The sequence below is a fragment of the Pristiophorus japonicus genome, chromosome 18 (genome assembly GCF_044704955.1).
Source record: "Pristiophorus japonicus isolate sPriJap1 chromosome 18, sPriJap1.hap1, whole genome shotgun sequence".
Classification (NCBI taxonomy): Eukaryota; Metazoa; Chordata; class Chondrichthyes; family Pristiophoridae; genus Pristiophorus; species Pristiophorus japonicus.
In genome coordinates, this window is record NC_091994.1 from 27,352,133 (window position 1) to 27,496,311 (window position 144,179).

The 144,179-nt window shown below is 43.0% G+C and overlaps 2 protein-coding genes and 1 long non-coding RNA gene across 6 annotated transcripts in view; 1 reads left to right on the forward strand and 2 right to left on the reverse strand.

The window, feature by feature from the left end:
- Positions 1-9,614, reverse strand: part of unc13a (unc-13 homolog A (C. elegans)) — a 471,750-nt gene extending 462,136 nt beyond the window's left edge. The window contains exon 1 of the mRNA XM_070859800.1: positions 9,376-9,614. Within this exon, the coding sequence (XP_070715901.1) occupies positions 9,376-9,397 (22 nt within the window). The 5' untranslated portion in view covers positions 9,398-9,614. The remainder of the gene's footprint in view (positions 1-9,375) is intronic.
- A 27,294-nt stretch (positions 9,615-36,908) lies between these two features.
- On the reverse strand, positions 36,909-73,647 carry hmg20b (high mobility group 20B). Of its 4 annotated transcripts, XM_070859803.1 has the most exons (13): positions 73,504-73,647; positions 69,305-69,353; positions 68,504-68,573; positions 68,019-68,126; positions 67,719-67,770; positions 64,547-64,691; positions 62,961-63,170; positions 59,221-59,341; positions 56,895-56,932; positions 55,615-55,693; positions 53,637-53,852; positions 44,608-44,740; positions 36,909-38,407 (listed from the first exon to the last, which is right to left on the reverse strand). In XM_070859803.1, the coding sequence occupies exons 5-13, from the start codon at positions 67,754-67,756 to the stop codon at positions 38,395-38,397; spliced, it is 993 nt and encodes a 330-aa protein (XP_070715904.1). In that variant the 5' UTR covers positions 67,757-67,770; positions 68,019-68,126; positions 68,504-68,573; positions 69,305-69,353; positions 73,504-73,647; the 3' UTR covers positions 36,909-38,394. The 4 variants fall into 4 exon arrangements, with proteins under 4 accessions (XP_070715904.1, XP_070715906.1, XP_070715905.1 ...); XM_070859805.1 differs by lacking the exon at positions 69,305-69,353; XM_070859804.1 differs by lacking the exon at positions 68,504-68,573.
- A 16,443-nt stretch (positions 73,648-90,090) lies between these two features.
- LOC139229172 (uncharacterized) lies at positions 90,091-120,769 on the forward strand. Its single transcript, XR_011587673.1, has 3 exons — positions 90,091-90,159; positions 112,710-112,897; positions 120,710-120,769. It is a non-coding gene; the product is annotated as an uncharacterized lncRNA (long non-coding RNA).
- Positions 120,770-144,179: the final 23,410 nt, after the last annotated feature.

Sequence of the window (144,179 nt, forward strand, 5' to 3'; positions counted from 1 at the left end):
GAAGGGAGGTGTTCCTGCTAGCAGTACAAGTTACCAACCTCGGCTCAGTGGCAACGCACTCTCCTACGATTCAGAAGGGCATGGGTTCGGCAACTTGATCACATAATCTAGGATGACAATATTGAGGGAGTGCTGCAGGAAGAGATTACCGTCTTTCGGATGGACTGTTAAACTGAAGCCGAGTATAAAAGCAGAGAAGTCCTGCTACAACTGTACAGGGTATTGGTGAGACCACACCTAAAATACTGCATACAGTTTTGGTCTCCGTATTTAAGGAAGGATATACTTGCATTGGAGGCTGTTCAGAGAAGGTTCACTAGGTTGATTCCAGAGATGAGGGGGTTGAGTTGTGAAGATAGGTTGGGTTTCTACTCATTGGAGTTTAGAAGAATGAGAGGTGATCTTATCTTATCACACAAGATAATCGACAAGGTGGATGCAGAGAGGATATTTCCACTCATAGGGAAAACTAAAACTCGGGGACATCGTTTCAGAATAAGGGGCCGCCCATTTAAAACTGAGATGAGGAGGAATTTCTTCTCTCAGAGGGTTATAAATCTGTGGAATTCTCTGCCCCAGAGAGCTGTGGAGGCTGAGTCATTAATTATATTTAAGGCGGAGACACACAGATTTTTGAGCGAAAAGGGAATAAAGGTTTATGGGGAGCGGGCAGGAAAATGGAGCCGAGTCCATGATCAGATCAGCCACGATCATATTAAATGGCGGAACAGGCTCGAGGGGCCAGGTGGCCTGCTCATATTTCTTATGTTCCCTCTCAGGTGGATGCAAAAGATACCATGGCACTATGTGAAGAAGAGTAGGAGATATCTGCTGGTGTCCTGGCCAACATTTATTCCTTAACCAACACTAGTCAAATAGATTATCTGGTTATTTCTCTCATTGCTGTTTGTGGGAACTTGCTGTGTGCAAGTTACATGCAGCATTTCCCTACATTACAACAGTGACTACATTTCAAAAGTAATTCATTGGCTGTGAAACACTTTGGGACGTCGTGAAATTATGTAAGGTGCTATATAAATGCAAGTTCTTTCATTCTTTCTTACTATAAATCTGTAATGTTCTATTCTTCAGTTAATTTTTTGCCTGCTTTCAAGCATTAAAATTTGGCTATAACTCATTTTGGTCTACATGCGAGGGCAGCAGAAAAAAATTCTTATGGATTCCATCTTGAGCTGTGCTAAAAGTAGTATGGAGATAGATGAGCACCGGGTTTACAAGGAAACACCCCAAAACATTTGAAAATATCATTAATTTTGTCACATTATGCATTTCTATTTTCTTTTGAAAATACATGTCATTTCTGACTGATGCAATAAAAAAATGCAAGATTCATTTATAGCAGTCAGATGTTTTGAGAGAGAAAGAAAGAAAAATGATCAGTCTTTTAGATCACCAACTAGATGATTCTGAAAATAGTACTTCATTAAATGAAATCCATTAAATAAAACATTACAAGAAACAACTGCACTTTAAGGGTGAGTGACTGTACTGAAGATTACCCTCTGCCTCTCCGCACTTTGCCATTCAACACATAGAAGACGTCTAAGCAATGTTTGGAAATCCTTCCAGGCACAAATAATAACAGAGTAAAGTGCCAATTTCTTTTGACCAGTGTTGTATACCATAGTATTATGACTTGGCAAGCACAATAATTGGTAGATTCATAAACATTATAATAATGCAATTGCATAACAAGCCAAGGACAGATGTAAAAACTAATAAATTATAAAGTATGTCAAGTGTGGCAGTCCTTTTCACTTAAAGATTGAAAACAATGCAAATGATTATAGAGTACAGTACACAAGCTAAACTACTATTACTAATGATCTTTCCAGCATACTATTTCCCAATTCAACATCCTACTCTCATCAACTTATCTTCTCATTATTTTCATCAACCAAGGCATGGGTGAGAAGGCAGAAAGCCATGCCGCAAATATCTGTAGTGATTAGAATTCCTTCTTTATAATTAATTAATCAAAAATATGAAGCAAAACAAGTTATATGGGATCAGAGTTTTGTTGTCTTGTGGTCTGGGGTGGAAATTACCACTCCACTAGCAGAAAGCCCAGAGAGATGTGGCGATCTCTTGATTGAGAAACGATCACTGCAGTAGTTAAGTCATGAGGCTACTTACACCAGAATGAACCTTAATCCAAACATTCTCTGTTCAGCAAAAGATGCATATTAAACAGGATGTCTCACCATCAATAATCATTTTTTTTTTTAAATCAGTTACAAAGAATGATTAACAACTACTTGTCCCTCCATTTGTGTTGTCTTTTTAAACCTGCTTAATGATGTCAGAGGTAAGATGGGATTTGAACTAGTTTGGAGGTGTTATTACACCCGATATAGTAAGGAGGTAGAATCAAGCAATATCTGTGGCGATAGAGCAACTAACAGAAAACTTCAGCAATTACGCGATTTCAATCTACTCTTTAAACCTGTTCCTTAGCTCAGCAATTCCTCCAACTCAGTTCCTCCCATTATGTCACCTACAGACATCACTGAAGAAAACACGAGTAAATTGCCTGTGACAGTGCCAATGACCGGTTAATGAATAAAAGTTTATAGATATTTTAAAAAAGGATGTCACAGAGTGGAGACTCCACAGAGCCGCCTGGTGCCCAGGACTTGCAATTATGTTTTAACAGTTGACTCAGCAAAACTGAACAGGAAATATTAATATAACATTAAAAAATAGGAGTAGGCCATTTGGCCCCTTGAGTCTGCTCCGCCATTTAATAAGATCATGCCCTTCCCGCTCCCCATAATCCTTCACTTCCTTATAGTTCAAAAATCTGTCTATCTCCACCTCAAATATATTCAATGACCAAGCCTCCACAGCTCTCTGGGGCAGAGAATTTCACAGATTTACAACCCTCAGATAAGAAATTCCTCCCTATCTCAGTTCTAAATGGGCGACCCCTTATTCTTAAACTATGCCCCCTAGTTCTAGATTCCCCCACGAGTGAAAACATCCTCTCTGCATCCACCTTGTCGAGCCCCCTCAGTATCTTATATGTTTCAATAAGATCATCTCACATTCTTCTAAGCTCCAATGAGTATAGGCCCAACCTGCTCAACCTTTCTTCATAAGTCAACCCCTTCATCTCAGGAATCAACCTAGTGAACCTTCTCTGAACTGCCTCCAATGCAAGTACAGGTGCAACGTCAAAAACCTGGAGTCCGGAATCCGGACCCAATGACCCTCGGGGCCCTGCCACTTTTATACTCCATCCCCCTTGCAATAAAGGCCAACATTCCATTTGCCTTCCTGATTACTTGCACAACATCCAAAATCCGGAATCCTCAGGACTGAGTCCGTGCCGCTTTTGTTTTTTTTCCAGATTTCAGACAAGTGTTTTGCTGGATTTCGGACCTCGCCGCTTGACGCGGCTTCTTGCCGATTCCCGCGAGCGCTGCGCTTTTTACTGGTTTCCTCGTCCCTCGCGGCCCGATGTCACCATCTTGGCCGCCTCAAAAATGTCCAGTTTTCGCATAATAATTCCGGATTCTGAACGACTCCATTTGGGACGTGCAAAATGTCCGGTTTTCAGACAATAATTCCGGATTCTGGACAACTCCATGAGTTATGTGCAAAATGTCCGGTTTTCGGAGATCTGGATTCGGGACATTGCACCTGTACTAACTTTTTGTGTTTCATGCACAAGGACCCCCCCCAGGTCCCTCTGTACTGCAGCATTTTGTAATCTCTCTCCATTTAAATAATAATTTGCTTTTTTTATTTTTCCTGTCAAAGTGGATAATCTCACACTTTCCCACATTATACTCCATCATCTAATAGTAAATATTGACACAAAAGCATGACCAAAAGTTCTGGCAACCGTAAGTAAAGTTTGTGAACAGGAAATATGTACCCTATGCAAAATTTTAAATAAAACATTCAAAAATCCGAACAAGAAAAGGATTAAAAAAAAAGTGTTAAGTATCTTAACTCTTTGATTTTTGGAAAAAAATGCTGATTGTGAAACTCCCTCTTCCAAGGGGAATTTCAGTTTAAAGGTAATCGCTACATATAATCATGACCAATTCGTTTTCCAAATGTCATTGTTTTCTCTCTTTGAATCTTGTATACAAGGAGCCCGAGTTCATACATTTTTGTGGAGTGAACGCAGTGGCATTACCTTGCAATATGCCCAGTTCACAACATTAATACTAATGTCTTTGTAATACAGGGTATTTACAATTTGTTGACATAACAATCTCAGACCTAATTTTTTGTTTGTTTTTTTCAGTCCCGACTGGGTATTTGCAATTTATTAAACAGAAGAAACTGGAAAATGAAAATGAAACTAAAATATGGTCAAGATCAGATGTAAATGGTGCACATAAATTACAAATATACCATCTGTCAAGGAGACTAGATGCACATGATTTTATGTAGAGAGTACATATTACTCAACATTTCATGATCACTGGCAATAGGTACAATATATTGAAATTCCACCAAATGCAAACCTAGAGGGGTTGTTTTTTGAAAAAGAAAGTACCATTTTGTTGTCAATTGACTGATTTTATTTGAACAGATAACCACAATGTTCATCCAGCCAATACTGGTTCCCACTGGTTATGGCCACATCCCAAATTTTGTGTTTGTAGACTAGAAACCATATGCTGCAGGAAGAAATTAAATGCAATAGTTTAAATTGCAACATTTCCTATCTACCATCTCAAAAGAATTACAAATAATTGAATAATTGTCAACATCCCAGAACCATGGAACATTGGTTGTATATTGAAAGCAATGCTGCATGAATTAATATATAAAACTACGAGAAGCCACAGCATTAAGTGGAAATCTAAAATCTGAACTCACAGGTTCTATTCTGAAATAGAGGAATCATGCTAATTAAAACACATAGCTTATGAAAACATGCAATAGCTATCTATCCCATGTCAGTCCTTCTCTTCAGACATTATCATAATATTTATATACCATGTTTTACGATGTTTAAAGTCAGCAAAAGGAAAAAAGAAATAGAATACGATGATTAATTAAATACTGTGTTTTTATATGTAGCTTGTATACCTATAGATGTACAATCTGTACAGTGTATTAAGTGTCAAACATTTACAAGATATTAATATTGTATGTAATGTAAAATCAGCATGAAGATATACTGAATGCTATCCACACTAAGGGGCCAGAATTCACAGTGGGTGTGATGGCATCCTCTGAGAGTACGCCGTCATATCGCCTTGGAAATGGCACAAGTTCAGGATTTCCGCATGAGCTAAATCCAAAACTTGCGATCTGTCAAGTTATGACATGACAGATCATCCACACCGCCTTGGAAATCCCAATTGCTGCTGCAGAATTGTGTTAATTGCCCACCAACTGTATGAAAATTTAACGGCTGATGCAAACAGGCAAAGAACCCGTTTGCATCAGCGCAAGGGGATACTTCAAACGATCCAAAGCATCGTTCAGCATGTTTTAACATCATTTTCATCTCAGAAATCGGACTGTTTAATTTTCTGTGAATCTGTTTTTACTAACAGAATGAAGATGTAGCAAAGTTGGTGGAATGAAGCCAATTAGAAATTAAATTCCAATCTTGCAAAGTAATTGTAATTAAATCTGATTACGGGATTTGATTCTGAAATAATCTGAAATCTAATTATGTTTGATGATTGAAGCACCAGGCCCACGTGATCCCAGGTACGCTTCCGCACACGTTGAGCCCCTGGAATCCGTGGGCCATTACGCTGTTTTCGAGTGTGCAGTTCACGAAGGAGGGTCCCCATCAGATAAATTCGTATTGTATTTGGATGCCAGCAGCGTACTTCGTAAGTACGCCTCTGACCGCAAGATCTGCCCCAGTGTTTTTATGGTCCTACTGTAGGTACTTAAAAAGAGTTCAAGGATAGTTTTGTATGAGATTGCATGCACTTTGGTGACGTCTAGCATGCAACTCAAATACACGAAACCCGTTCTGCTGGATAATTTTAACTAAATCGCCATTTGTCTCATACAGACAATATTTCTTAAAATCAAACAGGGTTCGGATCTTAAAGGGATATTCCAGGATAGAAGCATTACATAGGTTTTGTCCTCAACTATTTACCTGTAAAGTACACCACAAATCTAAACTTCCAATGTGCTTCGATACTAAAACATGATATTTTGTTATTAGGCTTACTAACCCCATTAACCCTATGGAATTTCTACTACAACGTTATGGCTAGAGTATGTATTTTTAAATCCATTCAAGAATTCCAAAGTTTCTGATTACAGAAGCTAAAATGTGAGCTCATTTTCACTTGTTCATAGCTGTTTTAATTTTTGCAAAACCAGTTAAAGTTTACATAGGATTACAACATAGAAACAGACCATTCAACCCAACCTTCCATGCCAGCGTTTATGTTCCACTCAAGCCTCATCCCGTCTTTCCTTGTCTAAATCTATCAGCATAACCCTCTATTCCCTTCTCCCTCATACACTTGTCTAGCCTCCCCTTAAATGCAGCTACAATATTCGTTTCACCCATTCCCTGTAGTAGCAAGTTCCACATTTTCACCACTCTTTGGGTAAAGGATTTTCTTCTGAATTCCCTATTGGATTTCTTGGTGACTATCTTATATTGATGCCCTCTAGTTATGCTCTTCCCCACAAATGGAAACACTCACTCGATATCCACGCTATCGAAATATTTAATAATTTTATTTGGTCACCCCTCAGTCTTTTTTCTTCACGAGAAGAGAGACCCAGCCTGTTCGTATTTCCTGATAGGTATACCCTCGCATTTCAAGTGCATCTCATTAACTGATAAATGGCACACCTTACTAAATTGCAAGATCTCCAACCTCTAATTGCACCACCTGCTATTTTATGGCAATTTTTATTGTATTTTCTTCATAAAATTCTACATTTTGTGTGGATTCACATTTATTATTGAACTTAATTTTCTAAGCATAAGTGCACATTGTACATGTCATTCCAATTCAACTGGGCATGCTCTGCAACTGAATATATGCATGTGTAACACTTCACGTATAATGAAATTGAACTGAAATTTAAATTATTTTGCAAAAACCTGAAAATTAACATGGTCAATTGTTTTTCATATTGCACACCACAGAATTATGAAGAATATTTTGCAAATGAACCTGAAATTGCACTTGGAAGGCTTCACTGATATTTTCAAAACAGCCACAATTAACTTATATTACACAATGAAATGAAATTAAGGTCATGTGGCCAACTCTGAATCCAGCATAATTCCATCATGAGACTTAGAATCAAAATAATTTGCAAACATATTTTCTAATCATCACAGAATCCAATAATCAGATATTAATTCCCAAATTCACTAATACCTGACAATTCCTGTATCTTGTCTGATTTGTGCAATAGTGGTGGTATTGTTGAAATATGTATGTCTTTTTTGAAAACTGAATTACAAAGCTAACTTGGTCTAGCTGCCAGTTTTATTTACTAACGCATTCTAGCTAAAAATCAATAGCAGTCTACCAAAATAGAATCCATTAAATCATTTTTTTTTAAATTGACATCTTATCCATGATTTGGAAGTGGCCCATGCCTGGTTTAAAACTCAGGTAAGGAAATCGCATACATTAAAAATCACGAATAACTAATATGAAACCAGTAATAAGAATTATTAAAAATTGCTGCAGTATAATTCACAGCATTACTTCATAAAAGTTACAAGATAGGTGGAAAGCTCACAAGCAATTCCAAAGCTACTGTACGGTGCAATTCCCAAATTCAAACTATTTTAACAAAGATTTTCAACTATATATTCTTTACAGTTGTGATTACAAGCATTAGGGTTCATTGATGAGCAATTAAAATTAGCATTCTATATTTTCAACTATTGTACTAAGAAAAGCACTAAAAGGGTCTTGCTCTGTACATTTTTGAATAAAATTACACTTTAAAAATATTTAATTTGTATATTCTGTTTTTTCAAGGGAGCAGAAAAAGACATTCAATCCAGTTCTAAATGTTAACAGAATGAATTGTAATGCATGTTACTACAAAAGTAATGAGTTTAGGCTGTTCCCGTTTTATTACCAAATGTACAGCAAGACGTCTAATGATTCCCACAAGTCATTAAAATATTCTTCCAACATTTGTTTTATTTTACGTTTCTAAAACGCCTCTGCCTAGTCCCATGAGATGCCCTATAATTGAAATGTTTATGAAAAATGGAAATTACTGTAAAAATAATCAATATTAAGGTCACAATCGCCTTCCAAGAAAAGTGTTGGATGAGAAATCGAAGCGCGCACATATGCTTTGAAATGAACCATTTGTTGGTTGCTGTTGGGAGCAGGAGCTGTCCATGGTACTGTTCCACACTGGCTGATGGGTTGCAGCAAGGTGCCATGACATCTCCATTTACTCCATTTCCACTCTCCAAAGCACTGAGTACATACATACAACTGTGAGGATTTTAAGTAAGAGTCAGCTTTTAAAAAAAAATGTTTAAACTGTCTACCATTTTAAGCAGAAGGAGCTGTCTAAAAAGTATATCCGACAGAAACATGCATTAAAAGCTACACGATATGAAAATCATGCGAGGAATAATGTCTTTGATTTTGTTGAGATTCCCCAACCCAATTAAACATCATATTTTTTTTTTTTGCAAATGCTCCGCCAAAACGGGTAACAATCCTATTAAAAAGAATGGGAGTGTGAGAGTAACTTCTGCAGTACGTGTTCTTACAAAAAGGATACTATCGCCGTTATCATTTTGATTTGGAAGGAAAATAAAGCTAAAGGCTGGGGGGGTGGGGGCGGAATCAACCAACCAAACCCCCAAAAGTGTATTTATTCATTTGGAACATCTACGATTGATGGGCTGCAGCGAATTCATTCATAAATGATAGTGGCACAAGGGTGTCACTAATTCACAAACCCCACGACCACGACGCGCAGCTTATCTCGATGTAAAAATAACTGACACACCATCTACTGTTTTTCGCAACGGTAAGAATATTACTTTAGATGCAAATAGCTTCATCTGCCGTGCTTTATGTTTGTAACACTCACATCGTTCCAGAGAAACGCTCGTACTATGCTGACACACACACACACACAACACACACACAAATATCCCGGTGACAAGTCAAACCCTCACTCCCTTGCCAGGCCGGCCTTTTGGAATGCAAATGGGCCAAATGATTATTTTGTTTAAAATTTCTGAATGGATTGTGTGAGTGTGTGCGTGATCCGACTGAAGTCTATAGAGGCCGCTGATATCCATTCATTCATTCATTGAAAAGCAATTGCAGTGCTCTGGAAGTGGTGAGTGACAGACGGGTAGGGGGGGAAGACAGAGAGAGAAGAAGCAGCTCTTACCTCCAACACAAAGGAGAGACATGTCTCCTCTCCTCTCCTCTCCTCTCCTCGGCTGATGCCCCCCGCTCTGGTGGCGGTTTTCTTTTGCTCGTCTTGTTGTTTTCTCCTCTCTCCGGCCGTTATATATTTCTAATTATGTGTGTGTGTTTTTGTTTAGTGGTTGTGCGGCGACAGGCTGGCGGCGTTGTTCACTGACATACTGGGCTCGACAGCTCGTCTCCGCTCGCCTCACGGTTACTCTGCGCCGCCATTTTGTCCGGGAGCAGCCCCCGGGGACTGGCTGACGTCACAGTCAGGCGGCGCGCGGGCGGAATTGGCGGGATGACAGCAGCCACTGCTGACGCTGCACGAGGTCCTGCAGCAGGAGGGCTCAGCATGCATCCCTCTTCTATATATATATATACACACACACACACACAAGAAAAGGGTGGGGCTGCAAATCTGAGACAGAAACAGAAAAATGCTGGAGTTGCACACACACACTTCAGTGCTGTACTGAGGGAGCGCTGCACTGCCTGAGGTGTCATCTTTCGGATGAGACGTTAAACCGAGGCCCCGTCTACTCTCAGGTGGACGTAAAAGATCCCATGGCACTATTTCGAAAAAGAGCAGGGGAGTTATCCACGGGTGTCCTGGCCTATATTTATCTCTCAATCAACATAACAAAAACAGTTTATCTGGTCATTATCACATTGCTGTTTGTGGGAGCTTGCTGTGCGCAAGTTGGCTGCCGCGTTTCCCACATTACAACAGTGACTACACTCCAAAAGTACTTAATTGGCTGTAAAGTTTTTTGAGAGCAGTGACAGGATTGTTCCCAGTCAGCATGGATTTATGAAGGGGAAATCATGCTTGACAAATCTTCTGAAATTTTTTGAGGCTGTAACTAGTAGAGTGGACAAGGGAGAACCAGTGGATGTGGTGTATTTAGTCTTTCAAAAGGCTTTTGACAAGGTCCCACACAAGAGATTGGTGTGCAAAATCAAAGCACATGGTATTCGGGGTAATGTACTGACGTGGATAGAGAACTGGTTGGCAGACAGGAAGCAGAGAGACGGGGTCAACGGGTCCTTTTCAGAATGGCAGGCAGTGACTAGTGGAATGCCGCAGGGCTCAGTGCCGGGACTCCAACTATTTACAATATACATTAATGATTTGGATGAAAGAATTGAGTGTAAATCTCCAAGTTTGCAGATGACACTAAACTGGGTGGCGGTGTGAGCTGTGAGGGGGACGTTAAGAGGCTGCAGGGTGACTTGGACAGGTTAGGTGAGTGGGCAAATGCATGGCAGATGCTGTATAATGTGGATAAATGTGAGGTTATCCACTTTGGGGGCAAAAATGCAAAAACAGAATATTATCTGAATGGCGGCAGACTAGGAAAAGGGGAGTTGCAACGAGACCTGGGTGTCATGGTTCATCAGTCATTGAAAGTTGGCATACAGGTACAGCAGGCGGTGAAAAAGACAAATGGTATGTTGGCCTTCATAACTAGGGGATTTGAGTATAGGAGCAGGGAGGTCTTACTGCAGTTGTACAGGGCCTTGGTGAGGCCTCACCTGGAATATTGTGTTCAGTTTTGGTCTCCTAATCTGAGGAAGGATGTTCTTACTATTGAGGGAGTGCAGCGAAGGTTCACCAGACTGATTCCCGGGATGGCAGGACTGACATATGAGGAGAGACTGGATCAACTGGGCCTTTATACATTGGAGTTTAGAAGGATGAGAGGGGATCTCATAGAAATATATAAGATTCTGACAGGACGGGACAGGTTAGATGCAGGTAGATTGTTCCCGACGTTGGGGAAGTCCAGAACCAGGGGACACAGTCTTAGGATAAGGTGTTGGCCATTTAGGATTGAGATGAGGAGAAACTTCTTCACTCAGAGAGTTGTTAACCTGTGGAAGTCCCTTCCGCAGAGAGTTGTTGATGCCAATTCATTGGATATATTCAAGAGGGAGTTAGATATGGCCCTTACAGCTAAGGGGATCAAGGGGTATGGAGTGAAAGCAGGAAAGTGGTACTGAGGGAATGATCAGCCATGATCGTATTGAATGGTGGTGCAGGCTCGAAGGGCCAAATGGCCTACTCCTGCACCTATTTTCTATGTTTCTATGAGGCGTCCGGTGGTCATAAAAGGCGCTATATAAATGCAAGTCTTTCTTTCACTAACAACCTGCATTTATATAGCCAGTTCTGACCAAAAGGTTTTGATGCGCATAAAGATAAAGTTGGATTGGAAAGTCTGCCTTCTGGTGGCTTTTATTTCAACATTGTGGATGCTGTGATGGTCGATAACAGAGGGAAGATAGGGTGTGAGATAAATGCTGAAAGGGGAATTGGAGCTGTGGTCAATGGTACCGATGATTCCATCTCACCTATCCCAGTCAGAAAGGGGGGCTGTCTGGGTTGCATCTTTCCACGACTTCCTCTTCCCTCTGTGAGTGGATGCTAGAAATTTGAAAAAAAACCTGAAAATGCTGGAAATACTCAGCATCTTGACCTGAAACGTTAACTCTGTTTCTCTCTCCACAGATGCTGCCTGACCTGCTGAGTATTTCCGGAATTTGTTGTTCTTATTTCTATTTCCAGCACCTGCAGTATTTTGCTTTTGCATTTATATATCACCTTTAATGTAGAAAAATTGCCCTCAAAATGCTTCACTGGGGCGTAATTAGATTTTTTTTTAAATGGACACCAACCCAAAGAAGGAGGTATTAGGAGAGGTGGCTAAAAAGTTGGTCACAGAGGTGAGTCTTAAGGAGGGCACATAGATGATAATTTTAACATGGAAGCACTGAGGAACTGGGAGCCAAGGTAAGTCATCAAGCACAGTGATGATAGGTGAGCGAGATCTGTTACAGGATAGGATACCGGCAGCAGAGTTTTGGAGGAGCTGAAGTTTACGGAGGGTGGAGAACGGGAGCCCAGCCAGGAGAGCATTAAAGTAGTCAAATCTGGTGCTGACAAAGCCATGGATGAGACATTTAGCGGCAGATGGGCTGAGGCAGAGGCGAAGGTGAGTGATATTACAAAGGTGGAAGTAAATGGTTCTTTGTGATGGAGACTATGTGGAGTTGGAAGTTCAGCTTGGGGTCTAGCTGACCTGAGACAATAGCTGGGGGAGGTGGGTGGAATCGATGGCAAGAGTATGAAGTTTGTAAGTGGGGGTCGAAGACGATGGCTGCAGTCTTCCCACAGTTTAACATGGAGGAAATTGCCATGGAAGAAGGCCGGATATTGTTCAAGCATCTTGACAACACATAAGCAGTGGAGGGGTCGAGAGAGGTGTTGGAGAGATAGAGCTGGAAGTTGTCGGCCTACAAATAGAAGCTTATCTATTTGGATGATGTTGCCAAGCGATAGCATGTAGATGAGAAAGAGAAGAGGGCCAAGGACCAGTAACTCTGTCAAAGAACTCTTGTAGATTAGTTAGCCAAGACTTATCTTTCACAAAACCATGTAACTCCCCCTAATAGGCTTATACTTTTCCATGTGTTCAGTTACTCTGCCTAATTGCTGATGGACTATAGCAATTTTCCAACTCCTGAAATTAAAATTATTGCCCTATTGTTTGTCATTCCTTTTATGAATATATGTAAAGTTTGCTACCTGTAAGTCCTTTGGTACTATCCCAAATCCGGCAAGCTTTGATAAGATAGTTATGGGTTATATTTTGCACAAATACTCTACTGTATCCCCAATTTTCTTGCCTTTTTCTTTTAATAGTCTTGGATGGAAACCACCTGGAAATCTGGCTAGCTTCAATACCAGTGTTTTATCCACTGTTTTTTCTGTTAATTTTAATGCATATATTGCTCTAGGTAAGTTAAAAATGTTGTTTTGATTCCACAGGACAATTCACTATAACACCCTATCAGGTTCCTGATAAATCGGAATCTGGTTACCATAATTCATTAAATCTTAAAATCACAGGGTTGCCAATTGATATAACAAGAAGTATTGGTGCACAATCTAATCTATTCCGGTATTGTTTCCAGAAACTTACTAATATACTTCACTAATCTCTAATTTTTGTGCCTCATTCTCCACTGTAAAGATCAAAGCACAATATTCACTTAACAATTCTGCCTCTCCTATTGTCATATCTAAATATGTTTCTGATGGGCCCACCTTGTCCTTTACCAAGCTCTTTCTTGATGTACTTATAAAAATATTTGCTATTACCCTTGATACCATCTGCAAATACTTTTTACACACTGCATCTTTAACATTTTCTTGGTTTCCTTTTGTTGCTTTCTGTAATGCTCTGTTCTCATTCTGTTGCTATTATTCGTGCTTAAATATGCCTCTGCTTTTATTTAATACTGTTGTAGACTGGTCCTTAGTAGTTGGAAGAACATCAGTATGCCATGAACTGAGAATGTGCCAATTTATGGGTTTGTTCTCCTCTTCAAATCAGCCTGTCAATGAGGTTCTCCTACCAGACTCAAAGCATTGTTCCAGACTGGGAAATCAAGATGTATTTTAAGAGGGGCATCCACAAAACTAAAGATCCTATTCCTTGCTCTAGGTAAGTTAAAAATGTTGTTTTGATTCCACAGGACAATTCACTATAACACCCTATCAGGTTCCTGATAAATCGGAATCTGGTTACCATAATTCATTAAATCTTAAAATCACAGGGTTGCCAATTGATATAACAAGAAGTATTGGTGCACAATCTAATCTATTCCGGTATTGTTTCCAGAAACTTACTCTAACCATTTGTATTGATCATAGAAAAAAATCAGTTGAGGAAATTAGCATAGGAATAATAGCAGGCCTATTCAAAAGGGAAATAATTCAGAGCATATAGCTGACTTGCGAGATAGGATGGTTGAACTTAAAGTATCTATTTTTGGCTTGCTAGAAGAGTGATCCAATAAGACAGTCTACACTTATTTAGATTATTCTTTAGTTCTACTTTCACTTGGATCCCCAATTATTTCACACGATTGCTTTCACTGACAGTCTGTGAAAAAGTCAAATGGGAATTGGTTAGATCTCAGCATATTCTCAAACTTGACCTAGTTTATTTTTATAACCAAAGATTCTTCCTAATAAGTTAGGTACATATCTGGTGGGATTTCCCATTTAGAGGATATAATCTATGATAATCTAATGATCTCTGCTACCAGTTTATGACCCTTGAATGTTCACACTGAACTTAATATATTCTGCAAATGGCTACAAACCCAAAACAAGAAGTAATGATGATGAGGGACATTCGCACCAAATGCTAAAGGATTGTGAGAAGTAGAAACCCATCCATATCTGGTATGATTCAACAAACCAAAGGCAATCCATGGGGATCACTCAACCAGGAAGTACCTTCTTGGTGTCCAAAGTTGTAATCATCCTGGACTAAAGATCAGATCTCTGCACTTAGCAATGAATCAGTAAACCCCCACAAGCTGGTCATTAAATTTCTATTTTTAAACACAAGAGACCAGAAGACATGAGAATTGGAAGATTCCTTTATAACTCACTTCCCAGCTTTACTGCAGTATTGATGAGGCAACAGGTCCATGCCTTCTGCATTCAATGTTTTTTCTTACCCCTCTGATGCAATACCCTGATAAAGACAGACTCTATCTCTAACCCTAATATATAGTGACTTATTTTGTCTCAAAGTGTCTGAGTTGTTATACTAACAGTTTATGTTTCCACATTTGACAGACTTGGCATTCACCCCATGGAAAGCATAGACAACCAGATTTAAGTTCAGTGTAGTAAGTTGCAGACTTTGGAACTAAGTCAATTCTAGTGAATTTCTCCAGAGACTTAACCTTCACTTTAAGTGGCCTGAACATAGCTCTGTTACACCTCTACCTTTGAGATAATATGAAATAATATGACCCCGAGAAACAATTTCTTGGCCATCAATGGAGGTCCTATTGAATCTGCACCATCTGGAGAAACTATGTTTTCCTGCATAAGGGACTCATTAAACCTCAATGTAAGAAAATCAAGGCCTGTATATTTACTGGGGTAGGTTACATAGGTGGGGTGGGTGCGTGGTTTCAGACGGGAAAACCAGAATTCCTTTTGTACTGACAGGTTCCCCGCCCAGAATCAGCCTGATTGACAGGCGAGGCTTTTCCGGATCAGGCCGCAGGACCAAGTAGGTCCAATCCACCACCCCATGTGGGGGGTCCAATCCCGGGGGGTCTGATCCCCAATCCCAGGTATGATCCCAGACACTGGGGGTCTTAGCATGGCAGGGATGTCTAATGGGGTGGTGGGGGAGCTTGGAGGGGTGGGTGGAAGTACTCCTGCTCCTCCTGGCCCACAAGCAGTGCTATAAAGGCATTTACCTTCTCCCCAAAGGTTTCCTCACTTTGCTTCAGCTGCCGGGTTTCCCGATGCCGAGGAAACCTGGCTGCCCACTGTAAAACCTGCAAAGCAGGTTAAACCAGATGCTTCCAGCCTCATTAACATATTTTAAATGCCAACCCGCCTACTGGGAACAGGTTAACTTCTTGCCCCTTGTCCGCCTCCATAAAACTCCATAAAGTCAGCGTGTTGGCGCCGGCTTCCTGACACACTCAGAATTTTTACCAATTTAACCCCCACCCGCACCCAATCCCACACCCTCACCCATGTTAAAATTCCCCCCCAAGTGTCCAAAGGTAAAATATGAAATGGATTTCTACAAAGGAATGATTTAACAATTACATCTCTATTTTGGAGGTGATCAGTCCAGAAACAGGAATGTTAGACATATGAATTAAAAACAAAAAATGCTGGAAATACACAGCAGGTCAGGCAGCATATGTGGAGAGAGAAACAGAGTTAAGGTTTTAGGTCGATCTTTTGTATTAGTTACATGAAAAATGACCACTCATTTAGAATTTTGGATTAGGAAATAAAATTAATGATTATATTTGCTTGGGTGAGATATTAGCCAAGAATCCTTCAAGTTTATCACTACAGTCAATGGCCTTAACTGAAGAGAAGCATGGTTAGAACCTAACACTGAGTCTAGGGATCTATATAAATATTATACTGTTACACCGCTACCCACCATTATTTATGGGGGGGAGGGACGGGTGGGTGTAACAAGTACAAAACATATGCAGTAAAACAGGACTGTTGTAATCATAATTGGAGGTTTATATAGACCAGCACTGACTTGCAGCATTACAGCCTACTCTCCAACATTACTTGTCAGCTAGCAGTCTTTCCTATTAAATGTTACTTGCATTTATATAGGACCTAATCATGGTAAAACATTTTAAACTGTTTCATTTAATGAATGACGTTTGCAATGTAGTGATCATTCTTTTGTAGCCAAAGATAGCAACCATTCTACTGCAGCAATATCTCATAAATATCATTAAGATGAATGAGCACTGGACACGATCTCATCCTGAAGCAGATCAACAGATTGATCACATGAATCCAGCTGTACAATAAATTCAGCTTTTTCATAAGGCAGAAGAGCACCTTGTATCTTGTTTACTAGGAATGTAAAGATAATACAAGGAACTACAGATTAGTGAGCTTGACATCTGCACATTCTGAAGGAGGGGATAAAGGAACAGCTAAAAAAAACTGGAATAATAAGAGGTCATCAGCATAATTTTATCATTAAGCGATCATGCTTGACAAATCAATCAGAGTTCTTCAATATAATCATAGACCTGGTGGACAAGGCAACTCAGTGGACACTATAGGGATAATGTCATAAAGCTTTCAGGGAGCACAGGTCAGAGATAAGCCTACAACATTGTAGCCTGGGTTCTCTGATCCGTGCTCTCTATGAGTGCAGCTCCCTGATCAGAGCACAAGATTTCAGAATTACCCCTTAAATATTTTGATTTTAGCAAAGGTTTTTAATCATGACAGTTGGAGCGCAATCTAGAGGGTCAAAAGACATGGAATGGGAGGGGCAAAGGAACTTCTGAAGTGAATTGAATATTATCTGAATTAAAGGAACCTAAAGTTAGTTATATATTGGGTTGAATCAACATGGATGAAGATGACTACTGCGGTGCCTCAGAGATCAGTGTTCAGACAGTTATTGTTCACAATGTATATAAATGTTTTGGAAGTGTGGACAGAGACAAAATCTTGTCAAGATTTGCTAGTGATACCAATTACAGGATATTGTAAATAATATGGAAAAAATGAACCAAATACAGAGGAATTTTATAGATTAGGAACTGGATTGACAAGTTACAGATGCCATTTAATGTGAAGAAATTAGAATGAGGAAGAAGAATAAGCTATGGGAACATTAGCCAAATGTTATTCATCTGCAGGACTTGACATGAGATGGATTTGTGAGTTTTTGTGGATTGGTTTGATGACCATCAGCAAACTCTAAAGCAGCAGTAAACAAACAAGATATCTGGGTGTATAGCTAGTGAGATAGAGTTTACATCTCAGTAAGTGGCATACAAAGCACTGGCATAATTTTGTTCATCTTATTTCAGTGAGAATGTACTGAACTTGTGAAGGAATAACTAGGGGCTACAATTTGTTCTCGGAATACCAGTCTCACAATCAAGATACCACTGCTCAAGCATCTTTTCTTTTCTGAGGTGAGCAACCTTAGACCTCAGAACAAGTTTGCCTTGAATAAGTTTTACAAACAAGATTGGCCTCAAAATGATTGAGTGACATGGCATAAAAGTTGAATTAAGTTATCCATTTTGACATTTGCAATCAGGATTGCCTTGAAACATTATATTTATTCATTATGCAACTGTCTGAAGCACTAAACATTAATATTGGATTTTACATTTGGCTGGTTGCCCATTCAATGCTGTTAAGAATGGAGCACTGTTTGCACTTTGTATGTATCATTTATTATGGTAGCTTTTGCCTGCTTGGAATCTGGTTCTGATATCCTGATCTGAAAACAGACAGTACATCTGCAACTGCGAAACACATTATGGCCAAATGCCAGGTAATCCTGATGGAGTTCCTACAACAATTCATCTTAAATCAGGTTGTGGAAGGTAATTATGAATAAAAGGTGAAAAGCCAAAAATACAACTAACCAATGATGTGGGTGCCTGAAGCACTGACATGTTTTCTCCTTTATCCATTTTGAAATTTAGAATTTTGCTTCTTTTTTTACTTCAGTTACCTTTATTCCTTATTGTTTTATTTTTCAGTTCTTTTTTAAATGTGCCCCTTTCTTTGTAGTATTCACTAACATAAATTACTTCTGTCTATCCTAATTTCTATAGTGTCTGATTCTTTCCACTCTTTCGGGGTAGAATTAATTTCTACAAAGGAGATATATTGTATTGTTAGAATCCATACACCAATGTTACATCCCTGAAATACTGTATTATTTCTGCAGTAAAACTCTTCACCTACTAGCTTTTTGTAGGGTTACAGGGGTCAATTTTTACCCCCAACCAATGGGAATGGTGCATGGGAGGGGTAAAAATCAGCTGAGTCCGCTTACCGTCCCAAGGCCACTCCACTCCATTCCCACCCAGCTGTATTTTATCTTCAGCAACTTTGAAGTCAGCCAAGGTTCCCCACTGCAGGCAAGTGCCTAATTTAAATCTAAAAGTTGCAGCCCAATGATATCATCGGCGCTGCAATGTGATTTTAACGATGACTCAGCGGGAGGCCTGTCTCATGTTAAATTCACCAGAGACAGCTGGCGGATCCGGCAGAGTGGTCAGAAGAGGCCATGGATTGTAATCATTTGTATTCTTCAGGAGGATTCCTTAGGGGCCCGGAGGAGCAGGAGTGCCCTCTCCGGGCCAGGCCATGGAAGGATTCGTTGGGCCTCCCCTTCCCCAGCTTTCCCTTTGTCGACATCTTTCTGTAACAACCCCACAAGCACTTATGTTATGTCAGGGACTGTTTCCTTGGGTGCTCGGTGGCAGTTGTCTCCTGCCCCAATTTCCACTGCCGCTTGCTGGCCTTGACGTCATTCTTGCCAGCTTCAGGCAGGAGACCGATTTCAAATATTAACACAAAGTTCGCAGTTAAAATTGGCCTGTCCTTATGCTACTTTTGAATTGTCAGAGGCAGCAACCGCTTCGGACCTCCCAGGCACAAATCCCATCCCTCCCCCCCCCCCCCCCCCCTGTTAAAATCTCCCCCACGGTGTTATAAAGTACATAAGAACATAAGAAATAGGAGCAGAAGTAGGTCATTTAATAAGATCATGGATGATCTGATCATAGACTCAGCTCCACTTCCTTGCCTGCTCTCCATAACCCTTTATTCCCTTATCGCTCAAAAAATCTGTCTATCTCCGCCTTAAATATATTCAATGACCCAGTCTCCACAGCTTTCTGGGAGAAGAAATTCCTCCTCATCTCAGTTTTAAATGGGCGGCCCCTTATTCTGAGACTATGTTCCTTAGTTTTAGTTTCCCCTATGAGTGGAAATATCCTCTCTGCATCCACCTTGTCAAGCCCTCTCATTATCTTATATGTTTCGATAAGATCACCTCTCATTCTTCTGAACTCCAATGAGTATAGGCCCAATCTGCTCAACCTATCTTCATAAGACAACCTCCTCATCTCTGGAATCAAACTAGTGAACCTTCTCTGAACAGCCTCCAATGCAAGTATATCCTTCCTTAAATACAGAGACCAAAACTGTACACAGTACTCTAGGTGGGGTCTCACCAATACCCTGTACAGTTGTAGTCGGATTTTTCTGCTTCTATACTCCATTCCCCTTGCAATAAAGGCCAACATTCCATTTGCCTTCCTGATTACTTGCTGTATCTGCATACTAACTTTTTGTGTTCATGCATAAGGACCCCCAGGTCCTCTCCATTTAAATTATAATTTGCTTTTCTATTTTTTCTGCCATTGTCCTGTCATATAATTCAAAGCAAAGTGTAACTATATGTATCAAAAAAGGGGGCATTTTATGTCCAAGAATGTAACAAACTCTTTGGGTTCTTGTGATCCCTGTCAACTGCTTGAGCTTTGCTGGTACAAGGTATGAAGGTGCAAGCCCTTGACTGTGTCGCTGCCTTATATTACATTCCCAGTCAGTTTATTTTTTATGTCACAACTGATTGCAGTTATTTGCTGACAGAGCTTAGAAACAGAGCAGTTTATTTCAGTTCTACACAGGGCCACCAAGTGGCTGAAATAAAACACTTCAAAATAATGCAAATTACATGAAAGCCTGAATTCCAACTCCACCAGAACTGCTTCCGCGTACCAGCAAATGACCAGACCAGCATTATCCCTTCACAGTCTCGGGTGTCTTCTTTCCAGCCAACTAATGCACACCAAACCTAAATTTGAGGGAATATGCAATCTTTTTCATCATGGACCGCACAACACAATCTCAAAGAGACCAGTCAATTATGGTGATTCACTTGTGAAGCAGTGCAACTATTAAAAATAGAGAAATTAAAATGAATCTTAAGATGTACCATATGCCTGCCATTTGCGTAGGTGGAACCTTGGAATCAAGGCAGAATCCTGCAGAGTTTGTGACGGGAAGCACATAATCCTTTACATCTTCCGTTTGTGCACAAAGATCCAGCTTTACTGGAAACCATGCTGTGAAACATCCGAAAAATTATCAGGCACCCCGTCAAGCCCCGACTGAGCTCATACTGACTCCATTGCTGGACCCCAACCTGGTGATGCTCCTTAGTTACCTCCTAATTGTAGCCAGTCAGTGCATCCCACTGGGGTAGTGGCATGAGCACTCCTCACGCCCCGAAAAAAATAGGTCAATCTGGATTAAGAAACTGTGGAAGATAGCGCAGTCTGAGAAAATCATATACTCCCTGACACAAAAGCAGCGGGTAGTGGACATATCGACAAACCCCCTGCCCACAGAGATTATACACCATGGCACTGGAGCATGCTCCAAACGTACCGAACAGAGTTACTCTCAAAGCTCTAGGGGCACAACGTGGCGATACAGCAGGGAAATACACCCTAAGACTACTGCCACTTACAGAAATAGGTCGACAGCATCATCCACAACCCAAGCCACTCCGCAAAGCTCACTAATTACCACAATGTATCACGTACATATACAAATGTATTCTAGTATCAGCATTCTTGGTTCTGTAACCAAGAGCATTTGCAATTTAAAAAGTGCGTTATAGCGCCACCTTTTGACAACATTTAATTTTGTGTTAAGGTGAGTTCTGATCTTACGCGGCTATTTGGGCAGATGTTGGATTTTTCACTGAACTGGGACTAATTGAATTGCAGAAGATTAATGCTTTCACTATGGACGAAGATTTTACAAAACAAAATCTCTGGCAAGCCTCTTGTTTTCAGGAGAAGGAGAATTATTTTAGTCATACTAGCGTTGCGCATAAGCGGCACAGACATTTTTCGTTGATTTACGTTGTTTCATTTTTTAAAAGAAAAAAACTTTTTTAAATATAAAGACAGTTGTAGTTAGTGATATTGTATATTAAATATATGTGTGTGAGAAAATCTGGTCATCTTGCTTATTTTTTGACAAACTTATATTAGAACTTAAAATGTGCGTGAATGTTAACTTGAATTAAGATACCATATGCAATCACAAAATGCCACTAGAAACATTCCTCTCTTTCCCCCAAAGGAAAATAACAAGTGAACTTAGTTTTCCAGTTAGAAGCATATCTAGCCATCTGCTGGAGAGGAATAAAAGAGGTTCAAAAACATTTCTCTCTCCAAGACCAGCACCAGCAGCAACTCATGGCTAAATTCTTGCACTAATCTTTGTTCCACTTATACAGATCGCAGAAAAGTTGTTGAGATCTTGTCAAAGAGCAAGTTATTATTTAAATGGAGAAAGATTGCAAAGTGCCGCAGTACAGCGGGACCTGGGGGTACTTGTGCATGAAACACAAAAGCATAGTATGCAGGTAGAGCAAGTGATCAGGAAGACCAATGGAATCTTGGCCTTTATTGCAAAAGGGATGGAGTATAAAAGCAGGGACGTCTTGCTACAGTTATACAAGGTTTTGGTGAGGCCACACCTGTCATAATGTGTGCAGTTTTGGTTTCCAAATTTAGTTTCCATATTTACGATAGGATATACTTGCGTTGGAGGCAGTTCAGAGAAGGTTCACTAGGTTGATTCTAGGGATGAGGGGGTTGACTTATGAGGAAAGGTTGAGTAGGTTGGGCCTCTACTCATTGGAATTCAGAAGAATGAGAGGTGATCTTATTGAAACATATAAGATTATGAGGGGGCTTGACAAGGTGGGTGCAGAGAGGATGTTTCCACTGATGGGGGAGACTAGAACTAGAGGGCATGATCTTAGAATAAGGGACCGCCCATTTGAAACAGAGATGAGAAATTTCTTCTTTCAGAGGGTTGTAAATCTGTGGAATTCGCTGCCTCAGAGAGCTGTGGAAGCTGGGACATTGAATAAATTTAAGACAGAAATAGATAGTTTCTTAAACAAGGGGATAAGGGGTTATGGGGAGTGGACAGGGAAGTGGAGCTGAGTCCATGATCAGATCAACCATGATCTTATTGAATGACGAAGCAGGCTCAAGGGGCAGTATGGCCTACTCCTGTTCCTATTTCTTATGTTCTTATGAAATATAGGGGTTCATGCCCACATTTTCCCCCATGAATGCAGACCGATGTGGTCGTGGTGGTGGGTGGGGGGTTGATGAAAAGTGGCTGGGACAGACAAGTCGAAAAATTGGTCAGACACCACATTCATGCAAAACAAAAACAGGAGAGGCTGGAGATACTCAGCAGGTCAGCCAGTCTCCGTGGAGAACATGTTTTAAAACTGAAAGTTCACTATCTAGTGTTTCCTCGGCGGATGCTGCATGGCCTGCTGAGTATCTCCGGCATTTCCTGTTTTGGTTTCGGATTTGCTGCAGTTGGGGTACTTTGCTTTTTGTTCACCGCTTTTATGTCCTTTGTATATCCGCTTTGACCAAAACTTGGCGAGAGTGGTGAGGGCCGGTGGGGGTGCAGGTGGTACCGAAAAAGGGAGAGGGTGCTCAGTTAATAATGAAGATTGGAGAGCATTGGCCAAAGGAAAATATTGGGGGTGAGGAAACGCAATTGACATCAGTGGTGAAAAAATGTGTGGGGGAATTGATTTAACGGTTTCAGAGCACCGTCGGAATGGCTTGAGTTTTGATACTTCGTTGTTGCACTTTTTTTGCAAGTATGAAATGTCCTCCGATCACAGAGGGTTAAATCCAGAATAAACTTGTACATGAAACTGCCTCCGGTAATATAATGTAGGTTGCAGTACCAGTTTCCTTTCTTGGGCGAATGATGGATTGCATCACCTGTGCGCTGTTCTTAAAACAACACGTGTATAAATCAGATGTGTTCCAGAAAGATTTTTTAGCACGATTAATGGAATCAGTATGTACACAATACAACAAAAGGGGCCTGTGGCTTTTTCAAAGGACAGTGTGGTGAAGGGGCCGGACAAGAAGCCTTTTTCTTTGGCGGCTATCTCACCTTGGCAGTAGTGAGTTAATTCAGTCATGTCAGTTCTTTTCAGAAAATATGCTGATCTTTTTGCTTTGGTGAAAGAATACCTGGAACTCGCTGTCACAGTCTATTTATAATCCACCCGCGAGTGTTTTCTGGTCGAGCAAAGTCATTAAATGAAGTCCAGAATGTCAAGCGAACCTATTAAGTGTTCATGTGTATGTGTGAACAGAATGTTTGATTTTTGCAGTTGTGAAATACTTATGCTGTAAAAAGTTACCAGATCATGCTGACAGAATGCACTCCTTCATTCTGCGGTCTATCCGGTCTTTGTTACTGCTTCCAAAAGTGATGACTCACCACAGTGTAAGCACACGTGAATTATTGCTTAATGCTGGAACCATGTTCCACTTTCCGGAATGTTTCTTTACTCAACCTGAACAGTGACCGTAAGATGAATAAAATATAGAACCAGTAATGTGAAATTACTGCTGCACTTCCATTTCCCAGAGAAAGAATTATGAGCTTCTCACACTTGTGAAGGAAAAACTTAATGCTGCAACACCCTATAAATAATCGTGTAAGGGATGACAAAACTGCATTGCCTGAGATACTGAAAAAACAGCCATTTCCTATTTTCAGTGTAAGTGCCATTCGAAAGGCACGCCCCAGTGGAACCATTTTAAATCTGTCAAATACTGTACTCTTTATACTTCCTCACTGCACCACTCATTTACCATGTGCCTGCTGTTGATGCGTTTGAAATTCTATGTTCTGACATGAAAGCAGCGAATCATGTTTTATAGGATAACTGTCTCCATTCAGTTATGGCTGTAGACCTGCTAAATGCATTTGAATTATTATAACCACATAACTAATCAATCTGGAAGCACTATGCTTAGATCAGGATTTGTAGATTGTGTAAAAAAAATGACAGTTTATAATATTTGTGACTCGTTTAATCATTCTGTTACTGTATCTAAATTAACATAATGCAATACACAAGATCCCATGTCAAATTAAGAAATGGATTGCCTATATGAAGTGTGCTGAGCACCACAATCAGAAATAATTACATTATGTATTTAAAGGGAGCTGTCATGAGATTTTGATTTGCAAGTCAAAAATCCATATATATGTGTGGCAGAGTGCCTCGGTACATTGGAATTCAGCACCACAACAGTGAGGGACAGTGGCTACGTGCTCCACAGCATCAAGTTCCTAATCTGAGGTGCTATTGGGAGAAAGAGAACTGGGAACCTTTCCTGAGGAAACAGTGGGGACAAAATCAAAAAGGAGAGTCATCCATGGCCACTCTTTTTAATTACTAGTCACCGGTTCAGAACACTGATTCAGAGGCAGAATCTTGAAAGAAAGGCCGCCACCTATCTTCTTGGCTTCAGAGTATGTATTCCTGGGGGAGACCAGCAAAAGGGGAGGGGGATATTCCTATAATGCTTTAGTAGAATATGAAACTTGAAAAATCTAAATAATGTAATCTTATAGATTTCCAGTAATAGATTACATAATTGTCACTTGGTGGCACTGATACATGACCTGAGACCGTCTTTGTTGTAATTTCCACACCTGCTTGGCATTATTAGCAGAGCTGCTCTCACGCATGAAAGAGAGAAGTAAAAATGCTCTATTGACTGTAATGTACCTTTTCTACAAAATTGCCAAAATAAGGGTGTATTTTGAATTTGGGGGAACCTTGAGATGTGGGGGCAGACAGATGTACAATATCAAGGGGTTGGAAGTAATCCATCTCCATCGCTTTTGGGACTTTAGTCTTGGTCTTTGCTCCCAGTAGTAATAACGGCAGTTAAGGTGAATCCTCCACTACTTTTGGGTAGCTGATTCTTTTTCTGTATTAATTATGGGTTTGTTGCCCATGAAAACTTGGTTCTATGGTAGCACTTTTGCCTCAGTGTCAAAAAATTGTTGGTTCAAGCTCCACGCCAAGACATTATCACATAATCTAGGCTGTCACTTCAGTGCACTTATGAAGGAGTCCTGCACTGACTGTGGTAACATCATTCAGATGAGAAATTAAACCTAGGCCCCATCTGTCTGTTCTGGTGATATAAAAGATCCCCTCTCACTTATTGAAGAGCAAGGAGTTCTCCAGCTGGCTTAGCCAATATTCATCCCTCAACACAATCAAAATACCTAATTTGCTGTTTGTGAGATCATGCTGCATGCAAATGTTCCTTTGCCTCCAAAACAAGTGACTACATTTCAAAAGTAATGTATTGGCTGTGATGCAGTTTCAAATATCCTGAGAATGTGAAAGGTACTATATAAATGCAAGTTTATTTCCTGTTAATATATCTGCCCAGCGATCCTAAATGGGACCATGTGGAAGGAGTCAAACATTTAAAAAACACTTACTTTGCCGAATAGTGAGATTGTAAGGGTTATCAGTGCATACGGTCTCAACTTGCCTCAAGTTAAAAGAGGGCAAAATAAAATCAACCGTCATACATGCCACAAATGGGCCCTCAAAGCTTTGTTAGAATGCTGGAGAGATTGTAGTAAGGAGAGCACAATCATTCCCATTTTCTGGTTATGCAAAAGACCTAGCCCACATCCCAAAAATGATTTTTACTTAAAATCTTTGTGAATGCAATACTAGAATTAGTGATTGATGCATTGATCATGTCAATATTTAAGGATAGGATAGATAAGTGGTTGAAAGAAAGGGGACTAAAAAGATATGGGAACAAATCCAGAGCCAGAACTAAGTTTCAAGTCTTACATCCTATTCATCACGAAGACTGCTTACTTCCACCTTCACAACATTAGCAGCTCTGCCCCTATCTTACCCCACGCACTACCAAATCCTTACTCATGGTGTTGTCACCTCGAAGCTTTATTTTTCAAACATTCTCCTTGCTAGCTTCCTATCCCCCACCACCAAACCCGCCCCCCCACCCCCCCACCTTTCCATAAACTCCAATTTGACCAAAACTTAGCTCCATAAAGTCTCACTAATCTGTCACCCTCATCCTACCTGAGCTACAATGCCTTCTGGTCCCACAATGCGATGAATGTAAACTCCTCATCCTCATTTACAATTCCCTCTTTGACCTCCCCTACATACCTTCACAACTTCTAGCCGTATGTCCACTTCTGTACCCTTTGGTCCTCAACCTTGCTGCACCTTGCTCCTAACTACCTTAAGCTGACTAGCCCCTAATCAGGAACTCTCTTCTTAAACAACTCTGTCCCTCTAATTCTTTCCTCTTTAAAAGCCTTTATAAATCCCATCTTTTTTTTTTACTAAGCTTTCAGTCACCTCTCCTATCCCATCTCGTTATCTATCTAGTTTCCTTTGCACCATGCCTTGGGATGGCTTTCTATGCTAAATACAGGTTCTTGTAGTTTACAAAGTTATAACCAATGCAGTGAAAATAACAACAGACATCAATATTATTGCAGCCATGGCAGTAAAAGCCATTAATACTCAGAAGAACCAGCTCGAGGGCTATCCATAAACTGCTCTGTAAGATTCAATCCTATCACTCCGTATCGTGGACACTGGACCACATATACTTCACCCTGTGCCAACAATTTACAATGTTATAACTGACAATGAATGCAATAAAAATGAACACTTATTGATTAGAATAAATGAAAAAGGTAATCTTTCCTACCACAAATATATTAATGGAACATTGTCACTTCATAAGACGCTTTATTGGATTGCTAAGCAAAGGTCTCTGCAACGATAAGACTGGTCACTGAGGTAATAGTATATTTTGTTTGAACATATTTTTAATTAAATAATATAGCTCAAGGTTTGGTTTGCAGTAGGTAGAGATTGCACAAGAAATATCCATAAAATATCCAATATGCTGGTACATAAATCTATGAACTGTGTCACGTAGACACTGACTATAGTTTTAATAAATAGAGTCTTGCCCACTGTGTTTTCTGCAGCAAAGACTTAGACTAGTGACCAACTGAGTGAACTTTTGATTGAACCTTTAGAGCAGACTATCCTAGCAATTAAAGAATAATTTCAAGGGCAAAGCCACTTCTTTAAGAACAAAGTCAATCCTGAAGTTGCCTGGTTAATGGGACATTCCATTTACATAGAAATTGCAATACTAAAACAGGCATTTGTCCCAATCAGTTCACATTGGTGTTTATCTTCCACATGAATAGTAGTCCTTGTCCCACATTCCTTTATCCCATTTTTTTCATCCACCTATCTAACCTATTCATAAATGTTGACACAATCTCTGCTTCAATCACTAACTCCAGTAATGCATTCCATAGCCTCACAACCCTCAGTGATTAAAAGTTTCTCCCGCTCTCTGTCCTAAATCTCTTGCATTTAATCTTATATCTATGTCCCCTCATTTAAGAACCTCAACCATTGGAAATAGTCTGTTTATTTCTACACTGTCCTATATACAACAGCTTTCATGGTCATTTCCCCCACCAATGCCAACCCATAAATTACCATGAATTCAATCACTCAATTAACCACGATTGAATTTGAATTCATAACCTTAGCAGTGCTCGTCCCAGTATCCTGCCCATAAATACACTACTGTATCTGTAATACTTGAGTGTAATCACTGCAATATTTTGTATATATCGAGAATGTATTCTCACATAAGTGAACATTGTTTCTAGATTAGGCAGAAATACTTGGGATACTTTACACTCAGCTTTATTTCACCAATGTGGTATTTCGACCGTGAGGAATCCAGGTACAATTCCTATACTGTGCTGTTATCTGATCTCAACCAGGATAGCAATAGGGAGCATTAACATTGGTTTCAGAACCGCTGGACTAGAGAAAATAAAACAGACACTTTTGATTGTTATTCAGTAGCTCCTGCTTGAAAGTGTGCATGTGTGGGCATTGGGCGAGGACAGCTCAATTATGAGGCCTCAGTTGTCAAAGAGTCTGCCAATTCATAGTGTCTGGGCTCATACAGAAGAATGACCACCTGTGCGAGGAATTGGGGGACTCCTAGTCCCTGTGGATTCTTACCCTTGCAGAAGTCAGTACCTTCAGCAGGGAATTAAAAAAAATTAAAATTATTTAATGTTGTCAAAAAGATAGTAGTAACTTGTCATCTTTGGATAGTGTTGCTATTGGTAACAGCTATTAGTATAATTGCTCAAGTTCTTAACCTCAGCAGTAGGCTGATAATGACATTTTGCTATAAATGTTATGCATGGATGAGAAATTGTACATAATTGCTCCAATTGTCTCGTGGCCCTTTGAACTCTGCTTTGAGCTGATGGAAATCATAATTTCCCAAATTCATCATTAGCAAATCAGTGAAATAAATCCATAGGGATGTTGAAGAAGGAACACCCTGTTCCATACATGCCAACCATTCCTTTTTCCACTTGGACAGTCAGCATTTTTAAGTCAGTTTCTACTTGTCTGCTTTTGTGAATGAAAATCACCACCACTCCCAGTTCATACACATGTCGCTGTGGGCGGAAATGTTTGAGATGATTTCGCAAGATCAGGGAGTCTTTCCTATATGTAGAGTTCCATCTGCTAGAGCAGTATCAGGTAGACACTGGGGTGGTAGTGAGGGGAGGGAGAAGAGAACCAACATAAACAAAGCAGAGGACAGAACAAGCATGAATTGGGGAGGGAGGACAATACAAGAATGACTTGAAAGGGAAGGAAAGTGGCAGCATGAACTGGGAAAGGTTTGGGGAGAAGAATGCCTCCATGAACATAAGAACATAAGAACATAAGAATTAGGAACAGGAGTAGGCCATCTAGCCCCTCGAGCCTGCTCTGCCATTCAATAAGATCATGGCTGATCTGGTCGTGGACTCAGCTCCACTTACCCGCCCTCTCCCCTTAACCCTTAATTCCCTTATTGGTTAAAAATATATCTATCTTTGACTTGAAAACATTCAATGAGCTAGCCTCAGCTGCTTCCTTGGGCAGAGAATTCCACAGATTCACAACCCTCTGGGAGAAGAAATTCTTTCTCAACTCGGTTTTAAATTGGCTCCTCCGTATTTTGAGGCTGTGCCCCCTAGTTCTAGTCTCCCCTACCAATGGAAACAACCTCTCTGCCTCTATCTTGTCTATCCCTTTCATGATTTTAAATGTTTCTATAAGATCACCCCTCATCCTTCTGAACTCCAAGGAGTAAAGACCCAGTCTACTCAATCTATCATCATAAAGTAACTCCCTCATTTCTGGAATCAGCCTAGTGAATCGTCTCTGTACCCCTTCCAAAGCTAGTATATCCTTCTTTAAGTAAGGTGACCAAAACTGCACGCAGTACTCCAGGTGCGGCCTTGCCAATACCTTATACAGTTGCAGCAAGACCTCCCTGCTTTTGTACTCCATCCCTCTCGCAATGAAAGCCAACATTCCATTTGCCTTCCTGATTACCTGCTGCACCCGCAAACTAACCTTTTGGGATTCATGCACAAGGACCCCCAGGTCCCTCTGCACCACAGCATGTTGTAATTTCTCCCCATTCAAATAATATTCCCTTTTACTGTTTTTTTTCCCCCAAAGTGGATGACTTCACACTTTCCGACATTGTATTCCATCTGCCAAACCTTAGCCCATTCGCTTAACCTATCCAAATCTCCTTGTAGCCTCTCGGAGTCCTCCAAACAACCCGCTTTCCCACTAATCTTAGTGTCATCTGCAAATTTTGTTGCACTACACTCTGTCCCCTCTTCTAGGTCATCTATGTATATTGTAAACAGTTGTGGTCTCAGCACTGACCCCTGTGGCACACCACTAACCACTGATTTCCAACCGGAAAAGGACCCATTTATCCGACTCTCTGCTTTCTGTTCGCCAGCCAATTCTCTATCCGTGCTAATACAATACATTTCCTGTGACTCCGTGTACCTTTATCTTCTGCAGTAACCTTTTGTGTGGCACCTTATCGAATGCCTTTTGGAAATCTAAATACACCACATCCATCGGTACACCTCTATCCACCTTGCTCGTTATATCCTCAAAGAATTCCAGTAAGTTAGTTAAACATGATTTCCCTTTCATGAATCCATGCTGCGTCTGCTTGATTGCACTATTCCTATCTAGATGTCCCGCTATTTCTTCCTTAATGATAGTTTCAAGCATTTTCCCCACTACAGATGTTAAACTAACCGGCCTATAGTTACCTGCCTTTTGCCTGCCCCCTTTTTTAAACAGAGGCATTACATTAGCTGCTTTCCAATCTGCTGGTACCTCCCCAGAGTCCAGAGAATTTTGGTAGATTCTAACGAATGCATCTGCTATAACTTCCGCCATCTCTTTTAATACCCTGGGATGCATTTCATCAGGACCAGGGGACTTGTCTACCTTCAGTCTCATTAGCCTGTCCAGCACTACCCCCCTAGTGATAGTGATTGTCTCAAGGTCCTCTCTTCCCACATTCCTGTGGTCTGCAAATTTTGGCATGGTTTTTGTGTCTTCCACTGTGAAGACGGAAGCAAAATAATTCATTTAAGGTCTCAGCCATTTCCACATTTCCCATTATTAAATCCCCCTTTTCATCTTCTAAGGGACCAACATTTACTTTAGTCACTCTTTTCCGTTTTATATATCTGTTTTTATGTTTTGCGCAAGTTTACCTTCGTAAACTATCTTCCCTTTCTTTATTGCTTTTTTAGTCACTCTTTGCTGTTGCTTAAAATTTTCCCAATCCTCTAGTTTCCCACTAACCTTGGCCACCTTATACGCATTGGTCTTTGATTTGATACTTTCCTTTATTTCCTTGGTTATCCACGGCTGGTTATCCTTTTCTTGCCGCCCTTCTTTTTCACTGGAATATATTTTTGTTGCACACTATGAAAGAGCTCCTTAAAAGTCCTCCACTGTTCCTCAATTATGCCACCGTTTAGTCCTCGTTTCCAGTCGACTTTAGCCAACTCTGCCCTCATCCCACTGTAGTCCCCTTTGTTTAAGCATAGTACGCTCGTTTTTGACACAACTTCCTCATCCTCAATCTGTATTACAAATTCAACCATATTATGATCACTCATTCCGAGAGGATCTTTTACGATGAGATCGTTTATTTTTCCTGTCTCATTACACAGGACCAGATCTAAGATGGCTTGCTCCCTTGTAGGTTCTGTTACATACTGTTCTAAGAAACAATCCTGTATACATTCTATGAATTCCTCCTCCAGGCTACCCTGTGCGATTTGATTTGACCAATCGATATGTAGGTTAAAATCCACCATGACTACTGCCGTTCCTTTTTCACATGCCTCCATTATTCCCTTGATTATTGCCCGGAATGGGGAATGGGGAAAAGAATGCCTTTGTGTCACTATGACAACCCATAGTGCAATGTTTTTAAAAAAGTTGGACTGATTTTAGCATCAGAGATTCACATCAATACATATTCACAGGAGCTCACAATTTTTCTGTTCAAATAGTGTGGAATATGATGGAATTTTAAGTATACCTTCAGCTTAAATTCTGACAAGCCCATACCCCATTGCATTTTCAGTGTAACTACACACCATAGATTTATACTCGGGGCTGTTTTTGAGTTGTTAGCTTTCTGAGTCAGTCAGTTTTTTAAAAACTGTTAGTCAACTCGTAGAAGATTTTTTGCAGGGTTGTCCAAATTTTCGACTATAACTTTGGAAGATCGAAAAATTCTACCCCTAGTTTCTAGTGTATTGCTGTTCGAATTAATAGAACCATGGTAACTTAGAAATAGGGCACGTGATTGGCAAGAAAGTGAGGAAAACTACTCCTTATATGGGACGTAGTAGATGAAAACGAGTATAAAAGAACAAAAGGCCAAGTGGTGTGAGGAGTAAGAACAAGAACCAGCAAGATCTGCATGCCTCCTGTAGGATTAAGTAATATTGCTTTCTCATTTTCTCTATTGCATAAAAATTAAGTTGAATATTCTGTAAACCAAAGTTGATTCAATAAACCAAAGTTGTTGTGCACAAACCAATCGCCCTCTTCACCGCCCCACCCCCCACCCCCCACCCCTTCTATTTTCTTACACTTGGTTGTGAAGCATACTGTTCTCTCCAACTGAGCATATGGCACTAAATTCCTTCGAGGGGAATAAATGTTTAAAACAATTGTCCATTATTTTACATCTGCCAATACACATTTTCTCTTCTGGTGTCATGATTTTCTCATAATTGTATGGAATGTGTTTTAGATTCGTATACACAATACTTTGCATTCTCCAATTGTACAGGCCAGAATAAGTTGTTTAACATGATTACAAACTCTGTAACCAAGGGGCATTGGCTCAAGTTCTGAAAACAGAAAGTGGAAAGGAAAACTACAGAATGTTATTCTTGGCCCATTTTCACACTCACCCTACAGCCATTTTCAGAGCAACATTGGCTGTGGTCAGAATGCAGGTTGCCTGCCATCTACCCTTTCAGTTTGTGATGCGATTAAACCAAGGAGTAAATTTCTGAAAAAAGGGACCTTAACCTTAAATTTAAGTGTAAAATGTATACTTTGTTAAATGCATTTACCTTTCTCTCATAAAAATAAGGAACTCATGTTGATGTGCAGCCATCATCTAGTGGTGAAGACGATTATTACATTGGTGGCACTTTTAAATCTATATACTGTGGTTAAAATTATTTATTGGCCTTTTAAGTCAAAGCAGTTGTATTGACTATTGCAAAACTGGTTTCTTTTCTCATTGCCTCTCCTTGGTAATGTAGAGGAAAATGAAAAATCAGTGGAGAGGAGGAAATCAAGCCCACATCTTGTGATGCTACAACATTGTGATATCAAGATTAGAATTCAGACACAGACTTCTTAGTTAAAAGTCCTCATGTCATCACTTTATTTCCATTTAACGAAGGAGCCTAAATATTGCCAGAACTTAATATGTGGTGGTTTAATTTGGATCAGTTGAACATGTTGTAATTTGACTCAACATTAGGCACAAATAATAACTGTGGCTGCAATTATTAATACTTCTTGATTAAGTTGTAACTGTGGGTCGGTATAAATAGAGATAATCTGTTAAGATTTTATATTTGATCCATTTAATGCTGATAGTGAAGAAGAACTGGTCTGTTTTCAACCAATTTGCTGGACCAATGACTGAATTATGCTATAATTGTTTCTTCCTCCGCCTCACCCCCCACCACTTGATTACCTAGAGAGAAAATGAAAAGAAAGTTCATCTCTGCTTAATCTCAGTCTATAACATGGACATTCTTATGATTTAAATTACACTGATTTTAAATGTGTGCAACTCATTGTGAATAACATTGCTACACATAATTGTGAAGTGCATAGCAAGATGAATCCTACTGTTCTGCAGACATTTTTCAGGTTATAATATACAAGATAACTTTTTGGGAAAAAGTATTCGTGGGAGGTGGGTGATGCTGGTCAGGCTGCATTCAGTTGCCGAGGTGTAGGACCTTCTTCCCAAGTATTAATGTTTGCACTTTGTGTGGAAGTGGAGTCACATATAGGTCAGACCAGGTAGAGGCAGTATGTTCCCTTTTATGAAAACATTAGTAAACCAATTGGGGTTTTAAAACCACAGTCGAGCAGTTTTAAGAGTCATTCTGCACCCCGTTGTCAGCTCATAATTTATTGAATTCAGTTCACAACATGACATTGGTGGGGTTTGAACTTAAAAATTGTGAGCTCCTGTGAATATGTATTGATGTGAATCTCTGATGCTAAATCAGTCCAACTTTTTAAAAACATTGCACTATGGGTTGTCATAGTGACACAAAGGCATTCTTTTCCCCATTCCCCATTCCGGGCAATAATCAAGGGAATAATGGAGGCATGTGAAAAAGGAACGGCAGTAGTCATGGAGGATACAAGTTCAGTACCAAAAGCACACGATTATACCCTGAATTATGTATTATTCTTCAGTAAAGTCACAGAAATAGTAAATAAACAAGATCCATATATTGCTTCAGTTGTGGAACCTACTGAAACAGCTCTTCTAGAACAGTAATTCATCAAGGTTTAATTTTATACGGTAAATAGTAATTCAGGTTCAATAGTATCCGCAGTCTCAGCACCTACTTTTAAAAATGAAAGTTGACTCCTATTGTCCTGTATCTACCCGTGCGGTAGCAGGACCCAGGGGTGTAACATCCCCTTTGTAATCTGGACCAGGTCTAAAAAATGTGTACTCCTTCAATCGCTCTGAAACTCGACCAAGTAAACACGTGGCAAGGCAAAGTTTAGTCAGAATGTAAGCTGCTTTATTCCAAAGTAAATAAAACATACAGGACAATTAGTATGATCTGTCATGTGGTACAATCGGTACTATTTATTTTCATATACTGTTACAAAACTAAAAACACACAAGAGCTTGCCCGCTCCAGGTTGTCTTGCTCAACTTAAATAAACAATAGGGTCTAAATTTCCCATTGTCGCACCCATTTTATGAATCTAAAACTAGGGTTGCCAACTCTCCCGGATTTCTAGGAGTCTCCCGGAATGTGCCATGAATCTCAAAGGCACTGGGAGAACATGCTTTAAATTTCCTGCCGCAGCAGCAGCTCCCCAACTCAGTGACAGCAACGGCTGCCGCCGGAGAGATGTCTCCAGCTTGGTGACTTTACCTCATGCTGTCAAATTTATTTCAGTCCTCTCTGTTCTGGCACACTGCCAGAATTGAGCCCGGTTTGGGGGCACAAAGGGATTTAGGCCCCAATCTCTCTACACCCTATCCTTACTGTAGAGATCAAAAGATTTCTAATACCAAAGTGACAGGCATCTTTTGGAGTAACCAGAAACAACAACAAATTGGCCAGAGTTTGGTCCGAGAGAAATAATTTCCCATCTCACATTTTAATCAGCTCTCGTCAGATTATGGATCCACAACCCAGCATGGGGCCGTCTGGATAAGCAAATTCCTTTTAGGTAAGCTTTTGCTCAAAATGCATCCATTCGATGGCCAAATAATCCTTAATAGTGACAGTTGACTAAAAAAATTATCTTTCTTTCTTTACTATCATTGTATTAATCTAGTTTAATTCACCTAAATGTTGTTCTTTTACCAATTGATTTGTAGTGCCAACTGCAACATTTAAATTATTTTAGTTTAGTTTCTGATGGCTCTGTGAGCGAGGGTACTGTGCTGCAGCAAACCAGAAGACTCCAGATTTGATTCTGGGTCTTTTGTTATATACAATTTACAGCACAGAAACAGGTCATTCAGCCCAACTGGTCTATGCCGGCCTTTATGCTCCACATGAGCCTCCTCCCACCCCTGTCGCCATATCCTTCTATTCCTTTCTTCCTTGTGCTTATTTAACATCCCCTTAAATGCACCTATGCTATTATGGCATTAATGATTAAAGTTAGCAAGATTTTCAGTAATTCTTTAAAAGTCAGAAGCAAAAACGTCACAACTCAATCCACAATCCCATTCCCTATTCCGTCCCCTCTGGCTTTGCACTTTGCAAAAAGTGGTAACCCTACTCAGGTGTTGAGTTGATCTCAGCCAGGCTGGTGGCTGGAGTGTCACAACTGGATTGAATGCTCCTGGGTTGGGTTAGGAAGGACAAAATAAACAAATAGACATGATTCTTGATCGCTATGCATCAGATCCTGCTGGAGTATACCTGCATGCATTTCAGCAAGGAGTAAACATCTTCAGAAGAGGATTGGGGAGGGGTGAAAGAGAGAAAGTCATAGTGGCAGGGGCAAATGAACAGAAAAAAAAGTTCTGACTTATGGATTTCCATCCTCCTGGCTAAAACGAGGAGGGGGAAAAAAAGTCAGAAAATATCTGGCAACTTAAAAAAAAAACCATCAAGAATTAATGAACAATTAAACATTAAAAAAAGCAGGACATTTAGAAGCAGAAACAGATGTAGTTGCTCTTTGAACCCATTTACTTAATTGAGCTGCCATGCTAACTTACAGTATGCACCTGTCAAGACAGGCAGTTATTTTCTCCTTTTAAACTTTTCATTGGTACTTAGAGATTAGTGAACAGAGCTATATAAAGAGCAGTGGAAGCAGGCAATACAACTGCAGGGTGCCTCACCGAGTATCTGACTTTCCGTATTACAATTAGCATTATTTTGTATTACATTACGGTGCACAAAAACATAATTCTTAGCATTCATATAGAATGCCAGTATATAATTGGTCAGTGTTATGAATACCTCTTCAGGTAAAAAAAGACCATTAAAAGTGATTTGAAAGCACAGTTCAGCAGTGTTTATTCTACATTGCTTTTACAGGAATATAAATGCAACCTAGGAATGAACAGTACAGTATACCACCTAATTTATAGTTAACCGTGCAGGACAAAAACAACTGGTGCAGTTTCAAAAATAAAACAATGAGTGGTGGGGGAGAGAGAAAGAGAATAGGAAAAAAATAGTATTAATATTACAAAGAGCTTTCAATAATTGTGCCTGTGTTAGTGGAGAGTTCATTTGCCTGCCTCAGTACCACAGGTAACCTAACAGATTAGGTTAGGAGTTAGGGAGAAATAAAAACTTATGGAAAGTAAAATCATTTTAAAGTAAAGAGAACATACGTAATATTTTTATCCCAGCACACTGATTTTATAGTACAGTTCTTCTTTGGGACATATGAACAGCAGTATTCAATGTGGCTTTGCTAGCAGAAGAATGTGTTACAAATTACAACTACCAGCAAAAGTTTGTTATATATGAAAAATACTTCAATTCCCCTCCCACCATGAATCTGTACTAAATATCATCTGAAAAGTCATTTTCAGAATTTGAATCTCTTAATATAATTAAATGGATATCATGCCGATATTAGTGGATCAATTCTGATTAGTGCAGAGCACAATAAATTGTAGATAATTTACAACCTATTTATATAACATTTCTAAAAAGAACTGCAGCATTTTTGTATCAAATGCAAAAAGAAATTCTACAGTAGATATTGTCTCGAGAAAAAGACTAGCATGGTCCCCATGACCTGTACTCTACACTTTCCCTCCCTATTACATTTCTGTGGAATGTAATCTTAAAAAAAAAAGTGGTTGAAATTCTAATTCCTCACCATATCTCAGGTCCAAGAAACTCCTTCAATTCAATACTCGTCTTGTGTTGTCTTCCAGAATATATTATTTGTACAGGTGTAAAATATTGTAAATGGCTACTGACACATGAACACTTATTTTTTTAAATCTAGAAGACTGTTGTACTGGAAAGTAATGAACTTTGTAGAAAATAGTGTCTGAAAACATTAAAAAAGATAAACTGAGGCAGTAAGATCACTACTACTGCATCATGTAAAAATGAAATGCTCATGCTTTTGGTTGTACAAAATACCAGAAACTATTTAATAAGTATCAGAGAAAATAATTCATATATATATAATATAATCTAAACCCCCTAGCTACGATAGACTACGGTTTCTAACTTTGCTCATGATTCAATTCATATATCCCAGTTTACCATACACTGAAAGTATTCAAACATTATAAACATGCATATATGCCAGTAGATCATAACATTATCAAAACCAGTGCACCAAATAAGTGCAATACTCACAAACAGACTAAAAAGATAACATTTTGCATAATTCCCAACAGTTTGTCACGGAAATTAGCTATTTCCAAGTTCCACAAGTTGCACCTGTCTCTGATCCAATACCATGGAAATGGTCTTCAGGAGTTTGGTGGACATTTTTTCCCACGTTCATAGTTTATCACTGAAAGGCAAAATTTAAGAAAATAAAACAATCACAAACTAAATTTCAAAACACCAAACCGTTTGTCTATTTAATCAATAATCATGGTATAGTAATGAGTCAAATATCATTCTCATCAATTTAAATGCAAGGAAAATTCAGAAAATAAATTAGATTTCTAATTTGAGGAACTGTTTCGCAGCTGAACAATTTTCCACATAAGACTTCTGGGGCTAGAAATTCACCGACTTTGCGACTGGGTTTTTGGCGATATTTCACCCTCCGCGGTGAAAGAAAAAGTCGGCGGGAAATTTGGTGACGTTTTGCGGCGGCGCTTTCCACGTACCGCTGGGGAGTGGACCGTGCCATGCAAGACCCAAAATAGCGTTTTCACTAAAAACTTGGCTCTCTCTGTACCCGTATTCTGCGCTCAGAATACCGATAGGGTAAAACCTGTCGTGCAGCCCTGCCAGCAGCGGTAAGTGTGAAGACCTGCAAAAAAGCTAAGTTAAAGTTTTTATTTTTAAATTCTTTTTCAGCGATTCGATAGATAAGTATCCTGTGAATTTTTTTTCCCAATTTTTTTTAATGGTGTTTTTCCCCCCCTCTCAAGGCCTCTCTCGCAACACTAATCACCCTCAGACTAAAGTTGGCGAGGATCGTAGTTTGCGCCACGAATCCTCGTGCAAAGCCGATTTTTACCGCTGCGCAAATTAAAAGTTGAATTTCTGGCCTACTAGCAGTAGCGAAGCGAAAAAGATAATTTTGGTGAAAAAATACCTTTTTCGCTGAAAACCGAATTTCTAGTCCCAAGTGTCATTAATCACTTTAAGATTAGATACAACAGTCAGGACCCAATACTATGACCTACACCAGCCTCAGACTACAACTTCTAACTCCATCAGTGATTTTTTTTCCACCTCCTACATCATTATACTAGCCTTTGAGTGAGACTGCTAATTTAATGCTACTATACGGTGTATATATAGAATATACTGAAGTGCATTATTTGCGTATATCTATATATGTAAAAAATCTTGTGTCTTCACGCACTTCCTGTCAACTTTTTCCATTATAAATTCCTATCTCCATAATTTATATGTTCAATATATTTTGCATGGCGTTTTTGTACATGGATATAACAGTTATAGAATTGTATATTCTTGCGAGTGTCAGTTTATGTGCTGGGTAGATGGTTGTGTTTATTGCAGCAAGAATGTGAAAGTTGGCTAGTCATAAGGCAGGATGCTGATGTACAATGTGCAAGTAGTAAATTGCTGTTTTAAAAAGGGATGGAGTTATGTTTGTATACAGTTGGATGTATGAAGGGTCGAAGGTATAGGTTGGGGAGGAATGGATTGGGTGGCTAGGAGGTCCGATACATCAGAGATGGAAAGGGGAGGGAACAGTAGAGATAAGGGGAGGTTGATGGTAATAAACAGCAGGAAATTATGTTCCTGGTCTACATGCTGGGAACATGCAGGATGCCAACTGAGGGCGAAAAAGAGGATTTCAAAAATGTAAACACTGCTCCCTAGGGCCTCAGGCAGATATAGCTGTGGAGTGCAGCACCACCGACCATGGGGGAATAAAACTTTTTTATATAGCACTTTATGACCTCAGGGCCCAAAGTGCTTTACAGCCAATGAAGCAAATTAGTTTCAAGGTGAATTTATAAATGCAAGTATGATGGAAATACCATGACAAGAGGAAGTGATTATGGGGTACTAAACAAGAAGTGCACCTGTATAAGGATTTTAATATCTTGTGGTGCCACTCATGGTGAGTCAAAACATATCCTGTTTTATAACTGGTAATATCGATTTGTAATGAGCAAAGTGCTGCAGGATGTGCAAGCTAGAAGACTTTGAATATATTGCACATGGGAGTCAAAACGAAGTGAAGTCTTCTGTTCAAGAAGGGTTAAAGATAGGAAACAAGGACATGCAAAAGCTCCCATTATAAAGCCATAATTTGTGCTTTTTTTCTTTTCTATGCCTATGTCCACACTTATAATAGAAACTGCCTATGTAAATTTTTCGTGCTGTAATGACACAGTTACGCTAGTAGTGGCAATGCAATACCTCCACTGCAGAGTGTGTAATTACAGGGTGACACACTTGGATAGACAGCTTGCATCACCAACGTGGAGATAGGAATTTATAATGGGAAAAGTTGACAGGAAGTGCATGAAGGCACAAGATTTTTTATATATTAAGATATGCGCAGATGATGCACATCACAAGTCTATGATTAGGCTCACCAATGCAGCTGCAGATTTCCTATTTCTCCAGTGAAATGCGATGGTCCGAAATCAGGGTTAAGGTAGTGAATTGAAAGAGAAACAAGGCAAATTGAAGAAAGGTGCCACATAAATGGACCAGCATATGCTGAGTTTTGCTGCAATGCAAATGCTCAGATAGCTTCAAAGAACAATGTGAGGGAAAAAATCCAGCCACACTTGCATGTATAAAAAGGACACCAGATTGACAGCAGGCTGGAAATGATCAAATGTATGATACGCCCGTCAGAAGAGAATATCTTTCAAGTGAAAGAATGGCTGAGAGACAAATATAACATAGGATTGCTCACAAGTTTCAACAGGGTTAAATAATGCACAGTACAATTTGTATAAAATACATATTGCAGATATGCCTTGAAGCTAGTCATTTTACTTCTACCTAGATACTCCAAAATCTGAATGGTAAACTCCTAACTAAATATTACAATTAATTTCCTACGGATTATCCCTCAAAGGGTGCATACATATTGTACAAACAACATTTTTCTTTAGGCCAAGGATATCCCCCATTCGGGTTTGACAAAATAAATATCACCTACTTACAGACTCGATAAAGAGTATAGTTCAGGCTATCTCTGAACTTTCTTATTTGTGATCACAGCAAGATACAGTTCCCCAAGGCAGACCAATTTCCAAAACTTGCATCCTTATATGTGGCATAAATAGGAGTAGCGCAACGCAGAATTAACAATTTATTCTTTTAGAGTGTTATTTTGCACGCGAGGTTGCACATGCTGCTCACCACGCATTGTCTATCTCAGTTGGAAAACACCACACAGTCAGTCAGACGACATAATTCAGGCTACGGCTAGTAGTCATATTTATTTACTCAATTATAATTACACAGAAGCGAAAGGTATACAGCAAGTAATCAGTAATAAAAGGCTGCACTTGCATAATAATTTAGTCTGTCTGGAAACTACCCGAAATCTTGAGCTCCAAGAATATCTCCCAAGTATTCAACTGGCGCATCCAAATGTATTTAACGTTTCAGTAGTCCTGATATTAACTCCCGGTGGGAGTGGACAGTGACCCCCATGTGAATCTTCTACAGATGCCTGGCAGATTTGTATTCTGTTTTGGGCTGAAAGCAGCAGCATCTTGCAGCGGGGACAAAGGTTGTGCAGCACAGAGGCCACCCGCCTGCATCAAAAGAAAGCTGTCAGCAACAAGTCCTATAAGGAGATTGTTGTGAGGGTCCCGCAGCAGAGGGGCGGGGAAAGCCGTGGGCAGCAGTGGCCCGGGCATTCTTTGTGGGGTCCGGAGGAACTCTCCTACTTCTCTCAGCCCCACAAAAGAAATGCTTTTAAACTAGTAAGGCGGCCACAGCAGGCTCCCCACTTAGTGCTAGTTAAAATTCCATGGGGGGTCCTCATATATAATGGGACCCCGAGTCAACTTCTTAAGTTGACTCATCGTCCTGCTGTAGTCCTGCAGGAACTTCATCCGCCACAAAAACCAGCAGGATTACAATGGGTAATTGGCAGGGATGGAGCCACTTCATTGTAACTGTTCTCCCATCGAGCAGGGAAGAGTTAAAAATTTTCCCCTAAAGAAATGAGGCATTAGCTCAAACAAACTTCATTTGATTAATGCATCCATTAAGAAAACTGGCCATCTCTTGAATCCAACAGCCAGCTCTAGACAGTACGTGTATCATGTCACTTTCCCCATGAAAAAAAATCACTTCAGATAGGAGCTTCCTTTTAAATTGACAATGTACTGGAATATCAAATTAAAATGAAAAGATAGAATACAGAAATGTTACAAGTCTAAACAAATCAAGGAAATGCATTTGCCAGAGTCAGTCAATTCTAAAAACTTACTATAAAACAAAGATGAAATCTCTTAACTCAATTTTGCCTTCAAGTTGTTCTACATCAGCATTTTTTCTTAAGAAAGGTAGAGCTCCTCCCCCATTTTCTCTAACCAAGCTGACAGCGGTCTCTCTCAAATCAGGCCAATCTTCAATTCAGGAGAGGAAGAAATTTCAATTTCTCTTCACTGACAATCCAGTATTACTTCTTGGTTGAATCAGGAGGAACACACTAGAAGTCCAAAAAGATAACTTGATCTCCCCCTCCAGATGACTAATAAAACTCAAATTCATCCAAAATACAAAGCCTAAATGTAAAGGTTGGTTAGGAGTTTTTTCACCCACCAATGTTCTCCTCCAATCTTCCTCCTGAAAGCATCAACTCCTTGCTGACTCCACAGGCACTCAGTCAAATACCATTCTTATGTGAGCTCACAGAATGAATGTTAGCATGCTATTCAACCACAGGGGCCATCACATAAGAACATAGAAATAGAAGCAGGAGGCGGCCTTTTGGCCTCTCGAGCCTGCTCTACCATTCAATAAAATCATGGCTGATCTGATCATGGACTCGGCTCCACTTCCCTGCCCGCTCCCCATAACCCTTCATTCTCTTATCACTCAAAAATCTGTCTCTCTCCGCCTTAAATATATTCAATGACCCAGTCGCCACAGCTCTCTGGGGCAGAAAATTCCATAGATTTACAACCCTCAAGAGAAGAAATTCCTCCCAATCTCAGTTTTAAATGGGCAGCCCCTTATTCTAAGACTATGTCCCCTAGTTTTAGTTTCCCCACGAGTGGAAATATCCTCTATGCACCCTCCTTGTCCATTATCTTGCATGTTTCAATAAGATCACCTCTCATTCTTCTGAACTCCAATGTACATAGGCCCAACCTATCCTCTTAAGTCAACCCCCTCATCTCCAGCTGAGCCCATTCCTATCCTCACCCAACATCCACACAGGCAACAGTCTAGCTGGTGTTGTTGTAAGGGGATAAAGTATTGTCACCAAAATGGAAGTAGACAGACAGATGGTCACTAAAGTGGATACTGAAGGTAGTGAATTGATCAGACACATAAAATGGTCCAGATTAAAAGGGCTTATCAGTATTAGGAGGTTGTGAGGAGTCGGGAGGTCCTCTACCTCAAGCTACGGATTGTAATATATCGCCTATATGTAAAACTCGCTTATGTATGTAAAGCTCACTTATAAAACTCGCTTACAAATGGGATTTTGGAGAAAGGCTAAGAAGCAAAGCTTGATGGTAAATGAACTATCAACTGTGTTGAACTTTAGTACAGACTGATAGAAAATGGAAACTTACATACAACACCCACCAAGAGAGAGTAAGCTGTCTGGAAACATAGATTGTAGCAGCAACTGCATTCATGGGAACGAGATAGTTTTGGCTGGAGCTCTTGGGAATTGGCTGATAAGAAACCAGGCGCATAGCAACCCTGGGAAACAAGGTTAACCAACATGTCATGAGGAACTGAGGCAAAGTTGACACTGTAGGTCAATACATTCCAGAAGGTTGACATGTGATGGGAGATGGACAGGTTGGGAAACCACTCAGCAGCCAGTCTGATAAGGGTCTACAAATCAATGAAGCTCCGCTGATAAACTATAGGCCAATCGGTGGTCATAGAAGTTTTGTAGGAGGGTCACACACCTCGAAAAACTGTATAACTGTATATGTAGAAATCCTTGTATTTCGAAGGTTCATTCCTGAACTCTTCCCCTGCATGCTTGAATAAAGACCGGTTGAACCGAGGTTTCGTCTGAGTGATTCCGTGGTCGCCATACGGGTGGGTGTCGACTCCTTATATCAGGGAGTCCACCTTGAAGAGAAGTCTTCTTTTTACCCCAACATTGTTATATAGCAATAAGGAATGGGAACCATAGCCAATCTTCCCATGGCTATCCTAGGGGTGAGGTCAATCATAGTGTCCTACCATCAGCCTGATGGGAGATGAATTAATTCCGCAAAGACCAGAAGTCAAATCTAGCTGTCAGCCAAGCCCTATGTTGCTTAAGATTGGAATTCAAAACAAAAAGTAGTTTCCCTCCATTTATCAAAATTATTCACCAAAACTTACCTATCTAACTGACTGATGATCTCCTGCACTCTTCCAACTAGTTTCTCATATTCTATGGGGCTGCTCCCGATGATGTTGTGAAGTTTGGCCATGTATGTATCAAGTGTTCCTTCTGTTGGTGTCTCTCCAGTGCCTAATTACCAAAAGAAATGAGACAATATTGGATGCTGTAGTCTGGGGAGGAAAACAAGAACAAACAGATCCTTGGGCAGTTAGCCATCATTCTCTGCTGGCACAGAATTTTTTTTTTTAAACAAGGTCTTCTGCCCCACCCGAAGAGACGTCGGCAGCCCAGCATCGGCTGCTTGTGGGCCCCGCCCAAAGTCCTCGGCGGGGCCCGGCTTCTTCGTCGTCTTTTCTCTCTCCCCCATCATCTTCTCTTCCCCCCCCATCATCTTCTCTTCTCCACCCCCCCCATCATCTTCTCCTCTCCACCCCCTCCCCCATCATCTTCTCTTCACCCCCTCCCCCATCATCTTCTCCTCTCCACCCCCTCCCCCATCATCTTCTCTTCTCCTCCCCCCCCCCATCATCTTCTCCTCTCCACCCCCTCCCCCATCATCTTCTCTTCTCCTCCCCCCATCATCTTCTCTTCTCCACCCCCCCCCATCATCTTCTCCTCTCCACCCCCTCCCCCATCATCTTCTCTTCTCCTCCCCCCATCATCTTCTCTTCTCCCCCCCCCATCATCTTCTCTTCTCCCCCCCCCCCATCATCTTCTCTTCTCCCCCCCAATCATCATCATCTTCTCTTCTCTTCCCCCCCCCCCCCCATCATCTTCTCCTCTCCACCCCCTCCCCAATCATCTTCTCTTCCCCCATCATCTTCTCTTCTCCTCCCCCATCATCTTCTCTTCCCCCCCCCCCCCCCACATCATCTTCTCCTCCTTTCCACCCCGCCCCCCATCTTCTCCCTGGTGCTGCAGTAGGTGAGTAGAAATAATTTTTTATTTGAGTGATTTTTAATTTTTAGTTTATTTGGATTGATTTATTGGTTTATTTATTGATTTATTTATCATTTATTATTGATGATGGCTCTTTATTTGTAAAAGTGAAGTGTTTAATGTTTGTGAACCCCTCTCCCCCCCCCCCCCCGCACCTTTCGTTCCATACGCTTGCAAGAGAAATTTGGCATTAGGGGTGTCAAAGATGGTGGCAACAGCATTAGCAACAGAAGGAAAGGAAGGGGATGGGGACCTCCGTGCCGCCCCCTTGACATGTTACACGTGCCATCAGGGCGGACACACTAGCAAAGAATGCCCACGAAAAGGATGCCAGAAAGGGGATGTTTAGGTGCTATAATTGCAATAAACCGGGACACATGGCAAGAAACTGCCGAACACAGAAAGGGGGGAGGCGGGGAAGGGCCCCCAGCAAACCGGGAAACAAACTGGGACGCCCATTACCCGCGAGGAACTGGTGAAGATCCTCCAGCAAAAGGTATTGCCCCCGCCGGAGCCACCCTCTAACGACGAGCTCCTCAACCTGCTCAAACTGGCTAGTGGTGGCCGCTAGGGGTTACCGGCCCCCGATGGACGGTTGGAACGGCCAACGCTAGATTCCGGTATGTTTATTAGTGCGGTGTTAGGGGGCCGGCAGTGCAACATGCTAGTAGACACGGGAGCGTCGGTATCCATAACCAACCTAGACCTCCCCCTTACCCAGACCACGGACAATATTCAGGGAATGGGGGATGGGGGGGGATTTTAAAAAGCAACACTGAGTGAAGTAGTACCTCTAGAGATACAGGGCATAATGATACCCACCCAATTCTGGTGCTGCCCTAACCCAGAAGGCACCATACTAGGGATAGACACTTTGAGGGAAGTAGGGGCACCCAGCGGAATCGGATTATATGGGGAGGGAAACATCAAACCGAACAGAAGTTCGATTGCCTGGGACATCCGCAACAGCGAGTGGCAAGGATAGTCCCAATACAGCCCGAATGGGAAACAAAGGGAGTGTGGGGCAGTGTCTGCCGACTATACCCGACACTGTGGGCACGGCACAAACAGGATTGTGGGCTGGCCCGGATGAACCCGGTCAATGTTCCCAGGCTGGAGCATAAGGCCCATAAACAATACCCCTTAAAACCCGAGGCTGATGCAGCAGTCCACCAAATAGTCCAAGAGTTAGATGCGCAAGGGGTGGTGAAGCCAGTAACAGCCACCACTAATTCACCGGTGTGGCCTGTGAAGAAACCCGACGGGACTTATAGGTTCACCGTTGATTATACCGCCCTGAACAAAGTCACCCCAAGGGAATACCCGATTGTGTTCAACGGCCTGAACCCAGAATATAAAATCTTCACGGTACTTGACATAGCAAACGGGTTCTGGGCCATACCTCTAGAGGAGGAGTCACAGAAGAAGTTTGCCTTCACTATAAAGGGGAGACAATATACGTGGACAAGGGTGCCCCAGGGTTTTCACAATAGCCCGGGAATATTTCACCGGGCATTATCAGGGATCTTGGAACCCCTGGATGTAGGCGGAGGAAGCACTACAGTACGTGGACGATATTCTTATCGCCTCAGGTACTGAGGCACAACACCTGATGGCCCTAACGACAGTACTAGGGGCCTTACAGCGCTCAGGGTTGAAGGCTAACCCTAGGAAAGCCCAGCTCGGAAGAAGGGAGGTTACATACTCGGGATAAGTAGTATCCCAAGGGAACAGGCAGATGCCCGCTGATAGGAAGGAGGCTATTAGAACTATGCCTAGACCAGGGACAGTGAGAGGGGTTCGACAGATATTGGGGCTATTTAATTATTGCCGGAACTTTATCCCAGAATATGCAGAAATGGCCCACCCAATACAAGATCTAGTGAAAGGAGGTAAACCATCCCAGGAGCCTGTAGACTGGGGCCGCCCCCAGGAGGCGGCATTCACACAGCTTAAACATGCCCTTATGAGCACACCCGCCTTGGGGTTGCCGGATCAGAATAGGCCCTTCCACCTGTACATATACAATAGTGAGACCCACTACAATGCAGTGGTAACCCAGGAACACGGGGATAGACAAAGACCCGTCGCATACTACTCCACGAAACAAGGAGCAGTGGCCGCGGGCCTATCTCGATGTGTCGCAGCCCTTGATTGTGCGGCCTGGGCCGTGAGGGCTAACGAGCCTATCATAATGACCGGGCAGATTATCCTGCATACACCACATACCCTTGTGGAACTGCTTAACACTGGGAGACTAAGGACGATATCAGATGCACGACGTGTCAATTGGGAAGCAATGCTTTTGCCCCCAAATGGCGCCTTGACTATCATAAAGGATAGCGGGAATAATCCCGCAGGCTGGATAATCACCGAAGGCAAGGAGCACCAGTGTGACCCCACGGGAAGCGAGGAAGAAGGGAGCCACATTAGGGGAAACCCCGCTCGAAAGGGCAGATATGGATCTTTATGTGGATGGATCCCGTCGATATGTAAACAGACAGGGTGGGCAGTCGTGGACAACAATGGGCAAGACAGGGGAAAGGGTGCCCTAGAGGGAAATCTATCAGCTCAGGTAGCAGCATTGGTAGCCCTTACCCAGGCATTTTTCCCAGCAGCAGGAAAAAGGGTCAACATATACACAGATAGTCGGTACGCCTTCGGAGTGGTGCACGACTACATGACTGCTTGGAGGAGGCGGGGATACGTGACTTCGGGAGGAAGAGATAGTCAAGGGATTGGTAGAAGCTTCCCTCCTCCCTCAGGAATGTGCTGTAATAAAAATTAAAGCGTACTCAAAAATCACAGACAGCCATCAGCAGGGAAATGCCTGGGCAGACGAAGCTGCCAGACAGGCAGCTGAAGCAGACAGGACCCCGATTGGCTCATGTGTCACCCAAACAGAAGAAATAAACATACTCAAGGTACAGGGAGAATCCACCCCGCAAGAAATAAAAGGATGGGAACAGAACGGAGCAAGAAAGGGGGCGGATGGAGTGTGGAGGAGAGATGACAACATATTGGCCCCGGAATGTCTCTGACAGAATCTATTGGGTCTCTACCATGGGTACACCCACACTGGTAGGACTGGCATGATAAACTCCATGTCACGATGTTGGTGGTGGGAAGGAATGGGGAGAGACGTAGAAAACTATTGTAGGAGGTGTATAACCTGCGCAAAATACAACCCGGGAAAAAAGATAAAAGTCTGACTGGGACACCAACCCCGCCCAAAGGGACCCTAGGAAGCCCTACAAATAGATTTTACCGGGCCACTGCCCAGCCAGAGGGAAAAATGTACTGCCTGGTAGTAATAGATCAATTTACAAAGTGGGTAGAAGCCTTTGCTACCAAGAATTGCACCGCCGATACAGTGGCTAAAATCCTGGCTGGGGAAATAATACCCAGGTGGGGGATGCCACTGCAGTTGGACTCAGATCAAGGTACGCATTTTACAGGGAAAATCATGAAACAAGCCTGTGCCCTGCTAGGGATTAAACAAAAATTCCACATCCTGTACCATCCGGAATCGTCCGAATTAGTAGAGCGGATGAATAGGACCCTAAAAACTGCATTGGCCAAGGCAATCGAGGAGACCGGGAAGGGGTGGGTGGAGTTACTTCCACGAATCCTAATGAAATTAAGAGCCACCCCGAGCCGAACCACCGGACTGACCCCCTTTGAGCTAATGACAGGCAGAGCTATGAGATTGCCAGAAGTATTAGTATCTGGGAGTGAGGACGTAGAACTCTACAAGGACAAGATACGGAGGTTCGTCATGGAGCTATGTAAACAGCTGCATGGATTACGAGCGCAAGCTAGGGACCAACAAGCCATTAAAGATTTAGAAAGTGATACGAAGGAACAAAGGGTTCAGGTACCCACCATAGGGAGCCAGGTCATGGTGAGGTTGAATCCCGAGAGACCCGGACTCTCACCAAAATGGACCGGTCCCCACCAAGTGATCATGATCAGCGACACATGCGCTTGCATAGATATGGGGGGTATTGGTAGATGGAAGCACTGGACCCAGTTGAAACGATTTGGATCTTAACCGACCGGTGAACACCGGAAACGTTGTGTTTTACAGGATCCTATTCCTCCTTGGAGCCGGGACGTCATCCGACGAAGGAAGCTACAGACCCCAAGGCCTATACTATAGAACATCTGAAACTATTAACTGTGATTCGAGAGCCTTCGTGGTGGTAGCCGGTACAACTGTAGATTTAAATTGTAGCATTGGACTAACTGGCATAACTCAATTCAACACGGATGTCAATCGACATTGGGGGTGGACCAATAACCAATGCATAACAGTAATAGTAAACGAGACCGCAGTGCTAGAGAAGATACGGGGAAGTTTTACTCACAGGGAGGCGGCACAAATAAGGTGCACGCCTGTCTTTGCCCAATTCTCAGGGAGACCTCAACCAGGGGATACCAGGTGGAGAATATGCCCGGCCTCCCCGTGTGTGGGTACAGATCAGTGGTGTTGGGACATTCGAGTCTGGAATAGATCCACCATCGTTGCTTCAACAACCACTCTGGGAACTACAACTCTTTATAGTACCACCACACATCTCCCTCCCACGTGCCCGTTCATAAAGACGGGAGTCACAGGGGGATTAGTAATAAGGAAATCTAAGAAGAAAATACATTTTGGGGTGCGGCAACGGCTACTTACGGTGGTCCTAAACCTAACGGATATCATCCTTCCTAGCTTCTGTGGGAATGAGACTGTAAGTCTGTACCAGAATCTGACTCAGAGAATCCTTGAAGGCCCGGAATCCACAACCATGAGATTCAATACCAGAAAAGGGATAGAACGAGGTCGAACGAAGAGGGATATACTGGAAATGCTGGGCACGGGTTACGCTGCGGGCCTTGCAACAGTGAATACCATAGACCTGTATGCAATAAACGATAGGGTCAATACCTCGACACAAATCTTGAGGGGTGTGCTGGGGAGGGACATGGATAACCAAGTCCTACAAGCGCGGTTGGGAGATGGCGCGGAAGGGGAACTATTGCAGGTGGCCCATACCTTGCAGAAACATGCCAAGACAATAAATTTGATCCACGCAATGGGGAACGATATAAGTAAACGATTACAAGCTGAGATAGTTTGCTTCGGGTATGGGGCCTGGATATTAAGTGAGGTACAACATAATTTGGAACAACTCCAAAATGGGGACATACCAGATTGAATCCCAAACAGTATACTTAACAATTGGACTCGAGATAAAAAAGTGAATAACACATGCAAGGTACGAAGGAATAGTCACGCATGGGTGCCAAAATTCAGATGTATTACTGGGCGAGTGAATATGATTGGATTTGTGTTGTCCATACCACAGTATGATGTAACAAAGGGAGACTCCTTATACCAGATTGATAATATCGGTGAAGTGAGAAACCAAACTCGGTTGCGTTACCATCAGCCTGCCAGATGGGCGATTAAAGTTAACAATAGTACCAGAGGCATTGCCATAACCGACTGTTATAAAAATAACCAAGTGGTTTTATGTCGAGGTACGCCACGAATGACGAATGCGGATTCCACCAGATAAACGAATGTATGCTGAGTATCACTCCTCTTGAACACGACCTGGAGACCATCGCTGCCCCGCAAGAGAACGAAGAGTGGTGCGTGAGCACGGTGGCAGCCAACCTAACCATTAAGACCAGGGGAGGAGTCACCCCGTGTCCTCATTAGTCCTAACTTCTGCTTCAGACCGAAGGGAGAAATAGACATAGACGGATATCATATTCATTCTGAGGCAACGGAAATCATCCACGGAACAATCACGGATACCCTCCGAGAAGGGTACGAAGAGGCGGTATGGGAACCGCAAGGCAAACAGATACCGGAATTAAATGAGGAACAATTAGGTCTGGTGCAAGGAATCCAAAATCAAAGACGACAGTATATCCGGCTGATGGAAGAAATAGACAATTTACAGAGAGACACTAATGCAATGCTGGCTGATCAGCCCTGGTACTCAAAGCTGTGGGACATTGGACTTAATATTCAAATTCACCCATGGATAAGAATAATATCACACGTACTTGTAGTAATACAGGGCCTTGTTCTGTTGGTCATGATTGGATTAACATGTGCACGAATAAAACAGGCCAAACGACACATCAGGGCACGCACTATGATTAAGGCCATAAGGGATGAAAATTTAAGCAGTCCTACTGGAAGGACTTACCTTATTTAACTCTGTGGGAAGGTTTCAGGAGGTCCCGAAGCTTGGGAGATGGCCACCCAGGTGAACGAACCTATCTGGAACAGGGAGATAGTTGTCTGGAATTATGGCGAGCTTGGCGTATAGCCAAGGGCCAAAAGGGAGGGGAATTGTAAGAGAAATTTGGCATTAGGAGTACCAGCGGGACAAGGGTTAAAGTGCTGGTTCCTGCATAAGGAGGTAAAGGCTTCTCTTCTCACGCCTTGTATCTCTTCTCACGCCTTGTACATTCCAGCTCCAAGGCTCCAGAAGGTTTGGGATACCAGATAGTATTCCAACATGGAATGTCAATAGGAGAGAACCTAAACAGACCGCTGATAAGGCAGTGAGAAGAGACCAGAAAGAGACTTCATGGCACCAAAGGAAATGTATAACAAATCCCAACATAATGATACCATTCTGGGAACGGTCTAAGATGGTCATGAGATCATGGCCTGTCAGTCAGAGCTCATGACCTGTCAATCCGGAGTAGTACTGATAAGATAGTCCAATTAGAGAAGTAGCGCTGATAAGGTAGTCCAATTAGAGATCTAGGGAAGTCTTGTCCAGGAACAGAGGGGTTTTTGAAATGTATAAAAGTTGTATGATTGTGCTGTTCGGGAAACATCCCCACTTACAGGTGGCCGTGATGCGGGTTGTTCCCGGACGTTCATAATAAAGATCGTTATACTTTGCCATCTGTCTCTGTCTGCTAACTTTCGAGTATCGCTACATGGGCTGGGGCGAGCGTCGACCCTCTATATCTATAGTGGGCCCGCTCATGGGAAAAGCAGCCTTCCCTCTCTCCTCCAACACGCTTGATTTCCAAGTGTAGGCAAGGTTTTTCTGAGCGTACAAAAATCTACACTTACTCCATTGTAAGTTAGATTGGAGTAAGTTTTCGCTGCCTAAACTTGCAATACAGGCGTAAGTGGCTAGACACGCCCTCTTTTGAAAAAAAAAATCTGTTCTAAAATGAAACTGTTCTAGCTCATTAGAACTGGAGCAAACTAAAGGCCGAGAATTGCAATTTCTAAGATACTCCATTCCAAACTAGTTGCTCCAAAAAAATAGGAGCAACTCAGGCCGAAACTTCATCCCTTTATGTGATCCTGTTACAATAGTTTATACAGCAGGCATTTAGGCAACTTTAATGACATTTTAAAAGTTTATCATGGTGGAATACAGTATCCAATTTAATCAGTATTAGAATATCAAAGCTGGTGGTATTATTGTTCAATGGCAAAAAAAATTTGACGTGCAGTCCCATTATCCACAGTATCATCTAAAAGCTCCACATGTTTCTGCTTAAATAACTGTCAAAGAGGCACTGCAGTACATAGGAGTACCCATTAGGTGACACACAGCAGTAGGATGTGGGTTCAAAATCATGATCCAGATGCCAACTTTCACTTCTAGCCACATCACTGTAGGGAAACTCCAAGCAGAGGCCAGGTACTTCTTCAAAGATAAAGAAAAACTGGAAGAGAGTGGTGACCAAGCTGAACCCGTACACCTTTGAAACAGAGTCAGAACGCCACTGACGGAGGTCTGAAAATGGATAACCTGTCTGCCTTCACTTGGAACAGGACTATGATAACTAGGGAAGACATAAACGCAGGAGGGAGCAATGACAAGAATCCAAACTGTTCCACACCCACTCCCCCCAGATCAGTACAATACGATGGTGGAACAGCCAATCTTGAGAATGTTGGACCAGAGAAAAGTTAAAACAAGGAAAATAAAACACAAAAATGCAATCCCAACTACTCAGAATGGCCTGATGGTTATTCCTAAGAAATTGGTTAGATGTTTCAATTACAATTTCATTTTAAACTTTTTCCCCCATTTCTCACCTGGAATGGGAACGGAAGCAAAGCTGGCAGTCAGGGCCTGGCGTACAGCTTGTAGCTGATGCTGCAGCGTCAGTGTTTGTCTCTCTTCTAGTGCCAGCTCCTGCTCTAGTTTCTCTTTGGCATTATTCATACTCTCTATGTGTTTTTGTAAGATAACATTCTGCTCTTCAAATTCCACATTTGACTTCCTTAATTTTCGCAGTTCGGATTCACGAGCTTAAAGAAAAACAAAAACTCAATTAGATTTACATTTCAGACTCCATAAGAAAAAGGTGATTCCTTTCCTTCTTCACCAAACACACTTTATCAACAAGATCAAGTTAATGATAGTCAGAGCATGGTTCCCTCAACATTTTAGAACATAAGAAATAGGAGCAGGAGTAGGCCATATGGCCCCTCGAGCCTGCTCCGTCATTCAATAAGATCATAGCTGATCTATTTTGCCTAAATAGAACAGAATATATTCATTGCAAACATTTAATTTATATTCAGTTTATCAAAGATTAATGCAATGTGGCAACACAACACAGTGCCTCTGCTTTCTAACACTCTTACACCAGCGTGATCAGTCCATTTTCAGAGCAATCAATGGTGGATGTGATTTTTTTTTCTCGGTTCTGATGAGATTTTACGGTTTGAAAAATTAAGCAAAACTCAAAACCAAAGCATGCCACAAATATTCAATCTAAAAACAGACCAGTCATACAGATATCAATGATTGGAAGCAAACATGCTCTATGGACAGCCCTCTGGTCCAAATCATCCCAATGGCAAAGTAGATAGTTCATGCTGCTCTACAAAGAGCCCTGGAAAGAGAATACCAAAAAGATGGGAAAACACAACATACATAACTAGCATAAATCTAGGGAAAAATACTTGCTACTCATCTTCCCCGTCACCAACATAAAGCTACCATACAACTGCATACAGTATATTCTGATGAATATCCTATCCCGCTCACTCCTTGGGGATTTACATCTTTACTTCCTCCAGCTGTTCTAGAGACAAGTTGAAGAGACTGGTGAAATTAGGTACCAGAGTCACTAATTATTTTAATGTAATTACACAATTTATTTCCTTGTGAGGGTGAACTATCACCATACAGCTGTTTTAAATGCAACTTTACTACAGTTACCACTTCATGTCAAAATAATTAAAGACTTTTAACTAAACAAGGGCCCAGTAAAAGGCTAAAATAATCAAAGTGAACAGATGAATATCTATCACGGGCCTTGGTAGCTTACATTACCTTATCAGTCAGGATTACTTATTTTAATTGCTACATTTACTTAATGTAAAGCTACTGAGAAAAAACTGTTTTATTTCCTAATTTGTTGCTCTCCTGAATTGAAGAAGCTGACTTCTGCCAGCGTATGGTTCCACTGGCCCCTGAAGCCATCCAGTAGCTCAATCAATTGGCCATTTTTCAGATTCATTAGTATGGAGAGTAAATTTTGGCATGCTATTTGAGTGAGGGAAACACAATCCTGTCCTCATCCAATATACACAAATTGGGCACTTTTATATTAAAAAAATGTACTTTTCACTCATTTCCATTTATATTCTCCGATTTTATATTCTTGGTGGAATAAGTTTCACTATAATCATTTAATATTAATATACCTCAATCAGGACCCCCCTTAAAACTACTTTGTCTAAAGTGTGCTGCTTAAATTATATTTTGAATAACCCAATGTTTTGCTTTAATTATTTTGTTTTGTAGACTATTCCAAACTTTTATCACTGTCACTAAGTTTTTCAGTGGCCAAGAGTGGGAACTGTGATGATTTCTGCCTTTCCTTCCCAGGAGATGCTGTATTACCTGATCACCACAGCAGAGATTGAGCAACTAGATCAAACACCAAACCTGGGATCATCTTGGTCTGCATGCCCCTGTATTGCATCTATCCACTGAGTAAAAGTGTTTTTAATGTCCAAAAGGAGTAAACAGCACAAAGGTCAATTAGTATCAAAATACCTTTGGTTTGGTCAAGGAACTCTTCTGTAAAAATTGGCGTGTCAAACATAGAAATCCTGTCTGGTGCGTCATCAGTGGTCTGAATTACAAAACATGGACACACGAAACATTTCTAAAAACTGTTTTATTAATAATCGTCATGCCTCTATAACACTACACAGAACGTAGTTCTACTATACCAATGCAGTATGGCATTTAGTTTAAATTAGAAATGCATGTAAAAGTATTGGTAAAGATTAGATATTTGTAACTTTTTAAAAATTCATTCTTGGAATATGGGTGTTGATGGCAAGACTGGCATTTATTGGCCATCTCCACTGCCCCGAGAAGGTGATGGTGGGCCGCCTTCTTGAACCGCTGCAATCCCTGTGTAGTGGTTTGATACAACGGAGTGGCTTGCTAGGCCACTTCAGAGGGAAGTTAAGAGTTACATATAGGCCAGAGTTGTAAAGAACGGCAGGTTTCCTTGCCTAAAAGACATCAGCGAACCAGTTGGGTTTTTACTAAAATATATTAGCTTTTTAAAAAAAATATAAACTGAATTCAAATTCTCAAGCTGCCATGGAGGGATTTGAACTCATTCTCTGGATTATTAGGCCAGACCTCTGGATTACTAGAAAAAGAAACACATTCTAAAACAACATTTTAATTTCACTGTAATTCATTAGTATGAACTAAGCCAGAAGTCTTAAATCCATTCAATATTGTATGAGATACTCACACCCCGGTCTCTTCAAATAAATTAGCAAATCAGCAGTTAAGAATCTGGGTGATATCTTTAGGAGCTCCAAAATTTCAGGGACTGTCCTGTGTACAAGACTGCTAATTAAAACCAAATCCACAGATCACAGTCTCTATCAATTGGAGATTTTTTGACCCATCAATCTGCCAGTGGTGGTGGGCAAATTCTAAACAAGATGCAATCATCGTTCTTCTAAAGATCACTGAAGTCAGAGGAAGTAATCAGGATGTCACCCAAGGAATGCAATCATCACATCTAAGACAGTTAGAAACAGATTTAATAGTTTATCTGTGCGGAAAGGAAGCTTTACTTGTGGTTATTTACCTCACTTAGGAGTAATATTAACAGTCTTCTGCCCCCCAAGTTTTAAAAGAATTAAAAAATAATAAAACTATCCCGTGTCACATTATGAGACGAGATCTTTCTTGTATAGGGAATGAATCGTGTATTCTCCATACCAATTGGACAGGACTGTTATGAAAACTTAAATTAACACAATTTTGCAATGTTACATTTTATCAACATTTTCATAGCTCACCTTAGGGACTGGTCCATTAACCCCTGACCACAATTCTTCTAAAATTACAAAGTAAAAGTATGTTAGTTTTCTTCTAGTACAAAACCTACATAACAACTTGCATTTATCTAGCACCTTTAAAGTAGTAAAACATCCCAAAGTACTTCACAGGAGTGACTGTCAAACATAATTTGACACCGAGCCATTTAAGGAAATATTAGGATAGATGACCAAAAGCTTGGCAAAAGAGTGTGTTAAATAAAGGAGAGAGAAATTATTCCAGAGTTAAAAGAAAAAGTAAGAAAGACATGGATTTATATAGCGGGCGTCTCAAAGCGCTTTAGAGTAGTCATTGCTGTAATGTAGGAAACGCAGCCAATTTGCACACAAGCAAGCTCCCACAAACAGCAATGTGATAACGACCAAGTAATCTGTTTTTTGGTTATGTTGATTGAGGGATAAATATTGGCCAGGACACAGGATAACTCCCCTGCTCTTCTTCAAAATAGTGCCATGGGATTTTTTACGTCTACTTGAGAGAGCAGGCGGGGCCTCGGTTTAACGTCTCATCCGAAAGGCGGCACCTCCGAGGGAGCTTTGCACTGGAGTGTCAGCCTAGATTTTTTTGTGCTCAAGTCCCACTCCAGGGATTTGAATGCATAACCTTCTAACGCAGAGGTGAGAGTGCTACCCACTGAGCCACAGCTGACACTTAGGGCCTTGACATTTGAAGGCACGTTCCACAATGGTGGAACGAAGAAAATCGGAGATGTGCAAGAGGCTAGAATGGGAGAAGCGCAGATATCAGAGGATTGTAGGGCTGGAGCGGGTTACAGAGATAGGTGGAGGTGCAGCCATGGAGGGATTGTAGGGCTGGAGCGGGTTACAGAGATAGGTAGAGGGGTGGCCATGGAGGGATTGTAGGGCTGGAGCGGGTTACAGAGATAGGTAAAGGTGAGGTCATGGAGGGATTGTAGGGCTGGAGCGGGTTACAGAGATAGGTAGAGGTGCGGCCATGGAGGGATTATAGGGCTGGAGTGGGTTACAGAGATAGGTAGAGGTGCGGCCATGGAGGGATTTGAAAAAAGAATGAGAATTATTTTAATTGAGGCGTTGCCAGACCAAGAGTCAATGTAGGTCAGTGAGCACAGGGTGTGTGCAAATGAGATTTGGTGCAAGTTAGGTTACGTGCAGCAGAATTTTGGATGAGCTCAGGTTTATGGAGGGTAAAGGATAACCACAATTATACCAATCAATATTAAAAAAATTACACCACATTACAACCACCTCATCAATTCAGCCTAACTAACTTTTCTCCTTCAGCCTTGACTCCTCAGCCCACCTAACTGTTTACAATTATCCCATGAGAAATGCATGTAAAAATATTGGCGCTTGCAGTTTAGTCTGTCCAACATTGTCTCTTAGCACCACAGCTTATTTTGCAGAAAATAGCTAATACAGAATTGAAGTTAATGTAAAAACTATTCAGTAATATTCTATTGTAACTCACTCCCCACAGCCAAAACCTACTACTCTAGGAACATCTTATAGGGAAAGGATCCACTTCTCCATAACTAACTGCCTCTTCAATCCTTTTCCTCACTACTCCACTCACTCCTTCAACACCAAATGTGAAGAGCTTAAGGAATTATTCATCTCTACATTAGAGGCCATCCATGCAGTCACCTTTCCTTCCTCTCCATGCTCCCAACCCTCCCGTAGTCTCCCACTCACTGTAGCCCTGCTCCCCATAATCCTCCTCCGAATCCTGTTCATCTCTTCCATGACACTTGCCTCATGCTCCCATTCAAATTCTGACTACTCAGCTACCCGCGTCTCCCTCCCCTGCCCAGCTCCCATGCTTATTGACATTGTAAATAGTTCCCTTTCCTCAGGCACCATCCCATTCCTTTGCAAAATCACAGTCATCATCCTGCCTCAAAAAAACCTCACCCTCAATCCATCCGTTCTAACTACTGCGAGTTCTAATCTCCCTTTCCTGTGCAAGTACCTCTAACGCATCGTAACCTCCCAGCCACATGCCCATCTCTGCCAAAACATCCAAGTTTCAATCCCTTCAATCTGGCTACTGCCCTTCAAATAGCACTGACTGCCATCAATTACATTCTCGGTGACTGTGATTGCAGTTGGAGTACAATGAGTGCAAAAGGACAATGAAATGGCAGAAATTACAAAATTTTGAATATTGACAGCAGCTTATCTTTGTACAACAGGAGCATTCAAAAGGAGAGAAGGAGCAAGTACACATTGTTATTTAAATATAAAGATGCTGGGTATTTTTCAGCAATGCTGATTGGTGATACTCTATTCCAATCCAGAATCTTACCTTTCTTAAGTTTCTTCTCCTGGATTTTTTGTGTACTCATTTTATAGGCCTCAGTTTGCTGAAATTCTTTAAGTTCCTTTAGGTACTGTTGCTTGTCTTTTTCGGCTTCATCCAGATAACGCTGATAGAAAAACACAAATCAGAATTTTCAACTGTGGGGCAGATAAAGACATCAGTGACAGCATAAGTATTAAACTTATGCCTGCATATTATTCATTCTGACCTTGTGCAGCTTAATACGTAGCACTAGGCTTTCTCTCAGGTTTCCTCCCAGAGTTGAAACTCTCATGCTTGTGCGACATGTGTCTGATACTTGGCAGTGTTAACCATTGTTTCTTGATTAACAGCACATTTACGAAAGCAATGGAAATATTTCTCACTTGCTACTAGTCTACATGGATGAAATTAGCTAAACAGCTGATCCTCTATCCAAGAATTATAGTAAATGGAAATTCTCATTAGTTTCCATTAAAAGGATTCAACCATAATATTTATACACAGAACCTCTATTTTCCTCAGTGTCATAGGCAGGGATATGCAAACACATACACTAATCACCTCAGACAGAAAATCAGCTGATGTATTGAGAGTTAACATCGTCCCAAGGGATCTCCCCTGGAATCACTGCTGTACTGCTGGTCCTAGCTTGCAGCTCCATTTCATTCCAGGAGCGCACTGTGCTGCAAATTAAAGTTTTACTCGTGATAAATCGGGAACTCCCGCAGACAGCAAAGACCGATTGGTGAATTTTTTAAAAGCAGCATCGGGTACCAGCTGCTGCTAGGATGGGCGGTAAGGAGCACATTAAGAAAATAGAGTGCCTGGGTGAACAAAGGTGGGAAAATGGGGTTGAAGGAAACAGAATACCTCTGCGATCTTGGGAGGGTAATGCTTCCAAGAACATAAGAAATAGGAGGTGTAGGCCGTACGCCCCCTCGAGCCTGCTCCGCCATTCAATATCACGGCTGAACTTCTACATCAACTCCACGTTCCCGCCCTATCCCCATATCCCTCAATTCCCTTAGTGCTCAAAAATCTATCAATCTCACTCGAATATACCCACAGCCCGCTAGGGAAGAATTCCAAACATTCACAACCTCTGAGTGAAGAAGTTTCTCATCTCAGTCCTAAATGGCTGACCCCTTCTCCTGAAACTATGATCCCCAGTTCTAGACCCCTAGACTCTCCAGCCAGGGGAAGCAACCTCTCAGCACCTATCCTGTCAAGCCCTCTCAGAATGTTATGTTTCAATGAGATCAAAACTCGAGAATATAGGCCCATTCTTCTCAATTTCTCATCATAGGGCAGCTCTCTGATCCCAGGAATCAATCTAGTGAAGCTTCTTTGAACCCCTTCAAGGCAAGTATATAGTACTACAGGTGTGGTCTCACCAAAACCCTATATAATTGCAGCAAGGCTTCCTTACTCTTGTACTGCAACTGCCTTCCTAGTCTTGTTGTACCTGCACGTTAACTTTCTGTGATTCATGTACAAGAACACCCAAATCCCTCTGAATACCAACATTTACTGGTATCTCACCTTTTAAAAAATATTCTGCTTTTCCATTCTTCCTACCAACGTGGAAAATTTCACACTTCCCCACATTATACTCATCTGCTACCTTCTTGCCCAATCACTTAACCAGTCTATATCCCTTTGCAGCCTCTATGGTCTCCTGACATCTTACTTTCCCACCTAGCTTTGTATCGTCAACATACTTAGATATAAATCAATGCGGACTCGCTGGTCTGTGTTGAGTGGTGGTTTCTGCCCTTCTTGACCCGTCTGCTGCCTTTGACACGGTTGACCACACCATCCTTCTCCAATGTCTCCCCTACATCGTTCAGTTGGGGTGTATTGAACTCACTTGGTTCCATTCTCATCTATCCAGTTGTAGCCAGTGTATCGCCTGCAACGTCTTCTCTTCCCGCTCCCACACTATTACTTCTTGAGTACCCAAAGGACCTATACTTCGTATAGTAATTCTATATACCTATTACTCATCCACAGACTCCATTCCTCTCCCTGGCAACCGAGGCTGAACCAGACCATTCGCAACCTTGGTGTCTTACTTGATCCAGGGTTGAGCTTCTGACCACATATCCGCGCCATTACTAAGACCGCCTACTTCCACCTCCGTAACATCGTCCGACCCTGCCTCGCTTCAACTCATCTGCTGCCGATACCCTCATCCATGCCTTTGTTACCTCTAGACTTGACTATTCCAGCGCTCTCCTGGCTACACTCCCATCTTCCACAAACTTGATCTCATCCAAAACTCTGGTTCCCGTCTCCTAACTTGCACCAAGTCCCATTCACCCATCATCCATCACCCCCATGCTCGCCCCCAGTCCAGCAACGGCTAAATTATAAAATTCTTATCCTGGTTTTCAAATCCCTCCATGGCCTCTACCTCCCTATCTCTTTAACCTTCTCCAGCCCTACAACCCTCCGAGGTCACTGGGCTCCTCCAATTCTGACCTCTTGGGCATCCTCTTATTTTAAATCAATCCACCACTGACAGCATGCTTTCAGCTGCCTAGGCCCAAAGCTCTAAAATTCCTTTCCTAAACCTCTCCACTTCTTTACCAACATTCCCTACAAGGTGCACGGCCAAATCTGCCGGTCTCGCGCAGCCTGGGACTAGCTTTTTCCAAATGTAAATCTTCGCACATGCTAAGAATGGGCTGCGTAGCCCCTTAAAAAGGGACAGGCACCCAAAAGAGAGCGAGAGGCAACATTGCTCTCTACAACATGCTCCTTAAAAATGATCTCTTTGACCAAGCTTTTGGTCATCTTTCCCAATACAGTTTATGTTCTCGTGAAGCGCCTTGCGATGTTTTACTACATTAAAGGCACTATATAAATGCAAGTTGTTGTTGTTGTGTCGAGATGGGCGCGCTAGTTTGCACAGACACAGGCATGCCAAGGTAGGCCGCCTGGTCCTTGTTGACGCAAAGTGCACATCGACACAGACTGTGCACATTTTGGAGAAATGACAGGCTGGTTGGTCTGCTGAAATTGGATGAACCTAAATATCATTTACTTCTCATTTGTTTTAAGATTCAAAATCTAATAAATGTGTTTAAAATAAAACAGGACTTAAAAAAAAAAAGTGCACGCACTTCAAAATTTGCTGCCTGCGGCTCCGATTTTTCTATATTCTGCTACCACAAAATACTTTTGTTATGGTACCGACAACTTGTATTTATATATCGCCTTTAACGTCAAAACATCCCAAGGCGCTTCACAGGAGGGTTATAAAACAAAATTTGACACCGAGCCACAGAAAAGGAGAAATTAGGGCAGATGGTCAAAGATGTAGGTTTTAAGAAGCGGCTTAAAGGAAGAACAGAGGGAGAGGCCAAGAGGATTAGGGAGGGAATTCTAGAGCTTTGGCAACTGAAGGCACAGCCACCAATAGTGCGATTAAAATCGGGGATGCTCAAGAGGCCAGAATTAGAGGAGCACAGATATCTCGGAGGGTTGTGGGGCTGGAGGTGATAACAGAGATAGGAAGGGGTGTGGCCATGGAGGGATTTGAAAACAAGGATGAGAATTTACCAGTTACACCACATTGAATACTATTGGGTCATTTTTGCACATTACGTTACCTACCTGCGCCATTCAGAAACCTTGACTTGCTTTCTTCCCCTGCCCCAGCAGCTGAAGAACAGAAAGCTATTTTTCTGTCTACGCACAACAAATCAATCAATCAATCAATCAATCAAGGCCCACACCTGTTTTTCCAAAGCAGGAAGTTTGCTCCATTCATTCCCAAGCATGCGTGTGATTTCTGGGAATGGCAGGTCCGGATGCAGCATACGTATTTGCTCTCGACGCTCATTGAGGAACCGGACATACCCAGTCACAGGTGCTTTGGGACCATTGGGTAAAACTTTCTTCCTTTTCTTCCCTTTCGGCCAGCCCCGCTTTTTCACCACACGTTGCTGTAAGACAAAGACAAGTGCACAGTAAAACAAAACTGACAATAATCGTGAGAAAGAATTAAATCCAGAACCACTGCAGTGTACCTTCTGTTAGAATACAAGCAAAGATCAGGCCAGCCAATAGTCACCCTCACGCACCACCCTCTCCAAACACTTGCAATGCAGACACTTTTTACAATTTAAATCAATTTTAATGCACATTTCAAGATGCAAGAACCCAACTCTATATTCATTCCCGGCACTGGCACGATTACAGGTATGCATCTAATTAATTAGCCACATTGGTGGATTCAAGTTCTCTCTTAAGATTACACAGAAAAAAGGTTTTGCTGTGGATATGAAGCAATGGAAGACCATCTGTACTGAACTAGGAAGGCTGAGGATAAGGAGGACAATCTGTGTGGAGAGGCCCAATAGGTATCAAATGGCCCAGATTCCTTCTTGACATATTGCCAACAATCTACCTTGTTTTTCTAGCCTTTGACAACTTTAAAGTTAATAATTGGCACCTAAATATTAGAGATTTCCCCAACATTCTCCAACATTGATTGAACACATGACGATACCAATAATTGACCTCACAGTCCTCTACCAAGTCCAGAGTTCAGCAAAACAAAATGTTGTACCTTCATACTCTCTCCTTAGTTTTTACTTTTTACTTTTCACTTTTCCTTGTCACATTCTCTACTTAATAAAATGTCAATTATCTCACCAATTAATCTACAACTGCAAAGTGTGTTTTACATTGCAGCATGCTGCTTAGACGACTATAGACAATCTTTAGCGACTCGTGTATCTCCCATGATCAATAAGTGAATGCACACAATGACACTAAAGGAAGGGCCAGATGACAAGTTAAGGGGATACGCTGTCATCTCACAATCAGCATGGTTTAAAAAAAAACTTTCCTTGTTTTTGGCTTCTCTCTTCCCTTTCCCAACATAATTTTCTGGCTTTCTGCATCTCTAGGCACAGTATGGAGGTGGGAGTCTATTTTTGTGTGCAGGGTGCATCAGTCTGCACTGAGACCAGGGAGAGGAGGAAAAAAAAAGGAACGGCTGCTCGAGTTACTATAAAATGGAATGGATATGTTTGTGACTGTTTTTTTAAAAAATGAGTGTTATTTTTTAGGGCTCGTAGTGAGGCAAGTGCCAAAGGAGCAGGGAACAGGGAGTGGCTATATACTGTGTAGATTTGAGATTGGTTCACAACTTTAGAAATAATTGCGGGTTTCAATTAGTTAAACATACAGGTTGAAGGTACACTAGTCTCTGGTAGCAAACGGAAACCACAACACTACATCAGACAGACAGGATTTTAACAGACAGAATTACTAGACTTTAAAATTCAAAATACAACACAGATCATTTTCTTACCTCTTCCTCACCATTATTTCCACCCCCAGCTATATTTTTGTCAGATTGCTTGTGAGACGATTGATTTTTGGAGTTCTCAATAACTTCTTGTTTAATAACAGTCTGCAACACTCCATTGTGATTGAAAGCCTTAGAAGCAAGGCTCCTGTTGTATAAATACATACAGGTGATAAATGGGAGTGTAATGGCTTTATGCAAAATAAATACATGCTGCACCATATTCTATTGTCTGAAGTGATCCTGCGTTTTAATTTTCAAACATTTATCCAATTTAGATCCCAATTTATAAGTCAATGAGGTGATGTACATTTTATGTTAAACCGTTCTTCCATCTATACAGATGTATGGAACAGCTAGAATTATCAGATCATCATGCTATCCAAATGCTAATTTTCAGAGAAATATAACTTAGTGCAGAACAAGCATAATGACCAGTCTGTGAAAGCATGATTTGGGAAAGTAGAATTTGACTATGGGTTATATGCATAAAGTATTCAGGTCAGTATATGTTTATTTTCCATTTGCATAAATGCACACTCAAAGCCTTACAAGTTTTGCCTGCAAATTTTAGTCCTTCACAATCGGTTACCTTCTGTTAGATAGCACTCCCCATTCTATCTAACGCAATACTCAATCAAGGAGCAAAAGTTAATGAAGAAAAAGGAAAGAACCAATTTCACAGGTTTTTAAAATTGTATAATTCAAAAAAATTAGCATTACAAATTGCAATATTGAATCAGAATGGCAGAACACAAAGTGCAACACAAGAGTTTAACAGTAAGCTGCTTTTAACATGACTACATGGTTAGAGTATAAATAGGTATCATTCTTAAACTTTACATTTTAATACAAACTACAGACTATCTAAATTTGACATTATTCCAGATCTGTATACACGTGCAACAAAAAGTGTAAATAAATTCTGTTTTCGGAATTTTCAAATCAGTTTATTTAAATTACAACAGCACCCGACAGATATGAGAATTATTTAAATTGCTACAGCACCAAAGATGTGAGAAGTAGTGATAATCTTCAGACTACTAAATTCATGGCACACCACTTTAAACTTCTATGGTAATTCTCGTCAACCGGCAATATCATCTGAAAGCACAATGTAAGTTTCCACTCAAAGGCTGACGCGACCCAGTTCTACCTCACCACTACCTCTCTTAACCCCTTCACTGCCTCAGATTTGTCACGCTGCTGGTCAGACATCCAGAATTGAATGAGCAGAAATTCAAGACGACCGGAGATACTGTCTTTAGTCTCTGCTACACTCAGTTCCCTAAGCACTGACTACATTCCTCTCCCTAGCAACCAGATTCTTCACAACCATGGCGTCCTGCTTGACTCAGCTGAGCTTTCGATCCCATATCCTCTCCATCACCAAGATCTGCTCCTTTCACTTCTATCCCTGCCTCAGCTCATCTGGTGCTGAAACTCTCATCATGTCTTAGTTATCTCTGCACTCAACTATTCCAATGCCCTCCTGGCCGCCTCCCATTTTGCATCCTCCGTGGACTTGAGCTCATCCAAAACTCTGCTGTCCATATCCTAATTTTCATCAAGTCCTGTTTACCCATTGACCTACATTGGCTCCGCCTCGACTTTAAAATTCTCATGTTCGTTTTCAAATCCCTCCATGGCCTCGCCCTATCTGTAACCTCCTCCAGTTCTACAACTCTTAGATCTCTGCACTCCGCCAAATCTGGCCTTGTGCGTATCCCCGAATTTATTCGCTCCGCTATTAGCAGCCGTGTCTTCAACTGCCTAGGCCCTAAGCTCTGAAATTCCCTCCCTAGACCCCTCCGCCTCCCTCGACACTCCTTAAAACCCACCTCTTTGATCAAGCTTTTGGTCATCTGTCCTGTTATCTCCTTATGTGGCTCGGTGTCAAATTTTGTTTCATAATTCTGTGAAGCACCTTGGGATGTTTTACTACGTTAAAGACACTATACAAATGCAATGTGTTATTGTCGTAAAGGGACCAGCTATGCTGCAGGGACCAGATTCAGACCAGTACCTGTCTTCAGTGAAGCAGAGCTAACAGAACTGTTATATTACCACCTCTTTGCCTACAGACAGATAGCTCTGCACAGAAAGGCACGCACAGAGCCCCTTTCACAAGCATCTAAATGCCAATCCTGTTGTTGATAGAAAAACAAATGAAAAAAGCTTCATTTCTCAGGCTATACGCAGGTATTAAACCCAAGTGGTCTGCCAAATGTAGTCTCACTTTGTGTAACAGCGCAAACTACACTCAACAGCTGTGTTGATTGGAAGCCAGAACAGACTGTACATAACTGGGCTGAGGTTAGCAAATTCAAGTAACAACCAGTTGAGATCAGACTTACAACCTTCTTGTTTGGAGTCAAATACTTAATTAGAAGAGCAACAGGGTTACCAGACTGCTGAACTCTTTATAACTTTTAAAATAACATTAAATACCGGGGGATTTTTCCAGTGAATTGTTTACTACCCAAGTACCCTATTTAATCCCGAGTTGAATATCCGTCACTGAAACCCTCATCCATGCCTTTGTCATCTCCGCCTTTGTCTATTCCAGTGCTCTCTGGGCCGGCCTCCCATTTTCTGTAAACTGCAGCTCATTCAAAGCTCTGATGCCCGTGTCCCGTTCCACAATCAAGTCCCACATTCCCTTCGCTCCCCAACCCCACCATCTCAAATTTAAAATTCTCATCTTTGAGCTTAAATTCCTTCATGCCCCTCCCTATCTTTATCCTCCTTCAGCCAACCCCCCACCCACACACTCCCGGAAACTCTCCATTCCTCTAACTCTGGCTTTTTATGCGACCACCTTTCCAGCTCACCATGAGCAGCCGTACTTTCAGCCACTTGGGTGGAATTTACTAAATCCCTCTATCGCTCCACCTCCCTTTCTCTTTAATACCCACCTCTTCAAATGAATCTCTTGCTCACCCCTCCCAATATCTTCTTCTTTGGCTCAGCATCCATTTTTTGATTATGCATTTTTGAAGTGTTTTGGGATGTTTTTCTACATTAATAGCACAATATAAATGCAACACGTCCAATTAAAGAAAAAAAAGTACACTTTTTAAAAAAATAAATGTTGCTAATTAAAAACATATTCTCAAATATACTTTGCATCATTTCTGCTAAAACCGTACTGAAAAAGTAAACATCTACTTACCCAGCCATAACTACAGATTCTTTATTATTATGCGACATCGTAATAGGAGAATCTATGATAATTTAAGAAATTTAAATATTTTAAAACCAGCCCACATAACAGCTTTGTAACAATCAGTAATACAAACTGTAATCAGAAATAATATAAAAATGTTTTTTCTCCCCTTCTTAGATTCCAGTTTAATGTTCTTACTAATACAAAAGTCTATCGGGCATCTTTTGCAATAATTATTTGAAGATTGTGATCAGAAGAACTGCCAAGTTCATATAAAAACTGGAGCAGCTGACTAATCATACTTACCACATACAAGGCTTCTACAGATTCAGAGACCAAAAGCAAAGAGCAGATATTGCTAGATGGGTGTGGTTACAGAAGAGACTGGGTCAGCTCCATATCACAGCAGCCTTCCTGCAGACATAGATGATAAAGATTGAACAAGGAAGGAATACCTGTTGTACTGGATGGAAAGAAGAGGTAGCGCAAATAGCCACAATGAAATTTAACCATTGACAGTCAGGAATAATAAACTTGTAAAATGAACTGAGTGCACAAGTATCATAATAAAGTTAGCTCAATAAGTTAAAAAAATAACTATTTGCTTGCAAAAATCAAACAAAAGATGCTAATATTGCTTTATTCCCAGACTTGAAACCACTATCTTCAAAATAACTGCCAATTTTAAAGTTACTTCAGAAAAGGAAAATTAAATAAACCAGGTTGCTTGCTGTCAAAAATCAAACTAGTGAACAATTTTTAAGGCTAATAGCTTCCTCCCTGACTTTTACCTTGTTATTTTTCTGTGTGCAATATTCAATTTTCAATCAACATATTACGGAAAACCTTCAGCAGTTCATGCTGTTAAGTTAAGAAAAAAATTGGAGGAAGAAAATAAAAAGCAAGATGAATGACAACATGGCAAGTGTTAAAATTAAATTAAGTCCCTATTTTAGTTTAAGGATAATGGGCCCAAGTTTCGATCCGCGCCTAGAACGGCGCAGTCCCGATCTGGATGCCCGTTTTTCGCGCCACAAAGTGTGCCTAAAAAAACCCTCCGTATTCTCCACCTCCCTGCAGGTCCTCTGGCCCTCAGCGCAGCGCAGCAGGAGCTGTAGGGGACGGAGCTAGGACCCTGCGCCGAAAACAGTGTCGGGAGCTCTGCACATGCGCGCTACAGTGGGCACGCAAGTGCAGTAGCTCCAGGTGCCCGAAACTGTGTGGGATGGGCCTGAAGTACGCAGCCCCTAGCCCTGGCCCAATGGCCTCACTGGGGCTGCGTGAATAAGGCTCTTCCCACGGCCAGCTCCTGATCCTCCCGACCCGACTCGACTCCCGCTTCCCGCCCCCTGACCGGACCCGACACCCGCTGCCCCCCCCCACCCCCGGACCGGACTTCCGCTCTCCCCCCCCCCCCCCCGGCCCGCCCCCGGACCGGACCCGACACCCGCTCCCCCCGCCCCCGGACCTGACCCGACAGCCGCCACCCCCCCCCCCCCGCCTCCGGACTGGATCCGACCTGACCTCCCTCCCCCCGACCCGAACCAACCTCCCTCCCACCACCCCCCCCGACCCGACCCAACGCCACCTACCTGTAAATCTGGTGCTGGGGACGAGCACGCTGTTGGAGGGCTCCCGGTGCTGCAGTCGGTAAGTAGAAAATGTTTTATTTATTGATTTTTAAAAAAAAATTATTTCTTATTAATTTTTTTTGATTGATTTATTGGTTGATTTAATGATGTATTTATCATTTATTACTGATGATGGCTCTTTATTTGTAAAACTGAAGTGTTTAATGTTTGTAAACTTCCCTTTAAACACCCTCCCCCCACCATTCCCTACGCCTGATTTGTAACCTACGCCTGATTTTCTAAAGTCTAGACAAGGTTTTTTCGAGCGTACAAAAATCTTCACTTATTCCATTCTAAGTTAGTTTGGAGTAAGTTTTCACTCACAAAACTTTGAAATCAGGCGCAAGTGGCCGGACACACCCCCTTTTGAAAAAAAAATTCTGTTCCAAAGTGAAACTGTTCTGACTAGAACTGGAGCAAACTAAATTTGGAGAATTCCGATTTCTAAGATACTCCGTTCTACACCAGTTGCTCCTAAAAATCAGGAGCAAATCATGTGGAAACTTGGGGCCAATATTACAGAGCTAAAGTTACGCCTGACATTCAAGTAGCTTTACATACTAATGTAATAAATGGCTATTTGGTATCACTGTGGTCATGTAAATTTTCAACATGCACAATCAACCTAAAAGGAAGGAATTCCCCCGGAGTTAAAAGCCCGCAAACTGTTGCCTGGTCGATATTTTGGGGGAAGAGTAATTGATCTAAAATCACATGCAGACTACACAGGATCACTCCTGAAGTTCCACTCAAGTTAAATTAAACTGTGATATAAATACTAGCCGACAATAATATTCAGATAAACTTAAGTGGAAGTAAACACAAAGAATGAACGTTGTTTGGTCAGCTTTGCACACCAAGATTCTAAATCAATTTAATAACTTAAAAAACATTTGCTATTAATAAATCTTCTAATATAAAACTGAAGATGCTTCAAAATAATTCCCAAAATACAAATGACAAAGTCAAAATTCTGAATCATTTTCATAAAATCATAGACTAATATACCACAGGAGGCCACCATTTGGCCAAATCGTGCCTATGCCAGCTCTTTGAAAGAACTATCCAATTAGTCCCAATCTTTCCCCATAACCCTGCAATGTTTCCTCTTTCAAGTACAGTATATATCCAATTCCCTTTTTAAAGTTACCATTGAATCTGAATATTATTAGTGCAAAAATAACTCAATTGCAAGTACCCCTCCAGATTCATGGTTTTGTGTAACAAATGTCTTCCTGCAGCAGTTACATAGAAACATAGAAAATAGGTGCAGCAGTAGGCCATTCGGCCCTTCGAGCCCGCACCACCATTCAATAAGATCATGGCTGATCATTCATCTCAGTATCCCTTTCCTGCTTTCTCTCCATACCCCTTGATCCCTTTAGCCATAAGGGACATATCTAACTCCCTCTTGAATATATCTAATAAACTGGCATCAACAACGCTCTGCGGTAGAAAATTCCACAGGTTAACAACTCTCTGAGTGAAGAAGTTTCTCCTCATCTCAGTCCTAAATGGCTTACCCCTTATCCTTAGACTGTGACCCCTGGTTCTGGATTCCCCCAACATCGGGAACATTCTTCCTGCATCTAACCTGTCCAGTCCCGTCAGAATTTTATATGTTTCTATGAGATCCCCTCTCATTCTTCTAAACTCCAGTGAATACAGGCCCAGTCAATCCAGTCTCTCCTCATATGTCAGTCCTGCCATCCCGGGAATCAGTCTGGTGAACCTTTGCTGCACTCTCTCAATAGCAAGAACGTCCTTCCTCAGATTAGGAGACCAAAACTGAACACAATATTCCAGGTGAGGCCTCACCAAGGCCCTGTACAGCAGCATTAAGACCTCCCTGCTCCTATTTTCAAATCCCTTAGCTATGAAGGCCAACATGCCATTTGCCTTCTTCACTGCCTGCTGTACCTGCATGCCAACCTTCAATGACTGATGTACCATGACACCTAGGTCTCGTTGCACCTCCCCTTTTTCTAATTTGCCGCCATTCAGATAATATTCTGCCTTCATGTTTTTGCCACCAAAGTGGATAACCTCACATTTATCCACATATACTGCATCTGCCATGCATTTGCCCACTCACCTAACCTGTCCAAGTCACCCTGCAGCCTCCTAGCATCCTCCTCACAGCTCACACCGCCACCCAGCTTAGTGTCATCTGCAAACTTGGAAATATTACTCTCAATTCCTTCATCTAAAATCATTGATGTATATTGTAAATAGCTGGGGTCGCAGCACTGAGATCTGCCATTCTGAAAAGGACCCGTTTATCCCGACTCTCTGCTTCCTGTCTGCCAACAAGTTCACTATCCACGTCAATACATTACCCCCAATACCATGTGCTTTAATTTTGCACACCAATCTCTTGTGTGGGACCTTGTCAAAAGCCTTTTGAAAGTCAAAATATACCACATCGACTGGTTCTCCCGTGTCCACTCTACTAGTTACATCCTCAAAAGATTTGTCAAGTATGATTTCCCTTTCGTAAATCCATGCTGACTTGGACCGATCCTGTCACTGCTTTCCAAATGCGCTGCTATTTCATCCTTAATAATTGATTCCAACATTTTCCCCACTACTGATGTCAGGCTAACCTGTCTATAATTACCCGTTTTCTCTCTCCCTCCCTTTTTAAAAAGTGGTATTACATTAGCTCCCCTCCAGTCCATAGGAACTGATCCAAAGTCGATAGACTGTTGGAAAATGATCACCAATGCATCCACTATTTCTAGAGCCACTTCCTTAAGTACTCTGGGATGCAGACTATCAGGCCCTGGGGATTTATCGGCCTTCAATCCCATCAAATTCCCGAACACAATTTCCTGACTAATAACGATTTCCTTCAGTTCCTCCTTCAGGTTTCTCCTCTTTCCTCCAACACCCCCACTCCCGAAGAATGGCAGATCCTAAGTGATAAAGGCTCTGCTCATCCATGCCTTGTTACGTCTAGACTTGACTATTCCAATGCTTTCCTGACTGACCTCCCATCTTCTACCCTCCATAAGCTTCAGCTCATCCAAAACTCTACTGCCCAAATCCTAACTCGCAACAAGTCCTGTTCATCCATCATCATCACCATCATAGGCAGTCCCTTGAAATCAAGGAAGACGTGTCTCCATTCCAAAAGTGAGTTTTCAGTTGAATGGACAATCCAATACGGGAATTACAGTCTCTGTCACAAGTGGGACAGACATTCGTTGGAGGAAAGTGTGGGCGGGGAGTCTGGTTTGCCGCACGCTCCTTCCACTTGTTTTCTGCATGCTCTCGGCACCTCGTGCTTGCTGACCTACACTGGCTCCCAGTCCAGCATCCTTGTTTTCAAATCCCTCCATGGCCTCGCCCCTCCCTATCTCTGTAACCTCCACCAGCCCTGGAACCAACGTTTCCCCCAAGATGCGTGGCCGTGACATCCCACGCAGGCCACTGACCAGCTCTGCGGCTGGAAGAGATACCACGCAGCAAATTTAAAGGGCCCACTCAGAGAGGAAAAAAAGGAGGGAATATTGCCAACAACCGTGACATATCTGGGTTGCTCTAATTGTGGCCTCTTGACCATCCCCGATTTTAATCGCTCCACCATTGGCGGCCATGCCTTCTGCTGCCTGGGCCCCAAGATGTGAAATTAATTCCCCCCCCTTCAACTTCTCCGCCTCTTTACCTCGCTCTCGTCCTTTAAAAAGAAGCTCCTTAAAACCCAATTCTTTGACCAGGTTTTTGGTCACCTGTCCTAATTTGTCTTTGGTGTCAATTTTTGTTTGATCACTCGCCCATGAAGCAGCTTGGGACGTTTCACTACATTAAAGGTGCTATGTAAATGCAAGTTGTTGTTGTTGTGTCCACATTGCCATTGAACTCTGATTGTGCTGCAAGCCCTCTCCAGCACGCATGCGCACTCGACCCCCGGGGGCCACTCACTCACTTGGCCGTTAATTTTTTTTTCTCTGCACCGACCCCAAAAGCCGCAGATTTCAGCCGCAATTTTAAATCTTAATTTTTAAAAATGTTTTAATAAAATAAATCGGAGTCATCCATCCCAACCGGCGGAATTCTCCCTCCTTATTTTAGCTCTAACCCGGCGGCGTATAATCACCGCATCTCACCAATTAAATACTGAGGGCTCGTCTGGAAATGGATGTTATTTCAAATACCTGATTATTATTTTTTAAATTCTCGCCGTTAACGGAAATTGCGGATTTTCCTTTCTCTCTATGATCCAATAAAAGCCAATTGGCCCCTCCGCCGCTTCTCCCCTTGTGTAAGGCGGCTCCTCGCAACCACTTCTGCGACCGGAAATCTCCGCCCATCGCTGCGCTCATTGGTCATGGCGGCACTCAATATTCAATCATGCAAATATACCAAGGGCTTCTCCTCGCTGTGACTGGTTAGACGGTGTGTCAGTTGTTAACGTCACAATTCATTCTTCTCGGGTTCGGCTGTATCTCAAGCCAATCGGAAGGCTCCATGTAAATAGCCCTGGGCTGCTGCCCCTCCCACTGCTTGCTGTGGTTGTTGAAGCGCTGTGCGCAACTATTTTACTGAGGCTGCATGCGATACAGTAAATGCAACTTTATTCGAAATAATTGCACCACACCAGCCATTCCGACTGTAGAGTCAAAAATTAAAAACCTCTGTTGCAAATCACAATTTTTAAAAAAGCGTATAATCACCTTTTGAAAGAGAAAATACAGGTTAGCGTTTGGAACAGGGACCCTTTAGAGCAGCTCCAACTGAAATGTTAATCTGTTCTTTTGTCAGATCCTGAAAATGTGTTTTTATTTCAACTATTCCCTCAACATGCAGCATGCATGGGCATCCGTAAGATAAAGGCCGTCCACCAACCTGACCCCGCCACACAACACTGGTCCCCGGTCATCAAAAACCACGGCGCGGCCTTGGACAACGTGGACCACTTTCCATACCTCGGGAGCCTACTATCAGCAAGGGCAGACATCGACGACGAGGTCCAACACTGCCTCCAGTGCGCCAGCGCAGCCTTCGTTGCCTGAGGAAGAGAGTGTTTGAAGACCAAATCTGACACCAAGCTTATGGTCTACAGGGCAGTAGTGATACCCACCCTCCTATATGGTTTAGAGACGTGGGCCATATACAGTAGACACCTCAAAGCGCTGGAGAAGTACCACCAGCACTGCCTCTGCAAGATTCTGAAAATCCACTGGGAGGATAGACGCACCAACGTCAGTGTTCTCGATCAGGCCAACCTCCCCAGCATCGAAGCACTGACCACACTTGACCAGCTCCGTTGGGCGGACCACATCGTCCACATACCTGACACGAGACTCCCAAAGCAAGCGCTCTACTCGGAACTCCTACACGACTAGCGAGCAAAAGTGGGCAGAGGAAACGTTTCACGGACACCCTCAAAGCCTCCTTGATTACGTGCAACATCCCCACCGGCACCTGGGAGTCCCTGGCCCAAGATCGCCCTAAGTGGAGGAAGAGCATCCGGGAGCGCGCTGAGCATCTCGAGTCTCATCGCCGAGAGTATGCAGAAACCAAATGAAGACAGCGGAAGGAGCGTGCGGCAAACCAGACTATCCTTTCCTTCAACCACTGTCTGTCCCACCTGTGACAGAGACTAATTCCCATATTGGACTGTACAGTCACCTGAGAACTCACTTTTAGAGTGGAAGCAAGTCTTCCTCGATTTCGAGGGACTGCCTATGATGATGATGATGATCCCTCAACATCCCTCAAATGGTGTGTTTTGAAAATCTGGCTGTAGATTTAATACCTCATTTTTTATTTCAAGAAAGCTCCAGTCTAAACTGTTTATTACATGCAAGTAAACATTAGAAGATAACTGTCATATGCACATCAGGTTCTGGCCACATATTTAGTTAAAATAATAAATAAATGGAGCAGCTCACAAATTTATCAGATTCAGCTACAATAATAAAGAGAAATCAAAGTATTTTTAATGTAGTTGATTTGTCCAAATAAACATGCTGCCATAATCTAATATGCACAATCTTTGTAAATTAGCAAGCAGACCCCAAAGTACTAGAACGAGATGGAATACACTACTGGAATGGCAGTAGTAATGGCAGGCAGTGACTAGTGGGGCCGCAAGGTTCAGTGCTGGGACCCTAGCTATTTACAATATACATCAATGATTTAGATGAAGGAATTGAATGTAATATCTCCAAGTTTGCAGATGACACTCAGCTGGGTGGCAGTGTGAGCTGTGAGGAGGATGCTAAGAGGCTATAGGGTGACTTGGACAGGTTAGGTGAGTGGGCAAATGCATAGCAGATGCAGTATAATGTAGATAAATGTGAGGTTACCCACTTTAGTGGCAAAAACAGGAAGGCAGAATATTATCTGAATGGTGACTGATATGTCCTTACTATACAGTATAAATGCAGACGAGGCCCATACTTGAAAGAAGGTCACTCTGTGACCAGTTACCTTTATTACCAAGACCTCAAGTGATGAAGGTGGGTGGAGTTTCCCCTTTTATACCTGAAAGTCCAGGTTAGGAGTGTCTCCCACAAGTTCACCCTTGTGGTCAATGTCCTCAAGGTGTACAACTTAGGTCAGCTTATACATGGGTTACAATGATAGTTGAATACATGACATCACCTCCCCACCAAAGTCTTGGGATCACAGGTTAAGTCTCTCTGGTGGTTTATGCTCCCTTGTAGAGCGCCTGAGTTGGGGCTCCGATTGTTGGGCACTGGCCTGAGTGTCTGCTGTTTGTGGTGCCTCAGGCCTGTCCGGACTGCCCACAGTGACTGGGCTCTCCTCCACTTGGTTCCGGTGTTCGGTCACCTGTGGTGGAGTAAACTCTACGTCGTGTTCTTCCTCTGCTTCTTCTATGGGGTTGCTGAACCTCCTTTTAGTTTGATCCATGTGTTTGCGGCAGATTTGTCCATTGGTAAGTTTAACTACCAAAACCCAATTTCCCTCTTTGGCAATCATAGTGCCTGCAAGCCATTTGGGCCTGGCAGCGTAATTAAGGACTAAACAGGGTCATTGACATCAATACAGCGCATCCTCGCATTCCCGTCATGGTAGTCACATTGTGACTGACGCCTGCTCTCAACAATTTCTTTCATAGTAGGGTGTATAAGGGATAACCTGGTTTTGAATGTCCTTTTCATTAGCAGCTCTATGGGTGGAACCCCTGTGAGCGAGTGTGGTCGGGATCTATTGGCCAACAGGAGGCGTCGGCGGCAGTCGGGAGCTGCGTCGGGGAGTGCGTGGAGAGGCCTATAAAAGGCACAGCAGGGAGTTCGGGGCCCAGCGTCGGCGGCAGTTGGGAGCAGCGTCGGAGGTGCGTTGGAGAGGCCTATAAAAGGCACAGCAGGGAGTCCAGGGCCCAGCGTCGGCGGCAGTCGGGAGCAGCATCGGAGGTGCATCGGAGAGGCCTATAAAAGGCGTACTTGTGTAGCTACAGGGAGAAGGCAAAAAAGAAGTAGAAAGAAACAGAAAGGTGATGTCACAGCCAAGGGGGTAAGTGATTGGCTGGATTGGTGAGTAGTTTTTCTTTATTCTCCTATAACAGTGAGTAAACTTTAGCATTGTTATTGCCAATTTAAGGGTTAAGTCATGGCAGGAGAGCTCGGTCACGTGATATGCTCCTCCTGTACCATGTGGGAACTCAGGGACACTTCCGGTGTCCCTGACGACTACGTGCGCGGGAAGTGTGTCCACCTCCAGCTCCTGACGGTCCGCGTTGCGGAATTGGAGCTGAGGGTGGATTCACTCTGGAGCATCCACGATGCTGAGAATGATGTGAGTAGCACATGTAGCGAGCTGGTCTTACCACAGGTGGTCCACAGCCAGCTACGGAATGGAAGACCAGCAGGAAGAGCAGTGCAAGGAAGGTAGTGCAGGGGTCCCCTGCGGTCATCCCCCTGCAAAACAGATACACCGTTTTGAGTACTGTTGAGGGGGATGACTCATCAGGGGAGGGCAGCAGCAGCCGAGTTCATGGCACCGTGGTTGGCTCTGCTGCACAGGAGGGCAGGAAAAAGAGTGGGAGAGCGATAGTGATAGGGGATTCGATTGTAAGGGGAATAGATAGGCGTTTCTGTGGCCGCAACTGAGACTCCAGGATGGTATGTTGCCTCCCTGGTGCAAGGGTCAAGGATGTCTCGGAGCGGGTGCAGGACATTCTAAAAAGGGAGGGAGAACAGCCAGTTGTTGTGGTGCACATTGGTACCAACGACATAGGTAAAAAAAAGGAATGAGGTCCTACGAGACGAATTTAAGGAGCTAGGAGCTAAATTAAAAAGTAGGACCTCAAAAGTAGTAATCTCGGGATTGCTAACAGTGCCACGTGCTAGTCAGAGTAGGAATCGCAGGATAGCGCAGATGAATACGTGGCTTGAGCAGTGGTGCAGCAGGGAGGGACTCAAATTCCTGGGGCATTGGAACTGGTTCTGGAGGAGGTGGGACCAGTACAAACCGGACGGTCTGCACCTGGGCAGGACTGGAACCAATGTCCTAGGGGGAGTGTTTGCTAGTGCTGTTGGGGAGGAGTTAAACTAATATGGCAGGGGGATGGGAACCAATGCAGGGAGACAGAGGGAAACAAAAAGGAGACAAAAGCAAAAGACAGAAAGGAGATGAGTAAAAGTGGAGGGCAGAGAAACCCAAGGCAAAAAACAAAAAGGGCCACTGAATATAAAGGGGCTGCAGAAGGGGTCAAAACTAGAAATCATGGTTTAAAAACTAGGATTAAAACACTCTATCTAAATGCACGCAGCATTCAAAATAAAGTAAATGAGTTGATGGCACAAATCATTACAAATGGGTATGATTTGGTGGCCATTACAGAAACATGGTTGCAGGGTGGCCAAGACTGGGAATTAAACATACAGGGGTATCTGATGATTCGGAAAGATAGACAAGAAGGGAAAGGAGGTGGGGTAGCTCTGTTAATAAAGGATGATATCAGGGCAGTTGTGAGAGACGATATTGGCTCTAATGAACAAAATGTTGAATCTTTGTGGGTGGAGATTAGAGATAGTAAGGGGAAAAAGTCACTGTCGGGCGTAGTTTATAGGCCCCCAAATAATAACTTCATGGTGGAGCGGGCAATAATCAAGGGAATAATGGAGGCATGTGAAAAAGGAACGGCAGTAGTCATGGGGGATTTTAACCTACATATCGATTGGTCAAATCAAATCGCACAGGGTAGCCTGGAGGAGGAATTCATAGAATGTATACGGGATTGTTTCTTAGAACAGTATGTTACAGAACTACAAGGGAGCAAGCTATCTTAGATCTGGTCCTGTGTAATGAGACAGGAATAATAAACTATCTCCTAGTAAAAGATCCTCTCGGAATGAGTGATCACAGTATGGTTGAATTTGTAATACAGATTGAGGGCGAGGAAGTTGTGTCAGAAACGAGCGTACTATGCTTAAACAAAGGGGACTACAGTGGGATGAGGGCAGAGTTGGCTAAAGTAGACTGGAAACACAGACTAAACGATGGCACAATTGAGGAACAGTGGAGGACTTTTAAGGATCTCTTTCATAGTGTTCAACAAAAATATATTCCAGTGAAAAAGAAGGGTGGTAAGAGAAGGGATAACCAGCCGTGGATAACCAAGGAAATAAAGAAGAGTATCAAATCAAAGACCAATGCGAATAAGGTGACCAAGGTTAGTGGGAAACTAGAAGATTGGGAAAATTTTAAAAAACAGCAAAGAATGACTAAAAAAGCAATAAAGAAAGGAAAGATAGATTACAAAGGTAAACTTGTGCAAAACATAAAAACAGATAGTAAAAGCTTTTACCGATATATAAAACGGAAAAGAGTGACTAAAGTAAATGTTGGTCCCTTAGAAGATGAGAAGGGGGATTTAATAATGGGAAATGTGGAAATGGCTGAGACTTTAAACAATTATTTTGCTTCGGTCTTCACAGTGGAAGACACAAAAACCATGCCAAAAATCGCTGGTCACAGGAATGTGGGAAGGGAGGACCTTGAGACAATCACTATCACTAGGGGGGTAGTGCTGGACAGGCTAATGGGACTGAAGGTAGACAAGTCTCCTGGTCCTGATGAAATGCATCCCAGGGTATTAAAAGAGATGGCGGAAGTTATAGCAGATGCATTCGTTATAATCTACCAAAATTCTCTGGACTCTGGGGAGGTACCAGCGGATTGGAAAGCAGCTAATGTAACGCCTCTGTTTAAAAAGGGGGCAGACAAAAGGCAGGTAACTATAGGCCAGTTAGTTTAACATCTGTAGTGGGGAAAATGCTTGAAACTATCATTAAGGAAGAAATAGCGGGACATCTAGATAGGAATAGTGCAATCAAGCAGACGCAGCATGGATTCATGAAGGGGAAATCATGTTTAACTATTTTACTGGAATTCTTTGAGGATATAATGAGCATGGTGGATAGAGGTGTACCGATGGATGTGGTGTATTTAGATTTCCAAAAGGCATTTGATAAGGTGCCACACAAAAGGTTACTGCAGAAGATAGAGATACGCGGAGTCAGAGGAAATGTATTAGCATGGATAGAGAATTGGCTGGCGAACAGAAAGCAGAGAGTCGGGATAAATGGGTCCTTTTCGGGTTGGAAATCGGTGGTTAGTGGTGTGCCGCAGGGATCGGTGCTGGGACCATAACTGTTTACAATATACATAGATGACCTGGAAGAGGGGACAGAGTGTAGTGTAACACAATTTGCAGATGACACAAAGATTAGTGGGAAAGCGGGTTGCGTAGAGGACACAGAGAGGCTGCAAAGAGATTGGGATAGGTTAAGCGAATGGGCTAAGGTTTGGCAGATGGAATACAATGTCGGAAAGTGTGAGGTCATCCACCTTGGGAAAAAAAACAGTAAAAGGGAATATTATTTGAATGGGGAGAAATTACAACATGCTGAGGTGCAGAGGGACCTGGGGGTCCTTGTGCATGAATCCCAAAAAGTTAGTTTGCAGGTGCAGCAGGTAATCAGGAAGGCGAATGGAATGTTGACCTTCATTGCGAGAGGGATGGAGTACAAAAGCAGGTAGGTCCTGCTGCAACTGTATAGGGCCGCACCTGGAGTACTGCGTGCAGTTTTGGTCACCTTACTTAAGGAAGGATATACTGGCTTTGGAGGGGGTACAGAGACGATTCACTAGGCTGATTCTGGAGATGAGGGGGTTACCTTATGATGATAGATTGAGTAGACTGGGTCTTTACGCGTTGGAGTTCAGAAGTGGTGATCTTATAGAAACATTTAAAATAATGAAAGGGATAGACAAAATAGAGGCGGAGAGGTTGTTTCCACTGGTCGGGGAGACTAGAACTAGGGGGCACAGCCTCAAAATACGGGGGAGCCAATTTAAAATCGAGTTGAGAAGGAATTTCTTCTCCCAGAGGGTTGTGAATCTGTGGAATTCTCTGCCCAAGGAAGCAGTTGAGGCTAGCTCATTGAATGTATTCAAGTCACAGATAGATAGATTTTTAACCAATAAGGGAATTAAGGGTTATAGGGAGTGGACGGGTAAGTGGAGCTGAGTCCACGGCCAGATCAGCCATGATCTTATTGAATGGCGGAGCAGGCTCGATGGGCTAGATGGCCTAATCCTGTTCCTAATTCTTATGTTTCTTATAAGCGGCCTTGTAGGGAACTCCCTTGGATTCTGAGCATCCCCTGTTTGATTATCTGCACTGCTCGTTCCGCCTGGCCGTTTGAGGCCGGCTTGAACGGTGCCATTCTGACATGGTTGATTCTATTGCCTGCCATAAAGTCCTGGAATTCAGTGCTTGTGAAGCACGGGCCATTGTTGCTGACCAAGACATCCGGTTGACCATGGGCGACGAACATTGCCAGTAGACTTTCTACCATGGCAGAGGATGTGCTTAAATTTAAAATGGCACACTCAATCCATTTGGAATAGGCATCTACTACAACCAAAAACATTTTTCCCATGAAAGGACCTGCATAGTCCACATGGATGCGTGACCATGGCTTGGTGGGCCAGAACCAGGAGCTAAGGGGGGCTTCCCTGGGTACGTTGCCCAGCTGAGCACACGTGTTGCATCTGCGAACACAAAGTTCCAGGTCTGCATCTATCCCTGGCCACCAAGTGTGTGACCTGGCAATTGCCTTCATCATGACAATGCCCGGGTGCTCATTGTGAAGTTCTCTGATAAACACCTCTCTGCCCATCTGGGGCATGACTACTCGGTTTCCCCACAGTAGGCAATCGGCCTGAATCGAGAGTTCATCCTTGCTCCTATGAAATGGTTTAAATTCCTCAGGGCATGCCCCATACGTGGCTGCCCAGTCCCCATTCAGGACACATTTCTTAACTAAAGACAGTAGCGGGTCTTTATTTGTCCAAATTTTAATCTGACGGGCTGTCACAGGTGAGCCTTCACATTCGAAAGCTTCAACAGCCATGACCATCTCAGCATCATGCTCAGTTGCCCCCTCAGTGGTGGCTAGTGGGAGCCTGCTGAATGCATCGGCGCAGTTTTCAGTGCCTGGTCTGTGCCGCATTGTGTAGTCATAGGCGGCTAACGTAAGTGCCCACCTCTGTATGCGGGCCAATGCATTCGCATTTATGGCCTTGTTAGGAGGGATGTTAGGAGTTTGTGATCTGTCTCCAGCTCAAATTTCCTGCCAAACAAGTACTGGTGCATTTTTTTTACTGCATATACACATGCTAGCGCTTCCTTTTCTACCATCCCGTAGCCTCTTTCTGTCTGGAGGCATAAGCTACCGGCTGTAACTGACCATTGGCTGCAACACACACCCGATCCCATAGGACGACGCATCGCATGTTAGAACAGGTTTCTTTCACGGGTCATATAAGGTTAATAATTTGTTGGAGCATAACAAGTTGTGTGCTCTATCAAAAGCCCTTTCCTGGCTGTCCCCCCAAACCCAATCGCGACCTTTGCGTAGGAGCACGTGTAACGGCTCTAACAGCGTGCTCAATTTGGGAAGAAAGTTACCAAAATAGTTCAGGAGCCCCAGGAACGAATGCAGCTCCGTCGTGTTATGGAGTCTGGGTGCTTTCTGGATCGCTTCCGTTTTGGACACAGTGGGTCTGATTCCTCCTCCCCAGGAATTCTACCTCTGGAGCTAAGAAGACACACTTCACCTTTTTTAGTCGCAGGCCTACCCGGTCCAGTCTGCGTAGCACTTCCTCCAGGTTGTGGAGGTGTTCTTCAGTATCACGACCCGTGATGAGGATGTCGTCTTGAAAAACCACCGTTCTTGGAATCGACTTGAGGAGGCTTTCCATATTTCGCTGAAAGATCGCGGTGGCCGAACGAATCCAGAACTGGCATCTGTTATACACAAACAACCCCTTGTCTGTCGTGATGGTGGTCAGCTTCTTTGACTCAGTCACCAGCTCCTGGGTCATGTAAGCTGGGGTCAGGTCCAAGTTTGAAAAAGTTTGCCACCGGATAGCGTCGCAAAGAGGTCCTCTGCTCTCGGTAGCGGGTACTGGTCTTGGAGTGACACCCGATTGATGGTGGCCTTGTAATTGCCACATATCCTGACCGATCCATCCGCCTTGAGCACTGGCACGATCGGGCTCGCCCAGTCACTGAATTTGACTGGCGAGATGATGCCTTCCCTCAGCAGGCAGTCCAATTCGCATTCTCTCTTTTCCCGCATCACGTACGGCACCGCTCTGACCTTGTGGTGTACAGGCCTGGCATCCTGGTTTATGTGAATCACTGCCTTGGCTCCCATGAAAGTGCTGATGCCGGGTTGAAACAATGAATCAAATTTGTCCAGGACTTGTGAGCATGATACTTGCTCCACAGAAGAAATTGCATTGACATCACCCATTTTCCAGTTCATGACAGCAAGCCAACTCCTCCCCAGTAGTGCGGGACCATCCCCCAGGACAATCCAGAGTGGCAACCTGGTCTCCGAATCTTTGTGGGTCACGACTACCGTGGCGCTGCCTAGCACCGGAAGGATCTCCTTTGTAAATGTCCGTAGCTGTGCGTCAATCGGCAATAATTTTGGCCTCCTGGCCTTGGACACACACAACCTTTTGAACTATTTGATACTCATCAGGGACTGGCTGGCCCCCGTGTCTAGCTCCGTTAATACTGGGATGCCATTGAGGAGCACTTTCATCATTATCGGTGGCGTCCTGGTATATGAACTGTATATGTGCTCCACATGAACTCGCTGAACTTCAACTTCCAGCAATTTCCCCCAGTATTCATTTGGCCACGTAGGGCTTACATTGGGCCTGTACTCCTCATGCATCAGCCTGGCTGCAGGCTTCCTGCACATACGCGCCAAGTGACCGCTGACGTTGCAGTTTCTGCAGGTATATTGCTGATACCTGCAAGCTCTGGCTGGGTGTTTGCCGCCATACCTTCAGCATGAGCTGGAGGCCCCGTTGTTGGAAACAAAAGGTCCATTACCAGTCGATCGTCTCTGACTGTCTCTGTAACTGTCCTTAAGTGCACCATTAACAGGTGTTGATGGCCCCATTACTGGCCGGATTGTCCATTGCGATGGCATGAATCACCGTTCAGCTAGCCATTGTCTCTGTTGAATTCCCCCTTTGGGTTTGACTACATGCTGGGGCATGTCCGATTGCCCTTGCCTGCCTGGAGAAATGTGTGCTGCATTAACAATGTTGACTCCCTGGTCGTTTGCCGCATTTGAGCCAAGATTTTGTCATACATCATTCTGGTCTCTTCCTCCCCTGAGATAAATGTCTGGGCTATCAGAGTCGCCGCTTCCAAGGTCAAGTCTTTGGTCTCAATCAGTTTCCTGAAAACCCCAGCGTGCCCGATGCCCTCAATAAAAAAAGTTTTGCAGCATCTCCGCTCTGCATGCATCTGGGAACTTACATAGGCTCGCCAGTCGCCGGAGATCTGCCACGAAGTCTGGAACGCTTTGCCCTTCTCGCCACCGGTGCGTGTAAAACCGGTGTATCGCCATGTGCATGCTGCTCACCAGTTTAAGGTGTTCCCCGATCAACTTACTGAGCTCTTCAAACGTCTTTTCCTCTGGCTTCTCTGGCGCTAGAAGGTCCTTCATCAGGGAGTACATTCTGGATCCACAAACCGTCAGGAGATGAGCCCTGCGTTTGTCGGCTGAATCCTGTCCCAACCATTTCTTAGTGACAAAACTTTGCTGTTGTCTCACAATAAAGTCGTCCCATTCATCACCAACACAGTACCTCTCTTCTGTGCTGCTAGTGGCCATGCACGCATGGTTTAAATCCCAGTTTCTCATCGCCAGTGATATGTCCTTACTATACAGTATGTATACTTGAGAGAAGGTCACTCTGTGACCAGTTACCTTTATTACCAAGACCTCAAGTGATGAAGGTGGGTGGAGCTTCCCCTTTTATACCTGAAAGTCCAGGTTAGCAGTGTCTCCCACAAGTTCACCCTTTGTGGTCAATTTTCGCAAGGTGTACAACTTAGGTCAGCTTATACATAGGGTACAATGATAGTTGAATACATGACAGTGACAAATTAGGAAAATGGGAGGTGCAATGAGATCTGGGTGTCATGGTACATCAGTCATTGAATGTTGGCATGCAGGAAATGGCATGCTGGCCTTCATAGTGAGAGGATTTGAGTATAGGAGCAGGGAGGTCTTACTGCAGTTGTACAGGGCCTTGGTGAGGCCACACCTTGAATATTGTGTTCAGTTTTGGTCTCCTAATCTGAGGAAGGACATTCTTGCTATTGAGGGGGTGCAGCGAAGGTTCACCAGACTGATTCCCGGGATGGCAGGACTGACATATGAAGAAAGACTGGATCGACTAGGCTTATATTCACTGGAATTTGGAAGAATGAGAGGGGATTTCATAGAAACATATAAAATTCTGAAGGGATTGGACAGGTTAGATGCAGGAAGAATGTTCCCGATGTTGGGGAAGTTCAGAATCAAGGGTCACAGTCTAAGGATAAGAGGTAAGCCACTTAGGACCGAGATGAAGAGAAACTTCTTCACTCAGAGAATTGTGAACCTGTGGAATTCTCTACCACAGAAAGTTGTTGAGGCCAATTCGTTAGATATATTCAAAAGGGAGTTAGATGTGACCCTTACGGCTAAAGGGATCAAGGGGTATGGAGAGAAAGCGGGAATGGGGTACTGAAGTTGCATGATCAGCCATGATCATATTGAATGGTGGTGCAGGCTCGAAGGGCCGAATGGCCTATTCCTGTACCTATTTTCTATGTTTTTTTGTTTACATTAAATGAAAATAAACATTTTTTTCTTGAGTACAGGATAATTTGGAATTCATTCATTCATTTTTAGTTTATTTGGTTTTAAGACAGTCGTTGACAGTCGTTAACTCCAAAATCACACAAGAATGAACTGAGTTTTTTGACGACTTCTCCAATTCAACCCTCGGTGCTGCAAGAAAATAGTAATAGATAATCGAAGTAGCCTGCCCAAATGGCAAGGATCTGTCTTCCGAGACCAGTGTTCAGTTTTGGCCACACTTGATTGATTCAACCAAGTATGGATGGGGTAAGATATCTGACCAATTAGCATCCCTGGTTTTTAATGAGTTCACTGAACAACTACACAGTGATGATATTTGCTGAAGCTTGAATCCAATATAAATTTGCAACCAGTTGGCAACTTCACAGGAGTAGGAACTGCAACAGAGACAATCCCATATGGTGTGTTTATTCGGGATTTTTTTTCGACATATCTCGTCATTTTCTCCCGTTCCATCTGTTGGTTTCCCAATCATGGCATGGAATGACTATACTTGTGATAATGCCTCCCTCTCTCTCTTTTCAGAAGTGCAGTCCTTCACAGCACCTTCCTAAAACAACATATGGTGACCAGAGAGTCTGATCCTCAAAAGCAAGAATGTTGTACCCCAGGACTGTCAGTGTTAGATTTTTTTGCTATGTAAGATTATTTCCTGCCTGCCACTCAGACATCATTCTGGTATGATTGATCGAATGAATATTAATTCAATGGTGCAAAACTATCATTTTGGATTTTTTAATGCGGCATATGGAATAATTCTTTCAATCAGTATTGGTAGAGATACACAGGACACACAAATCATTGTTTGATGCCAGTGTGCCTGATTGGACTGGCACAACAAATTACTATTATGAAACCGTGCATGAAATCTTTAAAAACAACAAATTTATATAATTTGCAAAGCAAGTAAGTAAAAGCAAGGTAAACTTGTGAAAATAGAGTTTGAGTCAGATAAAATTATTATTACATATTTTTACAAGCCAAGACCGTTTCTGGTGAAGACTGTCTTCTCAGCTGGGATTTTTCCTTCAGGTCCTTTTCTTGCTCTGCAGGTCCCATCTCTATTTTTAATTTACTATTCTTTAATTTGTGGGAAAAATCTGTCTCTCCTTTCTCTTTATTTTTACGCTGTTACTCTTTCTTCTGTAGTTGTTGTTTTCCTTTATGTTTCCACCTTTGTTTAATATATTTTCTTTCTATTTCTCTATCACCAACATTATTTTCTGTTTTACTTTTCTCACATTCCCTTAGATTTGGTCATTACTCATTATCTCTCAGATGAGCGCAAATGAACTCTACCACTAATCATCATAGGCAGTCCCTTGAAATCGAGGAAGACTTGCTTCCACTCTAAAAGTGAGTTCTCAGGTGACTGAACAGTCCAATATGGGAATTACAGTCTCTGTCACAGGTGGGACAGACAGTGGTTGAAGGAAAAGGTAGGTGGGGAGTCTGGTTTGCCGCACGCTCCTTCCGCTGTCTGCTCTTGGTTTCTGCATGGTCGCAGTGTCGAGACTCGAGGTGCTCAGCTCCCTCCCGGATGCTCTTCCTCCACTTAGGGTGGTCTTGGGCTAAGGATTCCCAGGTTCCGGTGGGAATGTTGCATTTTATCAAGGAGGCTTTGAGAGTGTCCTTGAAATGTTTCCTCTGCCCACCTTTACTCGCTTGCCGTGTAGGAGTTCCGAGTAGAGCGCTTGCTTTGGGAGTCTCATGTCAGGCATGTGGATGATGTGGCCCGCCCAACGGAGCTGGACAAGTATGGTCAGTGCTTCGATGCTGGGGATGTTGGCCTGATCACAAGCACTGATGTTGATGCATCTATTCTCCCAGTGGATTTGCAGAATCCTGCGGAGGCAGTGCTGGTTGTACTTCTCCAGCGCTTTGAGGTATCTACTGTATATGGTCCACGTCCAGCCATAGAGAAGGGCGGTTATCACTACTGCCCTGTAGACCATAAGCTTGGTACCAGATTTGAGGTCCTGGTCTTCAAACACTCCCTTCCTTAGACGACCGAAGGCTGCGCTGGTACACTGGAGGTTGTGTTAGACCTCGTTGTCAATGTCTGCCCTTGCTGATAGTAGGCGCTATGGAATGGAAAATGGTCCACGTTGTCCAAGGCCATGCCGTGAATTTTGATGACCATGGGGCAGTGCTGGGTGGCAGGGTCAGGTTGGTGGAGGATGTCTTACGGATGTTTGGTGTAAGGTCCATGCTTCAGGTCTTTTTCTTGCTTTGCAGGTCCCATCTCTATTTCTAATTTACTGTTCTAGTTGATGATGGCTTGGAGTTCAGCCCCTGAATGTATGCAGACGCAAGGTTGATGACAGAGGATGGGACGACCTTGAATCTAGCCTGGAGTTGACGAAGGTTGAACAGGTTCCCATTGGTTCTATAGTTTAGTTCCACTCCAGTGGGGAGCTTGTTGAGAGTGAGATGGAGCATTGCGCAAATGCATGGCCTCATCTCTCTCATCTGGAAGGAGGAGAGCATACCGGGAGATCTGAGATGCCGTAATCTTTTAAAAAGGGGACAAGTCCGACTGCAGCAACTACAGAGGAACCTCCCTGCTGTCGGCCACTGGGAAAGTCATCGCTAGAATACTCCTCAACCATCTTCTCCCTATGGCTGAAGAGCTCCTCCCAGAATCACAATGTGGATTCCGTCCACTCAGGGGTACAACGGACACGATTTTCACCGCGCGACAACTACAAGAGAAATGCAGGGAACAGCACCAAGCCTTGTAAATGGCCTTCTTTGATGTCACAAAAGCTTTTGACACTGTCAACCGTGAAGGACTATGGAGCGTCCTCCTCTGTTTCGGCTCTCCCAAAAGTTTGTCACCACTATTATCATATTATTCAGTACACATTTTAAACAAGACTTTTTATTCTAATAACGCTGAAATGACTAAGCTGAGGAAGGTCTTCAAGTTAATGCCAAACCTTTGCATAATATACAAGCTATCTGGTATTATTACAACTCTCCACTGATTGGAGTCATACCTAGCACAAAGGAAGATAGTTGTGGTTGTTGGAGGTCAATCATCCCAGCACGAGGACAACACTGCAGGAGTTCCTCAGGGCAGTATCCTAGGCCCAACCATCTTCAGCTGCTTCATCAATGACCTTCCCTCCATCATAAGGTCAGAAGTGAAGATGTTTGCTGATGATTGCACAGTGTTCAGTGCCATTCGCAACTCCTCAGACAATGAAGCAGAAAAATGTCCGCAAGACCTGGACGACATTCAGGCTTGGGCTGATAAGTGGCAAGTAACATTCGCGCCACACAAGTGCCAGGCAATGACTATCTCCAACAAGCGAGAGTCTAACTACCGCCCCTTGCTATTCAACGGCATTACCATCGCTGAATCCCCCACCATCAACATCCTGGGGAGGTCACCATTGACCAGAAACTTAACTGGATCACCCACATAAATACCGTGCAACAAGAGCAGGTCAGAGGCTGGGTATTCTGTGGCGAGTGTTTCACCTCCTGACTCTCCAAAGCTTTTCCACCATCAACAAGACACAAGTCAGGAGTGTGATGGACTCCACTTGCCTGGATGAGTGCAGTTCCAACAACACTCAAGAAGCTCAACACAATGCAGGACAAAGCAGCCTACTGGATTGGCACTCCATCCACCACCTTCAACATTCACTCCTTCCACCACTGGCACACTGTGGCTGCAGTGTGTACCATCTACAAAATGCACTGCAGCAACTCGCCAAGGCATCTTCGGCAGCACATCCAAAATCCGTGACCTCTACCACCTCGAAGGACAAGGGCAGCAGGCGCATGGGAACACCATCACCTGCAAGTTACACACCATCCTGACTTGGAAATGTATCGCCGTTCTTTCATTGTCGCTGGGTCAAAATCCTGGAACTCCTTCCCTAACAACACTGGGAGTTCCTTCACCACAAGGACTGCAGCGGTTCAAGAAGGTGGCTCACCACCACCTTCACAAGGGCAATTAGGGATGGGCAATAAATGCTGGCCTCGCCAACGACGCCCACATCCCGGAAGGAATAAAAAAATTACAGTCACAATGAGATAAGGGCAGGTGAACGAGGACACTTATGCGTCTTCAAAAAGGACTGAGTGATAGAAAAATTAGAGGAATAGTAACATTTTGGTTTGGATGTTAAACAATGTCTTCCGTCATAATTTATTGTCTAATATACAGAATAATTGTTCTCTTACCCCTTCAATATGTACTGATTAAAATGGTTGGCATAAATCATAAATAAGCCATACCTCATCACACAAAAAAAATACAAGTATATAAATATATAAAAATTAACAATCAGGTTTTTAAATATACTTTATACTATATATAGAGAGAGACAGCCACCAGTCATTGCAAAATACATTATTTATTTTGAGCTTCATATCCTCCACAGCAGTTGCTATGGGAGCCTTGTTAGTAGCAACCAGTCAGGCAAACATTTCAGTTTACAGTTAGGAGGCATCACCATTACAGCCATAACTGTCAGCTACCTTTCTTTCAAAAATGACTCCTTTAGAAGACAGTCTTTATGTTCCACGAAGAACCTTAGAAGCAGACTTTCCACGGACAGCTGGCAGGTGAGGCAACATTCCTTGTTGGACTTCTGAGTATTTATTAATTGCGAAGAGAAAGCTTTAATTTTGTGAAAGGTGCAATAGCACATGAAGAAATTCTCCGTAAGTAATATTGTGTCTGTTTTTTGGGCGTAGAATCACCGATTTGGTGCGGGAGGAGGGGGAGGGGCAATTTCAGGTAGCGATCTCCTGTGCTCGATCACCCTAGGAAGTGTGTCGGCTGCCAAATTGTAATTCTATGCCTCTTGAAATAAAATCTAAAATTCTATTAACTATTTCTTAGCAGCCTTATCAACCTGAGGTGCTGCCTTTAATGTTCTGTTAACATAAACCCCCAGTTTCTCTGCTCTTCCACAGCACTGAACCTTCCATTCAGAGTATAATTACTTTTGTTAATTATTTTTCAAAAATGCATCACCTCACAATTACTGACATTGAATTCCATTTGCCACTATTTAGTCCATTACCCCATCTTATCAATATTCCATTGCAGTTTCCTTTAGTCTTCTAAAGAATTAACTATACTTCCTATTTTGGTATCATCTGCAAATATCGACACCACTGTAAGTCTATACCCAATCATTGATATACACAATGAGCAGAAGTGGTTACAGAAGTGAACCACTACCCACTTCCAACCATTCTGAAAAGCTACCCTTATCTCCTACTCTCCGTTTTCTACCTTCTAACCAATTTTAATCCAGTATGCTGTTCTCCTCCTAATTCCATATGCCTTAATCTTTCTCTAATAATCTCTCATGTGTACCTTTGCAAAAGATTTTCTAAAGTCGTTGAACAATACATTCATTGCATTACTCCCATCCACCATATCTGTTATCTCCTCAAAGAATGTCATGAGGTTTGTCAAAAACGATCGGGCCCTTTGAAATCCATGCAGCCTACTTCAAACTATTTTCTCTTTATCTATTTCAGTTCAAGGCTAGATACTGCATGTGTACTAAGAGTATTTTTAAAAAATTGACAATGGGCCGTAGATTGCAGCCTCTCCGGGTGCGTACGATGTGCGCACACATCCGAAGAGGCCCCGCAAGTTCTAGGTTTAGGCGTGCACTGCGCATGTGCCTAAACCCGACACTTGCGATCTTCCAAAATTGCTTTTGACAGATTGTACGAATGCGAAAGTAAAGGGCCCCCATGAGCAGAGAGTTGGGCTATTTGCCCAACTCCTGCCCGTCGAATGGCCTTATAATCCTTAACTCACAGTCTTGTTGTACGGAGCTGCCATTACTATGAATGGGAATATCCCCAAAAACAACAAAAACATTTTACCAGCTTAAGAGTTTTAAATGATAGAAAAAATAAATTTTATGATGAATTTTTATATTAAAAATCCTGTCTATCAAGGTAAAGTTAATTTTTAACACTCTTAAAACATATTTAAAGAAAAACAATTTTTTTTTCTAAAGCATTTAATTTAATTTAATTTCTATTCATTTTAAATAAATGAGGTGTTTTTTTAAATTTATGTAAAATGTTTTTGTTGTTTTTGGGGATATTCCCATTCATAGTAATGGCAGCTCTGTACAACAAGACTGTGAGTTAAAAGAAATCTGGGGCGTGGACTATTTAAATTGACGTTTTTGTCAGGTCTTGTGGGCGGTACTATTTTCTGAACGGAGCCACAGACTTCGCGCGCACAGCGTTCCTGGGCGATGTGATGTCATGCGCTGCCCAGGACTCTGCCAGTTCAAAACAGAATTGTCCGTTTGCACAGGGACTGCAGGTATCGTATTCGGCGGTCGGAGGCTTGCGTCTGTGGGAAGCCTCCGAACGCAATTTTTGGCCCAATATTACACTAGAGAGGGTACAGAGGAGATTGACGAGGATGTTGCCAGGACTGGAAAATTTTAGCTATGAAGAAGGATTGGATAGGCTTTGGAACAGAGGTGGCTGAGGGGAGATTTAATTGAGGTGTATAAAATTATGAGGGGCCTAGATAGAGTGGATAGGAGGGACCTGTATCCCTTAGCAGAGGGGTTAACAACCAGGGGGTGTAGATTTAAAGTAGTTGGTAGGAGGATTAGGAGCGATATGGAAAAAAAAATCCCCAGAGGGTGGTGGGGATCTGGATCTCACTGCCTGAAAGAGTGATAGAAGCAGAAATTCTCATCACATTTAAAAAGTACTTGGATGTGCACTTAAAGAGCCGTGACCTACAGGGCTGTGGGTCTGGTGCTGGATTAGGCTGGGTAGCTGTTTTTCGACTGACACGGACACGATGGGCCGAATGGTCTCCTTCAGTGTCATCATTTTATATGATTCTATGATTTTGACAACAAAGCTTTTAGACCACAACTGACAACTCCTGGAGGTATCAGTGACTGTTTCGGAGTCATCCAGTGGTGAGAGTGTGGAGTTGTATGGATATTTGAAACATCGGTCTACAAAGCAGTAGATGCTGTCTTGCCATGCGAGGTTATTTGCCGATTACTGAAAATATCTAGCACAGTGCCACCAACAGGAAAAACAGATATTGCATATAATGCGGTGACCCGCCCAGTGATTGTAGTATGCGATATAATTTACTATACACTTTATATATTTCACAATAACTTTGACTAACATTTCCTTTCCCCAAACCTCTGCAATGATATAAACACCTTTTAATATACAATTTTATCTCAAGTTCCTATTACTTACATTCATTTGATTACAATTTCTATATAGCTCCACAATAACACATTCTCTATTACAACATTTAATCTCCCTGTCTTTATAAAACAACATTTCCCCTGATTTCCTGTGAGATGTACTAGCATATTTAAAATTCCTGAGAGATCAACTAGTAATTTTAAAACATATGCACAGGTTGTTAAATACAAAGCTAAATGTGATTTGTATACTCAGTGAACAAGATGTAAAAGCTCACTCTTGTCTCTGTCAAATTACCGTACTTGAACATCTCCATGAAAATAAGACAACTAGGTATTCAATTTATGTCCTAGATTAAAGATAAACCATGTCTGAAAGTATTAAACGGTTATGTGAAAATCTGCTAAAACAGATAAATACTGAACAGAAGTAAGCTGCTTTGATATACTATCAAGCAAATGTAGTGTCCATAGAGAATAAAGAAAAGCATTTATATAGCGCCTTTCACGACCACCGGATGTCCCAAAGCACTTTACAGCCAATGAAGTGCTGTTTTGAAGTGTAGTCACTGTTGTAAAGTAGGAAATGCGGCAGCCAATTTGCGCTCAGCAAACTCCCACAAACATCAATTATGATAATGATCAGATCATTTTTTTGTTATGTTGATTGTGGGGGAATATAAGTTTGAGCCATATTTGAATGTACTAAGACTATAAAGGTATCAACTAAACCCTTACTAATATTAAACTTGGATTATATGCTTTGAACACTAGCTTTCAAGACCATTTTATCCCTTCGTTGTGTGACTAATGGAAACTAAAATCAAATTCATGAGGAGCCAGTTAGGAACCAGATTAGATAGTGCATTATAGCACCATTATATAAACATATCAGTTTTGGACTGCACATTAAATATTGTATCAGAAATGTGAGATAATTCTCCATGGATTTTGTTTTCACTTGACTAGTATAAAAATTACATTACATTTTAAATGCACAAGAGACAGCTACTGGAAACTTTATCAAGGCCACGATTACAGGGTAAACATAGAAACATAGAAAATAGGTGCAGGAGTCAGCCATTCGGCCCTTCGAGCCTGCACCACCATTCAATAAGATCATGGCTGATCATTCACTTCAGTACCCCTTTCCTGCTTTCTCTCCATACCTCTTGATCCCTTTAACCGTAAGGGCCATATCTAACTCCCTCTTGAATATGTCCAATGAACTGGCATCAATAATTCTCTGCGGTAGGGGATTCCACAGGTTAACAACTCTCTGAGTGAAGAAGTCTCTCCTCATTTCGGTCCTAAATGGCCTACCCCTTATCCATAGACTGTGTCCCCTGGTTCTGGACTTCCCCAATATCAGGAACATTCTTCCCGCATCTAACCTGTCCAGTCCCGTCAGAATCTTATATGTTTCTATGAGATCCCCTCTCATCCTTCTACACTCCAGTGTATAAAGGCCCAGTCGATCCAGTCTCTCCTCAAATGTCAGTCCAGCCATCCCGGGAATCAGTCTGGTGAACCTTCGCTGCACTCCTTCAATAGCAAGAACATCCTTCCTCAGGTTAGGAGACGAAAACTAACACAATATTCCAGGTGAGACCTCACCAAGGCTCTGTACAGTTGCAGTAAGACGTCCCTGCTCCTATACCCAAATCCCCTAGCTATGAAGGCCAACATGCCATTTGACTTCTTCACAGCCTGCTGTACCTGCATGCCAACTTTCAATGACTGATGAACCATGACACCCAGGTCTCGTTGCACCTCCCCTTTTCCTAATCTGCCACCATTTAGATAAATTCTGCCTTCGTGTTTTTGCCACCAAAGTGGATAACCTCACATTTATCCACATTATTCTGTATCTGCCATGCATTTGCCCACTCACCTAACCTGTCCAAGTCACCCTGCAGCCTTTTAGCATTCACCTCACAGCTCACACTGCCACCCAGCTTAGTGTCATCTGCAAACTTAGAGATATTACACTCAATTCCTTCATCTAAATCATTGATGTATATTGTAAATAGCTGGGGTCCCAGCACTGAGCCCTGCGGCATCCCACTAGTCACTGCCTGCCATTCTGAAAAGGACCCGTTTATCCCGACTCTCTGCTTCCTGTCTGCCAACCAGTTCTCTATCCATGCCAATACAGTAAAAATAGTTAACATTCTCGGTTTTCTTCAAAGTTGATTATGTTGTATGGGCTGTGCTTTTAATAGTTCAGATTGAAAATAAAAATGTTAATTTGTTCTCCCTTATGCTTTGAACAGCAAATGCAGGACCCTAACAAGAAGATGTTCTGGATGTATCAGTGCTAATGTACATGGCGCAAGTCCTTCGGTAACAGAGAGAATAGACAAGAGTAAAGGAGTAGATGTAATATATTTAGATTTCAAAAAAACCTTCAATAAAGTACCACATAATAGACTAACAAATAAGGTCAGAGCATGTGGAGTCAGAGGCCTAGTCACAGAATGGATAGCTAATTGGCTGCAAGACAGAAAGCAGAAAATAGGGATAAATGGCAGCTATTCCAAGTGGCAGAAGGGTGGGTAGTGGTGTCCCACAAGGATCAATGCTCGGACCACTGTTATTCACAATTTATAGTAACGATTTAGACTTTGGAATCAAAAACACAATTTCTAAATTTGCAGATGACACTAAATTGGGGGGGACAGTCAATCCTGAGGAGGACTGCAATAAATTACAAGAAGACATTAATAAACTTGGAGAATGGGCATAATATTGGCAATAAATTTCAACATTAAATGTGAGGTACAGTATTACATTTTGGTAAGAAAAATAAGGAGGTCACATATTACTTAGAAAATAAGAATCTAAATGGGGTAGAGAAGCAAGGGAATCTGGAAGTACAAACACACAAATCACGGTTACAGGTTAATAATTCATTAAAAAAGCTAACCAAGCACTAGGGTTTATTTCTGGAGGGATGGAATTGAAAAGTAGAGAAGTTATGCTAAACATATCAAACCTTGGTTAAACTATACTTCGAGTAATGTGTACAATTCTGGTCACCATAGGAATTGAGTGTAATATCTCCAAGTTTGCAGATGACATTAAGCTGAGTGGCAGTGTGAGCTGTGAACAGGATGCTAAGAGGCTGTAGGGTGACTTGGACAGGTTAGGTGAGTGGGCAAATGCATGGCAGATGCAATATAATGTGGATAAATGTGAGGTTATCCACTTTGGGGCAAAAGCATGAAGGCAGAATATTATCTGAATGTCGACAGATTAGGAAAAGGGGAGGTGCAACGAGACCTGGATGTCATGATACATCAGTCATTGAAGGTTGGCATGTAGGTGCAGCAGGCAATGAAGAAGGCCAATGGCATGTTGGCCTTCATAGCTAGGGGATTTAAGTATAGGAGCAGGGAGGTCTTACTGCAGTTGTACAGTGCCTTGGTGAGGCCTCACCTGGAATATTGTGTTCAGTTTTGGTCTCCTAATCTGAGGAAGGATGTTCTTGCTATTGAGGTAGTGCAGCGAAGGTTCACCAGACTGATTCCCGGGATGGCAGGACTGACATATGAGGAGAGACTGGATCGACTGGGCCTGTATTCACTGAAATTTAGAAGAATGAGAGGGGATCTCATAGAAACATATAAAATTCTGACGGGACTGGACAGGTTAGATGCAGCAAGAATGTTCCTGATGTTGGGGAAATCCAGAATCAGGGTTCACAGTCTAAGGATAAGCGGTAAGCCATTTAGGACCGAGATGAGGAGATACTTCTGCATTCAGAGAGCTGTTAACCTGTGGAATTCTCTACCGCAGAGAGTTGTTGATGCCAGTTCATTAGATATATTCAAGAGGGAGTTAGATATGGCCCTTACGGCTAAAGGGATCAAGAGGTATGGAGAGAAAGCAGGAAAGGGGTACTGAGGTGAATGATCAGCCATGATCTTATTGAATGGTGGTGCAGGCTCGAAGGGCCGAATGGCCTACTGCTGCACCTATTTTCTATGTTTCTAAAAAGGATTTAGAGGCACTGGATAGGGTGCAAAAAAAAAATAATAAGGATGATGCCAGAACTGCGAGGTTATACCTATCAGAAAAGGATGAACAGGCTGAGTCTCTTTTCTCTTGAAAAGAGAAGGCTGAGGGGTAACCTAATAGAGGTCTTTAAAATTATCAAACGTTTTGATAGAGTAGCCACAGAGAGAGTGTTTCCACTTGTGGGGAAGAGCAAAACTAAAGGCCATTAATATAAGATAGTCACCAAAATAACAAATAGGGAATTCAGAAGAAACTTCTTTACTCAGAGAGTGGTGAGAATGTAGAACTCACTACCACAGGGAGTAATAGATAAGCATATGAGGGAGAAGGGAACAGAGGGTTATGCTGATAGAGTTAAATGTGGAAGGGTGACTAAGCTCTGGCATGGACTGGTTGGGCTGAAGGGCTTGTGTGTAATTCTGTGTAATAACACACTATACCTGCACGTTGCCATTAATGTTCTCTCTTGCCCCCTTCAGTAAACAAAAATGAGAGTCATATTTATTCAATTCCATTACACCACCAAAGGTTTGGAATTATAAAAATGTTACTGTTATAATGCTAGAAGGAACCAAGTGTAATGATTAAAATAAATGAAATGTCAGACATTATGTATAAATTTTCAAATCGGCAAAAATTTCCTCAGTAATTTTCCCAATCGGTCTCCATATCTTCAGTGTAAGTGGGGTTTCCATCGATTCTCCGATGAAGTTAGGGCGGCCAATCAGTCGGGGGCTGAAATTCATCAGCCCACTGCCGGAGACAGCCACCCACTGCCAGCGACATTCCTCCTGAAGATCCGCCCAGTGCCACTTTCGAGGTGGCCTGGAGCGGACGGGAGGGGAGAGCCGCCGGGAACTGCCCGGTGCCGTCAGCGGACGGCCGAGTGGCGCAACTGACCTCCCACCCGCCGAGCTCTCAGATTCCTGCGGGCGGGAGATGGCCGGTCTCGGTAGCAGAATGGGGGTGGACCTCTGGCTGCAGGCTAGGAGGTCTGACGGGAGGTCTGAAGAACCTGAAAAAAAGCTAAGTGAACATTTTTTTAAAATTTCAAGAGCGACTTACCTGCATGGGGTCCACTGAAGGTCTTCGGATAGTTTTTGTATTTTTTTATTGGTGATTTCTTTTTCAGTTTTTCGACCCTCCGTGGGCCCGACTCCATCCTCGGCGGCACTTGGGCGGCAAGCGTCTCTGCCAATGAGAATGAGACCTCCCGCCTGCTGCCACCCGGATTGGCGGCATACATCGTTCATTTGCCGCCCGCTGATCTTCGAGGGATCTTGGCTATGAATATCTTGCCCAAAGTACCGTCCGGTACCTTGGTGGCCATCGGCGGCACTTTGGGCGGCACTTGGGCGGGCGGAGGCCTTGATGAAAATCGGCTCCTAGAACTCTCAAGGAAAGTCCCGGCGATCATTTTCAAATCCATAATGTGTTATCAAAGGTATGTAAACCGTCTGCTATATGCCAGACACTGTGATGGCAGTACAGCCTTGGGATAAACCTGCAGCAGCACAAATTATAATTAAAGACTATGGAACTGAAAGGCAATGAGAAGCGCACTTTTGCCATATTAGGCCACCAGAAGGAGCGGACCTGAGTGGGAGCGCAGTGAGAGAGGAGCTGGAATAAAGAGCCTGGCGACAGGGGCCCAAGATCAAAAAAAAATCTGGGAGTAACATCACAGGATAGCTGGTAACTGAGTGGTTGGTAAAGGTCACATTGTTTTTTTTTGCTATTCGAGTTAGGGGCCTGGGTTAAGTGGCTGACGAGGAATTAAGCAGAAAGTTGGAGATTAGTAACAGCTAATACTATATTAAATTAGTAATTTTTATATTATATTAATAACTTGAGTCAGATAGATCTTAGTCTTAAGTTTTTGTAAGTTAGTCAATAATCAAATAAATAAAGGCATGGCAGGGCAGCTCAGTCCCGTGGAATGCACATCCTATGCCATGTGGGAACTCCAGGACACTTCCCGTGTCCTGGACAACCACTTGTGCAGGAGGAGCTCGAGCTCCAGGATTTGGAGCTTGAACAGCAGCTGGTGTCATTGCAGTGCATTCACAAGGCTGAGATCTTTGTGGATAGCACGTTTCAGGAGGTGGTCGCCCTGCAGCTAAGGTGTACGCAGGCAGAGAGGAAATGGGTGACTGCCAGACAGACAAGGAGAACCAGGTAGGTAATGCAGAAGTCCCCTGAGTGCATCTCACTCTCCAACCAGTACTGATGAGGGAGATGGTTCCTTTGTGGAGTACTTCCAGAGCCAAGTCCATGGCATTACGGGTGGCTCAGCTGTACAGGGGGGAGGAAGGAGAGTGGGAGAGCAATCGTGGCAGGGGATTCAATAGTTAGGGGAGCAGATAGGCCTTTCTGCGGCTGCAAATGTGCCTCCCTGGTGCCAGGGTCAAGGATGTCACTGAGTGGCTACATTCTGAGGGGGGAAGGAGAACAGCCAGAGGTCATGGTTCATATCAGTACCAACAATGTAGGTAGAAAGAGGAATGAGGTCCTGCAGGCAGATTTTATGGAGCTAGGAAAGAGATTAAAAGGTAGGACCTCAAAGGTCGGAATCTCCGGATTACTTCCGGTGCCATGCACGAGTGAGTATAGAAATAGAAGGATAGAGTAGATGAATGCATGGCTGGAGAGATAGTGCAGGAGGGAGTGCTTCAGATTCCTGGAGCATTGGGACCGGTTCTGAGGGAGGTGATACCTGTACACGCTGGACAGGTTGCACCTCAACAGGGCCGGAAGCAATATCCTCGCTGGAATGTTTGCTAGTGTTGTTGGGGAGGGTTTAAACTAATTTGGCAGGGGGGGTGGGCACCAGGGTGTAACATTAGAAAGGGGAAATAAAGTGCTCAAAGGATTGGGAGAGGCAGAGAGCACTAAAGTAAGAAATAGTAAGGTATTTGGGGTCCAACTAAGAGAGAATACAGAATGATCTATGATTGGGTTTACAGTGTATGGATGTGAACATACGAAGCATAGCAAACAAGGTAAGTGAGCTGGGGGCACAAATAGTAACATGGAAATATGATGTTGTGGCAATAACTGAGCCAAAAAAGGGTAGGAATGGCTATTAAATATTCCTGGTTATAAGATGTTCAGGAAAGATAGGGAAGGAAAGATAGGGGGTGGTGTAGCAGTATTGGTTAAGGAGAATGTTACAGTGCTGGAGAGGGAGGATGTCCTGGAGGGGTAAAAGACAGAATCTATATGGCTAGAGTTAAGAAACAATAGAGGTGCCATTACACTGAGTGGCTGCATTCCCACCAAATAGTGGGAAAGATATAGAGGCGCAAATTTGTAGAGAAATTACAGAGTGATGCAAGAACTATAGAGTAGTAATAATGGGAGTCGTCACTTTCCTAATATAGACTGGGATCGTAATAATGTAAAGGGCAGGGAATGGGAAGAATGTCTGAAGTGTGGTCAGGAGAACTTTCTTGATCAGTATGTTCCTGGTCCGACGAGGGAGGAGGCATTGCTGGATCTGGTTCTGGGGAATGAGTTAGGTCAAGTGGAGCAAGTGTCAGTTGGGGAACAGTGATCATAGTATCACAAAGTTTAGATTAGCTATGGAAAAGTACAGGAAGCAATCTAGAGTAAAAATATTTAACTAGGGAAAGGCCAATTTCAGTGGGGTGGGAACGGATCTGGCCCGGCTAAACTAGAAACAAAGATTGGCAGGCAAAACTGTAGAGAAACAATGGGCTGCCTTTAATGAGGAAATAGTTTGGGTACAGTCGAGGTACATTCCCACTCGGGAGGAAGATAGGGCAATTAAAGTCAGAGCTTCCTGGATGACGAAACAAATAGCAAATATGATGAAACAGAAAAAGAGCACATATTTTTCTTTTATTCGTTCATGTGATGTGGACATTGCTGGCAAGGCCAGCATTTATTGCCCATTCCTAATTGCCCTTGAGAAGATGGTAGTGAATCGCTGCAGTCTGTGTGGTGAAGGTACTCCCACTTCCTGTTAGGGAGAGAGTTCCAGGATTTTGACCCATGACGATGAAGGAATGGCGACATACTTCCAAGAGAGGTGGCAGATACATCTGAGAATCAGATTCTATATAGAAACATCAGAGGAGAAGTGAAAAAGATATTAAGAGGGGCAAAGAGAGGGTATGAGAATAGAATGGCAGCTAACATAAAAGGTAAACCAAAAGTTTTCTATCGGCAGATAAATAGTAAAAGGATAGTAAGAGAAGGGGAGGGGCAGATTAGGGACTAAAAGGGAGACCTATACATGGAGGCAAAGGTTATGACAGAGGTACTAAATGAGTCCTTTGCATCTGTCTTCGCCAAACAAGAGAATGCTGCCATAGACGTAGTGAAGGAAGAGGTAGTGGAGAGACTTGATAGGATAAAAATTGATAGAGGTATTAGAAAGGTTGGCTGTACTTAAAGTAGATAAAGCAGTAGGAGCAGATGGGATGCATCCTAGGATGCTGAGGGAATTGTCGGCGGAAATCACGGAGGTATTGGCCATAGATATGGGGGTAGTGCCAGAGGACTGGAGAATTGCAATTGTTACACCATTGTTAAGAAAGGGTGTAAAGATAAACCCAGCAACTACAGGCCAGTCCGTTTAACCTCAGTAGTGGGGAAGCTTTTAGAAACAGTAATCAGGGACAAAATTAACAGTCATTTGGATAGGGGTGGATTAATTAAGGAAAGGCAGCACGGATTTGTTAAAGGCAAATTGTGTTTAACTAACTTAATAGAATTTTTAGGGTAATGCAGTTGACATAGTGTACAGGGATTTCCAAAAGGTGTTCGACAAAGTGCCACATAATAGGATTGCCAGCAAAATTGAAGCCCATGGAATAAACGGGACAGTGGCAGCCTGGATACGAAATTGGCTAAGTGACAGGAAACAGAGAGTAGTGATGAATGGTTGTTTTTCAGACTGTAGGAAGGTATACAGTGGTGTTTCCCAGGGGTCGGTTCTGGGACCACTGCTTTTCTCGATATATATTAATGACTTGGACGTTGGTGTATAGGGCTCATTTTGAAAATTTGCAGATAACATAAAACTTGGAAGTATAGTGAACAGTGAAGAGGAGAGTGATAGACTTCAGGAAGACAGACAGGCTGGTGAAATTTGTGGACACATGGCAGATGAAATTAATGCAGAAAAGTGTGAAGTGATGCATTTTGGTAGAAAGAATGAAGAGAGGACATATAAACTAAATGGTACAATCCTATAGGGGGTGCACGAACAGAGAGATCTGGGGGAATGTGTGCATAAATCGTTGAAGGTGGCAGGACAGGTTGAGAAAGTAGTTACGAAGGTTTACGGGATCCTGGGTTTCAAGAATCGATGTATAGAGTACAAAAGCATGGAAATTATGATGAACCTGTATTTGGCCACAACTAGAGTATTGTGACCAATTCTGGGCCCCACACTTTAGGAAGGATGTGAAGGCCTTAGAGAGGGTGCAGAAAAGATTTACGAGAATGGCTCCAGGATTCAATTGTAAGGGGAATAGATAGGCGTTTCTGCGGCCGCAACCGAGACTCCAGGATGGTATATTGCCTCCCTGGTGCAAGGGTCAAGGATGTCTCAGAGCGGGTGCAGGACATTCTGAAAAGGGAAGGTGAACAGCCAGTTGTCGTGGTGCACATTGGTACCAACGATATAGGTAAAAAAAAGGGATGAGGTCCTACGAGATGAATTTAAGGAGCTAGGAGCTAAATTAAAATGTAGGACCTCAAAAGTAGTAATCTCGGGATTGCTACCAGTGTCACGTGCTAGTCAGAGTAGGAATCGCAGGATAGCTCAGATGAATACGTGGCTTGAGCAGTGGTGCAGCAGGGAGGGATTCAAATTCTTGGGGCATTGGAACCGGTTCTGGGAGAGGTGGGACCAGTACAAACCGGACGGTCTGCACCTGGGCAGGACCGGAACCAATGTCCTAGGGGGAGTGTTTGCTAGTACTGTTGGGAAGGAGTTAAACTAATATTGCAGGGGGATGGGAACCAATGCAGGGAGACAGAGGGAAACAAAATGGAGACAAAAGCAAAAGACAGAAAGGAGATGAGTAAAAGTGGAGGGCAGAGAAACCCAAGGCAAAAAACAAAAAGGGCCACTGTACAGAAAAATTCTAAAGGGTCAAAGTGTAATAAAAAGGCAAGCATGAAAGCTCGGTGCCTCAATGCAAGGACTATTCGGAACCCAGGAGAGGGCTCTGAGCTAGTTAGAATGGGTGAGAGCTCAGATGAACAGGACCCTAAAAAAGAATGCAAAAGGCAGGAGGCAACAGAGCAGAGTAGCACTGGGCTAAGTGTAAACCACAAGGTGATAGGAAGGGACAATATGTATGAATAGAAAGGGGCTGCAGGAGGGGTTTAAAAACTAGTATTAAAACACTCTATCTAAACGCACGCAGCATTCGAAATAAAGTAAATGAGTTGACGGCACAAATCATTACAAATGGGTATGATTTGGTGGCCATTACAGAAACGTGGTTGCAGGGTGGCCAAGACTGGGAATTAAACATACAGGGGTATCTGACAATTCGGAAAGATAGACAAGAAGGGAAAGGAGGTGAGGTAGCTCTGTTAATAAAGGATGATATCAGTGCAGTTGTGAGAGACGATATTTCCTCTAATGAACAAAATGTTGAATCATTGTGGGTGGAGATTAGAGATAGTAAGGGGAAAAAGTCACTGATGGGCGTAGTTTATAGGCCCCCAAATAATAACTTCACGGTGGGGCGGGCAATAATCAAGGGAATAATGGAGGCATGTGAAAAAGGAACGGCAGTAGTCATGGGGGATTTTAACCTACATATCGATTGGTCAAATCAAATCGCACGGGTAGCCTTGAGAATTCATAGAATGCATACGGGATTGTTTCTTAGAACAGTATGTTACAGAACCTACAAGGGAGCAAGCTATCTTAGATCTGGTCCTGTGTAATGAGACAGGAATAATAAACGATCTCCGAGTAAAAGATCCTCTTGGAATGAGTGATCACAGTATGGTTGAATTTGTAATACAGATTGAGGGTGAGGAAGTAGTGTCTCAAACGAGCGTACTATGCTTAAACAAAGGGGACTACAGTGGGATGAGGGCAGAGTTGGCTAAAGTAGACTGGAAACACAAAATAAACGGTGGCACAATTGAGAAACAGTGGAGGACTTTTAAGGAGCTCTTTCATAGTGCTCAACAAAAATATATTCCAGTGAAAAAGAAGGGCGGTAAGAGAAGGGATAACCAACCGTGGATAACCAAGGAAATAAAGGAGAGTATCAAATTAAAAACCAATGCGTATAAGGTGGCCAAGGTTAGTGGGAAACTAGAAGATTGGGAACATTTTAAACGACAGCAAAGAATGACTAAGAAAGCAATAAAGAAAGGAAAGATAGATTACGAAAGTAAATTTGCACAAAACATAAAACAGATAGTAAAAGCTTTTACCGATATATAAAACGGAAAAGAGTGATTAAAGTAAATGTTGGTCCCTTAGAAGATGAGAAGGGGGATTTAATAATGGGAAATGTGGAAATGGCTGAGACCTTAAATAATTATTTTGCTTCGATCTTCACAGTGGAAGACACAAAAACCATGCCAAAAATTGCTGGTCACGGGAATGTGGGAAGGGAGGACCTTGAGATAATCACTATCACTAGGGGAGTAGTGCTGGACAGGCTAATGGGACTCAAGGTAGACAAGTCCCCTGGTCCTGATGAAATGCATCCCAGGGTATTAAAAGAGATGACGGAAGTTATAGCAGATGCATTCGTTATAATCTGCCAAAATTCTCTGGACTCTGGGGAGGTACCAGCGGATTAGAAAGCAGCTAATGTAATGCCTCTGTTTAAAAAAGGGGGCAGACAAAAGACAGGTAACGATAGGCTGGTTAGTTTAACATCTGTAGTGGGGAAAATGCTTGAAGCTATATCATTAAGGAAGAAATAGCGGGACATCTAGATAGGAATAGTGCAATCAAGCAGACGCAGCATGGATTCATGAAGGGGAAATCATGTTTAACTAATTTACTGGAACTCTTTGAGGATATAACGAGCATGGTGGATAGAGGTGTACCGATGGATGTGGTGTACTTAGATTTCCAAAAGGTATTCGATAAGGTGCCACACAAAAGGTTACTGCAGAAGATAAAGGTATGCGGAGTCAGAGGAAATGTATTAGCACGGATCGAGAATTGGCTGGCTAACAGAAAGCAGAGAGTCGGGATAACTGGGTCCTTTTTGGGTTGGAAATCGGTGGTTAGTGGTGTGCCACAGGGATCGGTGCTGGGACCACAACTGTTTACAATATACATAGATGACCTGGAAGAGGGGACAGAGTGTAGTGTAACAAAATTTGCAGATGACATAAAGATTAGTGGGAAAGCGGGTTATGTAGAGGACACAGAGAGGCTGCAAAGAGATTTGGATAGGTTAAGCGAATGGGCTAAGGTTTGGCAGATGGAATATAATGTCGGAAAGTGTGAGGTCATCCACCTTGAAAAAAAAAATCAGTAAAAGGGAATATTATTTGAATGGGGAGAAATTACAACATGCTGCGGTGCAGAGGGACCTGGGGGTCCTTGTGCATGAATCCCAAAAAGTTAGTTTGCAGGTGCAGCAGGTAATCAGGAAGGCGAATGGAATGTTGGCCTTCATTGCGAGAGGGATGGAGTACAAAAGCAGGGAGGTCCTGCTGCAACTGTATAGGATATTGGTGAGGCCGCACCTGGAGTACTGCGTGCAGTTTTGGTCACCTTTCTTAAGGGAGGATATACTAGTTTTGGAGGGGGTAGAGAGACGATTCACTAAGCTGATTCCGGAGATGAGGGGGTTACCTTATGATGATAGATTGAGTAGACTGGGTCTTTATTCGTTGGAGTTCAGAAGGATGAGGGGTGATCTTATAGAATCATTTAAAATAATGAAAGGGATAGACAAGATAAAGACAGAGAGGTTGTTTTCACTGGTCGGGGAGACTAGAACTAGAGGGCACAGCCTCAAAATACGGGGAAGCCAATTTAAAACCGAGTTGAGAAGGAATTTCTTCTCCCAGAGGATTGTGAATCTGTGGAATTCTCTCCCCAAGGAAGCAGTTGAGGCTAGCTCATTGAATGTATTCAAATCACAGATAGATAGATTTTTAACCAATTAAGGGTTACGGGGAGCGGGCGGGTAAGTGGAGCTGAGTCCACGGCCAGATCAGCCATGATCTTGTTGAATGGCGGAGCAGGCTCGAGGGGCTCGATGGCCTACTCCTGTTCCTAATTCTTATGTTCTTATGAATGAGGGACTTCAGTCACGTTGATAGATGGGAGAAGCTGGGGTTCTTCTCCTTGGAGCCGAGAAGATTGAGAGGAGATTTGACAGAGATGTTCAAAATCATGAGGGGTCTGGACAGAGTAGAGAGAAACTGTTCCCATTGGCAGATGGGTCAAGAACCAGAGGACACAGATTTAAGGTGATTGGCAAAAGAACCAAAGACAATGTAAGAGAAAACATTTTAACGCAGCGAGTGATTAAGGTCTGGAATGCAGTGCCAGAAAGGGTGGTGGAGGCAGACTCAATTTTATCTTTCAAAAGGGAGTTGGATAAGTATCTGAAGGAAAAAAAATTGCAGGGCTACGGGAGAAGGGCAGGGGAGTGGAATTAGCTGAGAGTCGGTGTGGACTCGATGGGCCGACTGTCCTCCTTCCGTGCTGTAACCATTCTATGGGCCCAAATTAACCGTATCTCTTTTTCTGGCGCCCTGACTTGAGCTGCGCCGATTTTGTTCGCCTCCAAGCGCGCCGAAAAAAGACCTCCGTATTTTGGCCGCTCCCCAGCCTCTCCTCCATCATGGCCCAGTATGGCCCAATGGATTGGGGGCGGAGCCAGGTCCCGGCGCTGAAAACAGTGCGCTGGAGTCTGCGCGCATGTGCAGTAGCTCCTGGCAAGCCTTTTCTGCAAACGCGCGCTGCAGGCTGTGTGGGAGGGGTTGAAGCACACCGTCTCTAGCCCTGGCCGAGTGGGCTCCCTCATCGGCGGCCCACTGCGTTCCCTAAGATAGGACTTCTATTTTTTATTTGTTATTTACTGATTGATTTTGGTGCTTTAGGGGCAAGGTTCCTTCTATTTTTTCATTTGTTATTTATTGATTGCTTATTACTTTGGGTCTTGATGCTTTAGGTGCAGGGTTCCTTCTATTTTATTTGTTAATTATTTGCTTATTACTTTTTGTGCTTTGTTTGGTGCTTGGTGGTGCTTTAAATGTAGTTACTTGCTCCGATTCCTTAACTGTAAGTAAGGTCTTTCTGTGCTGACAAAAGTGGACACATACGCTGCCCTAAGTTAGTTTAGTACAACTTTTTTCTGGCCAAATTGACATAAATGGTGTAAATGGCTGGGAACGCCCCCTTTTGAAAAAAAAACCTAACAAAAACCCTAACTAACTCACTTACACTGGCACAAATTAAATGGCCATATTTGTAACTAAAAAGATACACCAGAAAAATCAAGTTACACCAAAAAAAAGGGTGCAACTCATGGGGAAATTTGGGCTCTATAATTCTATGATTCCACCTGAGTTGAATGGAAACAGTGATTGTGCCGCATCATTAGGATCTGATAAACATGCTTCACCAACTTCCCAGCGCTCCGTGAATAATAATAATTGCAGCTACTGTTGGGAATTCCAGGGAAAAATAATTTATTAAAAGAAGATTTAAAGGCTGTGGTGGCTATTTTAGATTTTACTAATTGGTTGAAACTGCTGTTGAAATAGATGCTTGGAACATTACAATTTACACCCACAGAATAATCATTTATTAAAATGAAAAGTAATTATTTATTACATCTAAAGCATTTTAAGCCCTTCACTGAATGAATTGCCAAGTTTTTAAGTTGCACAATCCCTGGAATATACATGAGGAAATAGTTTTCAGTAAACTTTTTAAATGTTGAAGCCTTATAAAGTGTAGCACTGTGGCACAAGTCTTAACACACGGCAGTTTTTGGACGGAAATAACTGTTTGTAACCTTTGTACAGCAACAGCATTGTTGGCATTAATATACTCCTTCTGTTCTGAATGCATTTCTGGTAATGGCATAACAGATCCTTGTAATGAAGGCTTTAACTTGTTACTGTAGCCTCCAAGATCCCAGCTGAAACAATAATGTCACTTCAGAATCATTTCCCAAGTATGTTCATGCCACACCCCATCTACAAAATACATTAAAATAATTCAGAATGTGTCAGATTTTTCCAGTAAGTGCTGCACAGCATTTCCTCATTTTCAGCTCTATCGTGCCTTGCTTCTCCTTTGATCTTCTTATACCTCATGGTTGATCGTAAAGGACCAATAAGTATTTGAATTTCATAATCTCCAGCAAACTAGCACCATGACTGAATGTCAAGTGAACCATCCTCATCATCATATCATCATCATAGGCAGACCCTTGGAATCGAGGAAGACTTGCTTCCACTCCTGAAGTGAGTTCTTTGGTGGCGGAACAGTCCAATACGAGAGCCACAGACTCTGCCACAGGTGGGACAGATAGTCGTTGAGGGAATGGGTGGGTGGGACTGGTTTGCCGCACGCTCTTTCCGCTGCCTGCGCTTGATTTCTGCATGCTCTCGGCGTTGAGACGCGAGGTGTTCAGTGCCCTCTCGGATGCACTTCCTCTACTGAGGGCGGTCTTGGGCCAGGGACTCCCAGGTGTCAGTGGGGAGGCTTTGAGGGTGTCCTTGTAGTGCTTCCGCTGCCCACCTTTGGCTCGTTTGCCACCTATGAATCTGACAAATGGAAAAAAAATACAAGGCTGAAATTTTGAATAATATATGTTTGCCTAATCAAGCCTAAAAAAAAAATTGAAGTCATTTAAAAGTCAGATATTGACTAACTTGATTGAGTTCTTTGATGAAGTAATGGAGAAGATTGATGAAGGTAGTGTGGTTGATGTGTAAAAGGACTTTCAAAAGGCATTTGACAAAATACCTCATGATAGACTTGTAAGCAAAAGTAAAGCCCGTGGGATTACTTGGAAATGTAGTAAACACTGAGGAGCATAGTAACAGACTTCAGGAGGAACAGAGAAACCTGGGGGTGTATGTACACAAGTCTTTGAAGGTGGCAAGACAAGTTGAGAAGGTTGTTAAAAAGGCATACAGGATCCCTGGCTTTATAAATAGAGTCTATCTAAAAATTTGGTTTTTAAACGGTATGTTTTCGCTGGTAGGCTGGATAATCAGCCTTAAATTTGCGCAGCAGTAAAAATCGGTGTTGCAGGAGGACTTGCGTCGCAAACCGCGAATTTCAGCAACTTTAGTCCGGAGCCTATAGTGCTGCGAGAGAGGCCTTGGGAGGGGGAAAAAAAACAACAAAAAAATTGCAACAAAAAAAAAAAATTCACAAAACATTTACAAGACACTTATGTATCGAATCGCTGAAAACAGAATGAAAAAATAAAAACTTTAACTTACCTTTTTTGCAGGTCTTCATACTTACCGCTGCTGGCAGGGCTGCTATGACAGGTTTTACCCTGTTGGTAGGGCGTGGAATACGGGTGCGGAGAGAGCCAAATTTCGGGTGCAAATGCTATTTCGGGTCTTGTATGGTGGCGCTCCACTCCCCAGCGGTACGTGGAAAGTGCTGCTGCAAAAAGGTGCCCAAAGTTCCCGCCGACTGGTTTTTCATCAAATATGGTGAAATATCGTCAAAAACCCAGTCACAAAGTCGGTGAATTTCTAGCCCTCGGACATCGGGGATAATTGCCCTGCTCTTCTTTGAAATAATGCCATGGTATCCTTTACATCACCTGAGAGAGCAGGCAGGGCCTCAGTTTAACATCGCATCCAAAGGACTGCACCTCCAACAGTGCAGCACTCCCTCAGTACTGCACTCAAGTGTCAGTCTAGATTTTTGTGCTCAAGTCTCTGGAGTGGAACTTGAACCCACCATCTTCTGACTCAGAGGCAAGGGTGCTACCAACTGAGCCATGGCTGACCCACCATGGAAAGGAAGTTATGCTAAATCACTGGTTAGACCCCAGCTGGAGTATTGACGCCAATTCTGTCAAGGCCTCAGATAGGATGCAGAGGAGATTTACTGGAATGGTAGCAGGCTGAAAGACTTCAGTTACACAGAGAGACTGGAGAAACTAGGGTTGTTCTCCTTACAGCAGAGAAGGTTAAGGGGAGATTTGATAGTGGTATTCAAAATTGTGAAGGGTTTTGATAGTGTAAATCAGGAGAAATTGTTTCCAGTGACAGAAAGGTTGGTAACCAGAGAACACAGATTTAAAGTAATTGGCAAAAGAGCCAGAGGCAATATGAGGAAAAAATATTTTTTCCGCAGGGAGTTGTTATGATCTGTAATGCACTGTCTGAAAGGGTGGTGGAAGCAGATTCAATAATAACTTTCAAAAGGGGATAGGGCAGGGGAATGGGACTAGTTGGATAGCTCTTTCAAAGAGCCAGCATGGGGATGATGGGCTGAATGACCTCCTGTGCTGTGTCATTCTTTGACTCTATATTTTATTTGAATATTATATGATTGAATAATGATGTATTTCCGATGCTAATATATAGACAGGTGTATGGCTTCTTAGCTAATACTGGACTCTCTTTGTCTTCGAGACTATTTGCATTTCATTTGTAGGCAACAACATATCACAGTCGATGACTGCATTGCATATAAAATACAAGCTAAAGGAAATGATATTGTTACTGTGTAAGGTACTGGTTAGATCCCATCTGTGGCCATATTGGTCACCACACCAAAGAAAAGATTTGTGCCCTTTGAGCGAATGTAGAACAGGTCAGTCAGGAAAGACGAGGCCAGTTCGTTTTGCCACATTTGTGGATAAACTTCAAGGATCAATAATTAATTACTACTTAAAAAGATATGAGCTAACCAGGGGAAGTCAATGCAGATTTGCAAAGGGCAGGCATTGCTTAACTAACTCGATTACATATTTTGAGGAAATCACAATGTGTATAGATAAAAGGAAAGCATTGGATGTGTATAAGTGGATTTTCAGAAAATGTTTGATAAGCTGCCACATAAGAGATATGTTGCAAAGATTAAGACATGGGGATTACATTATTGCCTGCACTGCCTGCGTGGTACTTTGGCTGGCTGATCACCCATCCATGGTAGAACCCGCCCGATTTCCATTCTATCAAAATCCATGGAATGAAAATCACTTTTGTTCTATGAATAGTGGGCGAAGAACTCTGCCAGATTACTGTCTAGATAGTGAAGACAGAAATCAGCCCCATGGTATTAAGGAAAATGTAATCCCAAGTGAGGAAGAATGCAGGAGATTGCAAGGCAACATTAGTTAGCAGAATGGGTAAATAGATGACAGATGCAGTTCACTACAGAGAACTATGAAGTAGTACATTTTAGAAAAAATTGTAAAAAGATGCATATATTAAATGATGAGGGTCTTAACAGAGTGAACAACAACTTGCATTTATATAGCACCTTTAATGTAACAAAACGTCCCAAGACACTTCATAAGAGCATTATCAATCAAAAATTGACACCGGGCCACAGAAGAAAATATCAGAACAGCTAGGTTTTAAGGAGTACCCAGTATCTTTAAAGGAGGAGAGAGAGAGGTAGAGAAATAGAGAGGTTTAGGGAGGGAATTCCAGAGCTTAGGGCCCAGGCAGCAGAAAGCATGGCCACCAATGGCAGAGTGGTTAAAATCAGGGCTGTGTAAGGTGCCAGAATTGGAGGAGCGCAGAGATCTTGTAGGGCTGGAGGAGGTTACAGAGATAGGGAGGGGCAAGGCCATAGAGGGATTTGAAAACAAGGGTGTGAATTTTAAGATTGAGGCATTGCCAGACTGGGAGCCAATGTAGGTCAGCGATCTAGGAGTGCATATACATGAAGAGGGTGTGATTTTCTACTGCCAGCTTCCTGTTTCTTGCCTGAAAACTAGGCGACCAGCAGAGGAAAGTCCGGTGTGGACCTTGTACACCCATTTGTCCACCTGAATCAATTTTCAGGCAGACCTTGAATGTGCGACGAGCGCTCTTGCCCAAAACAGGTGGGAGGGAGGCTGTCTAACTAGGCAACAACAAAATACTGCGGATGCTGGAGAACTGAAATAAAAAGTGCTGGAAATAGTCAGCAGGTCGGGCAGCATCTGTGGAGAGAGAAACAGATTTAACATTTCAGGTCGATAACCTTTTGTCATAACTTTGTCAGAACTTTCCAGCATCTTCTGCTTTTATTTCAGTTTAAATATGCAAATTGGTGACCCGCTCCCCCCACTACCGCTCTGCTGCTGCCGATCCGTCCTAAGTGCGCCACCGCCGATGTTCCCTCCCAAACACAAAATTCCGTGCAGAAAACCCTGCTCTTTTTCTGTCGGTGCACTGTGTTTGGAGTGCTTCCAAAATTGCGGTGCGGCTGGCATTTTAAAGGTTGTCGGGCCAACAATTATGCCCCCGGGTTTGGCTGGGCCACCGACAAGCAGCCTGGCATCCTCTCTTGGGTACCAGGCCACTGGCCCGGCCAAAGCCCGACCTGGTGGCCCAGTGGACCTAACTTAAAGAATCACAGAGGCTCTCCCCTTTAAGTGAAGGGGAGAGACGTGGTGACGTGCCAACGCCGTGACATCATCAGCGCTACGCTGATGGAGTGACAGCGGCAGACACTCCGCCCGCCCCCACTTCCGCCCCTCTACTTACCGAACTTCCGCTCACCGCCGCACTTCCGCCCCCATTGTGACTGACTTCCGGGCTGCTCGGAAAAAAAAAGCCAAAGAGCGGAATTTGGTGCAAGAGGCCACCAATCTACCGCTGCAGTAAAAACAGTGGAAACACGCTAGGTGCGCCACATTTTCGGTGGGGAGCAATTTCGGCCCCTAGAATCTATTTAGTTCCCTTATTCATGCTTTCTTTTTCTCAAGCTTGAATCTTTTATTGTTTCAGAGTCCCACTGACTGCGTGTGTAATGGCAAAGGTTGCACCTGTGATTAGCAATTCTGTTTACTGGAAAGCAACAGAAATGGCTCCTGGACAGGTGTGTTATACGGGACTAACAAACCGCAATAGCAGTGGAACTTATAACAGATGGCTCAAGTCTTATCGTGAAAGAGAGAAGGAAAGTCTTCCACCTGGTACAGTAACATTATATGAGTTTTAAAATAATTGACCATGTTCATTATGGGCTGAATACTTAAGGACAAATATCACTATCACATCACATTATCTATCACATTATCACCATCACATATATCACATTAACATTCAGGTCTAAAAAAACAATTTAAATCATAGTGCACGACACAAAATAAGTTAAATGCAATATTTAAATGCAACGTATAAAAGGTGTTAGCAGCATTAACAGTATGAACAGTACTGTAGTTTAATGCTGAGCCACAGTGAGGAATGTTAAAATGAAAGTGTTGATCTTCCTCACAGGTATGTGTGCCTGGGGTGAGCGCCATCTGCTAGAGGAGAGGTTCACGCAATTTGAATGGCCTGGGTTCACCCCTCGTGCAGGCCAACCACCGGCCGCACATTGCATCAGAAAGCAGGGCAGGACACAGGAGAGGTCTGCGGCTGGGCTGCTGAAGAGCAGCAGGCAGAAGGCCGAATGTAAAAAGAAGCATAGCCAAAGATTGTCCTGGGTGGGGAATTAAAATGTTGAGTTTGCTGCTCTTTGATCTGTGGGCTGCACTGGTCGGCAGGTTCTTGGGACCAGCCCTTGTGCCAGAGTTCTTCAGGCACCCCTCCGCTGAGGTGCGCAACATCCCCGCAAAGGTTGGAGGCCAGGTATGTTCCTCCCACTCCTTGAAATGCTAACACTGACCTTGGGAAACCCCAGGAAATTCCAGGGCAGAAACCGGATCTAATGGGTTTGCGTCCCTTTGTCCTCATCACTTCAACTAGAAATAAGTGACCCCAAGGCACAACAGAGAGCAAAATCCACTCTCATAGGTTTACAAGTGTAGCAAACATTGAGAAGATCACTTCTATAATATAATGGAAGTGAAATGCAGTCACATTCTCATTTACCACAAAAGACACCAGCGATAACCTTTGGCCCCCAATAGGACAGGAATTCAAAAAGTTATTTGTGTTTTTTTGTCCTTGTCATTAGAGAAGGACCTGAATGCTGCATCGTACCCCCCCATCCCTCACACGCTACCAATCTCTGCCTGTCTTTCGGACGAGACGTTAAACCGAGGCCCTGTCTGCCCTCTCAGATGGATGTAAAAGATTGCAGGGCACCATTTAGAAGAAGAGCAGGGGAGTTATCCCCAGTGTCCTGGTCTATATTTATCCCTCAATCAACATAACAATAAAAAAAAATTATCTGGTCATTATTACAATGCTGTTTGTGGGAGAATGCAGTGCGCAAGTTCTCTGCCTCGTTTCCCACATTACAACAGTGACTACACTCCAACGGTACTTCATCGGCTGTAAAGTGCTTTGAGACGTCCGGTGGTTGTGAATATAAATGCAAGTCTTTCTTTTTCTACCTCTTTCTCTGACAAACAGTAAACCACAAACACATAGAGAAAGACATAAAAGACAGGGGAAGCACAAACACAGGCACACAACACCACAAAAATGTACAAAGAACCATGACGGGACAAACAGAAAGAAAACCACAGAACAACACAGACACAGGGGAACAACAGCACAAAGAGATACAGAAACAAAATAACACAGAGGCACTGACTAAACCAGAAAAGAGTAGCGACATACGGGTACATTTTTGAGGCCTGGTCCATTTTGGGAGCCGGGCCTCATTAGCACAGTGCTGGCCAGCTGCAGGCACTGAGCGGGCATCCCACTGCAGCAACATCAGGTGACCCTTCAGGTCGAACCAGCAAGTAGATCCAAGAGGGTGAGCCAATCGAGAGAGGGGGAGGCCGGGGCAGCAGCAGCCCATATTAATTTTGTAGAGCCCAGCCTGACTGAAAAAAAATGTTTTCACTGTCCACCCAATTGTCCAAATTTCATCGGGGGCCATGTACGATATAGGACCCTAATCTGCACGCAGTAATGATGCTGCCAAATGATGCAGGAGGGCACTGGGCCGTCCAGCATAAGGTCCGAGTAAATATTGCAGTAGAGTGGACATGGGTGGTAAGTTCACTACCAACATTCCTGGTAATTTTTGGAGGTGGCCATGTGGCCCCTTTAACATGCTGCCCGGTCCATTCAAAATGCCATGTATGCGCATTTTTTATTCAATTTAAAAGTTGGCTCACCGGCTGCACGGGTTCCCTAGAGCTCTGCACAGCTGCGCAGCTTAAAGGGAACATTGTTCAGCACAGCTATTTTAACTCCACTACTGCTTCACCCTATGAGCTGTGTTAAAGTCAGCCCTCTACATTCCTAACCACAGAAGCACATTTATATGTACTCCCATTCACATTATCCAACATAATATGAGCATTGCCATAGGCAATCCATTATTCACGAAAAACTTTGTGCTCAGGTGTATTCCAATGCTACAGGTACTACCATCTCGCGAGTGCTGATACTAATAGCGTCAGTAAAGTTTAACTCATGGTGTAAAAGATGACATCTTGTGACCTTCATTTTTTTCCTGGACTCTGAGACAATGTCCCATTTCTGTCACTAGGTGGCACCAGTGCACCATGAGAGTATAACAGTACAATTCACCAGGGTATTTTAATTTTGCAATACACTTTTGGAACACAGATCTATGGATCAGAACTGAAGGGAGTTTGTCTAAGAATCATGAGTGGTCATTATTGATGTGTTTCACTGCATGCTGCTCAAAGACAATCTATCACCCCAGAACATCAAGCCAACAAATATAGTCTATCACAGAACTGGGGTTTTTACTCGAGATATTTTTCTCAGGTATGGCATCCCACAGATGTATCAGAATCTGTGTCTTTACCTGTCCAATATTTATGTAACCTGTAGAAACCCATAGAATCCACCCACCCACATGCAGTTAGACACGTACAAATCAAAGTACAAATTCTGCTGTGTTTCCCACCTATGCTTGGTTTGAATGCTGAATGCCAGGGCCATTTGTAAGGCTCTGGTGTCCAGTGTTCAAAAGTCATCAGAGGGGGGCTTCAGGTGGTTTTCCTCAGAGGGACCTGTGCAATCGCTCACAGGCTCCACTTTACAAACCACAATGATACTGAATGATCACGTTGTACCCGAGTAGGGCAATGCTTCAATGCAACAGATGCATATTTTTCTCATAGTCAAATGTAATCACATTGAAGGATTGTGATCAGAATTCACAGTAAACGTACAAATATGGTTGTGGATTCTGCGGTGCCCACATGACATTTTTTTTCAATTGCTGAATAAGCTATTTCCCATAGCAGCAGCTTACAACTCAGGTAAGTGACTGGGCGCTCGTTCCTACAGTCGTTCATCTCGGTCACCATAGCACCAGTGTCTCTGTCTGATGTGTCAGTGTGGACTGTGAAGGCTCAGGCATAATCTGGGCTCACTATCATGGGATCTGCACACGGGACATCTTTCAGCTTTACAAAATCACTTTACGCATCAATGAAGCAGATCACTTTGTTGGGCTATGCCTTTCATGTCAAAACAATTATACTTGGGAATGAGCCAGCTATGACAATCGGAGCAGTGCGCGAGATTAAAACAATGCATGCCTTGTTCAACACTGGTTAGGCTTTTCACAAAAATAGTTGTCTGAGCAAACCTGTAATTGTAATTCTTGAGTGTTAGACTGTTTGGTACAGTACGATTTAAAACCCAGGTTATATTGACGTATTGTTGCACTTAAAGTCTACTTAGAAGGGGGTTTCACCGCAAGGGTCTGTAGAAAATGAGGTACAATGGCTGAAGATCACTAAAGAAAGAAAAGAAAGACTTACATTTAAATAGCGCCTTTCACGACCACCAGACGTGAAAGTCTCAAAGCGCTTTACAGCCAATAAAGTATTTTTGAAGCGTAGTCACTGTTGTAATGCGGGAAACTCGGCAGCTAATTTGCGCACAGCAAGCTCCCACAAACAGCAATGTGATAATGACCAGATAATCTGTTTTTGTTATGTTGATTGAGGGATAAATATTGACCAGGACCCCGGACTAACTCACCTGCTCTTCTTCGGAATAGTGCCATGGAATCATTTACGTCCACCTGAGGGAGCAGACTGGGCCTCATCTGACGTCTCATCTGAAAGACGGCACCTCCAACAGTGCAGCACTCCCTCAGCACTGCACTGGAGTGTCAGCCTAGATTTCTGTGCTCAAGTCCCTGGAGTGGGACTTGAACCCACAACCTTCTGACTCAGAGGCGAGTGTGCTGCCCACTGAAAGAGGTCGTGGTGAGTCAACTAAAGAGTGGCGTTGATAACACTTGTGGAAGTGTCAGTGGGCTGAACTGTCCCTCTCTGAGGAGGATCGTGTAACACAAAAACAGAAGTATATTAGTAACCTGTGGGTTACAAATCACCTTTTCAATTAATTGTATTTTGATGTTGATATTTAATTTCTAAATTTCGCATGGTAGTGTAACCTGTGTGAGAGGTCAGTCAGAGACGCTGGGAATCCAGAGTAAAGTGACTCGGACAGTGATCGGAAAGAGCTGAACCAAGCTTTTGAAGTGAGTTGCTCTGAAATTAAGAAAGAAACCAGTCTATGAGGAAGGAGTCTCAGATCTTACTAGTTTTCTGGAATAATATTCCCTTGTATCTATGTCAATTTTTGGATAGAAAAAATAAAGAATTGGAGTACGAACTGACATAGAACTCCTAGTTATATTCATTATCCAGTGTAATTCTGTCTGAACAGGTTACTTTGTTAAATAAATAAATGTTTTTGGCAGTTCACTGTTGTCAGCAAGTGTATTGTGTACAGTTTTGTGTCCCTAAGGAAGGATATACTTGCCTGGGATGAGAGGGAGGTTCTATGAGGAGAGATTGAGTAGAATGGGCCTATACTGTCTGGAGTTTAGAAAAACGAGAGGTGATCTCATTGAAACATGTAAGATTCTGAGAGGGCTCGACAGAGTAAATGCTGAAATGCTGTTTCCCCTGGCCGGAGAGTCCAGAACTAGGGAACCTGGACCCCAAGTTTCCCTAAAGAAGAAAAATGGTGTTAACTTACCTGGACGCCCGTTTTTTTTTAGGCCCCTCAGCACTGAAAATAAAAATTCATAGTTTCCTCACCATATGTGCACCCTCTGGTACCGACGCTACCCGATCCAACTCTGCAGGGCGGAGCCTCCAATGTGCGTTGAAACCGCATGCGATGAAAATTTTTGCAGAAGGTGGTGTCACAGATCAACCGAGAATGGTCACAAACTGGAGGAGGTCCGCCAAGTAGGCTGCAACTAACAGCCGTGGAGCAGAGGATAGCGTCAATGATTAAATGTCACAGGAGAGGACCAACAGTCAATGCGGAAGCTGGGCCCAGTTTTCCATTTGAGGGTAAGCCCTGCAAATTGCACATTCTGGGTTGGCTAAATGTTATGTACTGCATGTGCTTCCTATGCTTCTCCTTCCTCAATGCTGCTAACCAAGCATCTATCTTTTGTTTCGCAGAGGGTGAACATCAGGAGGAGACAGAAGGTGCACCTGAAGTTGAAGGAGAGAATGTTCAAGAAAACGCCACGCCAGATATTCCAACTCTGGACAATGACGGGCAGCAAGAAGTCATGGATGACGAGATGGTTACCCTGGATTTGGAGGTGCTGAACTCCTCGAGGATTCCAAGCCCTTTCGAGAGCGAATCAAGCGAGAGGACTTTTCTAGATGTGATGTCTGAGGCTGCGGGTACAAGTGTGTCGCAGCAAGCCACACCTGCGAGACGTCTTGGAGGGCGAATTCCAGACCTGATGCAGAAACACTGGACTCTGAGAACATAGGACATCTTGTGGGGATGAGCGGGGTGAACTTCCAACAATCTCGATTGCCCCTGGAAGCCTTTGGTGGGGTGAGGGCAGAATTGGGGGGACTGTCATTACAAGTTGAAATACTTTCGGGACGGTTGAACGAGATAGTATCGGCAATAGGTGGGCTCACCCAGGCTGTCCTTAATGCGAGGAGCGCTTTCCACTCTACACCAAGTTCAAGGGTTGATCCTGAGGATGAGGTTGACTATGAAGAGGTACCCGGGCATTCCACTATGACACATTTTGGCTCTGTCCCTGTTGTCACCCAGCATCACGAAACGCCGCGCCGGAAAAGAAACAGACTACACCTGGGGGTACGGGGGGCAAGGAAGCAGAAGTCTGCAACTACGGGCACGTGCAGGGGTAGCGGCATCTACTGGGGCAGGATTGGCGCACAGCGCTAAGGAAGAGAATAGATGTCTTGTTTGTTTTTTGGTTGCTTTAGTTTGTTCTTTGTAAAGTTTGCCATGGTTCTGAATAAAGTTTTTAAAGTTATGAAGGTTTAAACATAAGTAAAGTCAAGCTAATTACATCTGTGCTATACAAATGTTTAATAAACATTTTAATTTTGGACTTTTAACCTGACTCCTGCACTTCATTTTTTAATGCTGTACTAATAAATATTGCAGGAGAACCTGACTGAAAATGTAAAATAACCTCACCCCTTGCAACCTATTGGTTTAAATGATACAGGGGCCGGTTCCAATACTAAGGTGTTCATGGATCCTGCCTTTTCTGGGTCACTGATACATGAAACGAAGTACCATGGTGCATATATCAGTGACCCTCAGCCAGTCTGGATCCATCAACAACTTAGTCTTATTGTCTACCTAAGCACTCCAACACTCCGAAACTCCATTAAAACATACAAGATTTGTGGTGGGAATATTTAATAAACATAAGGTTATGTCCACCTAAGCACTCCAACACTCCTTTGAAACATAAAAGATTTGTGGTGGTAACATTTAATATAAATTATATATTTTCCACTTAAGCACTCCAACACTCCATAAAATCCTAAAAGATTTGTGGTGGGATTATTTTTTCAATGTAATGTTCCACCTTTAATAGAGATCACTGCTGCTTGCCTTTGAGCCTGGAGTGTCTTGCACTGTCCTTTGTGTGCAGACATTGGGCCTGGGCTAGCAGCTGGCTGCGTGGGTGGAGGACCTTGGGCCTAGAAGAAGAAGAAGAGGATTGGTATTTTTGTAACTTTATCATGTTTTCCCTCAACTATTTGGAGTATTTTGGGCTGGGAGGACATTGATGGAAAAAGGTAAAGATTTTTTAATTTTATTTTTGCCATCATTCTTTTTTCATCGCAGGAGCATCAGTATGGGTAAGTTTATATTTATTTTTTATTTTATACCTGCTTATGGTTAAAATTTTGTTTTTAAATTACCTTAAAATGTAATTGTAAGATAAATGGAAGTCCCTACGGCCAGGGATAGGTGCGGGCCAGTGCGGATTCTCTAACTGCAGGGAAGGGTTTCCCAAAGGTGTTTCTAGGATCTCTGCGCCAGTTTTAAAAATTTTGTTGGTGGGGAAAGTTGGCCTTATGTAAAGAAATGACGCGGAACCTCCTTTTACAGGTATACCAGCGCCAGAATGTTTGGCGGCAAACATTCTGCCGCTGGTAGTAGATGCCGACGCCCCGCCACTGGGAAATCTTTGGACTGAGCTTTGGCTCCAAAAAATTGGCGAAATTGGGGCCATAGTCTCAGGATAAAGGGTTGGGCATTTAGGACTGAGATGAGCAGAAAGGTCTTTACTCGGAGGGTTTTGAATCTTTTGAATTCTCTACCCAGCGGGCTGTGGATGCTCAGTCGTTGAGTATATTCAGGGCTGAGATCACAACATTTTTGGACTCTGAGAATCAAAGGATATGGGGATTGGGCAGGAAAGTATTTTATTGAATGATGGTGCAGGCTCGAAGGACCGTATGGCCGACTCCTGCTCCTATTTCTTATGTTCTTTTGAATGTGAAGAAGGGGCATGCTGAATGTTCAGATAAGTATATATAAGCTGACTACTTTTACAAATTTTGCTTTAATAGCCTATGCAGTTCAGATGAGAGAAACCAGCTGCTATGACTCTACACTACCTGCACAGTACCTCTCCAGTCAAATGCGGTGGAGAGATGGACCAATGCCCAGGTAGAGTTTGGTGAGTATAGGGTATGATATTGCAATCTTTGTTAAAGAAGTGAATTAACTTGCTGTTGGGGTAAAAAGAAGACCTCTTCCTCTAGGTGGACTCCCAGATATAAGGAATCGACACCCGTCCTCTCGTATAGCGACTACAGAATCACTCAGACTAAACCTTGGTTCAACCGGTTTTTATTCAAACATGCTCGGGAAGGTTCTGATAAACACTTCTCAGAACAAAGGTTTTCAATTACAGTTATACATTTTTTGAGGTGTGCGACCCTCCGACAAAACCACCGATTGGCCGACTGCTCAGATTGGCTCTGAGTGGCTCTCCCCCACCTGGCCATCTCTCATCACATGTCACCCGCCTGGAATGTGTTACTGAGTGGTGTCAACTTTGCCTCAGTTCCTCATGACTTGCTTCCCAGGGTTTGCTATCTTTCTAGGCTGTTGACTCTCCACTGCCCTTGGTGGATGTGTTATTCAGTACTGAGTGTATGTTTTCATCTTCGATCAATCTGTGCTAAGGGTCAATGCATTGTTGGCTACTTATGATTCCTCAGAAACTCCCAATATTGATAAGCCCTACAATTCAGTTCAGGTATCGATTTTCCTCCCCTTATAATGCCCCAAATGGCCCTTGGCTATGTGCCCAAGATTTGCCATTTCCCAATTAATTCCTCATGGGTGAGCCTCCAGGGTTCTCCTTTCGCTTAGATAGTGCTACTTCCCGAACTGCAGGACCCACCTGTTGGCTTTCCCATCACGGTTATACTAAATAAGTCCTTTCTGCTGGACTGTCTATATTCCCTTTATTCAATGTTTTAACTATTGTTCGGGCTGTGGCCTGCCTCTTACGTAAGTTACACTTTTTACAGGCTAACAATAGTAAGATGACCAAGATGATCCCCTGCACTACAACCAATATATGTGACACCATCCGTATCCACGGATGCACTTGCACATTGAGTCCAGCATTCCAAAATCTTTTATACCACGGCTGGATAGCCAACATTTTCTCAGTGTCTCTTTGCAGTTTGTCTATGTCTTCCATTAGGACTATATATTTCAGTCGTTGCTTCCGAATATCCTGCTCCAGTTGAGTTTGTTCCTCATTCAGTTCGGGTACCGGTTTCCCTTGTGGCCCAATGGCCTTCTCATATCCTTCTCGGATAGTGTCTATCATTGTCCCATTGATGGTTTCTTCTTTCAGTTCAGAGTTTATAATATATCCATTTATGTGTGTCTCGTCATGCGGGGTAAAGCAGAAGTCAGTATTCATGATGGGGCATGAGGTATCTCCTCCCTTATTTATGACCGTCATCTCAGTAGCCGTGGTGCTCACACACCATTCCCCATTTCCTCGTGGAACAGCGGCAGTCCCGTGCTAGGGGGGTGATACTCAAGGTGCACCCGTCCACTTGGTGATATCCACAGTCATCTTTCATCATTCGTAGTGGATCTCGACATAAAACAGCTTGGTTATTTTTATAACAATCATCTATGCTGAGACTCTTTGTACTGTTGCTCTCTTCAATGACATATCTGGATTGTCATGGTACCGCATGCGAGTTTAATTTCTTATATCCTCTATATTATTTGTTTGGTATAGGTGATCTCCCTTTGTCACATCATACTGTGCTATAGATTTAAATTTTGAAGTTGCTCTAGGTTATGTTGTATACCACTGAGTAACCATGCTCCGTACCCTGCGCATACTATTTCTGTCCATATGGTTCTATTCAGGATTCTTTCCGCTCTAGTTCTGGCGTGGTCTCGCAACTTGTGACAATTCCCTATCCAACAATCCCTGTAAGGTTTGGGTTAGAGCGTTGACCCGATCATCTATCGTGTGCAGGTCTATAGTGTTTTCCGTCGCAACTCCTGCTGCGCATCCCGCCGCATATCCCGCGCCTACCATTTCTAGTATCCCTTTTTTTCCCCGATCCTTCTTTCCACTTTAGACCTCATGGTTTTTGATTCAGGGCCTTCAAGTGCTTGCAGGGTCAGGTTTTAATACAGGTTTATAGTTTGACCCACAGAAGCTGGGGATGGTTAAGTCTGTTAAATTATTCACTGACGTACCCCAAAGTGTATCCTTGGTCCGCTTTATTACCAATCCCCCTTTTGCCCCAGTGTTAATAGTTGGACACGTTGGTGGTGCGGTGGTCAAGGTCCTGGTAGTGCTCACTGTTGCTAAAGTAGTGGATGGGGCCGTGTTGGTGGGTCTATGTCGGGAGATATCCCTCCATCACCATTCATAGATGTTGAGTGAAATCGGCGCCCCCTTCCCCCAGGGGCAGTATCTTTGTGTCCGCCCCCCCCCCCTCCTGGTTATAAAACACACCGCGGTCTTATTCACACAATTATTAGTCCTGTATTACTGGCCCATCCCCAATGTCGTTTCGTTTCCTCGTTACATTGTTTTATGCTCGTTATTCCGACGCTGCAATTTAAGTCCAGTATTGCTCCATCTGTCACCGTCAGCATTTTTGATTCTTTATCACAACTAATGTCGCCCGAGTCCCTGTAATACAGGCCTTGCCATCCCTCAGCCTGTTGTCCTTGATATGAGGCTGCGTAACTCACGTTATTCCCATGAGCACCAAAATCCTGCAAAAAAACAATATTTCCCGGTCATCACCGGTTAGTTAGTGACTACGTTTTCCAACTGGGTCCAGTGTTTCTACTTGCCGATAGCCCTTATAACTACGCAGGCACACCTGTCCCTTACTATTACCTAATCACTTGACTGTCTACTTGGGGTATTTGGACCTTCTGTTCTTTAGTGTCGTTCTCTAAGTCCTTGATTACTTGTTGATCTCTAGCCTGTGCTTTTAAGTCATGTACTGCTTACAAAGTTCCATCACAAACCTCCGTATCCTGTCTTTATAAGGTCCTATGTCCTCACTTCCTGTAACCAAGACTTCTGGCAGTCTCATAGCCCTTTCGGTCAAAGGGTGTCATTAGTTCAAAGGGTGTTAGTCCTGTCGTCCGACTAGGGGTTGCCCTGAGTTTCATCAGTACTCAGGGTAACCTGTCTACCCATCCCTTTCCAGTCTCTTTGATTGCCTTGGCTAGGGCCGCTTTTATGATCCTATTCATTCGTTCCACCAATCCGAAAGATTCCGGATGGTAAGGGATATTTTTGCCTGATCCCTAGTAAAGCGCAGGCCTGTTTCATTATCTTCCCTGTGAAGTGTGTACCTTGATCTGAGTCCAGCTATAGTGGTATTCCCCATTGGGGTATTATAACTAGGCAGTTTGTCTTCCCCTTGTTGCTAGGTAACGGTCCAGTAAAATTCTGATCTTTACTTTCCCCTGGGTTGTATTTTCTACAATGGTTCTCCATATCTCTACCCATTCCCTTCCATCACCACCATCTGGACATCGAGCTTACCATGTTGGTTCTACCTGTATGGACATACCTGTGGTATACATTCCCATCTTTCCTCCATACCCCGTCAGTCCCTTGTTGGGCTCCTCTCTGCTTCCACCCCTCCTTTTCCTGTGGAGTGGCTTCTCCCTGTACCTTAAGCATGTTTCCTTCCTCAGGTCCGATTGTACATGGTCCGACCAGGGCTTCCCCGGCCAGTGTACCTGTCTCCTCCACCCCCTTGGCTGCCTCGTCTGCCCATCGCACACTCTTGTGGTAGAAGGGAGGCTTCCACTAATTTCTTAACAATATCCTCATGTTTTATTGGCCATGTAACCCCATCTACTCAAGGCTATCATATAATCATGCACTACTCCAAAAGCATACCGACTGTCTGTATAGATGTTTACTCTTTTTCTCTTAGCCAGCCACAGAGCCTCAGTGAGAACCCCAATTCAGCCACTTGAGCTGATAGGCCCCCTTCTAACCGTCCTTCCCTTCTAACCTGTCCGCTGCTATCTACCACGGCCCATCCTGTCTATGGTGTCCCGTTGATATAGTGCCGGAACGACATCTACGTATAGATCCATGTCTGCCTCCTCAAGCCTGACTACTTCCTCGTCTTCTCCTGTCGGGCTACATTGATGTTCCTTTCCCTGCGTAATGACCTGCAGGGTTGTTACAGTTGTCTTTTATTATTACCATCCCATTGGGGGGGGTAAGAGCATTGCTTCCCACCTAGCCCTTCGCGCGTCTGATACCGTTTTTAGCCTTCCTGTGTTAAGCACTTCTATTAAGGTATGCTGGGTATGTAGGATAATGTGTCCCAACATTACTATGCCACTGGCCTATGTCTGTCTCCATGTAAACTTTACTGTGGTACGTATCGATGTGGAAGGGCCTATTCTGGTCGAGTACTCCCAGGGCTGGAGAGCTTGTTTTAACTTTATGAACGCCGTTTCCTGATCTTGGGAGGGTTTCCCCTCTTTGACCGGATCCTGTATAGATTGGGCCATTTCGGCATATTCGGGAATAAAATTTTGGCAGTCGTTGTACCTGCCTGACCCCTTTCACGGTCCCTGACTTTGGTATCTGTTGTGTATGCAATAACTGTTAGACTGAGTACTCTTTAACTCCAAGAGGAATGACCTTGGCTCTGCTTTATTAAGGCCCAAAGTGACTCATATACAAAATGGCTGGTCTTTTATACTTGGGCTGCGCACACGTGCGTGCAGCCCAATGGCCTCCAACAGTGACACCATCTAGTGGCTAGTGATTCCAAAAGTACATACATGATAATACCCCCCCCCCCTCTGAGATATTAACACACAAATTGAGACGGTGTTTTACGCTCCCGAGTTGACCGTCTCAGTTCAACTCCAGCCTTGGGTGAGTGTTCAGAGTCTGTTATGACCGGTGGCTGAGTGGCTGACCTGGTGAGAGTGGCAAAGTCCATTTTCATTGAACATGTCAGTGATTGAAAGTCCCGATTCACTGATGACCACTGAGTCCTCTGATGACTGGGGGTAGATTGGTTGGTCGTCGATTGTCTCTTCCTCTGACTGTTCTGGTTCGTCTGTGTGCCACAGCTTTGTCTGATCCATATGTTTCCTGCATGTTTGCCCATTTTTGAGCTTGACAATAAATACTCTGTTGCCCTCCTTGGCCATGACAGTACTAGTGATCCACTTGGGACCCTGACCATAATTCAGAACATATACAGGATCATTTACAGAAATATCGTGTGACACATCTGCACGATTGTGATACCCTTGCTGACTTTGTCTTCCATATTCAACTTGATTATTCAAGTCAGGGTGTACAAGAGATAGCTTGGTCTTAAGACCTCTCTTCATCATTAGTTCAGCAGGCGAGACCCCGGTAAGCATGTGTGGTCTTGTCCTGTAACTAAGCAGTATGCATGTCAGGCGGTTCTGCAGTGACCTTGGGTTACTCGCTTCATATTCTGCTTTATAATTTGGACGTTCTGCTTGCCCAGTGGATGCAGGTTTGAATGGTCCTGACCTTACATGTTTGATTCCATTGAGTTTCATGAACTCTTGAAACTCCTGACTCGTGAAGCACAATCTGTTGTCGCTAACAACGATGTCAGGCAGACCATATGTCGCGAACATGACACTGAGATTCTCAATGGTAGCTGTGGATGTGCTGGATGACATGATTATACACTCTATCCACTTCGAATATGCATCCACCACAACTAAAAACACCTTCCCAGGAAGGGACCTGCAAAGTCTATGTGGATCCTGGACCATGGCTTGGATGGCCACAACCACAGACTCAGCGGCGATTCCGCTGGTGCTTTGCTGAGCTGCATGCAAGTGTTGCACTGGTGCACACATGATTCCAGCTCAGAGTCAATTCCCAGCCACCATACATGAGACCTAGCGATGGCTTTCATCATTACAATACCGGGATGTATGCTATGTAGCTCACGTACAAATTTCTCTCTCCCTTTCTTGGGCATAACAACATGATTGCCGCACAGTATACAATCCGACTGAATAGACACTTCGTCTTTGTGACGAATGCAAGGTTTGGTCTCCTCGCACATTTGCTTGGGTATTGCAGACCAATCACCTTTGAGGATGCAACTCTGCACCACCGATAAAATCGGGTCCTGGCTGGTCCAGGTCTTAACTTGTTGAGCCGTGACAGGGGTTCCTTCACTCTCAAAAGCATCCATAACTAACAATAGGTCCGCCGGTTGTGGCGTTTCCACCTCCGGTGTGGGCAACGGCAGACGGCTCAAAGCATCACCACAATTCTCGATGCCAGGTCTATGGCGAATTACATAATTATAAGCGGATAATGTCAGCGCCCATCTCTGGATGCTGGATGAAGCATTGGTATTGATACCTTTGTTTTCAGCTAACAATGAAATGAGCGGCTTGTGATCTGTCTCCAGTTCAAACCGAAGACCAAACAAGTACTGATGCATCTTTTTAACCCCATACACACAGGCTAGTGCTTCTTTCTCTACTATGCTGTTGGTTCTTTCCGCTTTAGACAAACTTTTTGAAGCGTACGCGTCTGGTTGAAGTTTACCAGACTCATTAGCTTGTTGGAGTACGCAACCAATTCCATATGATGACGCATCACAGGCCAATACTAAACGTTTACACGGGTCATAATATACCAGTAGCTTGTTAGAGCAAAACAGATTAGTGGCTTTCTGAAAAGCTCTGTCTTGAGACGCACCCCACACTCAGTTGTCGCCTTTTCTTAGCAGCATGTGCAGTGGTTCTAATAAGATGCTCAATTTAGGTAGGAAGTTACCGAAGTAGTTGAGTAGACCCAGGAACGCAGCTCCATCACATCCTGAGGCTTGGGTGCATTCTTGATGGCCTTGATTTTCGCATCCGTGGGCCTGATGCCGTAAACAGCAATTTTCCTCTCCAGGAATTCGACTTCTGGTGCCATTTAGACGCACTTCGAGCATTTCAGTCTGAGTCCCACTTTGTCCAGACGATGTAGAAACTCTTCCAGGTTGTTCAGGTGTTCCTCGGAGTCACGACCTGTGATCAGGATGTCATCTTGGAACACGATGGCTCTGGGAACGGACTTCAGTAGACTCTCCATGTTCCTCTGAAATATTGCTGTAGCCGAGCGAATTCCAAAAGGGCACCTGTGATAAATAAACAGCCCTTTATGCGTGTTAATGCACATAAGTCTCTTTGACGTCTCGACCAGCTTCTGTGTCATGTAGGCCGACTTCAAGTCCAGTTTGGTGAACGACTTCCCCCGGCTAGCATTGCAAACAAGCCATCAACCTTCGGTAACGGGTACTGATCCTGTTTCGAAATCCTGTTGATCGTAGCCATGTAGTCTCCACAGATTCTGACCATGCCATCACTTTTCAGCACAGGGCTGGCCCATTCATTAAATTCAACCGGTGATATGATCCCTTCACGCTGGAGTCTGTCCAGTTCAATTTCGATCTTCTCCCTCATTATATACGGAACTGCCCGAGCTTTATGATGGATGGGTCTTGCATCCGAGTCCATGTGGATCTGCACCTTGGCTCCCGTGAAGTTGTCGATGCCTGGTTCAAACAGTGAGGGGAACTTGTTCAGTACTTGGGCACATCTTTCTCCGACAACAACGCCTTGATGTCGTTCCAATCGCATCTAATTTTTTTCAAGCCAGTTCCTTCTGCACAGCGTTGGGCCACTGCCTGGGACAATCCATAGCGGTAACTCGTGAACTGCACCGTCATACGATACTTTAATTGTGGCACTGCCAATCACCATTATGAGTTCATGGTGTACGTGCGCAACTTGGCATTGACTGGACTCTGCCTGGGCCTCACAGCCTTATATCCCACAGCTAGTCAAATGCTCTCTGGCTCATTATCGATTGACTTGCCCTCGTGTCCAGTTCCATCGCTACCGGCACCCTATTAAATTTCACGTTGATCATTATCGGTTTGCTCTTAGTTAGGAACAAGTGCAATCCATACACTTCCTCCTCTGGTATCTCGGATAGCGTATCCGGATCTGCGCTGGTCTGACCATCATCCTCCACGTGGTGTGTCGCAGCACGCTTGCTCATCTGCGGACACTTGCGTTGGAGATGCCCCATTCTCAGATAGCTTTTGCAATTATTTTGCTTAAATCGGCACTGCTGGTGCCGGTGATTTCCACAACGTCAACAAGGAGAAATCGGATGCATTCCCGTTGGCGGACTTTGGGCAGCCGCAGGTTTCGCATATGCAGTCGGGTAGGCCCTGCCATGTGTCGCTCTGCCGAACACCGAATCAATCATGTTTACAGTACTTACCGAGTTTCGATTTTTCACTGATATCTGCTTTAGACTTCTATCCGTCGTCATAGAAACATAGAAAATAGGTGCAGGAGTAGGCCATTCGGCCCTTCTAGCCTGCACCGCCATTCAATGAGTTCATGGCTGAACATTCAACTTCAGTACCCCATTCCTGCTTTCTCGCCATACCCCTTGATCCCCCTAGTAGTAAGGACCTCATCTAACTCCTTTTTGAATATATTTAGTGAATTGGCCTCAACAACTTTCTGTGGTAGAGAATTCCACAGGTTCACCACTCTCTGGGTGAAGAAGTTCCTCCGCATCTCGGTCCTAAATGGCTTACCCCTTATCCTTAGACTGTGACCCCTGGTTCCGGACTTCCCCAACATTGGGAACATTCTTCCTGCATCTAACCTGTCTAACCCCGTCAGAATTTTAAATGTTTCTATGAGGTCCCCTCTCATTCTTCTGAACTCCAGTGAATACAAGCCCAGTTGATCCAGTCTTTCTTGATAGGTCAGTCCCGCCATCCCGGGAATCAGTCTGGTGAACCTTCGCTGCACTCCCTCAATAGCAAGAATGTCCTTCCTCAGGTTAGGAGACCAAAACTGTACACAATACTCCAGGTGTGGCCTCACCAATGCCCTGTACAACTGTAGCAACACCTCCCTGCCCCTGTACTCAAATCCCCTTGCTATGAAGGCCAACATGCCATTTGCTTTCTTAACCACCTGCTGCACCTGCATGCCAACCTTCAATGACTGATGTACCATGACACCCAGGTCTCTTTGCACCTCCCCTTTTCCTAATCTGTCACCATTCAGATAATAGTCTGTCTCTCTGTTTTTACCACCAAAGTGGATAACCTCACATTTATCCACATTATACTTTATCTGCCATGCATTTGCCCACTCACCTAACCTATCCAAGTCGCTCTGCAGCCTCACAGCATCCTCCTCACAGCTCACACTGCCACCCAACTTAGTGTCATCCGCAAATTTGGAGATACTACATTTAATCCCCTCATCTAAATCATTAATGTACAGTGTAAACAGCTGGGGCCCCAGCACAGAACCTTGCGGTACCCCACTAGTCACTGCCTGCCATTCTGAAAAGTACCCATTTACTCCTACTCTTTGCTTCCTGTCTGACAACCAGTTCTCAATCCATGTAAGTACACTACCCCCAATGCCATGTGCTCTAACTTTGCACATCAATCTCTTGTGTGGGACCTTGTCGAACGCCTTCTGAAAGTCCAAATATACCACATCAACTGGTTCTCCCTTGTCCACTCTACTGGAAACATACTCAAAAAATTCCAGAAGATTTGTCAAGCATGATTTCCCTTTCACAAATCCATGCTGACTTGGATCTATCATGTCACCTCTTTCCAAATGCACTGCTATGACATCCTTAATAATTGATTCCATCATTTTACCCACTACCGATGTCAGGCTGACCGGTCTATAATTCCCTGTTTTCTCTCTTCCTCCTTTTTTAAAAAGTGGGGTTACATTGGCTACCCTCCACTCCATAGGAACTGATCCAGAGTCAATGGAATGTTGGAAAATGACTGTCAACGCATCCACTATTTCCAAGGCCACCTCCTTAAGTACTCTGGGATGCAGTCCATCAGGCCCTGGGGATTTATCGGCCTTCAATCCCATCAATTTCCCCAACACAATTTCCCGGCTAATAACGATTTCCCTCAGTTCCTCCTCCTTACTAGACCCCCCGACCCCTTTTATAACCGGAAGGTTGTTCGTGTCCTCCTTCGTGAATACCGAACCAAAGTACTTGTTCAATTGGTCCGCCATTTCTTTGTTCCCCGTTATGACTTCCCCTGATTCTGACTGCAGGGGACCTACGTTTGTCTTTACTAACCTTTTTCTCTTTACATATCTATAGAAACTTTTGCAATCCGTCTTAATGTTCCCTGCAAGCTTCTTCTCATACTCCATTTTCCCTGCCCTAATCAAACCCTTTGTCCTCCTCTGCTGAGTTCTAAATTTCTCCCAGTCCCCAGGTTCGCTGCTATTTCTGAGCGATCGTGATGGCCCTGTTCAAGTCCAACATCTCCACTGCCAGTAGTTTACGCAGGATCACCTTGTGGTTGATGCCGATTACAAAGAAGTCCCGCAGCATGTCTGCCAACACAGTCCCAAACTTACACGGTCCTGATAGATGTCTCAGGTCGGCAACGAATTCCATTGCATTCTGACCCTCTGAGCGGACATGCGTGTAAAATCTGTATCTCAAGATGATGATGTCTTCATCTGGCTTAAGGTGGTCCTGTACCAGAGTACACAATTCTTCATACGTCTTCTCTGTTGGACTCACAGGCAGGAGTAGATTCTTTATCAGACCATAAATTTATGGACCGCAAACCGTGAGGAACACTGCCCGGCGCTGATCTGCATCGCTGACCTTCTCCATTTTGTTGGCCACGAAGAACTGGCTCAAACGGCTCACAAAGTCTGCTCAATCTTCTTCTTCCACAAATCGATCCAACAATCCAATTGTGCTCATTTTTTGCATGGAAAGGTTCTTGTTGCCTCGGTCACCAAATGTTGTGTATGCAATAACTGTCAGACTGAGTACTGTTTAACTCCAAGAGGCATGACCTTGGCTCTGCTTTATTAAGGCCCAAAATGACTAATATACAAAATGGCTGCCCTTTTATACTTGGGCTGCACACATGTGCGTGCAGCCCAATGGCCTCCAACAGTGACGCCATCTAGTGGCTAGTGATCCTAAAAGTGCATACATGACAGTATCGATCTAATAGCCTCCTTTGTGTCCTTGGGCATTTGTCTTGTACCTTGTGTTATGATATATTCTAGATATGTCACTTCACTCTTTCCATATTAAAGATTACACTTTTTTTATTCTTTATAACCATTACAATTTTATTTTCCTTCTGGCACGTGGGAAAATATTCACTTCCAATTAAGAAACCCAATAATGTCCAGTAATTTTTTTAATTCCATGCAAAGATGCTAAAGTTGTTTGGTGAACTAAATAAAACAGCTATCAGTAGAAAGGGTTAACTCCTTTGCAGGTTTGTAAGAAGGCCTGATGTCATTACGTGACTTTGCGTAATTCTTTTTTTTTAAAACCTTTCTCGATATCAGAATACGGCATCCATTTTAAAAAGGTTTTCAAACCCGAAATTTTGAAACTTTCCTGTAATTTAAAATAGCATTATCAACATAGAGTGTCTTTTTTTTATCTCTTTTCCAATATGGCATCAATTTTAAAAAGGTTTCCTATTCATACTTTGAAAAGAAACCAGAATTTCACTGTGGCCACGATGGAAGTCCGGTTTTCACTCCTGGTACCATAAACCAATATCTTTAAAAGTTCATTCAGTAAGTTATGTTTTTTTCCATTTTTTCCTTTCTTCAAATTAATTTTTGTATCTAACAGACATTTTACACAGAAGGCGTGTGACTCCGAGAAATTGTTAATTTAAACTACATAAGACAATCGCAATTTTTTGTACTCCAATTATAATTAGTTTTTCTTTTTGCAATTGTAGCTTCAAGGTTGCATGTTTTATCTTTTGATAAACAACCCGTCCTTTGTGCCTTTTATGTCCGAAAAGTGGAGGAGCCAAACCAGACATCCAAACAATTTCTCTTTTACAAGACTGGCTTTCAGACAAATGAAAAATTCATGAATTCCCACCTCAAATATTCCACAGTCAAGAAAGCTTCCACACGAACACTTTCACTTAAAGACAGACATTCACACCAACTTTTAATTCAATACAGCTTATCCTATGTTTTTTTCAGCAACTTATCCTTGCATGCCATTTCTCCTCTGGGTACGTTTACCCCTCTACCAGATTCCGTGTACTGTTTCCAAGCCCTTCGACCCCTCTAATGTCCAGCCAGACTAACAATACTGCTTGCCTCCCTAATCTGGTTCCTCCACAACTTAAGTGTCGGTTTTATTTTTCTCCTTTCCTCCTAGCATTTATACCCGGGGCCCTTTTGGTCCATATCGCAGGTCTTCATTCATCCCACTGGCCAGTTTTTCCTAAACATCCTGGGGTCCCACCCCCCGTTTAGGTTGTATTCCTTCTTGTTTGCAACATGCACAATCAATACAGGCTTCTCCCCGTTATTATCGTGTCACCCATCAAGCTCCAGGATATACACCTATTTCCTACCTCGGTTTTGGTCCTTCCATGGTTCGCTATACTTAGTTATACAGATTACTCCCTCTTCGTTCTTTATACAGATTACCTCCTTTCAAGTCAATGCTACAGCTCTGCAGGTGATACAAAAAAACATACTTACTGCAATTTCTAGCTGCCACATCATCCAGGTCGGAGTGTGTGCACCCTGCTCGCAGCACCAATTGTTGGGGTAAAAAGAAGACTTCTCTTCCTCAAGCTGGACTCCCTGACATAAGGAATTGACACCCGCCCTCTTGTATAGCGACCACGGAATCACTCAGACTAAGCCTTGGTTCAACCGGTTTTTATTCAAACATGCTCGGGAAGGTTCCAATGACCACATCTCAGAACAAAAGTTTTCAATTACAGTTATACATTTTTCGAGGTGTGTGACCCTCTTACAAAACCACTGATTGACTAACTGCTCAGCCTGGCTCTGGGTGGTCTCACCCACTTGGCCATCTCCCATCACATGTCACCCTCCTGGAATGTGTTACTGAGTGCTGTCAACTTTGCCTCAGTTCCTCATGACGTGTGAATTGACCTTGCTGCCCAGGGTTTGCTATCTTTCTAGGCTGTTGACTCTCCACTGCCCTTGGTGAATGTGTTATTCAGTACTGAGTGTATGTTTTCATCTTCTATCAATCTGCTACTTATGATTCCTCAGAAACTCCTAATACTGATAAGCCCTACAATTCAGTTCAGGTATCGATTTTGTCCCCTTACACTTGCATTGCATTATAATTCTAAATGTTATCAATATTGCTATGGTCAAGGTTTCTCTGAACGCTCCTCTCTTATCTTTCCTTATCTTATCCCATCTTTCCTCATGGCTAATATTCTCCAATAAGTGACGTTGATTGAGTGATCAATGTTCACCGGGGAAGGCTTCACTCACCTTCTTCGAAATGGCGCCATGGGATCTTTTGCATCCAACTGAGGGGGCAGACGGGGCCTCGGTTTAATATGTGTGTGTGTGTGTGTGTGTGTGTGTGTATTTGTGTGTGTATGTGTATCAGAGTCCGTGTCCCACTACGGTTTCAGTGTAACTACTTTTTTTCACATGTTCTAGGCCGAGATTCAGGCCGACTGTCGGCAGTCCCTTTGGAGCAATGCCAACCTGCCAGTTTTCCAAGCTGGCTTTATCCTGTGATCCTGTGAAAACCATGTGCCTCCGGGGAGCATTACCGGGACACAATGGATTTATCTCCTGGGCGAGGGAGCTGATGGCACCTCCCGGGAAATTGCCCCAGAGGTTTGGGGGGGTGCTGCCCTGGTAGAGCTGCGAATAGCGCACAGGTGGTCCACGCCCGCCGATGACATCATCAGCGTGTGCGCCGTCCCCTTACTGCTCCGCCCCGACACCACCCTGATCCCTTACCGCCCCGAGCCAACCCATTACCGCTCCGCCCCGACCCCTTACCATCCCGCCCCGACCCATTTGCGCCTGCTGGTGAAATTGCAACTTGCATTTATATAGCACCTTTAACATAATAAAAAAAACCCAAGGGGCTTCACAGGAGCGTTATCAAAAATAAACTAATTTTGACATTGAGCCATATAAAGAGATATTAGGGCAGAGAAGAGGTAGGTTTTAAGGAGCGTCTTAAAGGAGGAAAGGGAAGTGGAGATGGGGAGATGTTTAGGGAGGGAATTCCAGAGCTTGGGACCCAGGCAGCTGAAAGCACGGCCACCAATGGTGGAGCATTTAAAATTGGGGATGTTCAAAAGACCAGAATAGGCGGATGCAGAGGTCAAGGGGGATTATAGGGTTGGTGAAGAGTCAATCAGATAGATTGGAAGATCTTCTCAAAGCTTTACACCAGTTTCTGCAAAATCAGAGTCTTCCATGTTCAATTCAAGAGGGGGTTAGATGTGTCCCTTACGGTTAAAGGGATCAAGGGGTATGGAGAGAAAGCAGGAAAGGGGTACTGAGGTGAATGATCAGCCATGATCTTATTGAATGGTGGTGCAGGCTCGAAGGGCCGAATGGCCTCCTCCTGCACCTATTTTCTATGTTTCTATGTTTCTATCCCTTTTTAAGCTGTATCATATACAGTCTTCCTTATCTCTACCTCCCCACTGTATTGAAATCAAAACTCAATGGACATTACTCTCTCTCTCTCTTTGAGGATCTCAACTTGAATTCTTTATTTCCATCAGCGATTCTTTCTTCCTGCAGTCGCAGGCCTTTAAAGCACAGATGTAACAGAGAAGACAAAAGTAAACCATAAAGTAGGGTTAAAAGAATTGGCAAAAGAACCAGAGGGGAGATTTTGTTTTAATGTAGCGAGTTGTTATGATCTGGAATGCAGTGGGTAGTGGAAGCAGATTCAATCGGGACTTTCAAAGGGAATTGGATTTATACTTGCAAAGGAAAAAGTTGCAGGGCTTTGGGGAAAGAACTGGAGGAGTGAGACTAATTGGATAGCTCTTTCCAAAAGCACGTTGGGCCAAATGGCTTCCTTTGTGTTGCAGTGTCTCATAATTCCTACTTTCTGATTTATCTTGTCTTTTCTTTTGTATTATTTTGCGCTTGGTGATATCCTACACTATGGACTTTGGCCTTTCACTTTGCTTTCCCAATTTAAAAAGTAACATTGATATAGCTCAGCAAAGTTACTAGCTCATTTTTTCAATAATATTTAAAATGAACAGACTAATGGTCTTGCTCCTCAATTCAGCTTGTGTTCCTTCCATCACCAAATCCACAGAGAAGCACACCTGAGAATTGTAAAAGATCACTGTTGTACTCACCATTATTCTGGCTGGAAGAGTAGCATAGGGTCAGTCGTGGAAAGAAACTGATGTAAATGAAAACAATTGCTCTTAATATTTTGCACCTCATTCTTCCCAGCAGTGTTCAGCTTGTAGTAGAGATAAGTAAGAGTTTTATCTCAGAGCGTGGTATCCTAATAACAACAATGCAATTGATTTTTTTTCTCTTTTCAGTTGTCAATCATCACAAATTTGGCAGCAAATAAGAACTACATGATTCACAGGCTACAATTCATGCACCGATCACAACTTGGTATTGTTCTCCAATGGTGCTCAGCTCAAGACTACACTGTTCTTGGAACTTTGTGTTGAAAATCTATATTTACATTTCTCTTGGAAGATTTTTCAATCAAAATTTTCTGGAACATGGTTTAGATATATAACACTACCAAATATTTTCTTTGACAATGCGCTTTCTTGTGGCATTCTCAGTTTTGAGGGTGGGGTGGGGTAGGGGCGGTGGGTTGTGGGGGAGTCGTGGGGGGAGGGGGTGAAGGAGGAAGTACTGAAGAAGACCATACAGGCCAAGTACCTTAGGCGCTGGCTGGCATCCACTCCACTATGTCTGCTGGCTCAGGTACTTCTACCTGAACTTGTCAAGACACCAATACCTCAGAAGGTTGCACTTCCCATGAGAGGCCATAACAAAGTTGTGCCAGCTGCTTGCCTTGGACCATGAGCCTACATCAACCTGAAACTCACAGTATTCATCAGTAATCTTTGGTAGCTGTCAGTGATTTTGCTGTGTTGGTTTCTCAGTTGAGCTTCGCTGTTGTGAATGTAGAATGTTAGAAATAAAAAGCCATTTTGTTTATTCTGTTAACGTTTAATGTCCCTGTTATTACATGGGTGCTTCTGTTGCCCAGTCTTTTAGAGTGCGATATAATTATATGCTTTAGGAACAATGGAATAAAATGTTTTAACACTGTACAGGTCTTGATTCCCTGTGTACAACACCATTAAAGATCAGCTGCTATTTTATAAAATTGGACTCCGTTCTAACCTGTTTTCCAAGCACTGTGTTGAAAACTGAAATGGCTGCTTGAGCTTTGTGCCAGATATACCGATGGGGTGTTAGTCTGTAACTAATTGGGCGGGGGGAGGGGGGAGAGGGAGGGAGGGTCAGAGGGAGGGAATGTTTAGTCGTGATACTCCAGCCATCATTGTGTGGGACAGGCTTTGTGGGCCAGCTGGTCTTTTCCTGCCTTCACCTTTGTATGTTCCAAATGTTGGTGTGCTGACCCCACCTGATTTACGCAGAGTCACCATCATTTACATAGTGTGGACAAGCTCCTGGCCAATACTGAACCGACACTGGGAGCCCAGCAGAGACAGTTCTGCTTAAAAGGGATGATAGCATATATCAAGAGTGCTCCCCTGTCACAGAGAAGGTATAGTGGGGTAAATGGCTGTCCTCTATCACAGAGAAGTTTTAATGCTATAAATGAGTCTATCAGTCACAGAGACGGGATGGTGGGACAAAATGGTGGCCCCTTGTCCAGGGATGGCATTACGACCACACAACCCGTGCAATTGAATGAGGTCCTGAGTCAATCAGAGCACCTGAGCGGATCCAGTGAAAGAATATTTACATAATGCTACCAGATTTGACACCAGATTAAGTAGGTAGTGTAATGTCTGTAAGCTTGTAATGTTTGTAGCGCCACATTGTGGATGTGGACATATTGTGTACTGCAAGTGCAGGGTTAATAATAAACAGCCCAGGCAGATTTCCGGAGACTTCCGAGAAAGCTGCCTGCCCTGTTAGGAAGCTGTGTGTGCTGTGCTCTGTGAATATATCACAGGTAGTATATAGTATCATTGTCTAGTAATATGTAGGAGCCCCAAACTAATACTTTGCACAGGGCTCCTCCAAAGCAAATGCTGTTCCTGGTGGAGAGGGATGTAGCAAGGGAGAGGGGTTTAGAGAGAAGGATTTAATGCTGTTAAGTATACAAGAACTCCACGAGGCTGAGTACTGTGAGCTAAACTTAGTGTGATGTTAGTCTTCTTTATTACAACTCCAGAGAGTCTAAACAACATGGCAGCCAACCTTTTATACTGGCCCTGCACGTGTGTGCAGGTGACCATTAGGACTCCAACAGTCGTGCCCTCTGGTGGCAAGTATTACATAGTTACATACATAATAGAGGCAGAGTTCCACAGTGTGGGGGGAGGAGGAGGCAATATGGCTGAATGCTGTGCCACCGATGGAGAAAGGTGTTTGTAATAAACCATATTTGAAAGAATGGTCTTGTGCTAGAGGAGTTTACAGAGTTAATGAGGGATTTGAAATTAAGATTTTGAAAGCAATGTTATGTGAAGCCAATGGAGGTCGGCAAAGGTTAGAGAGATAGGAGAGCAGGGTTTTGTGTGGGATAGGATGAGCAAGTGGACTTTGTGTTGCAGTTTACATAAGATGGAGCTTGGGAAGCTGGCAAGGATGGCATCAGAATTGTCAAATCTCCCATGATAGCATCCAACAGTATCTTGAATGCCCCTGGTGCCTTTGACTATCCTGCCTTCCAGATTACTCCAAACATGTATCCCTCATTGAGCAAAAAATGTCTTCCTTTTTTTAAATTTGATTTCACTACTTAAGTTACTGCTCTCTGGCCCTACTCTCCTACAAACGGCGCTAAACTGTTAACTTATTTAAAGTAAAACACAAAGATAATTGAAATGTCACACCCTGTGACTCCAAAAAGAAAAATATTAGCAAGGACTGAAAGGGCAATAATGTGATCATGGATATTTAAATATGTTTAGGTGATATTGTGCTCATGTAAGCGATGCAGGTTAGTGACTACCATGGAATACTTCCCACTATGACCATTCAATGTATCCATCTAGTCAACTATATCACATGCAAAGTTCCTTCCATTCTGCCCCCAGATATTCCTTAAATCTATTTCCCATTTATCCAAATTGAACATTTGCTATTTTTCCATTTCCCACACCAGCCATTGTTATTGCCTATTGATTGAGTGCTGAATTATGGGCTGTCTTGTGTTGTCTGCTAGCAAGCAGCTGCCCAAGCTGATAAATGGGCTTTGGCTGACATTGAGGAAAAAACATTCATCATTGATCTGGATTCGGCTAGATAGGTCAACAGGAAATATGGCTACCTTCAATTCCAAATAGATAGATGACCTCGAATTAATGAGCTGGGAAATAATTATTGCATAGTGAGATCGTGTGATGGATATTTTTCTGGTTTAGAGAGACCAAAATAGATGGAACAGAATGTGTGCTAGTGGGATGGCTTAAAGGGGTCAAAATAGATGAACATAGGGAATAGTTAATTGGTTTATGGGGTGAAAATATAATAAACTGTTGGAATATATTAGTTCAATTCACATATTCCTGTTTTTTTTTTAATTAGACTCCTAGTTTAATAGGGTGCCAAAGCAGAATGAAGATGAGAATGACCTTTGCTTGTCCTGTACTTGGATCTAAAGGAAAAGAACAGCTGGTGGACTGGAAGTCTTATCCTTCTCCCTTTCTTGTTAAGAATAGAATGGAAAAGTCAGCATCACAAATACCCGATAAATTATATTCATGGAAACCAGTATGAAATGAACCAGGATCTATAATGGGTTCCACATCACAATCTCGAGCTGCAACATGTAACCTTTTTATTTCCCCTCATACATAAAGACAAACATGGATCGAAGAGCCTCTGATGATGTTTCCCAATCTATGCAACTTGTTGAAGACTAATGTGGACTTCCTGATGCGAGTGAATACAAAGAAGTTTAAGAGAGATGGATGGAGCGGCTGCTTCAGTACTGAAAGGAACAAACTTTGCCCAGTTAATGACCACATATGTTTCCACTTCCACTTAACCAGGATTGAAACATTCAGACTGCTGAAAATACTTTAGTGAAGGAACATCCGCCAAGATTTAAACATTTGGATCTGGTCCCAACTTCCTTTATATAGTCTCATCTGCTCTGCCTTGCATTATAACAGTCAAGTTAACTTTGATCAGTTCAACGCTAATAATGCTGAAGGTTGTTTTGCAACAAAACCACTTCATTTCACTTTGTAACCCGACGATGGCTGGGGTACTATTAAAATGCAGCTTCATATCAGACTGCAGCTATACGGCACACTGAAAGCAGAGTTATTTGTCTTAGGTTCTGGATGCTCAGGGGTCAGATGGCTACCTGATTACTCACTCATGTCTATACACACTTGAAAATGGTTTGTATTGATGTGGAACTGACAGTATGACTGCACCCTAAAATTCTCAAATGGCAGTTTTTAAAGAGGTATCTGTAGAAATGATACAGGAATAGGTAATAAACATTGGCATTGGCTGTAGATCAGCTCCAAATAGACATATCATTGGCTGGATTTTGCAGTCAGTGGCGAAGGTGCTGTACACTATGCTTACAGCTACCTAAAGACTTTTGAGCAGCAACATTCTGTCATCGGCTGTCTGATACAGCGTAGCGCCCTCTACAGGGAATATGTGGTGAGTGAGAGCATAGAAAGCAAGAGCATAGCTCTCCAACCAATCAGAGTGAAGAATCCTCATTGAGATATGAGGGCTGGATTTTCAGCTTTTGAAATGTCGGGGCGGTAATGGTGGCGGGGATGTCCTGATACCACCTGGGGAAAGTTTGCACCCTCGTCTGCAAAATTCGGCCAAATATTAGGTCCATGATCAGGTGCGCAAAATCAGGCATTACACAAGGAACTTTCTGCGTCCCAGCCAAAAATTGTAGCATTAAAAAAGTTTTGTTGATGTAAGGAACTTAATTGTTGCTCAGTGCCCTGGAACATTACGTTGTCTATTGTATGGTTTTCTTTTGCGGGGGGGATTTTTGTTACTTTGCTGCAGTAAAATGTATGATTCATCCTTTGCCATTGGTGTCTTGTGTATTATTCCAACGTTCACCAGAGATGTGCCTATATGGGGGCACATAACATGTCCAGTGATGGTTCCATCTCCCATTTTCCTCCATTTAGGAGAACCAGTCCATTATGAGCCGGCGACGTGCGACTCTTGGTCCAGCAGCATCTCCAGGCTGCCTCCCCCGTGGATGGTGTGGCTATCCAATGGGGGCCTCGACAGGCTCCTCTTCATCGTCCTCCTCCTCCTGAGGTGGGCATGCAATCCCCACTGGCAATGCCTGACCCTTCATGATGGGCAAGATGCAGCACAACACAATGAATTCGGATGCCTGTTGAGGGGAGTATTGAAGGCTGCCTCCAGGCATCAGTTTGCCTGTAGGAGATGGCATATTTCTGTCAGCACTTCCTTTTGGAGGCACAGCCTTCTCACACACTGCTCTTCAGAGAACTGGAGGTATGAGCGTTGGTTCCTGTAAATCCGTGGGGGGCAAGTCCTCCTCCACTGACATCTTTGGCCTCCCCTCATCCATGGGCTAACATGGCCAAGAGCCCTTCTTCTAGCTTGACGCCGCTTGCAATAGCATGGAGTATGATACACTGTCAAACTATTAATGCCCCTATTAAATTCTCTCACTGAAGTTGGAAGGGCACTGTAATGACAGATAAAAGTGCCCTTTGCAAGTCGGAGCTTCATGCAGCGTACTGTGCGCAACAGTTGCAGTCAATGTGACCTGCGATGTAGGAGCCTCATCCCTCCATTTAAATACAGTGCCAATACTGCCTGCTGCACCCTGGGAATGCCTGGTTTTTCAGATGTTTCCTGGGGCGGGCATTAAATGAGGCGTCAGGGCCGAATTTTGCATCTGGGCAGTAGTGGAGCATTGCACGAGGATTGATGTCATGATCTCAGTGAAACTTGAGGGTGGGGCAGTAAGATTTTGCGCCAACACAAACCATGAGCCGAAAATGCCGATCGGGCGGTAAAAGCTGGATGCCCACCGTTAAGCCATTTACCGCTTCTTCGGGGCGCTAACTGAAGCATAATCAACTCAAAAATCCAGCCTGCAGAGTCTAAACAAGGATGTATAAATTAGAATAGTTAATTCATTATAAAATTATGTATGGAAATCAAAATAAAGAGAGTTAAAGATGGGATTAAGAGAGGGAAATAAAAGAGGCAGAAAGGGCAAGTAAATAAAAAGTTATTTTAATTTTAAATTTTTTTTAAATCTCTAAAAATAATTACATTCTGTGGAATGAGACACCACACTTAATTTAATTTTAGTGGCAAAGAAGCTGTTTGGCAGTAATTAAGACTTATCGCCATTGAAAAATTCACTTGCACCTGAATACACCGGCCCTAACTCTTGCTGACGTAAGTACTGCAACTTTACACCCTTCCATGGATTTCAATGAGTCTATCGTAGGTACAAGTATAGTGCAGCTTATAGAAGAGCAGGGCAAATCAGACTGCAATTTACAGATTTCCGTGTTTAACTGTGCATGTGTGTACTCTGGAAGTTGCTGTCGGATTTATTCCATAATAACGGTGTTAGCATCACTGTTATTCTTAACGCAAAATCTGGGCCAATATTTTTTCCTCACAATTTCTTTAAAGACACTAAACATAAGAAAACATTTGAAGGTTTATTTTCTTGTACTGGGAATAAAAAGTATTACACACTGCAATCATAAAAAAGGAATGAAGTGCATGAAAATTTGGTTTCCAGGAACAGGGAGTGCAGTTAAATTATTTAAATCAGTCTGTGTCATTAAATCTCATGAGTTTTAGATATTCTAGGAGAACAGGAGTACACATGAGTGCCACAATTGCAGCTGCTTTTTCTCTGCCGTCAGAGAAAGTGCTTTACTTTTGCAGTTTTAGTGCCCTACTTTAGAAAGAATGTCTAGGCCATGAAGGTACAGAAGAGATTTATTAAGATAATGAGGGTATGAAGCTTCAGTTATGAAGAGAGAAGAGAGCAAATGGGGCTCATTCATTAAAACAGAGTAGGTTAAAAGGAGAACTAATAGAGTTCAAAATCATGAAAGATTTTGATACGGTAAGTAAGAAGAAATGATTTCAACTGATCAGTGAGTGAGGGCATAAATTTAAAATAATCACTAAAGAAGGGAGAGGTTAGGGTTGATAACTCCCCTGGACCTGATGGCTTGAATCCTAGGGTCTTCAGAGAAGTACCGGCAGGGATAGTGGATGCATTGGTTATAATTTACCAAAATTCCCTGGACTCTGGGGAGGTCCCAGCAGATTGGAAAACTGCAAATGTACCACCCCAATTTAAAAAAGGAGGCAGACAAAAAGCAAGAAACTATAGACCAGTTAGCCTAACATCTGTGGTTGGGAAGATGTTGGAGTCCATTATTAAAGAAGCAGTAGCAGAACATTTGGAAAAGCAAAATTCGGTTAGGTAGAGTCAGCATGGATTTATGAAGGGGAAGTCATGTTTGACAAATTTGCTAGAATTCTTTGAGGATGTAACGAACAGGGTGGATAAAGGGGAACCAGTGGATGTGGTGTATTTGGACTTGCAGAAGGCGTTTGACAAGGTGCCACATAATAGGTTACTGCACAAGATAAAAGTTCACAGGGTTGGGGGTAATATATTAGCATGGATAGAGGATTGGCTAACGAACAGGAAACAGAGAGTAGGGATAAATGGTTCATTCCCTGACAATCAGTAACAAATGGGATGCTGCAGGGATCAGTGCTGGTACCCCAACTATTTACAATCTATATTAACGACTTGGAGGAAGGGACCGAGTGTAAAGATCGCGGAAGCTTGGCCGTAAATGGTAATGTGGGTAAGTACAGTACGCCCAAGTCTCCTCATGCTTTTACCGCCGTCCATCGAGCCCACTGCACACATGAATCTCCATGCGCAAGGCAGGCCAAACCCCCGAGTCTCAAATCCAAATAGCTTCCAATTGTGCTTGATCGGCGGGTCTCCACAGGGTCAGCAGGATAGAAAATCATTCTTCTGGTGTTATATTGCAATGGATTGAGCCTTTTTAAATATATATCCTCACTTAGACCCTCTGTCTCCTGTTTTGTGAATAGATATTTATGACATAGTATAAGTATAAGTCATATTAAAAATTGAACAACTTCCCCGATTGCAGCTTTCTAAACATGCTGTACCAGATGGGTGTGAGTATTGGTTCAGTGAATTGAAACTTCAATTTCCATACTCAAAGAAATAGATGCTGTAGGTTTAGCGCTTTCTTTGGCTCCAATTGTTTCTGCTGATTTTTACCCATTTTAAGTTCGGGCATATTACAATGAGATTGAGAGGATACTTGAGTGTAACGTGACATCAGCAAAATCTAGGCTGACCAGTGCAGTACTGAGGGAACGCTGCACTGT

Coding starts and splice junctions, on each gene's coding strand:
- hmg20b (XM_070859801.1), bottom strand. CDS start 67,756: ATGTCGCATAATAATAAAGAATCTGTAGTTATGGCTGG. Junction 59,342..62,960: donor TTCCTGCTTTGGAAAAACAG/GTGTGGGCCTTG, acceptor TTTTTCTATCAG/CGTTATCTGGATGAAGCCGA. Junction 44,741..53,636: donor TGCTTCCGTTCCCATTCCAG/GTGAGAAATGGG, acceptor TTTGGTAATTAG/GCACTGGAGAGACACCAACA.